The 144,179-nt window shown below is 30.1% G+C and overlaps 4 protein-coding genes, 2 long non-coding RNA genes and 2 other non-coding genes across 16 annotated transcripts; 3 read left to right on the forward strand and 5 right to left on the reverse strand.

The window, feature by feature from the left end:
• Window positions 1-413: 413 nt before the first annotated feature.
• Window positions 414-44,538, reverse strand: LOC107163386 (ankyrin repeat and FYVE domain-containing protein 1). Its single transcript, XM_015510790.2, has 22 exons — window positions 44,286-44,538; window positions 41,864-42,068; window positions 41,694-41,803; window positions 41,098-41,242; window positions 38,883-39,006; window positions 37,039-37,188; window positions 6,873-7,267; window positions 6,336-6,546; window positions 6,152-6,265; window positions 5,867-6,086; window positions 5,664-5,795; window positions 5,470-5,590; window positions 5,226-5,399; window positions 5,044-5,157; window positions 4,820-4,976; window positions 3,580-3,780; window positions 3,327-3,521; window positions 3,131-3,251; window positions 2,411-2,635; window positions 2,205-2,343; window positions 2,045-2,146; window positions 414-1,973 (listed from the first exon to the last, which is right to left on the reverse strand). Exons 1-22 carry the CDS (start codon window positions 44,311-44,313, stop codon window positions 1,850-1,852), a joined length of 3,507 nt encoding a protein of 1,168 aa, XP_015366276.1. The 5' UTR covers window positions 44,314-44,538; the 3' UTR covers window positions 414-1,849.
• LOC107163387 (uncharacterized) lies at window positions 26,328-31,928 on the forward strand. The gene is made up of 3 exons (XM_015510792.2): window positions 26,328-26,748; window positions 30,886-31,059; window positions 31,392-31,928. The coding sequence occupies exons 1-3, from the start codon at window positions 26,670-26,672 to the stop codon at window positions 31,685-31,687; spliced, it is 549 nt and encodes a 182-aa protein (XP_015366278.1). The 5' UTR covers window positions 26,328-26,669; the 3' UTR covers window positions 31,688-31,928.
• LOC149055760 (uncharacterized) lies at window positions 43,184-44,279 on the reverse strand. 2 transcript variants are annotated; one of them, XR_016191612.1, is made up of 3 exons: window positions 43,806-44,279; window positions 43,563-43,733; window positions 43,184-43,479 (listed from the first exon to the last, which is right to left on the reverse strand). It is a non-coding gene; the product is annotated as an uncharacterized LOC149055760 (long non-coding RNA). The 2 variants fall into 2 exon arrangements; XR_016191611.1 differs by having other exon boundaries at window positions 43,184-43,494.
• A 1,457-nt stretch (window positions 44,539-45,995) lies between the features above and the next one.
• RpL3 (ribosomal protein L3) lies at window positions 45,996-49,624 on the reverse strand. Its single transcript, XM_015510785.2, has 7 exons — window positions 49,432-49,624; window positions 49,199-49,367; window positions 48,737-48,872; window positions 48,356-48,542; window positions 48,099-48,301; window positions 46,945-47,100; window positions 45,996-46,231 (listed from the first exon to the last, which is right to left on the reverse strand). The coding sequence occupies exons 1-7, from the start codon at window positions 49,586-49,588 to the stop codon at window positions 46,052-46,054; spliced, it is 1,188 nt and encodes a 395-aa protein (XP_015366271.2). The 5' UTR covers window positions 49,589-49,624; the 3' UTR covers window positions 45,996-46,051.
• Window positions 49,091-49,169, reverse strand: LOC149055761 (small nucleolar RNA U43). Its single transcript, XR_016191832.1, has one exon. It is a non-coding gene; the product is annotated as a small nucleolar RNA U43 (small nucleolar RNA).
• A 3,265-nt stretch (window positions 49,625-52,889) lies between the features above and the next one.
• On the reverse strand, window positions 52,890-54,177 carry LOC149055762 (uncharacterized). 4 transcript variants are annotated; one of them, XR_016191610.1, is made up of 6 exons: window positions 53,999-54,177; window positions 53,714-53,917; window positions 53,556-53,639; window positions 53,358-53,466; window positions 53,076-53,259; window positions 52,890-52,932 (listed from the first exon to the last, which is right to left on the reverse strand). It is a non-coding gene; the product is annotated as an uncharacterized LOC149055762 (long non-coding RNA). The 4 variants fall into 4 exon arrangements; XR_016191608.1 differs by having other exon boundaries at window positions 53,358-53,469; window positions 53,999-54,159; XR_016191609.1 differs by lacking the exon at window positions 53,076-53,259 and having other exon boundaries at window positions 53,999-54,171.
• A 106-nt stretch (window positions 54,178-54,283) lies between these two features.
• Rilpl (Rab interacting lysosomal protein like) lies at window positions 54,284-58,360 on the forward strand. 5 transcript variants are annotated; one of them, XM_089227141.1, is made up of 8 exons: window positions 54,284-55,140; window positions 55,224-55,362; window positions 55,424-55,551; window positions 55,619-55,822; window positions 55,896-56,074; window positions 56,383-56,556; window positions 56,647-56,803; window positions 57,109-57,210. In XM_089227141.1, the coding sequence occupies exons 1-7, from the start codon at window positions 54,841-54,843 to the stop codon at window positions 56,780-56,782; spliced, it is 1,260 nt and encodes a 419-aa protein (XP_089083267.1). In that variant the 5' UTR covers window positions 54,284-54,840; the 3' UTR covers window positions 56,783-56,803; window positions 57,109-57,210. The 5 variants fall into 5 exon arrangements, 4 of the variants coding, with proteins under 4 accessions (XP_089083267.1, XP_089083268.1, XP_015366248.1 ...); XR_016191606.1 differs by lacking the exon at window positions 56,647-56,803 and adding an exon at window positions 57,297-57,492 and having other exon boundaries at window positions 54,289-55,140; window positions 56,387-56,556; XM_015510762.2 differs by lacking the exon at window positions 56,647-56,803 and adding an exon at window positions 57,297-58,360 and having other exon boundaries at window positions 54,290-55,140.
• A 12,995-nt stretch (window positions 58,361-71,355) lies between these two features.
• TRNAA-GGC (transfer RNA alanine (anticodon GGC)) lies at window positions 71,356-71,428 on the forward strand. Its single transcript has one exon. It is a non-coding gene; the product is annotated as a tRNA-Ala (tRNA).
• The last annotated feature ends 72,751 nt before the right edge of the window (window positions 71,429-144,179 follow it).

The following is a 144,179-nucleotide window of genomic DNA, read 5'->3' on the forward strand; positions in this document are numbered from 1 at the left end:
TTTTCTTATATTTTGATGATGTGGAAATAGGTAATCCCCTGGGCTCACATTCAGAAGTCCGAGTCACATGTGATGGTGCATATGCTAATATAATTCAAATTTTTGGATGTGACTTAGACTAACCTTATGAGTACATTAAATCTGATTTTAACATTGCTTTATCCAAACAAAATGCCACAATGTTAAATTAGCTAGAAATGCTTTAGGGACTTTTGGTGCATTGGAGATAATAATTTAACAAAATGGAGTTAAAACAATATATTATTTCAATTACAAAATTAAATAGGATTAAATTAGCCAACAAGATAAGTTCAGCACACATAAACCGGAAAGTAAATCCAATGAAGGAGAAACTTGCTGTACAAACACAAAGCAGGGATTTGCACGCCACACCATATTAATACTATAATAACTGCATTGCGATAATTATACATTTTTATTAAAAATAAAAACAAATATTTAAAAGTAATAATATTACAAGTTATAATAATATGTAATCATTAATTATTAATGTTAAACAAGATTTAATTTTCTGTTTGATATTGCAAATTTTTGCAATATAATTTCCCCCTTTATTTTATTGGTAAGATCTATCTCAATGCTAAGGGTAGATAGCTTAGTAAATCTTTCTTGGCCCATACTGGTGCGTAACCAGTTTTTCAATCTACGCATAACTGAGAAGGAGCGTTCACACGTTGAAGAAGAAATTGGAATTGTCATTCCCACTTTCCCACTTGAAATAGTTTATAGACATTTGGAAATTAACTTTTATAACATTGATTTTTCATCAATGCTGGTAGACTATTCTTTAAGACGAGTATTTCTGCTGATAAACTAGCTGTTGATATTTTCAAAATATCCTGATATACATAAACAGATTTATATAATAATATTTCAAAAGATATGACCATGTAATAAATATTTTAAATAGTTAATGTGGTAATAATTTTAAACTTGGGGGTGCTAAGCATCTCCTATGTGTGCCTATGGTACTCACGTATCGGGCCAATCCGTTTTCCGACTGTGAATTATTTTACGCACACCGCGCCCCCTCCGCTCGTACCCAAATTTTCGCGGCGTCAACGATCCATCACAAAATATTCAAAATACCGTATTGAATACTTAAAAAAAGTATTTTAAAACTATCAAGAATATTACTCAAGTTTACGAACTAAGATAGTATGGGTTGGAAACTGAGGATTAAAACATTGTTTGTAGATACCTTGTTAAATTAATAACCCAAAAAGTTATGAATTTGAATAAACCAAATTTGATATTAATACATATTTTTGTTTAAAATAATATAAAGTATATTTAAATTGTAGCCTGTGAATATTTTTATATTTATTTTTTGGCCCTCGACATGGAAATAAAGTTTCCAAACCTATTGATTTGTAATTTGATAGAATGGAAATATATTGGTGAATTTTTTGATTTGTAAAAGCATTATATATTTATAGTAATCAGTTCATATTATTTTATATGGATAACCAATACTATAGTAGAGATAATATATAATTGTACAAAAATAATCAAATTAAATGTATGTGTAAAAATAAATGATTAATAATAACAATAATAATTTATCATAAAATATAATAAAAAGGTTAAAAAAAGTAATAATAAAGTATCTAAAGTTATTAAATGGAATTCAGTGAAATAAAATAATGAATACAGTAATAAACAAATACCAGAAATTATAATATAAACAGTTTAAAGCTATGTTGAATTATTATTTAGAATAATAAATTGAACACTACTCATTGAATTAAACATTAGAGTACAATAATAAATACATCAAAATGACTGAGCGGTGATGACAATGCAGACGGATTTCACTTAATACTTTTTAGCCCCCCTGAAGAACTTGGAAACAAGACACACACACTCTAACTGCTTTCACTAGTCCATACTTTATGATAGGAACTTCTTGACTGGAGCATTTGCTACATAATAGTCTACCACAATGACGACTAAATAAAAATAAAAAATAAATTATTGTAAGTGAAAAAAAATATACTTCATTAGGTTTGTTGTTACTTACCAATGATGCTTACGCATTGTGAAACCAAATTTCAAACCACACTCCTGACACACTTCACATCCGTCCACCCATGGTGGCTCTTTTGTCAAACTATCAAGCAACCTAACAAAAATAACAATGATTGAATTACAAAATTAACTAGGAAAAAAACTGATTTTACCTAAACAACAATTGAGTAGTAGCCATTTGACAGTTAAATATAGTGATACCATCATTATTCATGGCTCCAACACAAGCACCAGCTTTTACTAAAGTTCTACACAAATTTCCATTGCCTTTCATATATGCCAATAGTAATGCTGCAAACATTTTAAGTATTTATATTTAACCATTTATTTAATTCTATTCATCAATTTATTTTTATACCTGTATTTCCCTCAGCATCTTGAACCTCAAGAGGGTATTTTGGCATGTACTCAAGAAATACTTCACAGATGGCTGCTGAACTCTCTTTACTATACTTGGCCAGTTCATGAAGTGGATTTCGACCCTTCAATGTCAAAGCTTCAGCATTGATCTCGGATTCCCCCAGTAAAGTTTGAACTACTTGTAAATGACCTTCGCGGCAAGCAATATGCAATGCATTTTGACCTATGCAAAAATATTAAATGCAAATAACTTGCAATATCAACATATAAATTTTAACATAAAACATATACAGGTAACATACCAAATCATATGTTAACCATTTTCAATTTCAAGTTGTGAGCTTAAATATTGAGTATATTGACTTTTATGGACATTAAAGGTATAAATACTATCTGAGTTCTAAAGCTGATTTTTTTATAGTTTTTAATTTTTAAGAAAGTTATGAACTAATTTGAATATTATTATATTAATATCATATGCTATGTATATTGCATACTAATAACTTGTTTAAAAACTAAAATATTTTATAAATCCAGCAAAAAACACAAATGTTTTTACCTTTAAATTTCATAATAGGTTATTCACTCTAACATTCAAGTTATTAACTTGAAATTTAAACAGGAGAATGTACAATATGGTATGTTTTGCATTAGTTAGACAGAAACAACACATTGGTACAATTTACTCTGAATATTTGTAAATAATGTCTTTACTGACCTTCACAATCAACTGCATCAAAATTAGCATTATTATTTAACAGTGCAACCACAATTGAAGCGTGCCCAGCTTCACTAACTATATGCAATGCTGTCCTCTTCATTGTGTCCTGATCATTTACCTAACATACACAAATAGTTATAGTACACATAACAAAAAGTTTTGGTAATATGTGACGAATTAGATGAATATGTACCCTGGCACCAGCTAAAATGATACTGCGCACTAACATTTCATTGCCCGATGCAACTGCTAAATGAAGAGGGGTAGTCTGTAATTCATTTTGAACTCTTGAGTTGACATCTACATTGACTGACAACAAGAATAAGACACTTTCAATGTCACCTTTTTGGATAGCCATGTGTAAAAAGTTGCATCCCTTATTATCAAACTTGAAATAAAAATATTGTTAGAATATTTTTTACAGATTTTAGTATTTATAAGTTTACTTGTTCAGCGGCTGCTGGTAACTTATCCAATATAGATCGAGCCGCTTTGTCATTACGACATGTCAGAGCAGCTGCAAATGGAGTCAGACCAGTACGATCTCTTTTAGTAAGATCAATGGACGGATGACAGAGTAGTAATGTAATAATGCCTGCATGCTGGTTTTTAATTGCCACATGAAGTGGAGTTTTATGTTCTGCATCCTGTAAACCAAATTTAGTGGTTATTAACTTATATAAATAGTTTACTTTTATTATTTAATTTAGATAAGTTCAAAATTTAAAGAACTATTAAAACTAGAAGTTGGACGATACTAGTTTAAGTTTTTATATAATATAAATAGTTAAAAATTAATTTGTAACCATAGATGCCCAAGAGAAATCTGAGGCATTTGCCCACTTAGACTTCCTGAAATTTATTTCAAATTGAATATACTATGATAAATTACCATATATCCAATTGAATGTGTTTTACCAAAAAATAATAAGGTCATCATTATAAAAAATCCTGTGAAGCAAATTTAACAAGATATATTATTATATATAACCAAACTTGATCCCCCTCTCCTATTTTGCAGGTGCCACAGTCAATAAATTATGAAGTGCACCTGTAAAATGTACTGCTAATAACATAATATTACATGATACAAAAAAATGTATTTGTTTGTTTATTACTTTATTTCAGTATTTGATCAAGAATGATGCATACATAATGTACCATGTACCAATACATAAACAATTTAAATTTAAATTTAAAAAAAATAATACCTAATTTGGAATAAGTATTTTGGTATGAAAATTAATTAGTTAAAATTTTAAAATTAAAATATAACTCAAATCCATGTATTATGTTTTAAATTTATTGAATATCTTTTTTTTATGATAAAAAGAAATATTTTGAATGTGGGTGTAGCTCCTCTACGTACATATGTACTTCGGCACTGTTAAGTTTTTATTCTGATTGATAAGTCTTTTTGAGACTAGATATTTATACTTAATTATTTAAGTATAATGTATTTAGTTTACAATAGAAATAGAAATTTAAATGTATATAAGTAAATTCAGTTTCATTGTAGAAAAAAGCATTTGAATGTATAAATAATTTGAACAAGAATAAAATATAATTCAGGTGGTTCAAGTTTCAGAATTGTAATTAAGGAAGACAATTATTCACTCGATTCTTATGTGAACATCAGTACTGTGATTTAATAATTAATATTTTAGTAATGTATTTATTATTTACCCAAGCATTGACATTAGCTCCATGTTCTAACAATGTTTGGACTACACTTTGCAGACTCCACTGACAGCATAAGTGCAATGGAGAAGATTGATCTTTTGACTCATCTCCACCACGACCACCCGGTCCAGGCTTGCGTGGACTATTAATATCACAGCCACTGTGTAAATTTAGAAAACATATCAATATTGTAAGTTACAAATGATAACAAAATTATATGATTTTACCTTCTAATAAGGAAACGAGCAGCACTTTCAGAATTTTCATCAATTGCTCGATGCAGAAGGGTTTGCAGACATCCTTCCGGCCCTTCACTCCACGAATCTGTGTCAACACCATACCTTAAACAAGTAAAATATGTGTCATATAATAATCATGTTCAAATTTGATTAAAAACCGCACTAATTACTTGACAAGCGTAGAAGCAATATCTTCTTGATTGGAGGTCAAAGCTAGCCATAGTATTGGGTCACCATTTGATGAAGGTACTGCCATATCAACACCACGTTTGCATAATTCTTCAACCACAATGTTCTGGCCGTTGATTGTAGCTAATTCTAATGGTGTTTGATCATCTTGTGTTCTACAATGATAATATTGAGTATTTCATAATTTTATCAAAATATTTACGCCATTAAGTATATTTCGCTTACTTAGCATCAAAGTTTGATCCTTGTTTCACTAAATACAAAGCAGTTTTCTCATCACCCTTTAATATTGCTTGATGTAGAAGTGTCATACCTTCACCATTTCTCATGTCGATATCAGCACCACCTGTTTAAGCAATTTTACTATAGATATGAAAATGGCTAAATGTGTTAAATGTAAAAATTTGCATTAAGTTTACCAGCAATGAGATCAGGTACTATGTGTTGCATGTCAGATTTTAATGCCAACGATAAGGGTGTATCTCCCAGTGAATCGCGTAGATTCAAATTAACCATAGGCAATCCATCCTTGGGTTCTGCAGTGATAGTATCTAAAATTGAAACCATAGTCAATAATACATTGTATTAAGGTGGCGAAAAGATAAAATTACGATTAACTCACTGTGGTGGTGTAACATGGCGTTCACAGCACCTTCCTGTTTGTTAATTATGGCCATATGTAATGGCGAAAGTCTGTACGACGTCTGAAGTCCATCGTCCGTGCTAAATACAACACCATCGGGCGGTAATGTTTGTAGATTCGGGTTCGCTTGAAACTCGAGTAAACGTCGGACGAGACGTGATAGACCTCTTTTGCAAGCGATATGTAATGCGCTTTCTCCCTAAAAACATAACAAATGTTTTCAACATACGAAATACCAATAAAAACGAAAATTTATTTCCTTACTAGTTTGTTTGTGTAGTTGATGTTATTGCAACGCGTCGTGATGAAGAGAGCTGCTTCTTCGAGGCCTTCGTCAGAGACGATGTGTAGCATGGAATTTGACGTTTTCTTGTAAATCTAAAAAAAAGTCAAGAAAACGAATAAAAGTTTAAAATCCCGTTTCGACAATACGACGACAACTACTCACGGGATTCGGATTTGCTCCGGCGGTAACTAAGCGGTTGGCGAAGCTGTCGTCGGTGTCGAGCTTGAGCGTGTTGATCAGCGCATAGTACAATGGAGTGTGATCGTCGGCCGTCTGAGCGTTCAAGTCGATCTTGCTCGATCGGGCGTGTTCGTCCAACAAAAGCGTGAATATGTCGTCGTTGTGCACCAACACGGCCAAATGCAATGGAGTGCTATGGAACGAAACATAAAAATCAATACCACCGGCTAACATCGTTTTGTTAATAAATACTTATTGTAGGTACCTACCTAATAATTTGTTTTAAGTTTTTAATACCTATCTATTTAATATAAATTAGGTACTACTGTACGATAAACAATAGCTTTATCCGCATTTGTGACAAATTTCACTATCATAATATTTCGATAAATTAAAAAAAAAGGGTAATTTTGTCCTGCGGTAAAATATACCTAACCCCTTCCCTCCGTAGCTGTGATTAATAATATATCTAAATATATTTAATATGTATATTGTAGGTATAGAGCTGGGCACACTCACAATCCCTGGCTGTTGGGTAGGTTCGGATCCAGACCCGAGTCGAGCAGCGACCGGGCCACGGCCGTCATGGCGGCGGCGGCAGCGACAGCGGAAGACGGTTCGTCTGGTGTCCCGTAGTGCTGTGGCGTCGAGCTGGCGATTAGGTGAAGCGCCGTGTCACCCTGATCCGGCGTCACGGAGCTGACGGATGCGCCGTGCGCCAACAGGAAGTTGGCAGCGTACGAGTCACCCCTCTGCACGGCTAAATGGAGCAGAGTGTGTCCGGACCGGTCACGCGCATCCGGATCTGCCTCGTTCTCGCACAGCATCTCCGCGATGCTGGTTTGGTGATCGCGCAGCGCCAGGTCCAGCGCCGACTCGCCTTTGTTGTCCAGCCCGTTAATCTTGATGTTCAACTGAAACGAGTGCAAAATGTCAAATGTCAATATATATTTATATGCAATATACTTATATAAATCATATGTTCATAAGAGTCGAAATCATGCGAGAGTGATCCATTCAACGTATATTATATAAGGTGACAAATAAAATATTCTCATTATTTCAGAAAACAAGTGGCATTTTTGAAAATGTTTCTTTTACATCATAAATTTTAAGTAACAAAACAATATTTTAAGTATTTTTATAATTTTTAAGTTTTTACTTTTTTGAATGACACATATAGTGGTATATTATATATGATGTTACCCCTAACCCCTCCACTTCGTCAATCTAAACTTTAAACACTTTTAACTCATAAACTACTCATCCGAAATTAGATTTGTATGTATCGAAGTACATATTCCAAAAAAATAAACTGTTTTTAAATAAAGAACTTAAAAATGCATCAATGGCATATAATTTTTTTGGTGGGGGGTGGAAGCGTGGGAATTTACCCATTTATCATTTGAGAGCAGGATATGGGCATAAATTAACATTTCAAATTATTCAATTCTTATTTGTATTATATTATCAATTTTTCTTTCTTCTTTCTAATTACTTAATAAAAATATAAAAATGTAGTTGTTGGCGAGCGATTTTTTTTAGTTATATTATGGGTAGATCAAAATTTTTTCCCCCTCTTAAAAATTGAAATGACGCCACTGAAATGCATCTTGTAATAAAAAAGTTAAGCAAATTAAATAAATAATATCGATAAAAATATACATACATATAGGTATAGTATTATGACAATTCTTTTAAACGGCTTACAATATTATGTATAAATAAAATATTTTCAAAAAAATTAATTGTTTATGAAATGAAGAATGTCTTACGTTAAATAAGACAAGTATACATCATAATTAGTATAAAAGAACCGTGATGAGAATATATATATAGAGAATGAAGTTCATTCTAGAAATTAGTCACATAATCCTTGGAAAAACAATTTTCAATTTATAAGATATCGTGAGAAGTTATATACCAAAACTGCACTCTGAAGATAAAGTGTTTTTATTCAAAATACATTTTTCTATAAATAATTATACTGAACAAATATCATAATAAATAAAAATATTATGAATTCAATTTGTTTAACGATAAAAAATATTGTAACAGAGCGTGATCTGTTATAAAATGTTCTCCCGGGCTGGAATATATCCTCATATGATATCATACCTTCAGCTCTGAAGACTGTTCTTCTATGCGTCACTATTATAGGATAACAAAACCGAAAAATATACAAACATATTGTTTGAACATGATATTTATATAAAGTTTTTCAAAAACAAAACGCTTGTCTACGTAAACACATCTCACGATATACTGAATCGGATTCTAACTTTATACTTTAGGTATATAATATATACCTATATATATATATATATATTATGCATACATCGCGTGAACAATATTATAGTTACACTTTATAAATTAAAATATTATATAATACGCCATTACAATAATTATAATACAACAGTAATATACATTTCCAAATGTAGCACCTACTCAAACACGTCTGAACCGAGTCAACAACGAAACGGTGTCATGATGACAATTGTTTTGTTTTAAAACAGGTATCGTTTGTTGTAACACAATAATATAAACTACATACATACATAGCTATATAAAAAACAACTCAAGTATCACTTATAAAAACACGTCGATATTTTTTCTAATTTTAAAATTATTGTAGTACAGTGCTGAATGCTCAAAACAACAAATAATAGTACGGCGCTATACTGTTGTTGATCTGAGGTCCAAGTTAGGACTGGTGGTATTTAAAAACACCGGTATCCAGTATTTTCGGTATTTCAGAATACCGGTATACTGTGATTTGGTAATTAACGTTGTTACCGAAAATATCGTATAACCGGTAATAAATAAATACAGGATACCGGTATCAAAATTTGAAATACCACCAGCCCTAAATTTTTCACTGCACTTGAATTATATTAATTTAACTATAATATGTTCATTCTATCTTAATTTTTGCTTCTAAAATAAATAGATACACACCATTAGTGTGAGCAGAAAATTCACAAAAATATAAGATAGATGTATTATTGATCTAGAATTTATTATACTTGGACCATTTGTATACATTATATATTATGTTTAATCAACATTGTTGATAGATCAATATTATAATCAGTAATTACTAACATTTTCAAATCACCGCCGCATAGGTCATAGCTCCCATACCATCTTTCAAGCTCAATATCATAAGTCTATTATCCTTGATCCACATAATTCAATGACATAAAAAATACTCGTTAAAATTTTGATTTTGATATTAAGGCAGGTCAAAATTTTCAAAAATATTATCCGCTAAATAATTTACAGTAGAAAATTTATCATCTATGGAAAACAGAATTTTTTATGTTCAAGGAATACTCTTCTTAAGATGTAAAAAGTTTAAAGGATTTTAAAATAGGGCCTTTAAATATATTTGGAAATTCCGAAAATCGTAAGAGGTTTTTTGGTAAATTCCCTGTATGTGATCTGTGCACATGTGCGATTGCATACAAGTCATCAAATTACATTAAAATATATTATACAGTTTTGTCGTAACGAGTTCATTGCAGGATGAACTTTAATATATTGTAGGTATCTATGTACTTAATTCATTTATAAAAAGTGATTATTTTAAAGCATTTAGATACAATATGTAGTTTAGATAAATTAAGTAGATCGCCGAAAAAATTTGTGGTGTACTAATACCATCCCTCACGACGATTCACATGTCGTCTTCAATAAAATTCAAATGCTCATATAATCATAAATAAACTATAAACAACTATTCGTTCAATATTCGATATACATAATTATTATGTATATACAAACCTAAATTTAATTTAATTGTCATTAAAATATTCTATTTCTAACTATGAAATTAAAAATCAATAATATACAATATTGTTTCTTATTTTGTTAACATCATCAAACATATTAATATATTATAATAAAAATTAAAAATACAACAAACGCGAAAAATACAATAACATATATAGTATTTAACTATATTTTGTAAAAAGAGAGACTGTATTAGAAATAATAAAAATCACTCTGTATAAACTACAGACATGCATATATAATATTTATACCTATTATATATACGTTTAGATAAATAACAGTATGATTTTTCTTTACCTATACGATTTGATATATTATAGGTACGAGGTACCTACTTATAAACGGATTCGAAAGTGACAAAATGAATAAACGCCAAATTTAATATTTACTACTTCGTGACTACTACAACAATCTAATATGCAATAATATGAAGAAGACTGGCTATAATAGCATACATACTATATAGTCCGTGAGATTGAATTAACTAAACCTGCACTTAGCTACCATCAGGGAATTTTGCAAATCACTGTTTTGGCCAATATTAATCACTGCAGAGACGCTATTTTTATAAGCGGCATAATAACGGCCCATAATAGAAAGACAGCGTAGAAATTTCACAGTTATCCGTACACGCATTTTTCTCGAAAATATAATATATAGGTACCTAAGACATTTGTAGTTACCTAATATAATAAAACATCTCATTCCGAATATTCGTTGATATTATTAATACAATACTTATAGTGTGCGTAACTATTATAGTAATGTATATACATATATAAAATGAAATTAAGGATAGTTAAATTTCGTATTTGATATACATATAATTAAAATAAATATTAAGATTTCGTTATTGAAAATGGTAAAATTAAAATTAAATCCGTGTATCCAAGTCCACTACCACACCTTACAGAGACATTATTATAGTATAGAGAACATCGGTATGTAAGATTATTATATATATTTCATCAATATTTATATTATCATCATTAAAATGTTGTGATTTAAACAAATCTGTATTCGATAAACTTAAATATAATATACACAATGTAAACACTATTTAGTATCTACGCCTACAATTTAAAAGTGATTGTAAATTACGAAAGGTAATAAGGAAATAATGATAATTAATCAAAACATAAATAAGTACATATTTAACTGAATTGGATTTAAGTATATCACTTTATCCAATATTATATACAGTTTCAGAATAAAAATCGATAGATACACAACTTTATTATGGTCATAACTCATAAGAGGCCAAAAGTAACTTATGAGTTATGACCTATATATTAGATATTATATTAGCAATACACGTTAAGAGGACAAACCCTTAATTCGTTTGTAAAAACCATTTTACACAAAAAATCAGTCAAGAGTCATAATCATACCTAACTTATAAGAAATCAAATTTATAGACACTATTTGTTGTGGCGTAGATCGTAGTTTTTCATGTTTTTTTATTTATACGATTTCATTATAAGACCTACATAAAAAATAACTATTGGTATTTTTGTCTTTCAAACTTAGATAGGTTTTTGTATTATACAAACTTATCATTGCTACATAACAACCAACAATGGTTCAGTCAAGAGACCACATGTACTAAGTTACTTTAAATTAATCAGTGCTTAAACATATTTAAGGTTTTCAATTTTAATGATTCACAACATGCCATCAAAGTTGTCTATACCAAACGCCTTAAAAAGAGGATGTTCATAGCGTCTTTATAAGCAAATATTACATGGTATGCAAAATTGGATTTTCTAACTAACTTAAGAATGAACGATCAAACGAATTATCTAATATTTTAATTTTTTTGGTTTATTAAACTGTTTTATACTATGATTTTTTATCGAACGTCATAATCGTATATTATTTGTAATTGCTAATAATTTAGACTTATAGATAGTAGAATAGTTTTTCAATCCAATCATACAATAATAGTTTCGTATAAAGCTGTTACAAAACTTGACTTTAAAATATAAATATGTGTGTACTCATATTATACAAAAATAAACTTAAATTATTGTTTTTTCTTAGCAAGCAAACAATAGAAAGATAATAATTTTTGACGAATTTAGTCACTCAAAAAACATACATATACGTATATATATATTATATATTATAGTGTATCATCTGTGTACTATCTGTAAAGTGATGCACATATTATATTATAACCTGCGCCACATCCCCCAAGAAACATAATATAATACGTGACGTGATCTGAAATGCCACGGTAATACTACGTCATAAATTAGATCCTCATTGAACAGCATCCTGTTGCAGCACCACGTACATCGTGGTACACATTATAGTCACTCATAAAATGATAAAATGGGCTTTCTACTAGATTTTGTAAATGTATATAATATATTATTATCACTGCATACAACGACAATTGACTATAGTCTATGGACAAATATTTAAAATATAAGTATATAACACAATGTATAATATAATACGTTTTAGCTAAGTATACGATCTCCGTATTCTTCATACCTACGCCAACGGACTTTTTGATTTAACACCATAATATAGATAAACAAAAACAGCTATACTTACCCATAAAGATTATAGGTATAAAACATTAAAGAAGAATTAATTTTTTTTTAAGTCAAATACTTGTCAAGATAAGTTGTAATGTTTTTGGCAACTTTTTTTTAGATAATCTGTAGTCTTAAATTTTATTTTTATCGTCATCATTTTTTGTCAACTATTTTAAACGACAACATAATAATTCTAAGTAGTATATTAAATTGAAAATGTATTCAAAAAGTAAAAACTTAAAAAGATAGTAAAAGTAGGCTGTTATAATATCAAGTAAAAATTTCTAACAAGAATGCATTTCAAAAACCATTACAATTTTTTAATAAAATGAGTGATTCCCTTTAAATTAATCTTTTTGTATAGTAGATAATTTATATAATATAATGTATTTATGTGTAAGTCAGAATTAATTTTCAAGTCTCAAAATACCAATTTGTACATTGTAAATGTGAGTTAGGTTAGCTCATAGGAGAAATCGTTATTTTTATGAACCATGGAAATCGATTTTCACTTTTCAGACAGTCATTTTGTTTCGCGGAAGAATGTTTATCATTAAATTAATTTAGGTCATCTTAACGTTTCAAAATATAACAAAACCTAAAAAATCACTGTTGCGTATCATTGGACAGTAAGATAACATAGAATACTGAATAATAATTATTGATAATCAGTTGACGGCGAATTCGGAAAATAACTTTATCAGATGGGAAATATCAAATACAAGTTAATTAAAAATAAGAAGTCCAGTGTAATAACGATCCGCCATAATCATAATTCGCCAAAGCACGATAATCACGGAACATCGACAGTTACGGTTAAAACGATTCGCTTTATATTTTGACCTTATCTAAAATCTAAGTATCTGCTCATTTGAAAACAACCTCAGTTCAACAAAAATCAATTGGTAATCGAATCCACTTAAGATCTTTATACAAAGTCATGGTTGAACTTCAGTGTAAGTACTGGTGCAATGGTACCTATACAATTATGCGTGAAACGCGATTGCGAATGCTTTACCTTTTTTGTAACGCGATTACGGACGATTACTAAATAACAAAAGGAATTATTTTGCACTCAAAAAATGACACAACTCCAGACCAAATTTAGTGGAGCGTTGCCAATTTGTGTGACACAATCTAGCACAATAAAATTATCTATTTAATGATCGGCTGATCGTTAAATGTCTAGTGAGCATCGACTACACTTAAGTTTAAGGTATACATCTACGTAATTATGTAAATTATATAATAATAATAATAATTGCAAATACAAATGATGATAATTAATAATTAATATATAATGGCACTGTCATCATATTTCTGTAGTCTACAATATTATGATTATAAAAAAATATAAAAATTAAAAACTTAAATATTATAGGTGTTGTATAAATTAAAATACTATAAGCACTTACTGTACACATTCATAAAAGTTCACAATATTAATTCAATTACAAAAGTACGTAAAAAAGGAAAATTTTAAAAATTAAAAAAACAATATTTATATTTTTTTCCTCTGTAAGGACAACTAATTGTTTTTAAATATTGTAATACATTTTGGTGATTTTTATAATCATTATCGCTCTAAATAGTTAATTTAATTAAAATAATTTTAATACACTAAGAATTTCCACATTCCGTCATTATCGCGGTATTACTTATAAATTTGGCAACATGTGTTCGCTATTGTGTAATTTTAGGGGGCCCATAGTTTAACTATAATCGTTCGCAATCGTGTAATTAAAAAGGTTGCCCTGATAAGAACTGTCCACAGTTGTGTATTACCGATAATTATATATAAATGACGTCGCGCCACAGTTTGTATTAATATTTTAGTTTTATAATATGCTGGACAAACACGACAACAGTGTGATAAACGATACATTTCGTTGAACGTGCCAAAAATACTATTTGATGGCAACAAAAATTAAGAATTAAAACAAACTTTTCACATGCCAGTCTCTATAATAATATTAAATCATGTGGTACGTGATTTTTCAAGAGTGGAACACGAAAATAATGGCAGAGGATCGAATTTCCAGTTGCCATCTTGCGTTTTTCCTAGCATGTAACGATAATATAGGTATTATTATAATATATTGATACAAATCTCTGCGAGGGATATTTTATTCAGCAATAAAATAATAAGATTGAGCAAGCAACAGATTATAATCACGCTCGACGTTCAAATATATTAAAAATATAATATCATGACTTTAAGTGTATATATATATACAAAACCGATGCGTGAACGATATTTCGATAGTTGTATCATTAGGCGAACGCCCGATGTACATTATTTGTAAAATCATGAATTTATGATGTTTATTTATTATTATCAATGAATAGTCTACATATATTGATGACCCCTAAGCATCAGAAAAACAATCGAATTGAAGGATTATTATTTCGCACCCGGGTTCAACGACAGTAAACACGTGCAATCACACAATTTTTTTTTTTTACCCAACATCATATACTCTGCGTGAACGATAAGCAAAATACTCGGCTGATAAGTGTAAAATTATCAATTCAATTCTATATTCTATATTATTATTATGATAACTCCTAATCAGAAACCCTGAAATATTTTTGCTTTTTTCCTCCTCTCATCAGTTTTAGACGATATTCTAATATTTATTTTATTACATTAATTGATGGAATATAAAACGAGTGAATGATATCATCGAATTTTATTAATTCGCAACTGTAATTAATTTGCAGACGACGGGGGACACGTACGAGGACGTTAAAACACATCACACAATTAATAATTTAATAACAACGATAGTATTAATATGAGATATGGTAATACGACGAATAGAAGCGTAAAAAAAAAAAACTACAAGGACGTCGGTGTAAGAACCAAGCATACATTTCACGCGGGTGTATTTCCATCGGGATCTCTTCAGTGATGAAGGGAGGCTAGTATGAACGCGATGATCAACGTGAAGATAGCAATATTAGCAATATGCCAATATATAGTAAGTTGTATTATGTCTGGCTGGCGAATAATAACGGCTGCAAAAGTATAACGCACAGCACACACAGTGAAAAAAAATCGCTGTTGATTTATATAATATAATATTATACAACAATTATAATATATAATACGCGTCAGAATATATGAATTTTTATTATTTTTTTATTTTAATTAAGTCTCAACAACAAAGGTTATTGGCTATAAACATTAATATCTTTTAACACATGCAAGTATGAATAGCATTAATAACAATATATACATAACAATAATAATAGTATAAAAAAATGAGATTGAAATATATCTAGATTATATTAGTTAGTATAGTTTAGTTAATTTTAAATAATTAATCAATTTTTCTATGTTGATTGGCTGTGGACTTATATATATGAAATTATATTATTATATTATTAAATTATATTAAATTTCATATAATTTTCTGTGCGCGTATTAATATAGTATTATTATTGTACATTATACATAATATTATATGTATACAATTACAAAAAGACGACGACAACAAAAGAAAAATATGTTTAAAAAAAGCACGATGGGCCGCGGCACTGCATAGTGAGAAATGACTGACAAAATAGATGCTTTTGACACGTGGTCCCCAACTGACTCAGCGTACGCGGTGTAGGTGTGCACGTAGTTTTATATTTTAGTTTTCTTTTAAACGTACGGAATGACGGAACTTCGTTACATACAATTTATCCATTGCAATATAGTAGACAAACATAATACTAGTTGTACGTATACAAGTCACACACTAACAATAAGAGTTAGCTTTCGATAAGAACTAAAGAGGAGAAAAGGACCAAATTCGCTAATTTGTGACACAACCGTACTTAAGTATATAAGCGCGATACACCAAGCAGACGGCCGAATGTTTACATTATAGCAGAAAAAAGTAGAATCCAGAAATTTGAATTTACTAAATTTTTATTTAATTATAGAATTTAATTTAAGATAGTTTTGAGTTTCGAATGATTATCCAGCCAATACACACTAAAATATAAATAATGTAATGTAGGTACCTCATTTAAATAAGTATAATATTTACGTAATTATAGGTACATAGTATATTATAAAATAATTAATCACTCATTTTCGTTGTCACGAATTGAATTATACGCATTATATGAGGAATGAGGATACCGGCTTTATACATTATATATTTCTTGGGGTAGTAAATTGGCCAAGACTCCCAACCCCCAAAAGAGGCACGTACGGATAGTAGCTAAATTCATTATTGGCAAGGTCTTTGTTCGAAAATTATATCAGTCCGCAACAACACGACAATAATATTATATACACATGACACGTGTTTACAGCAAAAACCTTCAGGCTACACCGATATGAATACAATCGAAGAGTTATTATATATTATACGATTATAGTTATCGTTATAATAAGCAAATGTCGTATTTTATACATCATAATATCATTACATCGTAGTCATCTGTACATGAAGGATAATCTAAAACAACTACAAACGATTTCATTTATGTAGAATACGCCGCAAATAATCAAAAATCTTATGGGAATATTTTTTTTTTAGAAAAGAATATAATATAATAATGTGTAACTATCCAAGCGCGAACGCTTACATTTTATAATAATACGGGTGGGCAAAAGGGCGAGATCAAATAATTTACGTAATCTCGAGTCTCGAACGGATCGGACAACAATCTGGTCAGTCTGATGAAAACTAACACGTAAACATATTCATTTATCATTATAGGTATGCGTAATGAGGTATGTACAATAACTACGTACCGGCTATCGAACACAAATCGCGCAAACTGTGGAAAAAATTCAAATCGAACAAAGAAAACTGGTAAAAAAATAACGTTCGATATATTATACGCTATTACATGACGATCACGGAAAACGTATTACGATAGAATACTGCAGCTGGTGCAGATATCAATAACAGGAGGGTTGTGTTTAAAATAATATAATGTAACGACAAATAAATTATTACTTTTATTAGTTAGAGATTTTTTTTAAAAATATATATTATGTAAATAATTATTTATTAGATAAACAACATTTGAAAATGTGTAATCAAATCATTCGTATGATCTAATAGGCGGTATTGCTGACATTGACCTTGGTACGTTCACCATTTACACGTTGTACATATTTATAATATAAAATATAAAAAGTATTTGAATTTAAGATTCATATCATAATCGACCGATGAGTTCCTCGAGAGTAGGTACGTCACAATACTATTTATAACAATAAAAGCAGTTACTTAATATAATAAGTTATTTTTCGGACTTTCAGTTGTTACCAGAGAATTTTTGATCGGTAATAAATTCCCCTACCCATTGTGTTTATGGAATAAACATTTTATACAACTATACATAAAAATTTAATTTTTGTTTATTAATTTAACAGTATGTCATAACTGGGACACTTACAATACGCGATGTGCATCAAAGGAAAAATTAGCCCGCTTAAAAAGACTAACTATTAATCACAATCGACAGCTGACTGGAATTGTATATTATTTTATTTGGAAACCCAGTAATATGTATAGGTTAGGTACCTGTTTTTTAATAGATAAAAATCAAAATATTAAAGTTAACTTTTTAGTCCAAAATTCTCCATCTTAAAACTACGCACCTTAAGACAATATTATGTAATAAACTAAACCCTTCCTTCCAATATATGCACAATGTAGAATTAACACCCATCATAGTCGTATTTATTGTACAATCATTTAATTCAATGGAACTCAAAATAATGTGTTTCTGAGGATATCTAAAAAATTTTATAATCAAAAATTCGCAGGTACCACAAAATACATTAATACATCAAAAAGATTTAATCAAATGAAAAGTACATAATATGTTTTCAAATGCTTTGTTAAATTTGGGTGACATCATAGTAAAATTTGTAATATTATATTTGTATTGAGGAAAATGTCATCTATAGTTGGTATTCTGAGGACCAAAAGTAATTATTATTGAGTTTTTTGCAAAATCGGTTTTATATTTTGTTGTAGCTCAAAAACGAATATTTTAAAATATAAATATAAATTTAATGTAAATAATAAATATAAAATATACAATAAAAAACTGTAAACACTTTTCATATTATAATTAACTACTATAGATATGGAATAATTTTCAAAATATTTCAGCACGTTGTACGCTATTTATAATCTAGGTGTCTTAAATTTTTTACTTTTATACATATAATATATATATTTTTATTGATTTATGTTATGTCAATAATTAATAATTTAACGCATCATTTTATTATAAATAATTGTTAATCACTTGCCCACCCAACCATCCAATAAATTCCATATGTGTCATATTGAGATTTCTGCTGCAGTCGACCGACTTTATCTAGTAGATACATGAAAAAAATCATTAAATATATATATTATAATATATCTCATCATGTGATCTATGTAGCAACATTGATTCGACTGGAATGGCTGTTGAGGTCTTATAATAAATAATTATTGAAATCAGACACATAATTGCGTAGGTATAGGAATCTCCACCGTTTCTCCATATAGATATTCCTACTTTAAAGTATACGATTCCATTTTTATGATCCTAACCTAACCGGAAACATGGAGAAATATAACTCAGTACTCCATGAATATTTTTTAATATAACCGGGTTTGTTGAACGTGAAACTAGATTATAAAAGGCACATTGATTATTCTTTGACTTGTATGTAAGTTGCATATTTTCAAAATATTTTAATATATCACCGATTCACATATACATTACATATTATATTCTCTAAATCCAAAATTTGGTGAATGAAAAAGCTGTTTCGAATAGGTTCGTATGTGGTAGCCCAAATTTTCCAAAATCATATACAGGGTGATTCATGAGGCGTAAAACACTCATTATTTATAAAAACTATTTACTTTTTTTTTCAACATTTTAGATACTTACATGCTGTTCTAAAACTATATACATTTTTAATATTTTTCACACTTATAATTATTAGGCGAACCACTATCAACTTTTGATTTTTAAATGGCAACCTATATTAAAAATATCATAAATTAATAGGGCTATTTTTTAAAATTTTCATTTTTCGTTAATCCGTTGACGTTTGTCCTGTGTAAATATGTTTACCTATTTTGGGGCACAACTTAGGCTTAACTATCGTACTTACTGAATTTATTTTAAAAGTGTATTATGTTTTACGCTAGAGTACAAAAATTCCAATTGCTGCGGCCGCGGTACTGACATGGTATAACACATTTATACACAAATACCACCCCAATACCATCCAACTTTGGGAGACTACAGTGTGATCACGATAAGTGGAAACACTCAATAAGTATGTGTAGGCTTCATATATTTCAATTCTGCTTTTTCGGCAAACTAATAAACATTATTATACACATTTTCAAATAATTAGACTATTTTTTTGACAGTTAATTTTACGCATGCGCACAACAATTTTTTTTTTAAATAGCATGATCCATTTTTGATCACAAATTATTTTTTTTTGTATTTTTTAATGAATTTTAGTGGTTGAATTTCTTTTCTAAGTCAAAAAATGACCGAGTTATAGCAATTTGATTTTATGTTATTTGCACGGGTATAACAGATTATTATTACCAACTACGTATTTTATAATCTGTTATAATCTAATCGATTTAAATTGATTAATTATTGGAGAGTACCAAGGCGTTTTTAACTTAAAAATTTTAAGTAATTAAAAGTACCTATATATACGCTTAAAAAAAATTCAAATTCAAATGTAATAACAATTTGATTTAATTTGGAATTGCTCTCATTCAGTCAGTTTTGAATTAAAATATTAGTTGATACATCAAAATCAACTGAAAAAGTCGACCAATCTGAGTAACGTATAAAATATTGAAAATAAGGGTTATCATAAAAAATGAATAAAGTTGTATTGCATATATGCACATAACTTAAAAAATGCAAGTCAAAGAAATTAATGTCGCATCTAGTTTCAAGCAAAATGAATTCAAAAATATTCATTAAGTAAAGTGTGTTCCCTATTTTAATATACATGATAAATTATATTAATACCTATATGAAACGCCATGTCATCAATACAATACATCATGCGCGTATTATGTTATGGAATTCTTATATTATATTCTACATTTCTACATCATATTATGTTCTAAAATTTTTCACTTGGTACGAGTTGAATTAATTGTTTTCATAACAAGAAATAACAAGAAAAACACATTCACCTAAAGATTTAAGTCATTACCTATATAAACGCGTTGGTGCGCGCGAGATCCGAAACCAACCAAGTGGCGGTTTTGAGGGGTAGTATTATGACTTGGTTATTTCTTGAAATATGTAAACTTTAAAATAATAATATGATTTATCGGGATAATTAACAATAGATATTATACAATTATATACGTTTAAATAAATTTTAAAATATCAAAATCAATACTGGTATAACCTAGCTAATAAGTATTCTATGAAAACGATTTGATAAATCAGCCTAATTTATAATAAATTAGTACATATATATATATATATATATATATATATATATATATATATATATATATATATATACACACACTCCTATATAACATAATATAGTATATATACATAATTGAAAGTCACTTCGTAGTTACTTTTATAGAGTAGGGCGGAGGCGAACCCACGTGTGGCACGCGTGACAAAAATGGCACATTTGTCAAATTACAATGCCACGCGAAAAATTATATGCTATTCATAAAATTCAACAAAAAATTATATACATTTTAGAAATTATAATATTCCTATGTAAAGTTGAAGTTTCTATATAATTATAATTTTATTTATTATGTTCTATTTAGTGTTTAAAAAATTGGGCATGAGAAAAATTCTTGATTGCAAAAATTTGACACTAGACTCAAAAAAAAAAAGGTTCACCATCCCACCTATAGATTATTGGTTAGGTTAGTAAAATTAGCAAAATATCACCATTATTCCCGTCAATTATTTTTGTATATGAATATTAACAAGCATAATTCATTTTGCATCTATCGACACATATAAGAACGAATACTAACTATTTTTTTACTTGGAGTCTTAGACCTACAATGTCCCGACGGTTTCAAATGAACAATAACGATATGAACCTATATTACGTAAAATAAAAAAGGGTCTTCATAGTATAAAATCCTTGTAATATTGAAAAACAAATATTGTTAATAGGTAAGGTATATAACCTGGTATATATATTACCTACATAACCTACTTACATAATAACGAACTGTTACAATGAAAAAAATGGTTTTATTTTAATAGGTACAAAGAAACATATTATTCTTTTGTTTAGTCGCAACGTTGCCTATATTTATATTTAAATATCATAATAATTAGACCGGTGAATATCTTACCTTATATTATTTCATACATTTATAATTTATAAATTGATTTTCTGTTACCTATGTTAATTCATGTCATTGTTCTAAACTTAATATAAATAACATGTTTGACACGAGATTGTTAATGATTTGATATACTAAATCAAAATCATGAATGATAAAATATTATATTTAAATTATGAATCGTATTTGACGGTAAAGAAAACATAACTATTTAATTGTTTTGAATACTATCACTATTTGAATTTAATTAATGAAATACATAAAAAAAACGTGATCAAATGTATACATACAATATTGTGAGTATATTCAAATACTGATAATTTGAATTTTTAAGTATATTTTATGACCATATTTTCAGATACCTAGATTTTTCATTTAAGAGTGTTCCCTTACAAACTTCTTTTTTTGAAAATGTTGATGTAGATAAATCAAAATTCGAACGAGTAGATCCTTGGTTATTATTATGTACTATTTTACTAAGAATAATGTTCGTTATTTAACAGATATAAAATATAATATGAGGGTAATGGCGTATATGATTATTTGAAACAATTGCAGTATATGTAGTTAATGTTGATCTAATAACATTTTAAGATTTGTAAAAACTGATTAAGTATATAATAAGACAAAATACATATTAAATCTATTTTACTGTTTAAGTACGGAACTATTATAGACTATAGTACACTAAGTCTAATAACTCGGAAACTACTTACTCACTATACTCAGTTTAGTTTCAATTTAGACGTTACATTTTCAGAAAGGGCGTTGTCCTAATTTGAAATAAGTAAACTGTATCGCCAAAGAATAACACTCATAAAATGTTAATAAAATTTAAAATTCGAAAAATGATCTTTGATTAAACCTTTAAACTTAATAACGACACAATGCCACAATCGAGTGTCGCGAGTGCATATACGATTGAGTATACACTCAATTTAATATTATAACATAGGCCAATACTCACAACTTTAAAAAAATAATGTTATTCTTTACACAAAACAGAAAATTAGACGTAAGTTCTTATACTGCATACAAATACTAGACAGTAGACAATAGACATAATAGTAAACAATGGGATAAGAGTATAAGACGGAGCACGAGTTCAACGTATTACCGTTGGAATAGGTTTATTTGCTAACATTGCTAAAAAAAAATACCGTTTTGGGTATATAAATATAATGTATGTATTAAATATAATTTATGTGTAGGTACACACATACACATGTAAACTGTATATAAGTGCACATAATATTCTTCCTATTCAATTCAATATCGTTGAACGACTCGAGTGCAAGGACATAACATTCATCTTTATGAATAATCTTGACCTCGTTTTGGTACTCCGAGATCATTAAACCTACAGAGAGCAGAGAGCTCTTTCATTTCTTGGGAGAAAGTAGACATAGCTAGAATAGTAACAATCCGGTTCGAATAGCGGTGCATTTATTTTTAAAGTTTTCTAATTTTCGAGAGGAAAAATTACAATTTGTTTTCAACTATAGTGTACCATGCGCAATGACGTCATAATTTAATCCCTCAATCTATATATAAGAATTCACTACCTTCTGTATACTATTATTTACGAAAATACACAAAAAAAAATACAATTATATATAACAACAATTGACAAATATATAGATGTAAATTTAAAAGCATTAATATTCTAATGAATACATGAACAAACTATAAAATATAATGATATTTTCATTTTATGTACCTATTCAAATTTGTACAGTTATGAATTTTCTTATCACGTGCGAACTTTTAATATGATACCTATTTTTATAATAAACGCATGAGCGTTGTTAGTTGTTGGTAAAAATTTTTGAATATATCTACATTTCAGTGATATAATTCTATAAGAACTTTATCATTAATTAATATAATATATATATATAAGAGAAAGGGATTCGTTTTACTTTAGTACATCCAAATTGGGTAATATATTATATATGTACATACATATAGAGGATTCATGAAAAACAAATTATGAATTTATATGTTCTATACTAGTAGTATATTAGGGCATATTAAATAGTTATAAAAATTTTATCATAAATGATTAGTAGGTATAAAAGTGAATAATAACTGTATTAAAGATACCTTATATAGTTATATATGATAAAGACACATAGTATAAATCAGCTGAGTATATAAGATGAGGGTATGGTAATAAGTATAAGGTACATTGAACCGAATGTCCACGTATAATCATGTAGACGTCGGGAGAAAACCACAAATCAATTAATTTACCCCACGCATGATCGAGAAACATAATCGTACAGCAAATTTTAAATTGGAATTGTACGTAAAATTAATTTGTGATATTATAAATGATATTATTACAAAATCTGTGGTTAAGGAACATCGTATGTAGTTTGACCGAAAAACGCTTTATTATAATATAATAAGTATTAAGCACTAAACATAGCTGAATAACGAAGACTTGAAAATATTTAAATAATCACGTATAGATACAATATATGAATTTCATAACAATAAATAGATAATATGATATATTTTAAGAATATTTGGTAATTTTTTTCGAAATTCCATTTTTTTTACATATAACATTCTATACTCAGTATACTGATATGATGAGTGGAATAATTTTATTTTTTTTCAAAATGTGAATTTAGAATAATTTTTATCTATAGTTCTTTTCTTTCTATATAAAAATAAATACCACCGTAACCTATAACTTGTAACCGTCAGAAAATTCAAACTACAAAACCTGTTTTAAATATTCAACGTGCAATTAAAAAAAATAAATCCATTATAAATGTGGATACTAATTCGTCATAGTGGGGGTACATGGTTTTTATATATGTATACACTATAACATACAGGGCGATACACCAAGCATACTCATCTCCCTTTTTCTTCAATAAAGCGAGTATTTAAAATCTGATTATACTATTAAAAACCATAATTTTAAATAAGTATACTTAAGATTTTTATATACTACTTAAGGAATGTCTTGTGGAGATATAGATTCTGTTTTTCAAATGACAACCCACTTTTTCAAGTGTAATTACAGTTATGTTAAATTATTTTATAGAGAATTTTTTGAAGAATTTTATGTATCAGAATTATAATAATAAATTAATAAATAACAAAGTTCGATCGAGTATAATTTTTGAGTTATTTATGACTTAGTTATTAGTCGTTAATGTTAATCTATCAAAGTATCAATATTAATAATTTGTAAAAATGGCCCAAGTATAATAAATACTATTTCCAATATGACGTCCATTTTTACTTTTGTATAAGACCATTTTTAATTGAACCTTAAATAAAAACCTTATATATATATATAACAAATCACTGATGATTAGACTTAGTTTTAGATACGTCTAAATTTTCAAAAAAAATATTTATTCAAAATTAACAGTTAAAATGATTAGTTCTTAATTGAAAAAAAGAGTTTGTGTAGCTATAATATAAAAATCAAAATTACTTAAAATATAATTCATATATAAGTAAAGTTAAAACTTTCAAGTAAGAATTTAAAAATGCATGTAAGACAAACAATGAACGTGAGCATGCTTAGTAAATCACTTTGTATATGAACCAGTTTTTTAAACTCGATATAGTATGGTATAAAAAGTCTCAACAATGTCCTCGTGTTCAAGTTATTATACTATATTATGTGAGACAATTTTTTGAATATGTGTTTTTCAAATAAAATCATAAGAAACCTCGTATATTTTTAAAATACAAATCGAAGTAGAAGTGCTCGGTACAAATCATTTTTCAGGTATAAAAATGTAAAAATCAAAAGAAATTTGGCCAAATGTAATGATCTATCTCAACTCCTGAATCTAACTTTAATCTTATAGCAGCATTATGTATAAGAAGTTTTCAGTAAATTTTAATATTATTTTATTGAGGTTCGATAGGAATAGTTTTTCATCTTTCATTGATTAGTTATGCAACAGTATTAAATCAAAACACATATTATAATATGTATATTACATTAGTTGTATCTACATGATGATATTATATTATTATAAGCTAAAAAAATATTAACCACGTTTTTAAAATGTTAAACCGTCAAATACATGAAATAAAAATAAATAATAAATAACCCAGACTGCTGAGCAATATTATGTATGAATAGACTACATTGCTTTGTCGTCGAACAACTCCCACCAGCGACTAGAAATACTACTGCATTGGCGTCGTTGTCGATCCAACGGCTTTTATACAGTGGTAGCGGCGAGAACCACGCGTTATAATAATAATAATAATAATATGAATGTATTGAAGAATGAAGTTTAGCTAGCCAGTCAGCGGCCGGCGGTTCAGTTGGTTCATTAAACTTACTGAGCGGCGTTACAATAATAAAATATCGTATTATAAATTATAATAGACATCGCGTATAATAAAATAAAAATAATAATATATTTGTTCGAGTGTCGGTCGTATAGTGTCATAAATTGATTAATAACTGTCGAACGTGTATGTCGTATATGTACTTGCGAATAAGTGATGTGTATAGAATTATGTAAAAATATTATACTTTATTAGTTTTCATCAACTCACCAAAATCCACCGAATGCAATATTACAGTAAAGATTTCAGTTAACGGAAAAAAATTCGATTTTAGCCAACAAATAATGACCCTCCCTCTATCATTCCGGACTAGTTTAAGTTTCGCTACTGCTGTCGGTTACATATTGATTTCACTGATGTCCAGTAAGTAGTTCAGCAAGTATATATTTTTATAATTGGTTTTGTTTTTTTTACATAAAGAATCGATTAGTTCAATAATATACTAATATTTTTTATGGGACATCATGTTACTCTTATAATCTCACCGCGAGTAAAAGAAATCGTATGCTGCCTATTAACTTTATTATTTCTAGATTAGGGTCAAGTGGTCAAAAAAATGCATGCGCACAGCATACGTTAAGGCACCATAATATTATAATATAATAGGTAGGTACCTATATATTATATTAAACTACAGCAGACCTTTTAAAAATTGAAACACACACATATTTCACGAAACGTTTCGATCATTATAGGTATCAGAAATAATAGAAAGTTTAAAATACCTTTTTTAAAGTTTGATATTTTTTGGTATCATCCACAATATGAATCATAATCATCTGATTAATTTTTTTTATTATGACTTACCATATGCCATACCTGTATTGTAATAAAAATGATAGAAATTACTTAGAAATGTTAGTCTGATATAATAAATTGACGAGGAAAAATACGCAGATTACTGCAACATATATATAATATATTCAGTAGCGTGTGCAAAGTATTTCATCACTGCGTCCTCAGTATACGATAATACAATATTATTGTGGTAACAGTATGGGCCATATTATAAAGTTATATCACTATGGTTAATGCCTATACGCGAATAAACTATGAATACAATATATTTTGATTCGCGAATAACAAAGTATAATCAGAGATATCACCATAATAGTATTTATTGATAAAATGTACTCATTAATGTGTAGTCAACGATGATTGTAATTTACTTGACGCCAAGATTTCCCTATTCGAAATGTCTAAAATGATTGAAATCGTTGGTATATATAGTTGACATAATAATTTATGTTATATTAGAAAAAATGTTATAATTTTAAACTTAATAGTTGAAAAGGAATTATCTAATGACCTACACTATCACTGGTAATGGTATACGTGGTGATCTTATTATAATTTTTATATACATCGCCAGTCAATAGTGTGTAAGTCAGTGATAATTCGATACTATAAGTTATACGGTTCTCGGTTGTTATAAATGTAGGTATAATATAAAACATATAAGTAGATAAATTACTTCAAAGTTTAGATAAAATAGATAGTATTATAATGTTCTTAGTACATCGGAACTGAGCATTGGAGCCGGGAATAGAATACGACCGTAGAGATTAAAAGAAATAATTCCTCTGTAATACACACAATTAAACTGATTAAACAAAAACGTATTTACATTTATGCTTGGACTATTTCATTCTGTAGCCTTAAAGTTTTGATAGTTTTATACTTATTTCTAACTATTATTAACACCTATAAATGTGAATGTAGATAGACATATTGAGTATGTCATGCCCAATGCCCATGTGAAACATACGTTTAGGTACCTATTATTATTGCTTAAAGAGAGTTTAAGTAAACTGAAATTTAAAATAATACTAAGTATACAAATATTTTGATACAATAACATTCTACGTTATAATTTAAAGTTAGCTACATACTCAAGTTATTAGAATATATAACCTATCAAGGGTTTAAATTTCTATAAAAGAATAAATAAAAAAAGATTAAGATTAAAATCTATTTATGATCTATCATTTAGGGTTCTCTAAAAAAAATATTTTTTTATCGGTAAAATATATGAGTAGTTTTTCTTAGTAGACTGAATAATCATTCTGAACTAAAAAATAATAACTTAAGTACAAAAAAAAGTTATACCTAGTAGAATTTCAAAGCCAAGGGTGAACGACAAATTATTAATTAATCATAAATGCAAGTATATAAAACATAAACCACCATATAGTAAGTATTTATCTAGACATATAACCAGATAACAATGCACACACATTGTAATTGCATATTGTTTAAAAATTAATTCCAACAACGATCAACGTTTAGATAACATACAGGGTGTCCCAAAGAGATCTGACATTCTGACAAATGAAATAACTTTTGTTCTAATCAATATTTTTTTAAAATTTCTTTTAAATATAATTCATAGACACTTGCACTACATTTTTAGAATACATTTTTTATTTTTTAATAGTGAAAATAAAAAACTTAAAAATTGATAAAAAATGTTTTCGAAATATTCAATATAGCCAATTTGTAAATCTGATTTTTAGAAAAATTTATATGGTAAAAACATTTATTTAAATCAAAAGGCTGATTTTTTACAATTTTTTTAAATATCAATATTTTCGTTAGGTAAATTATAGTAATTTATAGTTTATACATCACATATTATTAAAATAAATACATTAAAAAAATAATTAGATTTTAACACGCACTTATTTTAAAATGTTCTTATAAAATATTTTTAAAAAACTTTATTATTATTTGACAAGGTTATTTCTAACATAAATATAGCTAAACATAACTAGATCGTATAATTTACTTAACGAAAATATTGGTATAAAAAAAAAAATTTAAAAATCAGCCATTTGACTTAAATAAGTGTTTTTACCATATACATTTTTCTAAAAATCAGATTTACAAATTGGCTATATTGAATATTTCGAAAACATTTTTTATCAATTTTTAAGTTTTTTATTTTCAGAATTAAAAAATAAAAAATGTATTCTAAAAATGTAGCGCAAGTGTCTATATGAATTATATTTAAAATAAATTTATTTTAAATATTGATTAGAACAAAAGTTATTTCATTTTTCAGAATGTCAGATATCTGTGGGACACCCTGTATATATTTTTTTAAATGACAATACAAAGCGCTGAGATTTAGTAAAGGATTTGACGAGATAATTGACCGCAATAATGGCACCCGTCACAGTTCTTGTTATTGCAAATTTAAACAAAAATAACGAATGCCCAACACAATTTTCATCAAGGTCTAACCACACGAAGTAAGAACTTGACAAATGAAATATTTACTATAAAAATAAACTTACAAGAAAACTAAACATGGAAATATAATAATAAAGATGTAAGGACTAAGTAGCAGTTATAAAAAAACTTCAAGGAGAGGGGAAGAGGGCGAATTTAGTCTAATTATATAAATAATATTAGTTATAATTTTGTCAAACACTTTTCACGAGGCAAGATTGCAAGATTATACATACTTCTTATTCTTGTTATATTTAAAATTTTGATAATGTTTACTACCTATTTAGTATTATTACCATAAATCATTATTTTTTAATATTGGCAATTGGCATATCTAGGTATCTACAAGTATTGACATATATATATACTATCCAAATAATACATTAACCAAGTATCAAAGGGGGTCAACAATATCACCGCCTCCTCGTCAAACAAACTACTAATAAAACTATGTATAAATATATAGGTAATAAACTTCAAACGGATTATGTATTATATTCAATATACACATCATTAGGTATGAAAACGTATTATACGTAATAAATCATTAGTAATAGAAAAGTTCTTTTATAGTTAACTATTGAGTTACTAAATATAATAGTTATATCAAGTTAAAAGTTATAGTAACTAAAAATTAGTCGATATTATAGATGCAATAACAATAATTATTTAACAAAAGCATAAAGTTATTTTACAATATTTATAGCTGTCACATAATATATATATATATATTGAATATATATATATATATATATATATAACTATTGACTAATTATGATTAAATAAAACATCAAACTAGTCTAATAGCTGAATTTTTTTCCGTGGTAATATGTATGATTACAATAACATTAAAGAATCCAACACACATAAATGTTATGTACCTATAACTGTCGAGGTATACCTACGCTTGAACAATATGGTGAATTTAAAAGCCTAAAGCAATCGTAAGTTTTTTGTGTCGCATTGCCCTTTATTTGAGAAAAACATAAACAGAACAAAGATTGTATCTAGCGCGGAACAAAACGACCACCTTTTAGTATATAGATATATACTAATAAAAGTAACCCAATGCGAATTGTAATTATACGTTCCCGAAACGCACGGTTAACCCACTTAGGTCCGGAAGGAGTTTAAATATGATTGATTCCGTTGAATACGCGTAATTATAGTTAATATTAAAAACGTCAAAAGCATAATTATAATCGTCTCTAAAACGACTGGTGTGAAATAAAAAAAATATCTAATTATTATTTTTTATTTTTAAAGATGCAAATGGTCAGATAGATTGTTATGAGTGTACAGTACATTCACCAGAACCATATATGAACCGAACTACCAGACTATGTTCGAAGTTTGATGGTTCCGATCACTACAAAGTCCACTGTCCCAATTCGACGTATTGCATGAAGAAATCGTTTCAACTTGAACTACAAGCCGGAAGTACGTAAAATACATAATATTGAAAATAATAATACTAGAACAAATTATGTTATAAAATATCATTCGTACATTATATAATATTATAATAAGTACCTATGAGTTAATATTCTTTATTTATACGAATAGAATACTGTGCTTTTAATCATTATACATACATCCACACGTGTAATAAAAATTAGCTAAATATAAGCATTAAAATGCAAAAATATGCAATTTAAAATAAAAACTACGAACTATTTTCATTTTTATTCAAACACGTACATTAAATTCACTGTCCTAGTTATATTATATTATTACAATTGATTAATACGTATCGTTTATAATATGAACAGAAATTGTCAAAGGAAATGTGAGAGGGTGTACGCCGCAGAAATATGATTATCAGGTTTACAAGAATGGGTCGTGGAAAGTCGAGTCGGCCGTCGAATACGACTCGTTCAAGAACGGATGTTTTTCCGGCAACGATGATCAACTGAGGACGGCGGAAACGCAGTTCTGCTACTGCGATGATAACCTTTGCAACAACGCCAAACAGACGACGAACTTTTCAAGTCACACTGACACGATCGCCGTGATCATCATTTACAATATCATGAGGTTTCTGAAAACCCACACGCAACCGGCATGACGATAGCGTTTTATACACCGTGAGGAGTCTGCATATAGATATCTTGGCCAATTGTATAAAGACTAAATAAATATTAAATTTAAAAAACCAAAAATGTTAAAAACAACATGAACGCGAATGTGAATATTGGCATTTTTGGTTTTTTACTACACTAAATGGACCCACGTCCAAAATGTATACTGTTATTATCTTGTCGTTATAATGTAATAATTTATTAAATATCTTTTTTTTAAATCTAGAATTATTGTATAATATGTCTAATTTACCTATTACAGTAGAGTTATCATCGAATAGTAAACGCAAATAACGATAATATAATTTTTATTATAATATAATATTTATCTATCTTTGATCGAATAGAAGATATAAAATAATTACACAATATGATAAGAAAAAATTATAAGAATAATTTAACTAGTTTTAAACAATACTTGGCTGTGTTTATTTTTAGTGTTATGTATACTCGTTAAATGTGTATTTTTTTATCCTACTGATATACCTCTACTTTATTACAAAGTGAATTGCAATGTACACTTTATTCAATAAAATATGATGTAATTGACGGAAAACGAGTAATTCTACTTTTTATAGCACAATAGTACATAGATATTTTATGTGGATTATGTTGTCTTGGTTAGATCAAAAACCCATACAATCCATAGATTATAATTATTAAACTTTTAGCCGGAGTTTATAAATTTCGTTCATACTAATTACAGTGGCATAAATTTAAAATTTAAACTAGGCAACAAAAATTATGTTTAAGAACTACATTGAAGTAGATACTGATATTAAACATAAAATGAAAATGATATTGAATTTAGTTACCACTAAATATTTCGGTTAGATGACCTTGAATTAATTAATTTATTAAACTTAGTTTTCCAAAAAAGAACGTTACAAATAGTAGGTATTACATACAAATTGGTAGAATCAATAATCAATGGAGTTGATATTCAAAAAAAAAAAATGTTATAAACTTATAACAACAATTATTTTCTACAGATTTGTATACATACATCTAGGGATATCTCACGGATAAAATTAATATGATTACAATTTTCTTAAAAACAGATTAAAAGGACGCACACATGGGCATTTTTTGACTCCGTCTTACAAACATCCAACCGGCGCATCCGAGTTGGGTCCCGAGTACTGGGGGCGAATCGCAGGTACTACACTAGTTGGGTCCCGGATTTTTGTAGGTACTATACTAGTTGGGTCCCGGATTTTTAAAGGTACTACACTAGTTCGGTCCCGGATTTTAATAGGTACTACACTAGTTCGGTCCCCGATTTTTATAGTTACTACACTAGTTGGGTCCTGAATTATTTTAGCTACAATATTAGTTCTTGGATATTTTTTGGTAAGTAACTATACTAACATTTTCCTTCCCATTTTAACAGACTTAGGACTGTCTATAATCCATTTAGACCACAGGTATGATTAAAATTGTCTTTTACAGTATTTTTTTTTTTATGTTTCTTTTCCATTAAAGAAGTTAGAAGAATTGTATAAAAAATAAATCACTTTTGTGTTGGTAAAAATATTAAAAATGTTAAAACCAAGTATAAAAATACATATTATTTAATATAAATATAGCCATAATGCTATATAGGTGTAAGTGAAAAATATTAAAAATGTTAGATTAGGTTTTTAATCATACCCGTGGTCTAAATAAATAATAGACAGTCCTAAGTCTGTTAAAATGGGAAGGAAAATGTTAGTATAGTGTAGTACTTACCAAAAAATATTCAAGAACTAATGTTGTAGCTAAAATAATTCAGGACCCAACTAGTGTAGTAACTATAACAATCAGGGACCGAACTAGTGTAGTACCTATAAAAATCCGGGACCCAACTAGTATAGTAGGTACCTACAAAAATACGGGACCCAACTAGTGTAGTACCTAAAATAATTCAGGACCCAACTAGTGTAGCAATTTTAAATTTGGGACCCAACTCGGATACAGCCCATCCAACATGTTAAATTTTGGGTATATAATAATGATGTAATGTTTTTAAATTGTAAATTGTTTGTTAATCTAAAAATGCCCATGAGATGCCCTAGAATCTAGGGCCTAGATAATAATCTTGCCTTTAATTTTTATAGTAGGACAATATTCACTCTAAATTTAAGCTAACGAAGATTAACGTGATCTACTGAGCATAAAATTTGCTATGCTACGCACTTCTACAACTGAGACATTCATGCGGGTGTGGTGTCCTCTTAGCATAATATAATTTTTAACAAATGTAAATTTAATTGAAATTTGTAAATTTTTCATTAAGAAAAAATTATGTTTTTACAAATATAAAAAAAGTTATTGCTATTTAAAAAAAAAAAGCGGGAAAGTGGGTATCGATCTGCTGTACATTAGGTGGTGAGGTGGACCTCTGACTGGGGTAGGTTAGATTTGAATGCAATGATATAGGTATCATTGTATACGAAAAACGATTATGAACGGAGACGGTTTATCTGTCTAGGATAAATTATAGATTATTAAAAATTTTCAAATCTTAGATTTTAAAAGAAAATTTTTTATGAATTTCTAGCTTAAAATAATTTGCGAATTTTCGTGATTTTTACGTACCTATGTTGTCAAAATTTAAATTTAAATGCTTGTAAAAAAAAATGTGACCATGCATTTATTTTATTTTTCAACTGCTATTATAAAAATATTTTAGTAACCTTGTATTAAATTTTCAAATCTTAGATATAAAAGGAAAATTTTTTATGAATTTCTAGGATAAAATAATTTACAAATTTTCGTGATTTTTACGTATGTTGTCAAAATTAAAATTTGAATGCATGTAAAAAAAATTGTGGCTATATATTTCTTTTATTTTTCAACTGCTATTGTAAAAATATATTATGAGCCTTATATTAAATTCTCAAATATTAGAATTAAAAAGAAAAACTTTTATGAATTTCTAACTAAGATAATTTGAACATTGCTGTAATTTTTATGTATTTAGTCAAAATTTGAACTGTAAATGCTTATAAAAAAAATTTGTGACTATATATTTCTTTTATTTTTCAACTGCTATTGTAAAAATATGCTAGGAGCCTTGTATTAAATTTTAAAATCTTAGATCTAAAAAAAAAACTTTTATGAATTTCTATCTAAGATAATTTTAAAATTGCCGTAATTTTTACGTATTAAGTCAATATTTGAACTTCAAATGCTAATAAAAAAAAATTGTGCCTATGTGTTTTTATAATTTTTTAATCACTATAAGAATAACTCATGAGGAACTTTGTATTAAATTTTCAAGCTTTTTGATAGCGCCAAAAAAATTTTATCGACACTTCAAAAAAATTTTCAGTTGTCTATAAATATCTAAAAAGAAGTCAAAATATTTCGAAAATTAAATCATGTAAAGAAAATACCAATCTAAATAACTGGTGAAATTTTAGAGTATCTACGACTTATACTTTTTGATTAATAACAAATATTTAAAATCGTTTGTGGATAAATCGTTATCGTTACTACGCTATTTCGTAAAAATTTTAAATTCAAACGCACTTAAAATTTTTCCTATAATGATGCTTCGAGTTTTCTCCATACCTACTTGAAGGAAAACGTATGGGAAACTTAATGTTGTATTCTTAATCCTTAGTTATAAACACAATTTTTTTTATGATTTTTCAACTTCAAAATGACTTAAATGAACTATAAACGTTTATAAAAAAAATTGTGACTAACGATTTTTAATTTTTTTTAGCTACAATAAGAACAACTCATAAGGAACTTTGTATTAAATTTTCAAGTTTTTTTGGTCATCCAACATTTTTTTACCAGCACTTTTTGAAAGCACAAATTGAAAATTTCAGTGGTCTATAAATAACTCAAAAAAAGTCAAAAATTTTTGAAAATTAAACTGTATGTAGATATCACTAACATAAATATTTGGTGAAAATGTCAAATATTTATAGTGAGTAGTTTTTGAATTACAACCATATAAAAAAATCGATTTGGTCGAAAACTGGTTTTGCGTAAAATTTCCTGTTTTTCTGGATGTTTTTGAAAACTGTTGGAAAATGTTAACTTTTGACCTTTATTATGCACCAAGGATATTCACTTTTACATCGGAAACCACCCCCAAACTTTGAAATTGAAGCATTTTTTCGACTAGTTATGCTGTACACAGACACACACAAAAAAAAAAAACAAAAAAAAAAAAGTTGAATACTTGTATTGTAAATGCCCCGAGAAGGGTCAAGTTAAAAATTATTAATTTCCACTCACAAATTAAAAGCAATACAATCTGTTGGGAGCCTTTTATAATATATGAGTTTGGGGAAGTCAAATAAATTTTAAGCTATTGCAAGTATACAATTAACTTTTATAAACCTAAGCATACCTCTGATTTGAATACTAATTGTGCTAATTTACTAATAAATATTAAATAAATTTACTTTTATGTCAATGGAATAATCACCAGTGTTGGGTAAATTACTTTTAAAAAGTTATAAAGTTACTTTATTCGTTACTCTAATAAAATTGTAACTCATTACTTTACTTTACAAATTGAAAAGTAACTCATTACTTTTTCGTTACAAAAAAAATAATATATTTTTAAATATTTTATACTTTTAAATATATTTTAACAATATTATCATTGTGCCTGGCAATAATGTTACTAGAAATACATTACCTATAGTAAATAGATATAATTTGAAAAAGAAATCAATATACTATAATCAATATAATACAATATTATTATTTTATATTTATTTATGTTTTAAATTAACTTTACACAATAGTGTATCTTTAACATTTTTGTCAATCATAGGCAACCTTTTTTTAGAACAAATGTCCCCTGAAACACTAAATAATCTCTCTACAGAAGCACTGGATGGTAAAGATGTGTGGTATTTAATAAAAATATTCTTTACTAATGTCATTGAATTCAAAATTGTGAGATCAGCTGTATAAGGAGCTTTAATAAATAAACATAGGATATTACTATACTAGATTGGTAAATACAATAATGTCCGCATTATAGACATATTTTTTTTTTTCAATTCGCAAAAGGTAGGTGCTAATAATTCGAAACTGTAACGCGTTATTCAATAGAAATTACTTATCAAAAGTAATTTCCATCACATTTTCGTTACTTGGAAATAACTCTAATGAAATTACGTAACGCGTTACAAGCAAAGTAATGCCGTTACAGTAACGCGTTACTTTTGTTAAGTTACTACCCAACACTGCAATACACCTATATTATTCAAAAATATTTTTCATTTCCAACAGTTTTAATAATTATAATTTTGCTTTCTATACTCTATAATTAACTAATCAATTTTATTATCATATGAGATAAAATGATATATGTACATACCTGTGAACTATGCTCAACTATATATAAGAATACAACATCTTCTCTTCTAAGCCTAACAGCTGAATGCAGCGGGTATTTGGTCTTGCTCTTAAACATATGGTATAAAAATTGTGCTGACATGTGTGCAAAATCATCACTGGTAAAATCATCCTAAAAACATTTATAAAAATACAATTATTAAAACAACATTCAATGAAAACAATTAACATCATTGATAAAAAATTAAGTAAGAAAACCAAATTAGACAGTGACAGACGTGGGGGGGGGGGGTGTAACCCCCTCCCCCCAAATGAATGGATGATTAATTATTTTATAATAAACTGTTACATATAACTTATAAAAATACAATAAATAATTATTTCCAAATAACCATAATTGTTGTTATTTTTTAAAACCCCCCTCCCCAAAATTTTTTCTGTGTCCACCCCTTAAATAAGGTATTATTATGAGATCTGTATTGCCATTACTCCAGAAAATCATTTATTCATAAAAGTATTACATTTTATTGAATATTTCATGATTTAGTATTAATTAGAAAAACACAGGTAAAATGAAGGTAAGTCTATGTCACTCTGCTGAACAGTTGGTTACAAATGGGTAACTGTAATGGATGGTATTAAATTTGAATTCAATGATATAATATCATTGTTTATAAAAAACAATTCTGAGTGGAGACAGTTTATCAGTCTAAGATATTCTATACTATATTAATTATACTGTTATTTCAAAAAAAAAAAAAAAAAAAACAAAAATATAGGTACTTATAAAATAATTTCCAAATTAATCAAATCAGATTCATTAAGCACCCAACTCACTTAGTCATTCATAGACCATAGTATATACAATTTATATTAAAGTATTAATATAAGTCATTAAAGACATTAACTATTAAAATTAGAATATAAAGTATACTCTTATTCTTCAAACTTTCAATACTAATTTATTACAATTCTGATCATGTATTTTTAATATTTTTTTAATTGTCCATTACCTATAACAATATGTTATTGTATTAAATTTTGAAACTATTTTACATAATTAATTCAATTTTATTGATATTTATAGAAACAAGAAGGGAAAAAATTTAAATTTAAAATATCTATAAATAACTTAAAAATATTTGAAATATTAAAAATGTTATCAAGTAAAGAAAATGCCAATGTGAACAGTCAATGAAAATTGCATGTATTTACAGTAATATGTTTTAGCGTTATATCAATATTTAAAATCGATTTTCTCAAACAATCGATTTTGTGTAAAAATTCTTATTTCCTTAAATTTTTGAAAACTTTAGGGGAATTTAAAATTTTGACCTCTCCAACGCACCAACTAGAATCTCTTTCCAACCAGAAAAGCTACTGAAGTTGAAAATTGAAACATAATTTTGAGAACTTATTTAGTACACACACACACACATCATTATAAAATCAATACATACATTTATCTCTCTGCTCAGAAACTATAAATATTTTTTCAATTCTTTCTTAAGACTTAATAACTGAGTCATAATATCTTATTATTCTTATTTTATATCAATTATTATATTTAGCTCATTTCAATAATTCAAAGAAGAATAAACTAATGTCCAAGTTGATTATTTTTATCAGATGATTAACAAAATATCTAATAGTTAAATTACTAATTATAATATAATATATTCATCAATATTATCATTTATTACATAAAAAGATAATTATAAACATGCCTAATTATAAGTAATCGAACAATATAAGATTAAAATATGAGTTAATTAACATATTAAACAAATATACTTACGGTTTATGCTTTTAAATATTAATATCAAAATTAATAATTTTAATATTCTTTTTTTACACAACACTTACCCAATGAGTCGATATTAAACTTGAACAATGTTCTTTTAATGTATGAGCTCCAATTTCATCAGCAGTTGTGTAAAATTTTACACAGTTCTTAACATTTACAGAGGCCATAAGTGCTTTTTCACATCTATAACAAAGAAAACATAAAAATTAAGTGATTCTTGTAAAAAATATTAAAATTATAATAATTAGAAAATTAACATAAAATAAAATATTAAAAAGTAACATTATCTAATATTTTTTAATTATTAATTTCATTATTCCATACACATAAAATTATTAATTATATTGTACTATTGACCAGATTCAAAATGTATTGTTTTACTAGTTCATAATAATTATTTAACAATTGAATAAACATATTATTATTATTATTAACTTTGTATTAGAGTAATAAGTATAAAATATTTCAATTGAAATTATTTCTATGAAATATTGAAAAATATTATATTTAATTTTGTATTTTTTTGCTATCTTTTATAAATCAATCACTAGATGTACAGACTAATTTCATACCTCATTAATGATTATCAATATTTAATTTCCAATCAATATGTAAAGAAAATATTAATAAGATAGATTATCACTAAGTAATTTACATAATGTCGATATAAGCAATATTTCTTTAACATTTAACAAAGTAGAGGTTACTATTTACTACTAAAGATATAAATTAAAATTTGGTTTTTATTTTTTTTTATCAAAATCAAATTCCTTTTTTTTATATATATTCTATGAAATATTTTTTAAAAAATTAAGACATTTTAAAACGCTTCTTTTTAACAATACAACACATTTTATTCTACATGATGTGTTATATACTTACATACATACAGGTACAGAGTTATTTTTTTTCACTCATAATATTAACTTTACATAAAGCATGCAGGGTAATCATTCACCCCAATCTATTTTAAGTTTGCTATAAATTCATTCTTCATAATTTGTTGGGTTATGTATCTTTCAGTTATATTTGATTAAAAAAGTACAAAATAAGTTTTTTATTTATATAACGCATAAAAATTAAAACTTATTAATTCTTACATAACAAGTAATATACTTCAGTATAGAGTAAAAATAAATTGTTCTAACCTAAGAATAATTAATAAAATGAGTCCACAGCCTTCTACCTCTGTAAATTGTAATAGACCATGGATTATAATATTTATCATAGTAAAAAAAAAAAAAAAAAATTAAAAACAACTATGTGATTCTTGTTTAAAATTTCAAAAATGATATAAAATGTATCTATGTGACACTCTGAGTATTATAATTTATAAGTATTCACATTATTCTACTAGTAGAAATATATCTATAACCTAACCTAACCTATTCAAAAAAAGAATATTTTAAATCAAATTTTAAAGTATTTATTCAATGAGATTCATAACATTTTTTTTTTAAAGAGTAGAATATAAAAATGGATATAAAACAATTTTCTAATTTTGCTGACCAATTTATATTTTGACCAACTACAAATAAAGTCTAAGAAACCTCAAGGAATTTTGATTATGCCGCAGAATTTAAGGTATTGTAAAAACTAAAAATATTAAGAACAGCTTCAATTTATATCTCTTCAAAGATTACAAAGAAATTTATAATTATATTACATTTTTTAAGAGTGAATTTTATTTTTTACTTCTCGTGTATTAAATAAAAATAACTAATTAATGAATTATATTATTGAGATTTATAGTAAAAGCAAACATTTAAAAAAATAATGATGAACTTAAATTTAATTTAAAATTCAATAAGGTGAACCATTATTAAGTAATAAAAAAGTTTACCAGCATATCATATAGAAATTTGTTTGCAAATAAAACTGCATTCTATATAATGCAATTTAAGCTACATATAAGTGACAAGTTTCTAAAGGAAATGCTTGATGTGCACATGGGTAAGGCGAACTGTCACACGTTTAGCTATTATTTACATTCACAAAGACAAATATGCAAAATTCAGTACCTGCACAAATTAGATAAACACGTATCACATATTAATATGTTTCAAGTTATTGGGACATGAGTCCATCCATAGTATATGTTCTAAGCAGTAAATATTGTCCACTATTTTTCTTAAGATAACCAAAATTAAGATTAGTTTAAATCATCAGTAAATGGTAATTTAATTCATAAACTTATGTATTTATTATTCATTTTTAAGAAAATCATAATTATTAACTATCTGTTCATAATTTTAAAATAGATACATTACTTACTTATTAACTAAATCATCTAAAACAAATGTATCAGCTGTTTTCATCAAGCTCAAGATGAAACTATCACCTTTAGAGAAATCTACTTGATCTGTGTAAATCCATTTTAATAGTGCTTTTCCAACATCTAATGGTAATTCAGTCCAATCTAAATTATGAGAAAAATATATATGATTGTTATTAAGAGGAAGCCATACCCGCTTGCATTGTCACCATTTTAAAAACACAGAACATAGCAAACACTGTACTTACGTGGGACAACTGTTCTCCCTCAGTATTTATTGTAGAATTATTAGAATTCTACTACATATAGTTATAAGAACTTCATCTTTGTTATAATGTCATTATTTTTTATTTTTTCGTTTAATTATTTAAAATTATTGGTTTGTGTCATCAAAAAAATAACAATGCAATCACATAGTTAAAGTTCTTACTTATATGTTGTGAAATTTTGATAATTCTACTATAAATACTAAATACTGGGGGAGAACAGTTGTCCCGTGCAAGTACAGTTTTTGCGTTTGTAAGACAGAGACAACGCATGTGGGTGTGATGTTCTCTGAAATGTCATGAATTATAAATTTCCAAACAGTATTTACCTAAGTAAATAACTTCAGTTAAATCTGGTACTCCCCATTTATCACTTCGAGAGGATAAAACAAACTTATGAGCTGGAACATCGCCATCAGCTAATGTTATATTTAAATCACTGAAAACATAAATTAATATACAAACAAATTTAAAAAGTAAAAACCATTTAAAATTTTACCTATAAAGTGTGTTGTTATACAATGTTGTTACTGTTTTTAAGAGCCTTGAGACAAAACTTTTGTCATTACAATCTCCATAAGTTGCTGCTAATGTGGCATGTTTTTTTTCCAAATCATTGCAATAAGCTTGGAGCTTGACATATTCATCTTTCAACAACGAAAGATGTTGTTGTTGTTTGTGCTTTTCTGAATCTCCAGACATTCCTTAATAATTAATAACAGACAAAATATTAATATACTATGAATCCTTACACTTCAATTTGTTAAAACAGTACAATCAAGGAGGCGCCTTAAAATTAGTTTAAATAGGTAAGCAATCTTTTTTTTGTAAATAATTTTAGAGTTGAGAGAGCTGTGTATATAACTGAATAACCAATTACAATAATCATTCTTAATTTATTGATATTCAATACTAGTATAACTAATAAGAAATTAATATTAATATTATTTATACAAATAAAATTATGTTGTCTTTTGTTTTTTAGTAATTAGTTGATAATCTAATATTTGAACATATACATTTATAGAACATGAAATATCAACTAAAGTACAATAATGTGATAAATAATAATTTTAAACAAATATCGGTGATAAATGCTTGATAGTAAAATAAAAAAAATAATCAATATGAATTATGTGTGTAATATTATTGTCCATTAATTATGATAGTAACAAAAAATTATATTTGAAAATGAAATATACAAACTATTTAAAAAAAAATTGTTATTCATTGGTATCTTAGTATATATTGCATGATAATATAAATTTTTTTATCTAAATACCTATTAAGAATTATCTTAATTAATTAAAATCTTAACTATGAATAATTTCTTTAGAAAACACAAAGGTTTCTTATAGTTAAATAAATAAACCATCTAATTAAATATCTCCTAATATTTACCATCCCAAGGAACTCACAAGAAAGCAGCAGCCTTAAGAAAAGATGATGTAAAGACTATAATTTTAATTAATGATATAATAAATGTATTGCCATTGAGGGACTCTATTCTGTTTGTGTCTATATGTTATTCATCACATATTCTTATTGAAAAAATAAAGATTAAATTTACTTAATTTATAAATGAGACATTATGAGTATGAATAATTCTGTACTTTCATAGTTTAAAATGTTACCTACTTAAAATATTTATATATTCATTTTAATTTTTCTAATTACACATTTTAAATACCCAACACTTAACATCAAAGATTATTTTAAATTTTTTTGAATATAGATACTTTATTCGATTACTTATATTGTTTAGAGTAAAGAACATTAGATATATTAGGATACCATTAAATTAAATTTTGGTGTTTTTTAAAATAATTAAGCTATCTTGTATTTATTAAGTATAACCATCATTATCAGACTGCCAGACTTTGTGGTCCTAGAGCCTAATGACAGTGGAAATCTTAATAAATGTGTTATAAAAATGGGGTTACCTTTATGATAAACCCTTCTATGATTTACAAATATTTGACTTTTATGAATCAGTTCAGTGTTGAGGTTAGCTACCCACATTCGAATGGGAAAGATTGATAATAGGACACTTATTTGAAATAAATATATCTCAGAAAAATGCAGCCACTTTATATAGGAGGAATCAGCTGGAAGCTAATCAAAAACATACTATAAAAATATAATATCATTGTTTTACTCATCATAAATTTAGATATTTAAAACAATAACATGATTACCTACTAAAGATGAACTTTTTAAAACTTCATTTGACTAAAAAAAATAATTTTTCACTGTTTTTTTAATGACACAATAAAAGTACTGTGCCTTTCTCAACTTTGATGCACTTGTAGGGCCCCAGCTTTAGTATGCCATTGCAAACTGCATTAATTTATTTTAAATTTTGACAGCTGAAAATATTATAAATGTAGAAAAAAGTATGAAATTATTTTAAATTACACAGGAAATAACTAAGAACATACATTTTCAATAGGTAGATTCTTATTTTAACAGTTTTAGTATATTTAAACTATAATAGCCACCTAATATTATTAAAATTTATTACCTATCTAATAAAAAAATACAGAAAAATGCAATGGTTTTATTATTTAATAATGATTAGGGAGTGAAATTAAAAATAAAACATTGATATTGTACTTAATTCATGCTTGTATGTGACAATCAACAAAATATGAATTATTTATATGAGCAGAAACTCCCACTTATCACAATCTACAAAATGCTCATCAAACGTATATCTAATAAGTGAAACTCAAACACGTATTTTGATTAAATTCGGTATCTCTAAGTTGTAGGTTGTAGGTAGATTATTAAAATAAAAGCGACACTTCACTAATGGTAATTTAAAAAGGGAATCCGAAAGATACTTTTGGTGATCATTCATTGAGCAAAATTGAAAAACAACAACAAATTGGTCGAAACGAACGTCACCGGAAACTAACCTTCTCTGTTAAGTTCGGCGGCTGGCATTATCGACGTAGGACTGCAAACGATCACATCAGTTTCGAGAAAACTTCGATAACACAATGGAAAAATCGTTAACGATCTGGTCTTCCGGTACTTACTTAATTCCGATCTACAGGACGGCACACTGTTAAATATAAGCTTAGATCGGCCATCGGCAGCTATTGCCTAATGCCTATTACAGACTACAACAGCTAAACGGCGACAATATAGATATAAAAGTGTTGTATCAATGGGTTTGCACAAAATAATCAGTAAAAAAATCACAGATTGATAAAGCATACAGTGGTTATTATTTGGCTTAACAGCGTAACCACCGGTGGAGGTTGATTATACAACGTGCATGTGTTAAGTGCCTAATCACAAATAATTATTGAAGTTCTTGATATAATTTTTTGATAAAAATATATTTTTTTATTTCCAAAAAAAATTAAAGATGGCTTTATAGTTTATTAATCTGAAAATATTGATGTTTCAAAATTTAATTTTCATTAATTTAGTCATTTTTTTTTTTCGAGGAAAATTGCGAATTATTTAAGTGTTTAACACCGTTATGTTATCAAACATGTAATACGCCGCGCAACGATCACTTCCATAATATTTTATTTCTTTAAAACTAGAAAGAATCAGGAATTTAATATTTTCAGAAAAATAAACTTTACAAAATGGCCATTTTTTTATTGAAATAATTAAATAAACGCGTTTTTACAAAAAAATTTAAATAAATTAAATAACTGTAGTTCTTATCATAAAACCAGAATGTTTATATCTCCAATATTTCGTGAGATATTGCTATAGATAAGGTAAATCCTCGCAGGACACCTGTATACTGCCTATTTAACATTGTTTACAAATACTATTAATTGTATATTATCCCTATGTATTTATATATTAAAGAAGTATGTCATGTCTACAAGTAATTCCACTTTATTCATTCCATATCAATAAGTGGTTCTTGTCAAGTAAAAATTAAACTAATAATAGACCATAAATTTGTAATGGAATAAAAAGACCTTTGAAGTACTAATGTCTAACATAACAATATGAATAAGTTTTCTCAGGTAAAGGTACTTAACTGTTGATAAAAGCTGCTGCATATTTGTCATCCATATATAAATCAGTTGCTATATTTTTAGTATACATTAAGCATGAAATAAGAAAACTGGACAATTTGATCTAGTCTGAACTTGCACATTCAATCATCCCATGATAAATTTACATAACGAAGAAATTTAGGTAGCAATAAGATTGAAAGCCCAATCAATTCAAATCTACTTCTAGCAGGTCAAAGAATGGGGATTTTGAGATGTTTTACAAAACACGTCCAATTTAAATGATAAAAATTCTATAAAAACCAAATTGAATTTGTAGTCATTAATTTTAATTCTTCAATTAAATTAACAGTTCATAAATACACAATACCTTATGGCGGTATTAGATAAAGAAATATTATGTTATATATCCTTATTTAATAATCAGGAATTTACGAATTTATGTACATAGCATATGGTGTAGATACCAATTTAAGGAGTTATGTTTATTGCATTTTATATCCATTTATAAAAATCCTTTACATAGAATATACCAATAATATATGGTATATATATATATTATATATAACTACCCATGACTTGCTCGATAAGTTTTAAAATTATTATTGAGTTTGGGAAATTAAATCACATAATACATAATACACCAAAAGTTTGATGTTTATTATAAATTGTCAAATAATTAAATTGTACAATTATTTCGCCGCTGCTGTAGCTTTCTCTTCTTCTCGAATTCTGTCCTTCTTCAATGGACCCATGAAAGCTGCCTTATCAGCAACAGTCTGGAAACGTCCATGACCAAATTTGGACGAGGTATCAATGAATTTCAAATTGATACTTTCCAAAGCAGCACGTTTTGTGTGTACTAACAAAGACTAAAAATTAAATATTTATGTTAGGCACTTTTAATGACATAAGTAAATAATTATCTATATTTTTAGTAGTAACTAGTAACTTAACAAATTATGACCTCAGTCCTATCAATGCGTTTAACATACAATCATTGAATAGTTCATGAAAAATGGCTCTGGGTTGTTATGCATCATTGGTCATAACTTGAAAATCATCTCTATTTATAGAACTTAACTTTAAAAAGACCTCGGTCCTATCAATGCGATAAAAAAAATACATGAAGTGTTCATTGTAAATTGGCTCTATTAAATACATTCGTCATTGGTCAACAGTTGGCTGGTGTATGATGATTGTTCTTTTACTAATAATCCTAGAATTATCGTATTTGCGAAACATTTGAAAAATTCCTCATAATGTAAATTACTTACAAGTTAAACGTTTTATTAATTACACCTTCAGAGAATTGTTATAGTAACATTAAAAAGCAATTGAATGTTTTGCAGCAGTTTTTGCTTATACATCAATCAGTGGCAGGTCTTAGTAAATATTATATATGACAAGTGAGAAACAAACTTTTATTTTTATAACTTATCAACAAAACTAAAAACAATTTGGTATGAAAAAACCTCAGATATTGGGATAAGGCATTTATTTCACTGACATTCATAGGATTGGCTCTGGTTGTTCATCATAGGTTCTTTCAAGTCCAAAAAGTTGTTAAATAAAAACAACTTACTTTACGAAGAGTGATTACTCGCTTCTTAGGGCCAACACAACATCCTTTGATCATTAAGAAATCATTATTAACTTCACCATAATGAGGAAAACCTCCCATGGGTGTGATTGTCTTCTCGGTCAAATCGTACTCAGTTGATGCATTGTTTTTGATAACCTTTAAAAGAAAAATAAGAAGTTGATATCGATGTGAAAATTTTTGTGTAAAATAAAAAACTATTCATTATAAAATTGATCAGTATTACAAATGTGCGTAGCATGGTCTACTAGTAAGTCACTGCCCGATGGGCTCTTACACGTTACGGAATAATGCTAATCTTTAACTCACGTCTAATCACTAAGATTAGAGGGTAAAATTAATTTATGATGTGATAGCGTATACGTCTAAATTGAATTTAAGACCCTTGTTCTATCTGAATAGTTAAACTACTCCACCATTCAAAGTTGAGTACAAATAGATGTTAATATCATGTATTGTTGTCAGTAGGAAGGCAGCATGGTGGTATCTTCATTAATTTCAAGAAAGCAATCATGTGCAATCATCATTCAAAACAATAAAATTAAAAAAACTAAATGTGCCAGGCATGGACTACTAGTAAGTCACTGCCCGATGGACTCTTACACGTTACGGAATAATGCCAACCTTTAACACCTATCTAAACACATGGTTTAGTGGATTAATTTTATTTCTGATGTGATAGCCTATGCACCTTGATTTCAAGATTCTTATCCTATCCAAATAGTTCTATTAACTATTTCATCATTATTAAGTTTCAAAATCAATAAATAATGCTAATTCGAGTCTTGGATTGTCAGTAGGAAGGCAGCATGGTGGTATCTTCATTAATTTCAAGAATGCAAACATCATGTATTATCATCATTCAAACCAAGACAGTAAAATTAAAAGTTTACATAAATGTGCCAGGCATGGTCTACTAGCAAGTCATTGCCCGATGGGCTCTTGCACGTTACGGAATAATGCCTAACTTCAGCTTCAATCCAAACCCGAAAGTTTGGCGAGCTAAATTAATTTATGATGTTAATGGTATATACGTTGCAATTATATCAACACTTTCACCATTTGATTATCAAAGATAATCCATCAATAAATTAGCTTTAAACAGCATACGAATAATAAATTTGTGGCTATGTTACCTTTCCATCCTTAGTATGAATTCCAAGTCCAATACGGTATATCTTCTTATTGATTTCAGTACGATGATGGTAACCTTTTTGACCAGCACGTGCAACAGTGAATTGCACACGACTAGGATGCCACGCTCCAATACAAGCAACCTTACGAAGACCTTTATGTGTCTTACGGGGTAATTTCTTTGTATGCCATCGAGAAGTAACACCTTTATAAGAAATAAAATTAATTTCAATAACACATAATAAATAAAATTCTTTACCTTTGTATCCACGACCCTTAGTGACACCAATACAATCAATCATCTCATCTGGAGCAAATACATGAGATACAGGAACTGGCTTTTCAAAATGTTCCTTAGCCCATTGTACCTTTTCAGCAACAGTACCTCCATTAACTTGGATTTCCATAATATGAGCCTTCTTTTGACGTTTCTTCAACAATTTCATCTATTTTTGGAAATAACACATTAGTAAAATAAAACAATACGTGCAAGTAGATGGTAGATATAATTAATAACCTCAGACCGCCCTAGGGGTTAACATCAATTAAATTCAGTGTCTAACTGTATTAATTTTATTCATCATCGGTGAACAAAAAAAAAAAAAAAAAAAAAATACTTAATATGACCATTATATAATACCTGTGTGTGAGCAATAACACGGATGACTTTGGAGTATTTGGCAATTTTACCAAGATCTTTGGCGATTTGACGTTTGCCATTTTCATCTTGCCACTTCCTGGAGTATTTCACAAAAGCCTTCTTCTTTGATTTGTACCTGAAGGTATGACATATAAATGAAGAGCGGCCTCATCATAGACTAAGTCTAGATTGGAGACAACTAACTCTTCTTGCCATCATTCAAAGAAATTGAAAACATTGGCATTAAGTATAACTCTCATCCGCTAGCGGAGAGGAGAGGTAAATGGTTAGTTATTTACATGGAAACAATTAATAGTTTATTTTCATAATATTATGTAAAATAATTATTTTGTAAGCCTCAGACCGCCCTAGTAAAGTAACATCATTATGTTCAGAGAATCTAACTGTAAACATTTTTAAACTAAATCATCATTGGCTGACATTAAATTGTATATAACATACCAGTTTTTGTAAAAACGCCGACGACAATCTTCAGACAAATGTTCAGCAAACACAGTCTTCAAAGGTTTAAGACCATATGGAGTTTCAACATAACCAACAACACCAACAATAATCATAGGAGGAGCTTCCAAAATGGTAACAGGCTCCACAATTTCCTTCTTATTAAGTTCTTTAAAAACATAAATAAAATATCAGTTAATAAAGCTTAAGTCTTCAATTAATAATTAACATACTTGATCCTGGACGGTCAGCTTCACGAACAACATGAGTCATACCAGCTTTGTATGCAATGAAAGCAGTTAAATGGATGGGCTTGCTGGGATCATCCTTGGGGAAAGACTTTACCCTACCACGGTGACGACGTGCACGCTTCTTTGGGTAGAAACCCATAGAACCATGCCGAGGAGCACTAAATTTACGATGAGACTGTAAATTACATAAGACACATTATTAAAAATAATAAACGTAAGGAAAGGTATCTTTATAGTGGAATTTGACTTGTGAAGAAAAATAAAAGGTAGGCAATCGGAAACTAACACATGCATACCTCATTATTAACATAACCTAGTATAAATTTAAGTATTTGAAAGAATTCTAAGTGGAATTCAACATAGCAGTAAAATGAAACACTTAACAAAATTTAGGTTAATACAACAGTACATTATTTAGTATTTAAAAAGTCAAACTAAATATAAAATGTGAAAAATTTATGAAAACTAATCTCGATCTGACACGTGTGACATTATCACTTTTTAACATTTTGCGTGAAAGTTTGGTAAAATCATTCGGTCTATTTAACCGGGACCGTGAATGTTCTTACTGAAATCTACAGATCGTAAGTAATAATTAAATTGTCTCTTGTCAAACGTATACGAGTTACCTAACCTTAATTTCGCCAAAATGACAAGTCACGGAACAATTAGTCGGAATGCATATAAATAAGGCAAAATATAAAAATACAAAATCAGAAGTCGGAGAAACATTAGACGGAATATATCAAAACAAACATGCAAACATAAGATTCGTTTAACACTCTAAATCCAGCGTTTCGTGGTCGAGCGCACGATGCGTGAACCTAATGGCAAAATCAAAGTGTCATTTCCGTGGTCAACAGACTAGAAAACTACAGGAAAGTCGTCGAATGTAAAACATCATCAAATAAATACTCACCATAGTCGACGATTCGGAAGATTGAAATGGATAAAAAAAAAAAGACTTGATGACAGTGGATGTGCGAATTACGCGACAACCAGTAGACCAAGACGAACGACGATTCCGAAAGAAATGAACGATGGCGAAAAGCGAAACACTAGTGAGTAGTGGTTCAACTACCGTCTGGCGTCTACCAAGTATTCACTATTCGATCTACACTCGCAGAGCAGAAGGGTGGGGGTACAAGAACGCGTCTCCTTTTCAACTTGCAGTAACCGTACACAGTGCCGCCAACAATCACAACCAGTGAACGTCCAAGGAGAACGAAAAACGCTTCAAACCGTGTTTATTTGGTTATGTATTTATTTTTTATTTCCGACATGACTACCACGGTCTACAAGTCACTACCGATACCATAGAACAGTACCCAGTACCGATACTGAAGATCATGGAGTACCTAAATAGAATTGAAACGATTAACGAATGTACGATACTGTTCTATGGTACGATGTACGAAAAATAATCCACGGAACAAAAAGTCAAATAGAAGTTTTTAATAAAATTAAAGTATTCAAATATTTAAATGATTTCCATTGTATGTAAAAATGTAAAAGTATGACTTAGGGCCATTCTTACAATGCTCGGTTAGTGCCTGATAACACTAACCGGAAGAATTTATCATGAGTTAACCGATAGAATTCTACCGGTTAGTCTTAACCGACACTTAACCGGACATTGTAAGAACGGCCCTAAGTTGAAAAATAAATCTTAATTCTGGAGACAGATGCGTGAGACACCGAGACTGAAGATAGTTCAATAAAACAGTTTTATCTTAACCAAAAAATGGAATTACCTAAAGTATAATGACAACTAATGTCATAAATTGAACAAAAATAACATGGTATTTTGTGGATAAACTACCTATGTGAATATTATCTTGAAATTAATTGATTTATGTCTTATCCAAGAAATTATACTTATATAATGTAATTATACTTAGTACAGTGTAATTATATTTTCACTATAAATGTTGCAGCATGAAGATGAACTACATAATATTATCAGGAAATCAATTGATTTATGTCTTACACCTAGACATTTATTATGTAAATACTTTGTACTGGGTGACTATTTTTAAATATACATGTTGCAGTATGAACTACATTTCTTATGTTACATCACACCATGATAAAAATTAAATATTTGAATACATTAATTTTATGGAAAAGTTTTATTTGGCTTTTATTTTCATGGATTATTTTACCCGTAGCTCTTTTTCTGAATACCAATTGAAACATACAATGAATCCTAGAAAACCAGTATTTTTACTTGATACTAATATGGATACAAATAATCCTTTATCTTTCACTTTCAGTATTCAGTCCACTTATGTAATCAGTCATCAACTTTGTAAATTCAAATACTATTGAAAATTGTCTTTACAAATAGCTCTTTTATTTCCAATGTAATTAATTGGCCTAAAATTAATATTATCAAATGTGGCATTGAACATCTCGATAAACTATGTTCTGTTTGAAAAACATATATGACTTTTTTGCCAGGTGACAGCCTTTATCATTTTGAATCAAAAATAATTTTTTCATTTAATCAAAATAAATGTTGGTTATCATTGCCATCAATAAATTCTCATTTCTCTCAAAAAGCATTTCGCACAAGCATGAATATATGAGCTGGATCCATAAATACAACAATATTATCAAATATAATATTTAATTTATTCGCATTAAAATCACAGCCTAGTAGACATACCATTGTTAAATTTGAAGAGCAACCATCAAACGTTAAGCTAGCTATAGAAACTTCTGTTTCTTTCAATAAGTTTAATGCGTGTTTTGTAAGTTCAGCTTTTTGAGTATCAGTTATAAAAGCTTGAAAATTTTAATTCATAGATACAACCATAAACACTAAACATTTTTTAGCCAATTCCAAACTTTAATACTCTACACCTGTTCCTAAATCTACTCTTCTATAATTATTTTGTCCATCCAAATCAAGCTTTTGACGAATAGCAATTTCATCCAACATTAAAATACAAATTTCTGAATTATTAGCAAACTTTACTTTTAGGGTAAGCATTTTTAAAGCTTCACTAGTGAACTCTAGTTTAGCATCTATATGCAAATACCATTTCGATAAAGTTTGAACATGTAGTAGAATGGTATAATGGTATTAAATTGCTTTCTGATGTAATCGTAAGGTTTAACTGATAAAACATGCAAGGACAGAGCAAATTGCCTTACAGCTGGACTGTATTTTTTGGCTATTATTTTTTTTAGACCAATCAGTAATTAAATATTTATATTAACTGAACGAATCTAATAAGATGTTTATGGCATCATAGCTTACAAGATTTTCTTTTTTCAACTAAAGAATAATACCTGTTAGAGATGCATTTTTTTTTTTCTATGACTTAATGTTTATTGAAGTGTCTTCAATTTTTTGTTTTTTGTGGCCATTTGTTTTGACAATTTATGAATTCCAAGCTTCAAACACCGTCACCTTAGAGTATCGTCAACAGCAATGCTGCTAGAAGCAGCCAAAAATGAAGAATTCACATTGTCCTAATTAATAAAATAAAAGTACTTTAAATGATAAAAAATTTTCAAAGTTAGAAGATTGCATTTGATAGTAAAGAAAATTAGTTCAACTGCAGTATTTAAACTTTTAGAATTGATAACATACTATTATCTAATATAAAACATACTTTAAATTTTATTCTGCGATCAGGCTTCCGAATTTAAGAGTGAGAGTTTTACCAACTATATTATTCCAGAGGTTATTCCAATTTTCGAGATATCATAATGTAATGATAAAATCTCATTAATAAAAAAAAAGAAGAAATTATCTAATAATGACACTCTTTCGAAGTCAATATTTTTAGCAGATACCTAAATGTCAAATTCAATGTTTTAATGGTTAATTACAACTAGTAATTCTTATGTACCTAAATATATCTATATGAATATAATTATATTAATAATATTACTTGTATAGAACAATTTTTAACACATCAACTGGTTGGAGAATTTGGACAACTTATATTTGATTTCATTGATACATCCAATTGTGGCAATTCATCATCTGAAGTCATTCTCCTGCTAGATATTATTTAAAAATTCCATAAATTATTAAGATATAACTTATTATTATATTAATATTACACATTACATTAAAAATATATTACCTTTACTAAAGACTTGTTCATATCAAGAATAGGATTGAAAATTTTTGCCAAGCAAACCTTTGTTTTAGGAAACATAGCTTTTGTCTAAAATCAATTAAATGAACTATACAAATATAAAATTGATTAAAAATGGCAAGAAAATATTATAACCAACTCACATTCTTTACTTTAGATATAGATATTATAATACTAGGAACTGATGTCTTTGATAAACTTCTACAGTTTTTATTTGCAATGAATAAAGATGGGTCAAAATGATTAGAGAACATACCAGGCTATGCTTTTTAATGTTGCTTACATCTAAACTGTTTGCTTTTAAAAAATCAAGCCATTTTTCTCGTATCTTTGGATCAGCAGAAAATCTGTTAAAAAGTAAAACTTAAGAGTAAAGAAAGAAATATTTATTTAAATTAACTATTAAGTTAATAAAATAATATACTGACCTATGAAAAGTAGTATTTTTATGTTTTGTTAAAGGTGTTCTAGATCTACCGAAAACTAAACAAAACGGCATTTAGAATTTAGATTTAAGTGTTAGACAAATATTGCAAATTGCAATAAGCATAACAAGAACAACAACATATAGTTATCATTTTTTGATGTTGTTTTCAACGCAACCTAGTGAGAAAATATCGAGTTAATAGACATGATATATTTTGTTTTTAACTTCAATTCAGTGATAGTAATTACTAATTAGTAATTACTAATTAATAATTACTAATTAGTAATTACTAATATTCGGTTGTCGTGATAAGGAAAGTTACCCTACCCATATCGGCCATATTATTCTCATATATTACTCTATACTTCTATAGTCTATACCGACAACGAGGATGTAGTTGGAAAACGTTATATTTTTCTGATTGTGCTACGACAATAACAATAATACTCTAACAAGATACATTATAATTGATAATTTTCCGAACTTCGGATGCCAGAAAGGTAGGCTATAATTGGAAGGAATTCATGGATGAAGGATTAGCTGGCTCAAAAAGACTGCTTCAGCTGGACTGTTTTCGAGAGCCTTCGTTATCAGATTTTTGGGTCTTTTAAAGGTCAACAGGTCCATTGATTATAGATACCGAGTAATAAAAAGTCGATATCAATACCCTATTCGTTTCGTTTGCTCCCGCGTTCAAACGCTGTCTGTATCTATCTCCTAATCGTTTTTATTGCCTACGTTCTAAGGGTTTGTCCGAACCGAAATAGAAACCGAAAGCACCGCCGTCCGTGCTCTGTGATCTACTATCCACTCAGTATTCAGTCATAGTTCTGTCAAGTGCCAATGTTATTGCACGTTTTCGGTACTGCAAAAATGGATAACTACAAGTGTTCACTGTCCGTCATCGACGTCTACGATATGGCGCAGGACATAGGACGAGAGTTCGAGACCATTATAGACGCGTATGGCACTGATGCTATAACAGGATTAATGCCCAAGGTAGTATCCGCCCTAGAACAGATGGAAATATTGGCTTTGAAAAATGAACGAGAGAACACAACTGTGGACGACCTGCGAGCGACGATACAACAACTGGAAATGGACAAACAGGAACGGACCGAAGACAGGATCAAATATGAGAAGGTAATCTTATGTCAAATATTATATTACATTCTCACTCACCAAAAACATATGTTACTTTTTGTCATACGACTATTCTATTGTAGGAAATGGAACAAATTGAAGATAAGTGGCGAGAAGACTATAACGAATTGTTGACTACTGTTTCTAGACTTCAAGATGATAATCGTAAATTGACCGAGTCTTTGCAAGCTGCTGAAAAGGATAAAATTGTTGATTCAAAATGTATAATTTTGAGAAAATTTGTATTTTCGTGTCACTTTATTAACAGATTATTAACTTTTAGCACAAGTTTTAAGTCCAGATGTTGATACTGTTGCTCTTCAACGCCTACGTCGTACTGTAGATCAAATGCGTGATAGTATTAGAAGTTATGAACATCAATTAAATTCAAAGAGTAATGAAGTTGATTCTGTAAGTTGATATTGTAATAATTTTCCATTGTATATTCATTAATTTTGTGCCAATCATATCTCCACAGTTGACTGTTCAAATGGATAGACTGCAAACCACTTTGAAAGATTTGCGACGTAAGCATCGTTTTGCTCAACTACAATGTCGTGGTTTAGTTGAAGAGAGGGCAGATATTCTTTCCCAACTACAAAAACAGCAAAAAGAATTTATATCACTTAGACAAAGGTTTGGTGTAGCACAAAAAGAAAATGAAGATCTCTCAAAATATAGAGTTAGTAAACTGTTTTAATTTTTTAAATAATTTTTCTATAAACATGTGTTAATATTTGTTTTCTTGTACTTAGGATGATTTGCCTGATTTAAAAAACAAAGCCATATATGATTTAGATGATCCAGATAGACCAAAGTTTACTACCAATGAATTGAAAGATATTTTGACTGAACGCAATGATCTGAAAACTCGTGTTAATGATCTTGAAGATGAACTCTCACAGTATAGGCCAGCTGAATTATTGACAATATCGTAAGTAACAGCATTGATTAAAATTACTATTACTTATTTCTTATCAATGAATAGCTACATATAATTTTGCTTAACAATCATAATTATTAATTATATACCCATAAAATTAACTGAAAAAAGTTTGCCGGTACCTATGTATTTCAATTTCTTTCTTTCTTAACTTATAATTATTTATAAAAAAAAGTCATACCTTACTAAATAAGCACGTTTTTATTTTTCCATTTGCACGCTTGGTACACATATGCTTACTACAATTTGCTTGGTTTACTACAAATCTACCACTTTGTGCATGTAAACTTGTACATTAGCCAGGAAAGGGATGAAATCCAAGAAACGCGGGTACGAAGAATTTTGCTACGAAACTGTACAACCAGAACAGACAGTCACCGAAAAAATCCTGACACCGCTTCGGGCAATAAGGAAGACACGCAAGTGTCAGTCATCACCCCAGAAAATTTATCAGATGTAACATCCCCAACCAGGTAAGTTTCACTACTACTGTTTGCGAACACTTGTTTGACACTTAGGTAATGACTTCAATATAGTGAAATGCTTACATTATCTCATTTTAGTTGCTCTTTTACAATTATTGCTGTTGTAAAATTTTTTTATTTCATAACTATGCATGGTGGTAGAATATTGATTAATTCATTTTTCTCAAAGACAAAAACCACAACTTCAATATGCAAGACTAAATTGACTATGTAGATACTGAAAAAAATGTTTCAAGTATGCTAGCTTTTATATAATATATATCATTTGATAATGTAAAAGTAATACCTATATTAATATTAATATTATACTAAGTCCAGCGAAAAAACACATTGATTCTACTCATCTCCTTGGGATACTATGAAGTATATGATTCTACTGTGGCAGGTGTTGTGTGGAATGTACAAAAGAACCTTATTTTTTTATGTTTTTTCACTGGACAGAGTTGAATTAAATATTAAGGCTTTTGAACTGAGATCTTGATAGGTTTATTCATTGCCTAATCATACATTTTGTAGTTAAATTTAATTTTTCTTATTCAGGTCTGACGATGAACAGGAAGAAGGGCCTGTTCAAGGACCATTACCTTTAGAACCTGATGATGCACCATGGAAACGAAATCCAGAATCTGGTATTCGTAAACTGTAAGTGCATATAATCAGTTTTTTTTTTATCGGTCTTCAATTAATTTTATATTTTGATTTAATTTTTTATTGTATTCTGTTTACAGTTTTCGTAAGATGTTTGCTGAAACTAACAACTCTTTATTTTCTAAGACTAGTCCTAAACATCCTAAGTTATCGTTATCCAAAATGGCTGTATCCATTGGTAATTCGTCTATTATGGGACCGTCTGAAGTGTGATAATTAAAACATTGATCTCAAATTGAATTATTGTTTATTAATCATTACAAGTATTATTTTAAAGCACACACATAGCTAAATTTTAAGGGATCAGTAAACATAAGTAACTAAAAATCAAATGAACTTATTATTATAATTTTTTTTTTTTACATATATATTTTATAATACTTTTACCGTGATTACTTATTATTAATACTTAAAATTGCTAGGGCATAGCACTTATAAATTATATTGAATTATTTTATTATTTATTTAACATAATTGAATGCTTATTTATAAATACATACAAATATCTAACTTTTCTGTGTTAGATTTTTAATCTTAGTTTTTTGCTAATGCTAATTATTTTGAGATACAACGATTTGTCAGAATATTGTATATGAAGTGAATAGGTCCTATTATTAAAAAGACGTGTATGTAATAATTTCATTTAGATAAGTTTATTTTTATTCATTTATTTACTATTTATTAACAAAAAAAAATATGTTATTACTTTGATTTATTAACTTTTGTATCAAGTTAAAGGAAAAAATGCTCATAATGTATTGTTTTTAATGAACCCCCCCTAATTAATTGTATTACAGTATATAGTACAATATTTAGGGCTAATGCTATTGACGTAATTCATCTAGTCGAGTTGATAATCAAATAAAATTGATTTTGTTATATTTTTTTTTCCGTGTTTGTACTTAAAACACAGTGAAGTATATTTTTATAGTGATTTATTATTAATTATTTTTAAATAATATTAAATTTATAATTGTGTTTATATTGTATTGTAATGCCCTGTGCTTTTATTGTATACAGCAACATGCAACATTTTGTTGAAGAAAAACTGTACTTCCAAAAAAATTTTTTTTAATTAGCCAATGTTTTGTTAATCGTAATTATTTATGAAGACGTAATATACTGTATTTTGAATTAGACAATATGGTTAACTTGTTGATATTATTTGTTGTATTCTTTACTAACAGAGTGCCAGCCTAACACTATTATGTTATCTATACTCAGTCCTGTAAAGAATACTTTTAAAAAGTATTTGAGTAAATACTCAAATACATTTTTTTTAGTGTATTAAAGATACTACTCAAATTTTAATTGTAAAGTATTTCAAATACTTTTGTTTTTTAAAGTAGGTTTCTAATGATTTATCGTAATATAGACACATAGTAAGTTTATAATAATTTTTATTTTATTTATTATTTATTGTATAAATGTTTGTTACATTTTAAGAACATAATGTTTTCAAAATTTTCATCGGTCATACTGCTTCTTTCTGGTCATGGCTGCTCCACCAACACTAAATATCTGCCCCACTGGAGCACTGCTTGGCAGCTGAGTATTGAATTTAATGAAAAAAAAATGTTCAAAATAAAAAACCAAAGTATTCAATACAAACAAGTACTTAATACAAAAATACTTAAAAAAGTATTTAAAATACCATTCAAAATACTTCATGCTGAAAGTATTTAAAGAGTTATTCAATACTTTACAGGACTGTCTATACTGTTAAAATTGTATAAACTTATGAGCTGATGTTAATGCTCATGATCAACATGATTGATTTATATTCCAAACATCATGTAAAAACTGATAAGAATAATTAACATTCAAAATCAGTTTAATTTTTTGTAGTATTTCTTTAAAAAAAAAAATCTTAGAACTAAAGATACAAATAATTTTTTAAGAACAAATTAGTTCTAGAACATCACAAAAACAGTTGTAATCAAAAATTAAATTAATATTACGTTGAGCGTTAGTCTAGATATATTTGTTATTTTAAAATAAATTCTGATTTTGTTTACTCTTAAATCATTTAAACTGGATTTGAATGATTTGATAGATAATTAGATAACTAGTATTCTATACAGTATACATTTAATATCTTTTATGGAGCAATATTTTTATTGCTTTGTGTCAAATTTATAAATTATATTTCAACAACTGACATATTAATATTAATTATCAAACATAACAATATATTTTAGCACAAAGTTGACAAATATTTTTCCAGCAGTAGGCAAAAAATCATAAACAGAGAAACTTTTTAACTTTAAGTTAATTATTTTTGTTATTAACTTAAGTTACAAATTGTATTGTCGTAACTTAACTTTTTATAAATAATTATCAGAATGATGCAGTGAATTCAGTTTATTTTTGTTTCAAATTATGTGGAATCATCAGACAATTTTATAATTCTTCAACAATTTCAATTTCGGTCATTTATTTGTTAATAATTGTTCATAATAATCTGATATTTACGTTGTTAAATGTCTTGGTAAATGTTTGTACAAATCAAAATACTAGGGTACTTACCTAATGGCTTAAATACTGTAGCTTAAAAAAAAAAAATAAAAAAATTTAACCAAATTAGGCTTATTTTAATTTTAAAATTATTGAGTTAATTTTTTCTTTGTTAACTTTTAACTGAAAGTTTAATTTACTTAAATTATCACAGTTAATTATTGTCATTAACTTGCTCAAATTTATTATATTCCAAATTTAACGTGATTGAAGTACCTATATTACAATTCATTAACCCATTGTGATTTTCTATGGTACACTTTACTCATTTCCTGGTTGTGTTTTCTACTTTATGGTTATTGGTTATATTAACCTTATGTCAAATTTGTCAACTATAGTGATCCTAGTATTCCCATTAAACTTCTGAAAACATATTTGAATTCGTCATGAACTCGCTTGTAAACTACTTTTTCACTTTTTTTTAATTGAACTTCTATCCTGGTTTTAGGCTACAAATCAAATGTTTGCGAGAATCAATGGATGGTGAATTCGAACTACTTTGCAATGAACACGGAACAGTATATCATAATATTCGCAAAGAGAGAAACCACTTAAAAAATTAGTTTTTACATTTTTGATAATGAGCTGAGCTGCTGAACAATGAATGAATAATTATTTTTTAATATGTATATGTGTATGTGTGTTTTTGTGTACCTGCATGGTAAGTAGTCGGAGGAATGCTTCGATATTCAACTTAATTAATTTTTCTGGTTGGATAGTGAATCTAGTATATGTATCGGGAGGTCAATATTCAAAATTCCCTGTAGTTTTCAAAGACACGGGGAGTTGTATTAAAAAAAAAATATTCTTGCATAGGTGATACTTATTGTTATTACCTATAGCTACATGCTTGAAACTTGAAACTTTAAAAATATATCATTATATTTTAAACACACAATGATATTTTCAAATGTAATTTTATTAGAAAAAATTAATATTATAGTAATATTGCTTTATAGTGAAATTATTTACCATAATCAAATACCTAACATCATACAATACATAGGTACTTATTAATTTTCTATAGGTATTGATTCTAAAGTTTTTTTACAATTATCTGAAGAAATGTAATGGAGAACCTTGGGTTGGGTTTTTTAAGCTTAGGTAAAATGACAACAATTTTATGAATCTTCAACTTTATACTTTCATTCAAATTTTCGTGATTTTGGCATATTTCGTAGATATTTGAACTTAAAATGCTTATAAATAAACATTGTGACTAACGATTTTTTATTTTTTTACTACGATGAGTAAAGCTTATAATAAACCTTGTATCAAATTTTAAAGATTTTTGGATAGCCAAATTTTTTTTATATGCATTTCAAAACAAAAAACTTTAAAAAAATCGAAAATTTCAACTCTCTATAAATCACTTAAAAAAGTCAAAATATTTCGAAAATTTAATTGTAAATAGATAACGCTAATATAAACTTTAGGTGAAAATAAGTATTAAAATCAAAGCATTATTTCTACTCCAAAACGTGATGACAGATCCAAAAAAAAAATATTTAAAAAAACAACAGATCTTTGTAAAATCAAAACATTTCTCACCTCATTCAGAATCTAAAATATAATTGTTATCATGTTTATTTAGCATTTAGGTGTTAAAAATGACAAATCAATTCATTGTACTATTATAATATCGTAAATTTAGGAATAACGAAAATACGAAATAGTATATAAGTACCTATTAACTATTAAGTGTTAAGTTTTCTATTTATTTCCTTTTAAAAATTAAACATAAGAAACAGTGACCCTAATACCTATAGTTACTTAGACTTATTATTAGGAAACAAAAAGTTAGTAGATATATTTATAGGTAACTAGGTAAGTATACTAGTTGGCAGATAATAAGGTTACTCAAATTCTAATTTATTTTGAAGTTTATTTGATTTTTAAAAATATAATTTACCATGAAATGTGAATTGTAATTAAAATATTTTAAATTTAAGTTATTTCTAATCACTATGACGTATATCCGTATATGATATATCAGGGGCGGCCAAACGGTCGACCGCGGACAATTTCAAAGTCGATCATGTTAGAATTTATTTTTAGGGACACGCGCACGAATTAATTATTGAATTGTCGATAAGTTTTATCTGTACAATTTTTATCTTTTAATCTGGTTTCTTGTGTCAAATTCAAATGTTTATCGTTCACGAATGTTCATTTGACATTTACTTTATTTCACTGTGTTCATTCGGTCATGCCAAAATAGATCTATTTAGTATTTTGTCATGCATTCGGTATCTGTTGTATTAAATTTATAATAACGTATTTAAGTTCTTTAAAATTTATAATTATGAGTGCACATAAGAAACAAATAACGTACTATCATTTAATGTAGAATGGAAAATGGATTTTTTTTTTACTATGTTGAAAGACAAATGCATATGTTTGATATGATGAGATAATACTTATTGTATGTTTATATCCACTTTATGCAAGTTTGTTTCTTAATAATAATAGTTATTCAATAATAAAAAATTTTCTAGAAAAGTCAATCCTTAAAGGTGAAGTATGTTTTTAGTAGATTGTAACCAAAAAAAGTTTGACCGTCCCTGGGATATATGGTACCTACAACCTACATATGGCAGCATGACTATATATTGATTTGGTAAATTAGATTTAAAATAATTCTTGTGTTTTGAGTTTTTTTTAAAACGTTTTCTGACCTTTTAGTTTTTTTTTTTCAATTATTCCATTTAAAATAATTCATATTTCACTATAAACAACGGGGTTATAACTTTTCTAAACATTTCTTATAATTTAAGGTACTGTAAGGTTCTATACAGTATTGGATATAATACAGTAATATACAAAACAAAAATAAAATACCATATTTTAACATCTTTGGTTAGTTACGACAATCAAAGACTATTTTTTTTTTTATTGGTCCTGAAATTTACAAAGAATTTCTGCTTCGACAACTATGGACCATTAGCGTTGGATTAATTTGTATAATTAGAAAGAAAGAGAAAAAAAAAATTTTTAATTTTTATATACAAAATAAATATGTAAATTTTTGGACATTTTGTGTCTTATATTATGTACATGTCAAAATTGTTGTTGTTAACTTATAATAACTTCAAACACTATTATAATTAGTATCAAGCTATAATAATTATTAAATTATATCAAAGAAAAAATTGTTTTAAATATATTATATTCAAGTCATCAGCAGTGGACACATTTTACACTTTTTTTTTCAATAAAACGAGGTGAACCAACCTACTATTTGTTATTTTTTTATTTGATAAATTATCTACATTCTAGCATAGAATAATATAGGTAAGTATAAGGTATCTACAATATTTATGCCAATAATTGATAATGATTGCGTAGGCAGGTATTATACAAAACTTAGTTATGCTTATTGCCCATATAATACATGTATAAAAAACTGTATTAAATAAAAATGTTAATATTTTACATAGTTACTACCAAAGGTGGGCAAATTAATTATTTTTATCAACTCATAACTTCTTTTTTTTATCTATTATGATTTATGAGGTAATAAAAGAAGAACCCATAATAGCTTTTTCCAGTTTATTTAAAAAGTAATGCTATAAGTAAAAATCATGATAATAGTATAATACTTAGTTATAACTTTAACCAGAGGCGGTTTGAGTATACTGTTTTTGGTGCACTGCACCGCCAATGTTCGGGGGGTGGGTGGTCTTGGTTGAGCATGTGCTGACCGGTATGTTTAATTTTAATGTTCAATAAATGAAAAAAGTAATAAAGTACCTAATCAATGACATATATGATAATCGTGGCTGAAACTATTGAAAGCGTCGAGTTAAGAATATAAGGGCCTTATAATTATAAACTATAAACTTATTAAAAAATATTTATTTGTAATTTCTATTATGATGGTTGGGGGGGGGGGGTGTCTATATATTGTCTTGCACCACTAAGTATTATACATTCAAACCGCCTCTGACTTTAACTGTAGTTAAGACTATAACGTCTATAACATTACTATACCAAGTGCGACCTACGTGGTAAATACAATTTTTTTAATCTAAGTTAATAGGTAATTGTTTTTATATTAACTGTAAGTCTGTAAGCTTTTTTTAGTTCAATATAATGTTTTTTTAACTATTAACTTACAGCTAGGGCTACTTTTTCATACTGCATAGTATAAATATAATATTAAAAACAGCTTTTAAGCTACCTAATATTATATAAAATATGTATTTTATTCTCATCAATACCTATTCTTTTTTAGATACTTACATCTTTTTGTTAATTTGTTACAGTTAATTCTACAGGTGAAATATATTCTGGATCACTTTCACTGTCATATTGTAACAATTCACTTGGTTCATCTTCAGAACAGATGTTATTCGGATGACATAATATTATTAAAATGTTTACAAGTTAACACTAGTTAGTAATCTATATTATGAAACAAGCAGCTTATTAATTGTGTATAAATATTTTCGGTATTTATTACAATAAATTATATTATACCTATTAATTAATACTAATGAATAATGATAGAAAACATAAATATATTATATAATATAATAATAATAATTAAGAGTTAATTATTATCTACTATTCTCATATTTTAATATATTAAAGTACAAATATAAATATAACCAATATCATAATATCTATAAGGTTAAGTTAGGTCAGGTATTTATTAATTAGCCAATGTACTTCTAAGGGCTAAGATATAAAAATAATTTACAATTTTAAAATATTCATAACTCGCTTTAAAATTAAAATTTAATAAAAAACCGATGAGATGCGCTAGATGTCTAAATAATATTGATACCTTTAATTTTTATAAGAGGTTTAATTCACTATAAATTTTAAACTAACGGAGCTAAACTTAAGATACTGCCGTTTTCGTTGGAATATTGAGAAAAATATTCATTGTAAGGATGTTCAACAATTAAAAAAAATTAAATCTATACTTTTAGTAATATTTAGTACAAACTACAAATATAATAATAATAATAATTATGTATACTTGTATTTTTAAATGACAAAATGACTAATTTATAAAAAAAATTAATATGACATTTAGTCATGTATTTTCAAATATCAATACATCAAACCGAATACGCGGGTATAGTAATCATGATAATAGTTTACGCATACTTCCTGCTGACTTTTGTCGATAGATGGGGCTGCCATTATCGTTATTGACGTTTTTGTATATATTTCAGATTTTCAATTCCTCAGGGCTAAGGCTCAAAAGATGTTTTCATTTTTCTATCAATTAATAGAGATCAGTGGCAATCTGGTGGCTTTGATAAGTACATTAATAATTTCATTATTTTCTGGAAAATTGTTTCGGTTTCATTTAGGGGTGTGCCTATATTTTTCGAAAATATTATAACTCAAGTTGAGAACTCAAAATAGTGAATTTTTTTTTGGAGGGGGGGGGCGTTAAAATATGGTTGACCCAGGGCGCAAAAATTGTAAATACGGCCCTGAACTCAACACTCTTAACATGCCACTCGTAATCACGGTTGAAATATTTTGATGCGATTTATTTTCGATGGTGTCTTAAACGGCAACTGTCTACAACCTCGATTACATTGTGTAGAATTCACTCGCTCAGTGACATTTTCGAACTCTAGTTTTTACTTTAATACCAGTCCAATATTATAATTGATTACCTATTAATTGGCGTTAAACTAGATGGTTCACTTGAACTATATAGTTGATATAGCTACTTTACTGCTAACCTCCAACAGTATAATCATAAATTGATTTTTTTGTGAGATGTGAAGGGGGGCTGTACATTTTTTTAGCCCACTTATTTTATAAAACAAAACGCATTTTAAACATATTGATTTCCTATAATCAACGACGGTTAGATAAGACAGCGGTCCACCAAGTTTTAGTTTTATAACCAGTCCTAAAAGAACCATTTTCAAATGAACATTTCTAAATTTATGTGGATTTGACGCAGCGTACCGATAGGTAAATTAATGTATTTAAATTTGTATTATAAAATAATTGCCACTACTATACGATCGGCCTTTTTTTTTAGTGGGCCATCGAGATTTTCTCCGTAGCTCGCCGGTTCAATCCGGGCCTGCCTATAATGTCATTTATTTAACCTATACCAGTTAACAAAGAAAGATGGGTTTCCACTATACAAGTTCGCGTAAATCATTTGCTGTGATTGATTGATTGGTCGGTAATGTTACCACACGATTAATCACACGTTACCGTGATATTGGACATAGCTGAATACAATTTACGTGTAAGCCTTAGATCATAATATGGTTAGGTTACGATACACTATTACATATCACAAGTTTTCGCGGTACCCTAAACACAAATGTAATGGAATGAAGTACTGTTTTCAATATTTTTTACTATCTTGATTACATAATATATGGAAATATCAGACATTTTTCGCGGTACACCGGTTGAGAAACAATGTTATAATATAGGATCGTATTATATTATGATCTAAGATCTAAACGGTACCCACGTATTGTGGACACCCCACCTTAACAAACTAAGCAGTTTTGAGTCTGTAATTATAACGATGCTTATATTATTGGTATTGTAATGTATACCGTTTCTGTGTCCAATTGACAGTTGGATACGGTTCGCCTAATTACCGTATATCGCTATTATTTTTATAATATTCAGAATCTCATCGTTAATTGATAAAACTATACACAGTAACCGACAACCAACTATAATATATTTTGTTTATCAATTAAATATCAACAAACTGACAAATTAAATGATTCAGATTTGTTGGCTAATTAAAAATCTAAGTTTGGTTTAAAAAAAAATTAAGTTTTTAAGATACTCGTTTTAACTTTTGTGCGTGTTAGTTCAACAGCGTGCGAATATTTGAATGCTTGTAATACGATGATGTGCTTATTAAACCTGATTTTTTCACTAGTTCAAAAATACAATTTGAAATGCCCTATAGTTACGATTCTTAAGTGATTTAAGTATACACATAGGTGTCATACCATTATGTGTTTGTAATTTTGTATATTATACATTTTCCCATTTGGCCGTGGGCTGCCAAAGTACCAATATTGTAGAATATTCTATAGTGACCTTGGTAATTGCCGGGTAACTGGGTGGGCGTGGGTCTGATCAACCGCACAGGACGTAAACATTATAATATATAGTGCAGAAATAATTTGCTACTGTGCAGGCCTACAACCTACTTACTTTAGTCGTTAGTACATTATAGACGATATTATATAACCAGCCATATTATGGATTACACAAAACGATTTCACACGCTAGAGAGTAAAATTGCCAGTGAGTAGCGAACATTTCGAGTAGCCGGAATTGATATTCAGGTCGTCAACTTCATAACCGTGGTCGAATGGCGAGTGCACTCAAACCATAGACCTATTACTTTACTAATAGTATAAGGGTATGACTTCAATACAAGGCGAGTATAGATTATTACGAGTTTGGTGTAGTTTGCTGTGACTTTGTTAGTGAATATTACAGAATTCGCAGGTGAATATGTAGCTAGCTATAAGTATATATTAAATTCTCGCCTACAGTATAGTTTCTACACTACCATACCGAGTATTAATGACACTGAAAGATATTTATGCGAAAACAGTATTTGTTCTTTTCATTTCTGAAACTGCAAAAAAATAAATAGTTATTTTAGAAATACCTACTTTTTCTTTAGACATTTGTTGAAAATGTCAAGTGATTTCCTAGTAATTTATACTGATTTTTTTAACAACAATTTAGAGCCGAGAATTTACGTAATGCCTTAATTTCATTGTTATCATGCTGGTAACTTCATTATATTACGTGGTATTGGCCATGTATACCATCGACCATTTACTACCTATGTAATAGTTAATAGGTAACTATATGCGTATTATAAGCAACGGACTGATGAAATCGAAAAAACACCGACATCCTCTTGTGTCCATATATGACGACAATGGATGATAGATGTCGATCACATGATAATAATAATATGTATCGGCCGGCCGGCGGAGATCCGTATCACTGCAGCGGTGCGGAAAGGGTGCGGCGGCGCGCGCGCGTTTACTTCCGGTCGATCGCTATTATCCGGAGCGCGCGCGCGTATTTATACGCATTGTTCACGTGCACCTTATCTGCGTTTCGGGACGCCGCGCCACCGTTATTTCGGTCTCTCGGGGCAGGGGATGGGGATTTCCGCCGTCTCACGCAAGCCCCGCTGCGTATATACATATTGTATGTCTATGTACGCGCGCTTAAACCATAATATATAATATTATAAAATAATATAATGTGTGTCCATAGTAATATATATATTATATACGCCGTTATCATATATCGTATAAGATCTAAAGTATATACGCGACGGTTGTGTCGCATCTATACAATATAGTTGGTGGGGTGCTGCGGGTGATTGTGTGTGTGTGTGTCTGTGTGTTATGCTGGTGGTGCAGTGTGGTTGTGCGGTAAGGGTGGAAGCGGGGCCAGCGAAAGCACTCCTCTGGGAATATAATGACGTATCATGTATGACGAGAGTGTATATTATATTATATTCCTGTCCTCGACGATGGTCAACCATACCGTCGCGGATCGGGTTTTCACGTCATCGCGGCGCGAGCTCCACTGTAGTAACTACGACTTCGCCACTCGATCATCTGCTGCAAACTCTCGCCCTCCGACTACGATAATAATAATATATTTTACTATTTATATTATATCTACTGTAAAAGTTCAAAATAAATAAGTATTATACGAAACTCGCGGGCGAACAGTTATTGCGTTGTGTATGCGTTGCATATAGAACTGTATAGACACAGTCAATCGCCATGGTGCAATGTTATAATGTTATATCATTGGGGTGTGGATTTATAAAATAATGTCCTAAAAACAAGAAAAATGTGACTTTTGCAGTAAATAATTCAAAACTTGACGAAACGCCATAAAAATTGCTTTTGACATATATACTACATTTATATGATGGCGTTAAAACGGTTTGAAATTAAACCGGTTTTAAATTCTTAAATTACATAGTGCGAGCATTTTAACTTTAAAAATGGTTTATAAAATGTAAACCGTTTTAACGCCATTATGTAAACGTAGTAAATGTTTGATGAAATAAATATGTAATAAACACATAGACTTATAATATTATAATATTAATATTAATTATAATATTATAAGTCTATGAATAAACATAATAATATTATGATTATGACTTATGGCTTATGATAAAATAACATCTAACATCATTTTGAGGGAATTGGTAGCGATTATATTAAACGGAGTATGCCATAGTATATGCGTATTCAACCACAGCTTAATATTAATACGTCGTGCAGAATCGCTTAAACATGGTGTTATAATTATGTATTTATGTGTACCGTTGAATTTTAAATATACATTCCAAGATTATAGAATAATCGATTAATGATGTATAGAATATAGGTATTAGGTATACTTATACTGTTTTTTCACGTATTTGCGTCAACGAAATTTTAAATTTCGGTGGTATATAAGACCATACTCTATATATAGAGTTAGTTTCACTATAGTGAAGTTGACCAGTATGGAGGGCTATCACAGTGCGCATACCATTATCTCAGCTGGCCCGACTTCATTGGCGTCCCCATTGGGTGTACCAGGTTATCTAACCTAACCTTACCTAATCCCGTGGCTTATTTTGACTACTTGTCAGACTTTTATTCATTTTGGGGCTCTGTTTAATGTTTAAGCTACAAAATAAATAATACGAATGATAACCCACGGGAATGAGATGAGGACAAATTTAGATAACCAGTCAAATAATAAAGAATCACTAAAAGTGATGTAACTCGTCGTATATTGTTCTAAATGCTGTTGCTGATATTTTAATAGTGCATTAATAAAATACTTGAAAAGTCATCGTCTAACATGACGTTTTTTTTCTACAATTAAATTCTTCATCACATCATAAGTTGTAATAATTAAGACTAGAATTTATGTGAAATATATATAAAATAGTAAAACAAGCATTTAATTTTAATGAAATATACCTAATAAAATTTGAAAAAAAATATACAATAAAATAACCAACAACTTCCAAATCATGATTAATTGGAGTGAAATTGTGCTTTTTACTAAAGAGCTGTTTGTATATAATACTTATTTTGTGCTTCGGACAAAATACGTTACTATTAGTAGCTAATAACAATAAGTACCTAAAATCTAAAACTTAGAAAAAAACGACTAAGAAATGTGAGCTTAAAGAGTTGAGATATAATTTTAAACGTTTGGTCAACTCTTTATACCCTTGGACACACCACGGTGGTATAATATTATAATATTATATATTGTTATCGTACATTGGTCGTATAACACATATATATAGGAACGAACAAACGACCCAAAATAATAATATTATGTATATATAGTGCACGCGGCGGCTGCACTAGGATTTGATTTTAAACTATATAATATATACACAACATTATAATACACCACACAAATTATATCTGATTCAAAAACGTGGCACAACCCCACTTTTCATTCGTGGATTATTGTCGGACTTAGGTGCGTATATTTTAATGTATTGTTGTACGTATAACAATCCAATTTCGAACGAGTGGTCTATATATTTATACAATACACACACAACATACATATATATATATATATATTATATATTGTCACGTTTAACGTATTATATAGGGAAAGGGGAGTGCAAAGAGTAGCTCAGCACCATATTATGTATATACATATATATATATGATTATAGAGATTTTTTATCTTCTCGTTTTTATTATTGTTATTATTATATTCATCGCTTGACATGATGTAAACATTGAATGCCTTTTTGATCTCTACACGATCTTACATAGATTTGGGACGACCATTTTTTTTTTAACCAGAAAAATAATTCCATTGGATCGGTTTTGTTCGCACTAGTTTATTCAAATGCAATTAATGTTTTATAGGCACCTAATTTATACTATGGTTCACAAAACGTGTACCGGAGTAGGTTTGAGTCTACTTTTTTTATGTAAGTCACCACCAAAAGGTTAATTATATTATCGTGCAGTGTAGAGTGGCATACACACAAATAACCGACTTTTTTTGGAAGGGGTTTGCTAAGTTTCGATAATATCAATTTAAAAACTTGGAGCATATCTCGCAAATATAGTCATCAACATACAAATACAAATTAGTATTTGTAATTTACAAAAATTATACCATTTTCGTTCAGTATAATATATTTTCTATTTATTAATGGCTAATGAATTCAGCTGATATAAAGATACTCATTGGTAGGTATTTATGGTACATTTTTTATAATCGATTTACATCACTCCTATCACATTTTCACTATTAACTTTCCTAAAAACTAAAATATTGTAAAAACCTAAGTATCATCACAAATAATGTTCTTACTTTTAAGTTAGCAGGTAATAGTCAATGGGTCAATTCACACTAACATTGAAATCAATGAAACTATTCGTGAACGTAATTATGTGCTATGTTATAATAACGACAGTACAACACAGTCAACACACAATATGTAAGTTGAAAAAAACTGTTTCGTTTTTATCACAGGGAAGTTTCAAGTCATAAGTAATAAAATAAGTATGTAAACATCCGTTAATTTGGGGATAATAGCGTCTTAGGTCTATGGCTCTATGCGGTCGGGTAGCTTAGTGGTAGAGCAATCGCCCGGCAAGCGAGAGACCTGGGTTCGATTCCCGGTCCGGCGGCTAGATTTTTGACGTTATTTCCCCGGGAGAAGTTAACAAGTATATTGGAAATAATTACATATGGTCACGCGCCATTACATAATCACAGTGATTATACATTTTGTACAACTATTTAGCACGTCTATTTGAATTCTATTTGCTGTATTCGCAAAAGTATTTATAATTAAGTACTTCAGCTGTATATTATAGCATGTTCAAAATGTTGACAATTTAAAAAAGGTCCCAAGTCAATTAATATAAAAAAAATGGTGAAAATCATTTCTACACTTTTATCCGACATCGCGTATAATTCCATAATCGGTTAATAATGAGTGAACTCTTAGAATTGCTTGAATAACATTTCACTTAAGTCACAACTTAGGAGTTAATTAAGAGTTGAGTGGTATACATGTGGTCACTCGGATTGGATCTGGTTGTAGCTAGAAAAATATTAATGGGGAACTTTTTTAAGAGTGGAAAAAAATAGGTGGTTGCTGTTTTAAGTAAGCACTTATAAAAAAGGGTATTCTTACACACAACGAAGAGAATACGAATTAACCGGTACTTCTTTGTTTCTTAAATCCAAAAAAGCAAATATACCCCTCCCCCAATACTAGGTCACCGAGTAATATTAACTTTGACCTACATAAAGGTAGCTAGGAGATGAGAGAAAAGTTGTACGTACGATGTGGAATCTATATAATATGTATATTGTATATCTTATTTATATTAATATACATATGTACAGTTGTATACAAGCTTAATAAACTTCTAATATTTAAAACTTTTTTACACATATATATTTGACATATATATATAATATACAAAAATAATTATTGAATAGGTATATTTTCAATCATTGATTTCTATAAAACAGAATATTATTAATTTTCAAACACAGTAGGTACTATAAAATTTATAAAACGACCTGTACTCTGAAATAATATATCTATAGCAGAATAATAATAGTTATTGTTTTAACTATTATACTTTTCTGATTCGATACCCTACAGAAAATGGCATACAACCCTTAAAAAAAAAAAATGATTATTTATTTATTATATTAAAAGATGAAAAATAAGTCCGTTTTTAACTTATCTTTATGATACGCGCATACTATAGGTGTTTAGGCGAAAACCAGGTTTAAAAATAATTTTTTTTTAAATTAACGTAACACAAGAAAACCGCGAGTTAAAAGAACGTCGATATGTTGTTGTTATTAATAATATATTTTTTTTCAAAAATTGTAAATGTGTCTGTTGCACCTGCGCTTACATATATTATTATTGATATAAATATGACGATGAAGCGCGAGTCAGCGAGTGTATTGTTTTTATTCGTTTGGAGGGTGTGTATATACGTGTACCTAATTCTGACGGTACGGAGTGCCTACGGAATCAAACCTTGTTTTGAATAATATAACATAAACATTATGATATACCTATACTTATATTATATTATGTACAATCGTTATTTTTTTCTTTTATCTGCTTTGAATAAAACAGTATGACAATAGTTACAATGGTCCATCAATACGCACATTATGCATATACATTACGTTTTTCTCACGGTGAGTTTAGCATCCATTGTGTAATGTTTTGTATATAAAAAAAACATATTATACATATACATCAATCATGTATATGTGTAGTGGTTCTCAGTCGTTTTCATTTAAATCAGATATACATGTTTGTAACATATATAATAAATATATATAGGTACATATTATACGCAAACTTATATACTACAGGTAAGTACATATATACTTTAATAAAAATTGTGCGTGTAAGTGTATACGCTTATATATATATCACATTTAACATATAGTGATCAAATAATATATTTTATATTGTTTTTGCGGAACGCATTTGTAATGAATAAATACCACGAGTAAATGCTGCTGCAGACAAAGCAGAAGCTTCAGTTTTAAAAAGCTGGATATAAGTGTGAAAAACCTAATGACTTTTAATGTATTTAAATAATATTAACGGTACGTAAAATATTGCGTGTGGTGGGTATAGAACAGGGATGGCGAACCTTTTGATAACTACGTGTCAAATCAAAATGTTTGGTTTGATTTTATTTACTTCACGTGTCAGAAACTTTGCAATTTTTTTTTTTTTTTTTATTAAAAAATTATTAATTAAACATTTACCTACGTTTTATTATTATTTATTTCATTTTTATTGGTAAAATTGTGAAAGAAAATGTTAGACGCCTTTACAAAAACTTCTTTTAAGTATTCTCCGTCAGAAAGTGGCTTACCATGCTGCGTAATGCAATGCGACATAGAAAAACTAGCGGCTAATAAATTATTATTTTGTTTAAACGCCACTTTAAATTTGTTTGATTGACTTCTAAAAAATTTTACTTTTTGAGAAATCAATTCTAATTTTTCTTCAGCCGATACAGAATATATGTTATTATGAACTGTCTCGAAATGTCTTTTAAAATTGAAACTACGGCTTACAAATATTTCGTTGCACAATAAGCAACATAGTACCTTATTATTGTTTTGAATTACACCAAAATCCACTGTCCACTGTTCGTGGAATAATCTCCCACTACCACTTTTTTCTGGATTCAGTTTAAATTTTTTGAACATCTTTATTCTATAAATTTAGAAACGGTATTAAACTGCCAACGGTTAAACGTGAATTATAGTGAGTAAGCCTAAAGCAATATTGAACAGGTTGGTTAAAATAGTCGTCGTGTAAGACATCCGAAACTATCTGTTGACGACTGTGGACTGTTCTGTTGTACCTACGTTTGTTATACGTAAACGCGATCAACGAATTTATGGATAATCTAATCGTTTCGTTTTCGAGCTTAGGGAATGGGAAGTACAGATTACAATATCTTATGATATATTCCAATAATAAGTTAAAAATAGTTTCAAATTATCAATAATTTTTTTGGAAAGTGAAGTAAAAATTATGAATAATATTTAAATTGGCGTGTCACTCCGTGACACGCGTGACAAAGGTTCGCCATCCCTAGTATAGAATATGATAATATCTCAATTGCACAAAGTAAACGAAAATGTCTTTGATGGTGTTATAATATAATAATATCCTAGGAGATATAATTGTGATAAAGCAATAACATTGACTTTGTATATTATAAAATTGCATACGTGTATCAGTCGCAGTATTATACAGGTACATTATTCTCATCAGAAAACTTAAAGCTCATCCACAATAATGTTGGTAAATTTGGTAAATTATATATAATATTTCTGTTATTTTCGATATCAACTATGCGAAGTTAAGTATCAGAGGCGGCGCAAGGGGGGGGAGCAATCGTGGCAGTTGCCCCGTGCCCCGCGATTTTAAAATTATAATTAAGGCCCCGTAGTTCTTAAATGATATTTTATACTGTTCAGAGATTAGTTAGTTTGGATAATATATAATGTGACTGTTATTTATTTTGCCCGGGGCCTCGCAAATCCTAGCGCCGTTCCTGTTAAGTATTATATAAACATGTTGTCAGCTGCTGTACGTAGGTGGTATTGGTGTAGATACAGCGTACACTATATAATGTATTATTATTATGTCGTACTTGTCGTAGTGATATTATGTCTTCCACGTTTGAACAGCGTCCATAAATGCCGTTTGATATGCGTGTTTGAATATTATTGTTGTTGTCATTATATAGGTTTAGGTACAAATATAATATTTAATCTGTCGGACCCTTTTCATCGGTTCTTCATAATATACGACGGTAAACACGATACACACCCAAACACGATGACGATGCGTGCAGAAGCAACAAAAATTTAAACGCGAATATATTATATCACAGGCAATGAACTTTAATAATTCATTCTAGCGATCGCAACGAATAATAGAATATATTACATATAAAATATAGCCTTAACTTCAAAAAATGCATAAATTGTAATCTTATATAATTGTGTACAGAGAACTTTGTCCAAGTCACGAATTAGCCTAATACCTATTAGATATTAGTGTTCATAAGGACATTCGCAATACACGTGACACGGCTAAGGATTCTACATGATTTATAAGGAAGTTCAAAAGACAGCAGATAGAGAATTTTACCATAGCCATTGACACCTGAGCACTTTCACGCCACTCATATCAACACTATTTGTACACTTTATAATTACTTTCTTTAAATCAATAGAATTAAAACATTCATTTTGTTCACTGTTGGAAATGGTTTGTCAATCATTATTAAAAAACTACTAACCGGATCGCTGGCAGCTCGCATATAACAATTATCATTAAGATTTAGTAATGTAATATACTTATCGTATGTACGTGGCTCACAATTTTATGTATGAGCGTAAACTGACATCATAAGCCATTATAGCAGTAACTTCAGTTTTGTCAAAATAGAGTCTTTGGTATCTATATCGATGGATATTTAACTCTCCATCGATTCCACTAATAAAAATTAAGAGTTTTCTTTAAAATATGCACATAAATAGAAAATAAAATACCAAAGAAGGTGGTATGGGGGTATACATTAAGATCAGAAGCAAATAGGCTAAATCTATGTCCAAATATTAGAAGAAAAAGCAGTAAGTGATCCGGAGTTAGCTATTTTTTTTCTAGTAATTATTGTATTCACAGAGCAGTATCTCCAAAGCAATTTAAATCTTAGGCTTAAATTTAAGTATCGAAATAGAATTTATATTTATATTATGTTATAGCCTACAGGTAACTTATTAATAAGGAATAATAGTAACTACATTTATACAAAAAAAATTATATATTGAATGCTTTATGTGTTGTACTCAACAAGTTATTACTTTAAATTTTAGATATTTAAATTAAATGTCAGGATGCATTTAAAATATGTAGTTTACAAATCATTACAAAAATATAAAAATTTATGTAATAATATATAAGTATAGCGCGGAAATCGGTTAATGGTCGATTGGAGAGCGTTCCAGAAAAGCAATAACAAATTGGTTTTTTAAATTTTATTGATGACGGGCGTTATATAAATGCTATAATCGCACACGTGTGACTCCATAACTCGGACCATGTGGCCTACGTCCCCATTATTGGAGTTTGCCGGTCGCGTAATGACATTGTTAAGCGTGTGCAAAGGGGTGGGAAGGTGGAATAATAAGAACAGATCTCGGGGGAGGAGATTTCGGCTAGCAAAAAATCCGCTCCCGTCTTCACGCACCCGAACCACGTTGCCCGGGTGTACATAATATTATAATTTATACAGCGTCGCTGTACTACACGTGTAACGCGTATTGTAATACATATATTATACATACAGGGTGTTTCATAAGGAAATTATGATTTTTGAAATATACATTAGTTTAAATTTTTACGCGGTTCATATTATATTTTCCATTAATTATTGTTCTTTAGGTGCCATTATGGAGTTGTACGTATAAAGTCGAGCAATATTATTATTGTCAGAGGATTACTGATCAGGCATGACAAATTAGATAGGTATCATCACAGTATTACTAGTTTTGCTCAGTGTGATGCGCATCTCCTTCACCTCCGGCCGATGTCGTAGTTCTCCACTTCTCATTGGTTGATTTTATTCTATGTTATATATGTATGTATATGATTGACAGCCAATAAGAAATGAAGAACTACGATAAAGGTGAAGTAAAGAGCGGAGAATGCGTATCAAAAAACTGTGATGATACCTATCTAATTTTTCATGGGATTAGGTGAATATATAAATGGGTAGTACCATTGTTGGGGAGACAAGACTAGTAAGACTGCTTAAAACTGATGAGATGGGTAAGTTATCTTTAAATATATATCATGATAAAGACGTTTCTAGGATTTCTGAGTAATCTCAGACTTCTGTAGCATCTCTCCTCCACACTACTTCTCAAAAAACACATCAATAAATTTAATTTGGAGTCATATTTTATGACTACGGTAGTACGGTGAACGCATTGTATTAATAATATGCTCGATATGTGTCGCGTTTTTCACTTCTTACCCTCAACTCACAATAACACGAAATAATAATGATATGACATGTAACGATATACCTAATATAACATAATTATAATCACCCAAAAAAGTGTCATTACTGCTGAATGGATTCTTTTTATCATGAATTCTTGATAACCTGTTCTTACTGTCCAGTGTCCACGCTCATACTATACACTTATTGGAAAAAATCGTTTACCGTTTACGGATCGTGCATGTAATAATATAATCCTATTTAAAAATAATGATTAAATAAATATTATGCCCTCATCTTCTTTTAAAACAAAATCGTGAATATATGCTCGAAATTAGATATAAACGCTTTCTTCCACACCCTGTATACAGTTTATTATACGCACTATACCGTCAGTGTCGGTGACCGCACCAGCAGCAACACAAGCAGCAGCAGACCGTGTAAAACGAGCGGGTGAAACGATTTATCATCAACCACTATATATAAAATATAATACATTATATAATATGTACATATTATATATTATATATGTACGGAATATACTCTCTCTCTCTCTCTATATATATAATGTATTATATAATATAAAACAGTGGTTGTGTATCATGCATATACTGCGCGTCTGCTACAAGTATGACGACGGAACGGTCCTCGGGGAGTTTGCGGGCGTAACGGGGGATGACGACGATCACGAGGCGCGTCCGCGTGCGCTCCGGGTCGAGTTCAAAACAAAAACCGAAATAAAAAACCAAAAAAAGGGGTCATTTTCCTCCCCATCTCACATTCATGCCACCCACCAACGCTGCCACCGTTTAGTCGTCGACACCCTGCGCGTATCCACACCGTATTATAATGGCGTTTATTACCTATTTATATACACTTCTGCCATCGTATAACAATATAATATATTATGTGTACAATAATTATGAGTATTGAACGCTCGTGGATGTGTTATATCATATTATTATAGCCTATTAATTGTCGGGCGAGCGGCGTGAGTGTCGGCGAATTGTTGAGAAAAAAAAAGCCCCCTTGAGGATTTACAAATTTCTTCAAATCTGTCTGACCTTTAAAATATGCATTTAAACGCGTACGTCACATAAGCTCCTGCGTTAATTTAACTTAATTATCAAACTATTTGAATTTGATTTTTCTAACCTGTAGATTACCGTATACATACTATATATATATATGAATTCGTACGTACAGCGATCCTGCAGGATTTGAAAGACCAAACGGGCTAAGATATTTCGAAAACCCTCCAGGGGGCAGGCGTAACTTCAACTCCCATTGAACTGCATACTGACACTGAAAATATGAAATCGCATATAGATCTGGACTTTAATCACCTATATAGGCTATTATATAATAATATAATAGTCTACTGCAGCAAGTCGTCTCCGCCTCGTCTGGTCCGTTGCACGCCTGCACGCGTGCCGTTCGCCACCCTCCGTCGTCGCTGCCGCCGCCGGAACGAACCGACAAAAATAATACGAAAACATTGCACACATCGTTCGCGCGTGTTATAATATAATGTTATGCGATTACGTCACACACGATATCAGTCAGCATACTCGCGTGCCAACTTACCACGGTACCGTTTTTGGTACCGATTTGTCTCTACGCATCGTTACATATTATTATTATTTTGTTTATTATACAACGAAATACGCAGGCCCGACAGGGTGGCGACTAATCGATCGACGTTTCGGATCGATTCGCGGGTTTGTTTTATAATCACCGTGATAAGCGAGCGCGTGCCGCACGGACAGAGGATCGATCATTTTGTTAGGCGTATATGATCACGCGTAGATCACGCGCACGAGGGTTGCACATATTTTTTTGTTTAATATACGTTTCGTATTTACCGAGACTGATCTATAATGTATTATGACTTTTATACGTATACAATAAAGTATAATATGAACCATAATAATCATACAACAGCGCTGCTATAGTGCTCGTTTTGACGTGTCGTTACGTTCGTTTTACGTAAAAATATTAATATTTCCGGCTGACGCGAGGTACGCAGTATTTGTTTTCACATTATCTGTCGATTAGATGTGTCTTAGATTGCGTCTTCTTTACACGCAAGTGTATTAATTAAACAAAACAAACGCCTTTATCAACCGTTCGATGTTATAATATACGCAAATGTTCGTACACTAGTATGTCCAGTAAAATATGAAATCGAAATTTAAGGTATTCGACCAGCTCATGTCTAATGGAGTTATATTATATACTTCTATATACAAAATTTTATGAAGACAGATATGATTTAAAAAAAAAAATAATGTGAAAATGCACCTATAGTCTTTAGAACTGCCGGCTAGATTAATTTAGATAAATCAGTCATCAGATCATACCGATTGCCGCCGACTTCTAACCAAAAGTCCAATACTGTTGCCAAGTGAGTGGAAGGACATACCCTTCATCCCTCTCGGGCTTTTCCCAGATTGAAGAAATAGCATGATATAAAAACGATAAAACTTTAACCGCTGTGTGCATCAAGGAAGAGGATGGTGAACTACTGTAATTCTGACATTTGAATATACCTACATTATTGTATATAATATACTTTTCGTGTATACACTATAGTACGTAAAAACATATAAAATTTCATACAAATAAAATAATAATATTTATGTAGTGTATTTATAAAGCTGTATAGGAATTTATAATTTATATTTATATTATTTATTATTCATAGATACCAACTACATTTTTTTAAGGTGTTGATCATAAGGCAACCTATGATGAAAAAAAATGATAGGTGCGGCTTATAGCTATAATTTATAAATTTAAAACAATAACAATTTGTATATTATTCTTATACTGTATAATCTTAAGTATGTTCTTTAATAATACACAATTTACTATGTGTTAATTTTTTTAACATATTTTCTAAGCACTATTTAGAGTGAAATGAAAATTCGGACTTTGATCCGACATGTGAAAAAATATCGTCTTTCAGATAAAAGAAAAATGATCATAATCCGACATATCAAAGAGGCGTGAGAGTTTTTCCCATAAAGTCATCATTATTGATATAAAATACCCTATCAATCCCCTCCTCCTTAATATATATCAGGCAGTAGATTAGTGGAAAAGTGTTGCATTCAAGGTAGGAAATAACTAAAATAATATACAATATTATAAATAATAATATAAATTGTATAGAATTGGGAAAAATTTGAAAAACAAGTTTCGACAGTCTTATGGTAGTTATTATGCGTTTGTCAATAAAAAAAAATAAAAAAAAATCATTGAATGCTTATTTTTAAGCTTATAACTACTTAAACATGGATAAACATGATTTTAACTTAACGCATTATTTTTGAAACTGAATGAAGCTATAAGTTGTTAAAATTAATTCATTAATAAGCGAAGTTTGTAAAATAGGTAGTTAGAAAAATATGAACTTTTAACTAAGTCAATACTTAATGCCCTGCAGCTATATGCATTTTACCATTTATGATTATTTTATTAGATATAAGATGGAACAAAGAATGATGTTAATTAATGAACTAATTTCTTAGTATGACACTTTTGAATAAGAAAGACATTTTTTTCTTTTTGTTGAGATGTCAAATTTGTTTATCTATAACGCGTATCTAAGAAAACATTTTTTAATAATAATTATTTGATAAAAAATATACTATACCTGCGATAAAAGTGGATTGATGAAAAAAACCAAATTGTGGTTTCAACCTCCAGTGAAAATATTATCTAAAAATTATTATTTTATGATTTTTTTTTCGTAAGTTCAGGACAATAGATGTAATAATAACAACAGTAACAGAGAAGTTCTTAAAATAAACAGTTATTATTGTGAATAAAAATAACCATTGCAACAAAAATTTTAATTTTACTTTTGTGATTTTTCTTTAGTCCTTTACTCTTTTGTATGGAATCGCCAAGTATAACCCAAAGCAATTTTTTTCCCAAGTTCAGTATAACTGTGATTTAAACTCACTTTAATTTTAAACACTTTCATATTTTTTACAATTATTTATCACAGTAGAATGAATTTTATTTTTTGATTGGTTGTCGTTGTAAAATCTACGATATAACAATCTTGATTTTTGGTTAAATGTTGTATGTTGTAAATTAAAAATAAATTTTACTTTATTATCATTATTATTCATAATTTATGAGTGTTGTGTATAATATGTATACAATTCATAACGAATGTTTGATTTTTAAATCTAGATTGATTATAAATAAAATCAAAAAATGTTTTGTTTCTAACATAAGTGTTTGTGTTACAAACATACTCGGGGAAAGTTAATACCACATTTAAATTCATACTGTAATGCTATTGTATATGTAGTTACTATATATTATAGTGACTAAACAAGTTGACGTATAGGGGCGTTCGAATTTTATTGAGCTCCGACACACCCTTTTTGATGTCGCAAACATAACCGTTTGTTTGTATAACAGACACTGCTGAAATTGCGAATAAACTTATTCAAAATTAATATTGATAAACTAATATTCAAAACATACAGAATATAATTAAAACTATTCTAATAGCGTAATGTATCGAATACCTGTAGTGGTGTTCTTTTATTCGATTGTTTGTTAACAGTTTGTTTTCAATTTATTTATATTATTATGTATGCACTCGACATATTTCAATTGTTATACATAAAAACGTATAGGTACACAAATATTGCGTAACCACTTGAAATGTTTTATGTCAATACAAAAGCGTTATTTGTTTAAGTTTTCATTAAGAATTGTGTGTGGTTACTGGCTCACACACATACACGACGACTAAAGTTCAGATATTAATTTGTCGAGTATAAAGTTACAGCAACGCGTTAAAAGGTGCTAATAATGGGTCCATGGTCGGTCCATCGCGGTTTGCTATAAGCCTTCAAGTCGTAAAAAAACTACGACGACAGGTGGCGGAAGAGTTCGAAATGGAAGGCCAGTGATGGTGTATCTTTGTATCTTTATATCTCTGTCTCTGTATATACCATATTATATACGTGTGCAGGATTATATAGGGACGAAAAAATTACCGAAAAGTTATGTAATCCAAGGGTGAGAGTTCTCACGTGCTACCGGACCTTTGATCCAAAACTGCTCAAAGCTATACCCTAGTCCCTAATCCCTTTTGACGGGATTTAAATTTAAATTTGCATCTAAATAAAGCGCCTCACACTCTGCCACCTCGCTATACCTAGACTATAAGTTTAATATAATTTCTATTATAATGCAACCGTCTTCACTCATTCGAATATACACAGCGCATCACGTACTTGCAGATGTTGTCTTGACCTAATGTGCACGTATCGCAGTGGTTCGACAATAGTTGCTCACGAAAATACTTTCAACGACTCAACATTATTTGAACTAAATTTTAATACGCTCTGTGGGTGACTGGAAGTACACCGGTGTATCACAGACAACAGACTTGTGGCTCGTGATGTGCAACAATATATATTACATAATAACGGCTTTAGTCTTGCAGACTGTGTAGTCTTTGGTCTTGGTCCAACTATCGCTATTTTTACAAAATATATAAGAAAAAATTAAATATCTGTTATAGATGTATTATGACAATCGCTTTAATTTGACTTAAATTCATGCCTTTTGTATCTTACTAGAACGAAAAACATAGTTTTTCAAATCAAATAATAATTTGATATAAGTTAAAATGTTCAGAATTTAACAAAAATTAGATGGAACTTTTTTGACTTTGTACCAATTAAATAAATAATTATATAGCGCCAGGTCTTGAGTCTATACTTGTCTATATACATTTATGGGTCACGGAATTAACACTTTTATATTATAAATTAACATACATGAAGAATTACAACAAATGGTATTCAGTAACGTAAATGCCGATCGTCATACGGCACGGTCGACGATCGCGACTACGCACTAATTAGTCACCAGCACGATCGACGATCACTTCGATCGGACCGGTACGCACTTTATCGCTATTGACAAAAATGATAATAATAATCAGATTACTATAATATTATTTGTAATATAAAGATAGGTATTCTTCCTATTTTTTAAAACAATTTTCCATTGAATCTTAAATTTTTTAAAAGTTAATTAGAACAGCAAAACTATTTAAATAAAACGATATAATCTTTATTACGTTATCAATGGTATCTACAGGGTGCGGCATAAGTCGGTTCCCGCTATCTTGTTATCGAAAAAGATGATCATCTGTTAGAGCACACTCAGTGATTCTTTGTAATTTGTAAATATAAATAAAATCTATACCTACGAGTAATCCATAATATCTAATAAATCTATAAACAATAAACATTTATTATTTGTAATTTCTTTGTTGTGCAAATTGAGGAACCGGCTTATGCCACACCCTGTATATCAACTTTCTATTTTTAAAAACTATCGATGAAATAATAAAGATTTGTAATTTTTGTTCAAGAAGTTTTTATTTTCCACATGGGTACTTTTCTAGTTTTCTGACTAGTTGGCAATGTTTTTACGGTGTGTGAAAAACAATAGCATGGCCTCGAAAGCGTTACTTAAACTTATACAACCTAAAATTGGCATTTGTTGAAATCGATGGGTTAATTAACTGGTGGCCTTATTTGTAAAGGATGTACTTTTACGAATGAAAAAGATAAGTTTAGTCGGAATCGTAAAAATCTCCAAAAAAACCTGACGAAAAACGAAAACCTTCGAAGGTAAACATTTTGTATAATATATATATATAATAGTGGCACTCTTTTAGAGGTCGCTAAATATTCACTCAACAATAATAATAATAATATAATTATAAACGGCAGCTGCAGTATTATATAAAGCAGAGAGAGAAATTGTGTTATTTTTCTATACAAGAAAACACTGCTGCAGAGAGAAGCCAACTGCAGTAATATAATGGTAGCTGAGCCTGTAGTTACGTACAATTTAAAAGCTTTCCCACCTTACGCTTTGTGGGTACTTATATATATATAATATAACAATGTGTTGTGGGGTATCGACAAAGGAGCATTTTTTATCAACTTGTACAGTTTCTCGACGCATGCGATTGCACACAGCAGTCATTGGCGACGCGCCGGCTTCTCTTGTCAAACCACCGTCGGAATATTTTGCTTTTCTTTTTATTCCGTTTTCACTTCGCCTGCAGTTTTTCCTGACAAACGCGTATTTCTCGGCAATGGTGTTTATAAATTATTCAAAGGCGTAGCAAGCGATGAGGGATCGGTAGTGGTTGGCCATTCTTGCACGCAGGTGTATGTATGTGGTGTGGAGGAGCCGGGTAGTGGTCTGATGTATAGGGGGTTTTTTTACGATGTAGTGTCGATTTATTTATTTTTTGAAAGTCACTTTTTATTTATTTATTTTTATTTATATTTAGGTTACTGAGAACTCGCTCGCAAACAGACGTCGCAAATATAAGGAGCACTAGATTCGCGTGTTTATTTATTTCCACGTCATCGAAGACTATTGATCTTGTTGTCGTCATCTGTCTGTCTGTCTGTTGTCATGACGGAGAGAAAATCATTTCAAAAGCTATTTGTTTGCGTCGTGTTTGAATTATGTTCGTAGCGAGTATCGCACAGCGGATAGGAATCGTTGAGAATTTGATATGTTGGACGATGTACGCCGCCAAAATCCATAAAATATTGTGACGATTGTCATTAACACCGATCTGGTTTTTCCAGCTGTACACCGTTTACCGACGATAAAACAAAATCTAAAAAAGTGTTATTAGGCGCATATTACGATTAAATTGTGATATACTTAGAAAATAATATATTGAGAAATACATATTTCCAATATCATCAATACGTATATATATATTTAAATACACCGGTATTTCGGGATTAATATTTGTAATTTAAACATTTTAATTACGATTGTGTTGGTCGTGCGATATAATATTTACCTATAACCTGCATACCACCAGCTCCACCCCGCACTTTCCGCGGTCACCCTGCCAAGTGCTAAGGCATTGATTTCTTGTATAATATATGGTTGACTATAGCGATGCAGTTGTAATACTCTATTACGATACCTATACAATATTATGCCACACGTGCGATTATATCATAACGTCGACGAAATTCGAATTGCGGACGAACACACCACACATTATAATATTATGATACGCACTATATACGCGTACACTGTATACAGATTTACGGATAGGGTAAATGTTATCGTTTCGTTTGGTGATTTATAAGGCGAAATCGGACTGCAGAAAAGGGCCGCGCTGCAATGGATGAGGACATGCGATATGCTATTATAATTGGACACGTTGCGGAGGTTACGGTTCGTGTTTATAATATATATAATATATAATACGTAATAATAATAGTATTACGAGATGTCCCAGTTGTCGTTTTTACTCCTCTCGAACGGCGGTCGACGGTCGCGTCCCTTTTCGCAACGGAACGCGCGCGTTATCTTTATGACGTATTGCGCGTGTATCATATATAACTACGGTTATTTACGACCTCCTCCGGCCGCGGCGTTATCGAAAACTTTTTTCTTTGATCTCGTCAAAGACTCGCGTGCGAGACGCGCGCGCACATAAAATAATGATATGGACAAGAAAAAGACCTATAAAAACGGTGAATAACGATAAAATTTAAAAGCCGCGACAAACGTGTATACTTTTATATTCTACGCGGTTTCGAAGGCTGCAAAATCCAGGCGATCGTAAAAATGACGAAATAATCTAGAGGAGAAAAATACTTTATATATTTATTTTTTTTTTATATATATATACGACGACGACGGCGAAATTGTGACGGGGTCACTTTTTTCCGTGAGAAAATTTGTAGGCTGTCGGCGACGTGACGCGTAATGGATACAGTTTAAGCCCCGGTAGCCCGCGTGTGACGGGTCGGGGTCAAGCCCGTAAAAAATGACGTTGCTTCCGCTACGCCGCGGCCACCGCTGCCTGCGGCCGCTGCAATTCCCTAGACGAAAAATATTTCTCTCAGCATCCTAAAACGGGGCATTTTTTCTCACCCTCGTCTCCCCACCGTTCGGTACATTTTCTCATTTTCCGCCTTTTTAGATTATACGCCACCGCCGTATACTTGTTAACGCCGGCAGCTGCTGAACTACAACGATCGCCCACGCGATGATCGTAATGTTACTACGCCACCGTGCACCAACGAGTTTTCTGTAATAACAATATATTATACGAAGGTCGACTACAGCTAGACGATCACTATAATATAATAATATTTTATGTATAATTATTTACTATAGGGATTATGTTCAGTATTTCATTGTTCACAACCATCAATATTTTTACTCAAATAGGTAGATACTATGTCGTCTGTGACTAAACCGTAGTTATTATTATTATATTTTCATTCACATTTTTATTGTTTGTATTTAATGTTTAATTTAAGAATTGCCTTTAACACCTTCAATACAATTTTGCAGTTGTTTAAAGAAGGTATGGCCGTATGGGAGTGTTGTATACGCTTGTAATTTGTAGGCTTGCAGTTGTGTCATATTAGTTAACAATTTCAATAAATCATAATGTCAATAAGTGCCATTGATAGTAATATAAGCATGAAGTTTGATAATAAAGGTAAATTCACTTTAATATTAAAGCTAACAACACTGCAGAGTTGGTTCTGCTGAACGGAGATTTTCTGTGTTATAATGTGTTTGTAAAACGGAAACAATACATAATATTGTGTGCTTGACGTCCTGTATTCCAGTATTTCCATTGCAATAGCGTTTATACAATATTTTAGTAACTAAAGTACGTTAGTTACATTTTATAATTTCGTATATTAAGTAATTTAAATGACAAATACATTAAGGAAGGGGGGCTTTTAAGCATTCATGAACTCCCCCCCCCAGCTATATGTATATCATTTATTCATTTGACTGATTTTAGAAGTAGATTTTTATTTTTTTTTACTAAACGAAATATACCCTCGGAGACATAGGCCTAGAAGTAGATATTGTAGTGTTGGTAATTGGTAGACGGTAGTATACAGTAATTTTAATGATATATTAGATTCATTATGCAGTAAACAATATTATAATTGACGTACATTTCGCCAACCCCCCCCCCCCCCAAGTATGATTTTTGGATTTTTTTTTTGCTAAAATTTAGTGTGCCATTAGTGTGAATTTGTGTGACTTACTCAGAATTTGTGCGATACTGGTTTAACCGTAAATTCAAAAATTGATAAGGGGAGGTTTGGGTTTATAAGGGAAATATACGTTTATAATTGTATTAAAGTTTTAAATCCTACAAGTATTATACCAGGTGATTCTTTTATCATTGAACACTCATTATTTCAAAAATTATTAATGTTTTAGAAAATATTATTTTACATAGTTTCAAGTTGTTCAAAAACCAACGTTTTTATAAAAAAAAAATTATTTAAAAATATATTTTATCCTTATCATTTTTTAAGTGTTTTACTTTTTTGAATGACAACGTAAAGTTTTTATTTCATATTCTAAATTCGATTTTTATGAATCAAAATACTTAGAAAAATATTCTGCTTTGGAATATGAAATTAAAACTCTATGGTTGTCATTCAAAAAAGTAAAAAATTTATAAGGATAAAAATTATTTTAAAATACATTTTTTTAATAAAAACATTGGTTTTTGAACAACTTGAAACTATGTAAAAAATATTTTCAAAAACATTAGTAATTTTTGAAATAATGATTGTTCAATGATAAAAGAAAATCACCCGGTATATTATAACATATGTATTATTAATTTAATATTATCGCCGAACGGATATGTGGAGGTACCTAAATAAAATTACAGTCAGCACGGTGCAATGGTACATTCTATATTTCTACGCATATATATTATATTTCCAAATTATATACACTATACATAATTGTTATATTGGAAATATATATATATGGCTAAATTTAGACTATAATATGAAAATAATAATGATGTTGATTGATTACTTATTCATTGAGTTCTTATATATCATTGTGTTGTGACGGTAATCTGTGTAAAAAGAAATTATCTAAATGTTTTTATACTTAAATGCTTATTGTTTTACTGTTTGAAACAATATCAATAAAATATAAAATGTATTACATAAAAGTTATATGTATACTGAATTTGCAAATACGCTCTCGTCAACAATGTTATAACTTATAATATTGTACATAGTATACAACGACGGTGCGTTATTACTATTCGTTGGTTTTGGATTCGGTATAGCTGGTACCCGATTCATATTACACGACATAATATCGTATATTAGGAATAAATTATTAATAATAATAATGTGGTATTGAACAGCCGCGATTGGTCGTCGTCGTCGTTTTTGACCTCGAACGTCTTCTGTTGCGCGTCGGGACACTTGTGGTAGACAGCATTCGTGAATCACTTTGGAAACCACGAGCGGTCGTCGCGTTTTTGTCGCAACACGCTGTTAGCTGCCCGCGAAATCGCGGTATCACTCGAACGCATAATATTCCATTTATAACGTATATATATATATATATACTTATTTTGCGTGCGATCGCTTGTAGATATATATGCAACGAGTGAATCATAAATACAAAGCTCGGATCGGCGTCTAGGGAATACTATATGCACATGAAAATCGTTCGACCCTACGTCGCTTCTAGTGATGGTGGGGTGGGTGGTGCTGCTGTTGCTGCTGCTGCAAGCAGATAAGACCATCGCCGCCGTAGTCGTCCCACCCGGAGGGTCCGCGCGCGTTTGACGGGCACCGCTGCCGGTGACGTTGATAAATACGCGATTCATTCATGTTGCGGACGCGTGCGTGCAAAGTAGGTATGACCCAGTCTTTCGAAACGCGTTTTCTCCTCTCCCCCTATATACATATATATATATATATATATATATATATATATATATATGTGTCTATCAGTTACGTAGGAACCTTTGTATAAAGCTCTCCACTCGGCCTTCGGACTTGTTTTGTGAACCTTTTATATTATAATAATATTATATATTTATATTAAAAACAATATTATAAAAATATATAAACGCGCGACGCTGAGGTGCTCTGTGGATGACCGACACTCGGATTCCGCACGAAATGTTGAATAAAACACTACATTTTTTCGCATTCGTTCGCAATATATACATACGAGTACAATCATTCCCACTCTCGTTTTGGTCGCGCCTATACTTATTTATTATAATATAATACCCTAAGCATATTTTACATCATATGCAATATCGATGAAGTGTTTATCAAATAAACTAGGTAATATTATAATGTATGCATAACCCGTAGTGAAGTTCACAGTCACGATTGCTTAAAATATCAGCATTTGATCATATTAAATAGTGATTTTCTTAAAATGCATTGTAATATGATACTACGACGAGCAGTTTTAAGTACTTCTTAAGCACTGAGTAACAAGACTTTAAAAGTCTTTAAATGAGAAAAAAGATTTTGTTTAGAAACTTGTATTATTTATCAATACGACGACTAAAATAGTACATTATTGTTTAACAATATTTAATTTTGTGTTCGACTTTTTCCAGAGATGTGAAGTTTTTTGTCATCGCCCATGTAATGTACTACTGTATATACAAAATAGATTTGTAACAATTGCGTTGAACCTGTTAAATGTAATAATCTAGAGTCTAGACTTTGGATGTATAGGCGGGTGGAACAATACAAAATAGTAAATGTGTTATTCCACATGGCCTAAGCATTTTCTGGGCATGGGTGCTTCCATCTGTACCCGTAGAAAAGGGGGAGGGTGGCTGATCCTCACTGCTTCAACTGCGAGGAGTCGGAAGACTCAGTGAAGCACACGCTATTCCATTGTCCGTACTGGGAGGAGGGTAGTCGTGATATAGAGCAGTGCATCAGTCGTCGTCTACGGGCCGAGGCTGTCCCTGATATTATTCTGGGGTCGGAGCAGTAGCTCCTCTCAGATGATAATCAAGAAGACGGTGAATTGTGATGTCGGTGGAAAATCGGAGGCTTACATTTGGCAGGATGATGGAGACGATACTTAGGCAGAAGGAGGCTGAAAAGCACGTCAGGCAGACGAGAGGTATATAGACGGGTAGAATAAGAAATGTTGATTTCCGTGGGCCGAAGGCCAGTTTTTTTTTTTGGTGGTTAGGGCCCCAAATTTTGTATTAATTTTTATGCCGGTGAATAAAATATACAGGAATGTGTCGCAGTATTGTGATAAACAGTTTTTGGTTTTTGAACAAGAAAAAAAAGACGTCTGGATGTATTGCTGAATCTGAAACTTAAGATTATATACTGTACATAAAAATACATTTAAACAGGTTCCTTTACATTATTATGAAGTATTATTGGCGAAAATGAGCAAATAATAAACAAATTTAACTAATAGGTATTCTTATGTGTTTGATTTTGCTTTATTGTTTCAATTTAAATTAAAATCAGCAGTCCAAAGTTAGATAGCTTTGGAAGGCTATATTTCATCAGCAGATTAACGAAAAATAAAAATTTTAACGTAAAAATTAATTAAAAAATAGCCTTATTAGTTTATAAAATTTTAAGTAGGTTGTCATTTGAAAATCAAAAGTTGATAGTGATTTAGCTAATAAAAATAAGGCTGAAAAATATTTAACAATTATATAATTCTAGAACAGCTGGATTTAAATATTTGAAAAAAAAAATTGAAAAAATTAAATAGTTTTTAGAAATAATGAGTGTTTTACGCTTCATGAATCATCGTCTATAATATATTATTAGATATTGTAAGTATTTACGATTTTTCTGTGTGTGTGTGTGTGTGCGTGCTATGCACATTTATTTAAAAAAATATATTTTATATTTTTACAATGCATTGGGTAGTTTAACGCCTTTTGTGTGTATAATACAACAATATACTGACACGTCGACCAACGTGGTGATATTATCTAATATCTATTATATATATATATATATATATATATATATATATATATATATATATATATATATATATATATAGTGACGAATTGACGAATATACCGTTTATAATAAAACATTGCAGATATGCTCCCCTATGTAAGATCCAAAATGTATGAAAGAGAAAAAGAGAGTGAGAGTGAGAGAGATCCGCTATTATATTATATTCATATAATAAAAATTATAATACCGGTCGGACAGCTATCATAAATTCATGACCTGTGTGGTCCAATTGACACCTTTCATACACATAGCCCGACATAGGCCGTTTAAAAACATTATTTTCTGTAGACCAGACCAGACACACACTTTTATATTACCGTCAATTGGCATAGACAATACATATAGACATATTATAGTAATAAATAATAGTAAATAATAAATTTCGCGTTTTTACTACTATAAATGTATAAATAAACGAAAACGATGTCGCTTGAACATAATAATTTAAGTACTCTTTCTAGTAGAAGATATATACATCGAACATATATATTATCTAAACACCTGTAAATCAAAAATACAGTCATATTCGACATGTGGTACTGTTGATTGAGTGCATGTGCTGTTAAAATCACTATAGTATTGTAAGTCTAATTTCTAAAATTCTAAAATGTAATTGCAAATTTTTTAATTTATCACGAACGTATCTCTCTTTATTCTATATACCTATAGATATATAAATAGCTTGTATATGATATGTAAGCGTACACAAAAAAGTCCAAGTTGCTTCAAATGTTCACAATTTTTTTTAACACATAATATATATAGGTAACTATTTGCACTATATCCGTTGGCGAATCTCCTCGGTCCAGCGTATTGCGTATGCATGTAAAATATAATTAAATTTTCGGACCGCAATACAATATTATAATATATTAAATAAAAAATTATGTTTTATAATATATATTTACAACATACACATTTTAATCACCGTCCGAACTCGCTAGCCCTGAACACCTCTGCCCCTCGACGTACCGGGTATGTATACTATGTACATGAATACATATACATAACATATATATTATATTCTAGTTATTATCGTCCGAGAAATTTACGGCTGTCCCGACGTTGTCAACTGCGAGCTTATCGGCGCCATGGATCCATTCTGCACTGGGTGCGGGGAAGAGTAAAAAAAATCTCCCCTCCCGATCTCACGGAGAGCTCCAGGAGTGCGCCTCTATCAACCCCACCACCATTTCCTCACCGTTTTATTCGCCACCATAAATACAGCGAGTATAATACGCACACACACACACACTCTATCGCTCTCACCCTCTCTCTCTCTCTCTCTCCCTCTCATTCTCTCTCTCTTTCTCTCTCTCTCTCTCTCTCTCTCTCTCTCTCTCTCTCTCTCTCTCTCCCCCTCACGTTCTCTATCTCGTATACATATATAATATAATATGTATGTATAATACATAAACGACTTTTGCATAGAATCGAATTCCGGACGTTCGATGGTATCGCCAGCGGCGTTGGCTGCTGTTGCCGTACTATACAATCCCACGGGGATGGTGCGTAGTGAAGTCGAGGGGTTTGCTATGTTCGCTATGTGCGTGCTACCCCTTCGCCGCCAGTCTAGCCGCGTGTTATCACAATACGACCAGTTGCCACCCGCCCACGGCTTGTCGTTGTCGTCGTCGTACTCGTCGGGGGTAGGCGATACGCGTAGTACTTGTTTGCATACATACTTTTCATTATATGCGCGCGCGCGCGTCATCGAGTATGCTCCCGAAAAGCTTTTCCACTAGCAAATGTTGTTTGGGGATTTTCGTTGTTGTTGTTTTTTTTTTTTATCATCATACCACGCGCTGCACTCGGGGTGTCGGTTTTTATTTTAACCTATTGCGTATCGTCGTGTATACAATACGACGATGAGCTCTATGGTAACTACGTATATTGGTACAGATGACGCGCACGTTTAAACCATATAAGTTTCACTCGAGATAAAAATAATTTTCCTCTTATACCACCGCTGTTTTATAATAATATTATACACAATCGATTCAATTGTTCGACCGGCAACTGTTTTTTATATACTTATCATAGTAATAGAACATAATATATACGAGTACCGGAATACTTATACCTATATATACACGCACGCGACGACGATGTCAAAGAAACCCCTTTGGCTACCCCATATTATAGTGCAGGTGACATACTATATCATTAGCTATACAGGATGATTCACCAAGCATGATGCTCATACCTATTTTTCCTTTGAAAATGTACCTATAATACTTATTCAAATCTGAATTGTTAAACTAAAATTTTTCAATTTTTTTTTTATCAACAATTTTTTTAAGCTCTTTACTTCTTATATAATAACATATATTTTAAATTTATAATTCTGGATAATTCTAACGAGTGGGTAATTAATAACTGACATTAGTATCTTTTTTATTGGTTTTATTTTGGTTTCAATGTCAGAAATTACATAGTATAAAAAGTATCTTGGCTATTAAATATTCCGGAAATTACAAAACAATATTATATTATACAATATTGCAATTTACTTGACTATACTTAAATATAAATATATATATATATATATATATGTACATGTATATAATATACATATATATATATACTGAATTGTACCAACTATATAAAACGTATAATATACCTGCACTGAAATATGTACCACGTTGCGTGTATATTAGGGTATTCACATGTCATATGCTGCAGCAGTGCAGTGTCACCTAGAAAGTTAATGCGCACCCCCTCGACACTAGCGCACAAGGGTGAAAGGGAGCGGGGTAAACGCCCGGTGGAAAATAAGCAATCTATATGCATGAATATGTAGGAGAGGCGGAAAGACGATCTGTTGACTATATGCCATTCTGATACCAAGCAGTGTATATACCTATACCAGCTATATACTATACATATATATATAAATATAAGCCCTTTGCAGCCGACTCGCAAGCCACCAGATATTGTACCTATTATATACAGTGTGTTTCCGTCGTTGTCCGGGACCCTCAAGAATCGCTAATCTCTGAGCTTTCTCTTCTCCGTGACGGCGGTGGTGTACGGTACGATTTCATCCCGCCTGGTCACATATATACACGACGAGCACCCCTCGCGCGCGCTGCAGCGTATAACCTGTGAGGCCTCGTCGCCGTGTCGAAGGGTTTTCAATTATATGTTTTTGAACACGAAAACGAAAACGCCTCCACGCTGAGTTAGGTTTCCACGTATATACGTACAAGTGTACAACAATATTATATATATAATATATAATCCCGTGCGGCCCCCTGTGCATTATAAGCCCGTAATTTCTCTCGCGATATGCCCGAGCTTATGCCTGAGTGGAAAAACAACATCAAGAGCACTACGTGTTAGTACAAATACAACAACGCATATTATGATATTATATACGTGTGCAGGCTGCAGAGGTCGGCCAAGACAAACAAATGCAACGACCATCCGTGATACATAAGCGTGTGTGTGAGTAGTTGTATCCCATTGTAGTTTGTCTATATTATATTATTATTATATGCAGTATCGTACTACCATTTTTCTTTTGAGCCGAACAAATTTGATGACGAATCGACTGTGGTATACATAACCAGTAACCACCTTGTTTATATGATGAAAATATTTTATGCCTAATATAGAATAACCTAAGTCTTTGGTAATTAATTAAATGTTTGTAAAACATAATTCGTCTAAAATGGGGTGGAAGTATACTCATTAGAATTTTCAGTGACGAAAGTAAAATATTTTCTGATTATTTGTAATTTTAAACAAAATTCTCAGATGATATTAAGTATAGATACATCAGGTAATTTTTTATAAAAAAAAAACATTTTAAGAACCAAAATGACCTTATATCAATTATGGGTGTATTTATTTTTTTAGATAAAAATTTCATAAGACAGAAAATGTCTTACATTTCACTTTACCAGAGGCATTATATTTTTAGTCTTTATATTTTGTGTTCGCCTACTATTATTAATTTTAATTTTTGCTCAAGCAAAATATTCTCAAAATTTAATATTAACAAGTGAATGTTTTGTTGATGAGAATAACATTAATGTTGTGTTATCATGTTTATAATTTTTTCTGTATTCATTAATTAGTAAAGTCCACCAAAAATTGAAAACAAAAATTTAATATTAATATTTGAATGTGATGAAATATTAAAATCAAATAAATGCATTAATAAATTTATATTTTTCTTACCTTCCACGGTAAATGGTGCTCAGTAGTCAGAGGTGAAACTAAGATTTATTTCTGTAACATATCACGACTACGTCATAAACATAAAGCGTTATTCCTAACCTAATATTTATATTTGTATACAATATATTTTATTTTATACTCGCTCGATAGGTTGTAAAAACATTAATTGAGTAGAGTGCAACACTTGTATGCGCATTCGTTGACAATAATAAGTAATAACACAATGATAGTAAATTACTATAAAAAAAAATGTCATAAAATCGTTTTTATTACGGTCCGCTGCAAGCGTACATACATACCTCGGAAATGTTATAGCCAAACGCTTAATGGCAGCCACATTAAAAAAAAAAAAAAAAAAAAATAGATAACGTAACAATTTTTTGCAATTTCTAGTGCTTTGATTTTATGGACAATTCATTTTTATTATGGCGTTAAAATATTTTAATATTAACACTAACGTTTTTGATAAAAATAACATATTTATACTGTAGTTTCTCTATATACATTATATTATACGTATTATTTTGGCTTGACGGCACGGTGGTATTATAGTGCAACGAGTACTGCAGTGTTATACATAGGTAATATTATTATTATACCATTCACAGGAAACGTTATTCCAGGTCTTAAGTATGGGTATCCATGGAATGAAAAAAATTTAAAAATGCTATTGAAATAATATATATTCGGAAGGAGACGAAAAAACCAGAAGAAAATATAGACCTGAGGGAGTAATTTTACAAAACAGTTTTGGATTTTGGTGCGTTAAGCATAAAACGGCTGCGTTGAGGAGGTGCATATATATATATATATATATATATATATAAACAATAAACCCCCTTGAAAACTGTCGTCCGACCCGGTCATCTCGTGGCGTTATGGTCGATGGTAGCTGGTTGGTTGGACTTGGGTGTGTGTTGCGGGTAGGTGGTCGGAGAGTCGTAGAACTTCGTCGAAGTAGGTGTGTGGATGAGCGAGTGTGCGTGTATATGTGAATGTATATATATATATAGTTGACATCATATGCGGGCAATGTAGAAAAGCGGAAAAGTCGAGAGGAGGGGAAGGGTTAAAGGGTGTAGGTAACTTCATGCATTTAGACGATCTCATTTCGGCCTTTAGGGTCTTGTCCCGCTACCGCGTCCTCTTCATCAACCGCCACTACTACTACCGCCGACTGCACAACACCCACCGTTATATAATACGACCTGTTTGACCCGACAATTGCGGCGACCGTCACAATCCAGGGGCCATATATACGTGTATATTTTATATACATATACATATAAAGATAGGTACACCGGTGTGCGGTAATAAACACCTATACAACACGAACCCGAGGCTGACCTACCAGCCCATAACCAGAGCTCTGTTGCCACTAGCACGCGGCCGCTAATATAATATATGATATCATTTTGGACGCGTTCATATCGCTTTAACGCGTAATCACACACACCTACGACCCACTCACGTGCGTGGGGTTTGAAACGGCGTAAATCCGACTCGTATATTGTTTGGTTTGTGGAGTACGGAGAACATGTCGAAATCTTTTTCTCATGTTTGCAGCATCAGCAACACCATCGCCACCACTACCAACGCCTCCATTGTCGTCCTTTGAAATATTAAACGATCCGATTTTTTCCAAGCACATCCACAGCAGAGAACTTGTCGACTAGACTTTTTACATTATTGAACGAGCTGCGATATTATCAAGCTGTGCTCAGCTATAGTGCATCGTAATAAATCTTATCTAGTCTCAACGTATTGCCGTTTTTCTTGTACATCTTTTACCGGCACTCGTTCTGTACATTGTATTATTACATTAAACTCCAACACATAATAAAGGTTCTTTTACATAGATATGTACGACAGCGAACCGGAATGAATCCATCCTATTTCCTTCGCGGTAGTTCGTAGAATACGATAGTAAAATTTGTGTTTAAAATCGGGATAACAATATATAATATGTGCAATGCAGACAATTTGGTTGTAACCTATGTGTGTGTGTGTGTGTGTGTGTGTGTGTGTGTGTGTGTGTGTGTGTGATGTCTTATGACATCCGCAATTGAGATACAAGCCGGCGTTATGACTTCCAAGTGTCATAGTGACCTCTGAAATCCGGAGGTCACAAAAGTTGATGTCATTTTCGTAATTATTACAAGTTTTTACCTTATAAATTGTCTTTCAAAGATAGGAATTCATAAGTTTTAAAATAACATTATTGTGTGTAACGTTGTTATGTTAAATAGTACCAATTTTTGAATATAGGCGGCGCAACACTTTGAGATTTACACGGGTTTATGGTGTTTAAACATGCTAAAAAAGTATAAGCGCTATTAAATAAAGCTTCCAACTGAATATTATTCAATATTTTACATGTCTTAGTCAGGTTCTCAGGGGACGCTACTATTGACTCCAGTTAATATTACAATAATAACACAAAAATTACAATACACAATATTGCTAATTATAATTTCTATGTCGCCGAGGGTATATTTCGTTTAATAATAAAAAAAAAAATGTCTGTAAGTATAAAAATACAGACCACCTATTACCAAACATCGACAATATCAACATGTATTGTAATTTCTACGTAATGAACTCCAAATACAATGTAATACAGCTATTAAAGTACTAACTAAATTCTATGAATTGAATAGCATATTTCCATAGTAATTTATTAATTTCCATAAATGTCATGTTTTAATTAATTACATATTACGAAATTTATTGAATGAGGAAATCAAAAAGGGTGAAATTCTTTATTCTAATTAGGATTCCACTGTATTTAATGTTTTTGGTTTGTACGCATCAATTTTAACGCATCCAATGAACTCCAGGCATAAAATATAATCATTTTTAAATTAGCCCATTTGTCCACTACAGTGTGATGAAGATTGTAGGTATTATGTGAGTCAAGAAACCGTTGCAAGGTATCCCTTATCTTAGTTTACTATAAAATTAGGCTGGCCAATTTTGAACCTTTATGACTTTCTAATTTACACACTTATATATAATTTTATGAACAGATTTTAAAATAGAAATATTATTATAAGACCGGAGTTTATATGGTACATACAAAATTCAATGTGTGCAAATATTGCAAAAAAAAAAAATAAACCAACATGTCCAAATAAAAAAATGAGTATTGAAATTAATATTAATATACACAATGTAAGTAGTAAGCAGAATATACATATATAGATGTGATACCTAGGTGTATAATATTATAGTAATTGTAATTTGTATTAAATATGCATGCCGGGCACCAAATGTCAGTGTTCTGTACTTCCTTTCGCTCCTCGATAATTAGCGAAGGGAGTTTCTGGATTGGCAAACGTCATTATATGCTATTAACAACAGTGTTGTTAAACAATTTTTTTGTCTTAACATTTAACATAAATCCACGTACATGTAACCAATGAATGATTATTTATTCATTATATTAGTTAAACGCATGCGTCTATGTTTTTATTCGTTTATGCAATATGCTTATATACTAGTAAAACTCATAAAAAAAAAATGTTTTAAAGTTTAAAAAAAAACATTTTAAAAATGTTTATACAAAAATAAAATAATAGTTTAAAACAAAATAAAACCAAAGAATAAAAATAGTCTTTAAAAAACTAATTTTTCAACAAACTATACTTGTTTTGGTTTTAAATGTTCGGTATAACAACGTTTTGAAGGTTTACAAAATTAGTTTAGAATATTGTAAATTTTACAACATAAAAACATTTTTCGTAAGTCAAAAAATATATTGCTTCAATACTTCTGTTGTGAACTTTACTATTTGCAAATTCTTTAGCGCATTGATGAACATTTTTAAATGTTGACATTCCCGAAATAAAAAAATTGCCTTCATTCATAAAAGCCAAGCATACACTGTAATAAAGTGCTTCATTATTGTATGATAGCATTGATAGCCATAACAGTGTCTAATTTTCATAAAAAAACTTCATTTGAAACTATCAAAATTTGATTAGTGAAGATGAAACTCAAAAAATCTATCTCGAACTAAGGCTATAGAGGAAGGCTAATATATATATATATAAGGAATACATTTTTGTCATTTGGTTCAACATTAAAAATATAAGATAATTGTAATTTTGATAAGTAAAAAAATTAAGTTTTTTTTTTATTTATTGAACATTTAAGAAATGTTTTTATGAGATTAATGATGGAAATAAAAAATGTTTGCTTTTAGTTACTGCTCATAGATTATTGTAATATAATAGTACGTATAAGGTATTTGAATTGCTAATATTGCAGAAAGTTTAGGAAAATAAACGCACTCGAAATTCTAATGTTGCTGGCCAATGCAAACGATTATCGTACTCGCTGGCTAGTAACAAACTTAGTCGTCTAAGAGATTTTTAAATTTATCGGTCTCTGTGTTGAAAAGGACAAATTTAGTTCATTTGCAATTCTCAATTCGACCAGCTACTACATACGCACATTTAAAAAATGGCTGCTTATTACCGTAACACACACGAAATACAAGTCGAACTACTCCATATCCTGCATGAAATAATTGTGGGCATCATGGACGGATTGTACGACGAACACGACAACATGCACACCTGGCTCATTACTCTACTGAATTCTATCGATCAAGATACCATGTCGAGAATTTTCGAGCTGTTTCAAGAGTCGGAACCCGTGGATTCCACTGTGGTCCTTGAAGACGTGACGCTCAACGCAGAAGATACTAAAGACACCAATGACCAGGTGCCAATTTTCGTGGTCAGAAGTGCATTATTGTCGAGTGGCGACGCGCCGTCCTTGGAGTTGGGGCCCGTCGAACCCACTCCGATTCCCAAGGAAGGCCCACTCGACGATGCGGTGAAGAAGACGTGTGAAGCTGAGAACGAAATTGAGCCGGCTCAGGGCATTGAAGAGTCAGACAACGGTGAGGTCGTAGGTAGGCTGGACCCGCCAGCAACAACCGGAAAATCCGACCAGCCACGAAGGTATAAGACCTCGTGCTGGAAAGGCGTCAGGCGGATTTTCCGACGTCTATGTTGCTGGCGAAGAGAAACCGTCCGCGACCCACGTTAGTCTGGCGGTCCCCTAAGGGCCGATGATGTCGTCAGGAAGACGGCGACGAATAGGAGGGGAGGATACGTGAAAGAGCCCGGAAGGTGCACGGCGGTAAGTCACCCAAACGCGTTTCCCCACCACCCACGTGGTGACGGGTTCACGAGCGTAGCGCGCTCGGTCGTCGTTGACGCGCGAGACCCTCTGGCGACTCGGCGAGCGCCCGGCAGTTACGGTCGCGTGGATCGACGGACGACGATGTCGACGGCACGGTGGTTAGTTGAGGTAACGGCGTGGGCAACGATTCCGCCCCGACCGTACCTACGATGATGACGACGGCGATGGCGACTCGTTACGATGGCAGTGGCGGACACTTTGGCACGGGGTAAGTGGTATAGAGATTTATGTGCTAGGAACACGGATATCAGCGGCACCGAACCCGAGGAAACTATGAACGTTTCAGGGTCCGGTGGCGTGTGACTTCGTGGCGACGGTCATTGCAGGACAAAGACGCGGCTGAAGGGTCAACGCCAGGGCGAAAATTACCGATTGTCAAGGATCGCGGTACGTCGCTCGTGCGGCGGTCCGATGGCTCTCGCCTTTTCGTCCCGCGGTAAACCCACATCGGCCGGGTCGGTTGTCCGTATAGCGATCACCGTCCATTCCGCATGCGCCAAATCTCGATTCTCAGCTCGCTTCGTGTCCAACGGTATCCGCCGCAAGTCTGTCGCTAGAGTCCTCTTGTCGTCAACCATCAAAGCGCTAACATCGCGCACTAGCCGCCGTTGCTTGTCGCCGTCGACCATCGCTCCCGCGGCCGTATCGGTCTGGCCTCGCCGGTTGGGCAAGGTCGTCACGCGTCCGAGCAAACGCGTCCGTGACACTTGTCTACTCGTGGGAACGGTCGTGAAATGTTGTGGAGGTGACCAGGGGCCAAAACTGTTACAAATCCGCACCAAATCGCCATCTCGTATCCTCCCCTCCTTGTTTTTGTGTCTCCTGACTGACGTATTTTTTTTTTTTTATATAACTTTTTTGTGTATAAATTATAGTCGTTTTGTGCTATTTTTCTCATTTTCTCATTTTTTAAAAATGTTTCCCCTTTTTCTATTTGAAGCATGTGTTATATTTTTGTAAAATTTTTTTAAGCTTCTACTGTATGCGACGTTTATTTTGTGTATTTGTTTGTTTCTTTATATTTATGTATATTTTTTATTCCCCCAACCCTTTTTTCGACTTTGAAAATCTTTTACTTTATACATATTATATCTTCAAAAATGTTTTCCCTATGATAATAGCAACTTTGGTCTATTTTTTGCCAGTTATAAAATATTTTTTTCAAAACTGTATGTTTTTTTTTTTTTTATTTGAAACATGTACCTATATAAATTTATACATATTTTGTAACTGTTATTTCAATTGTTATAATATTTGAATTTTGTAATTGATTATAAATTTGTTAAATTAATAAAAGATAATTTTTGTATACACCAGCAATTTTAGTTTCTTCTTTTTTCGTATTGTTAAGTATGTAAATCAAATTTTAATGACTACAAAATCATTAAAAGGTATATTTTCAACAAAAACCTTGTTTGTTATTTATACAGAGTTGAGAGTATATAAATCCGCCGACGTTCAGTATAACCCTTCACGATTATCAGATTATTATATTGTATTCAAGGAAATATTTAAATCATCAAACACTAGACGCGAAGAAAACTGCAAAATAAATCATGTGTGTGTGTGAGAGAGAGAGTATAGTATTATTCAAACTATTAGTTGTAACTTGTAACCGTATATTTTTACGAAAAAAAACACTATAGAAAATGCCAAATAGAACGATTTGAAGAGAATTCAGTGCGTAGTAGCAACGAATTCAAATAAGTACGTTTTTATAAAACCAACACATAGGTGAATAATATTATTGATTTAAAACGTAAAGTTAACTTATATAAAATAAAGTTAGTGAAGTACAACAATACAAAATATAAATATCCGACTATAAATAAACATTATTTTTATATTTTACACAATATCATAATTGCAAAGATACCTATATATTAAAATTATTTTTATATTTCGTAAGGTATCTCGTTGATAGTAAAACTATTAATGTTGTAACGTGACCATGCAAAATAAATTTAAATAAACCATTTGGTCGATGTATATAGATAATTGTTATCTCGACCTTACAATGAACAAATGATAAAAATAAACCCAAAAAAGTTTTAAAGAATTTACCACATCCAATAAAAACAAAATCAATTAAAATAGCTTGTGTTTAAGCTGTAAAAGTCTCGTCAAAAAGTTTAAACTATTTATAAACACATAAAATCGTAAATTAATCAACCTTGACAGTTCTGACGACTGACATAATAGTTCATTCATTTCGGAAATGTGTGTTGATTAATAGTTTTCATTTATAACACGGATATGACACGTTTTCATTCATTATATAGTATCTATGAGGGTAGGTCATGCTTTTGAAGTTCAACAAGTATCATTAATAAGTATCGACGTGTTATTTTAAAAAAGCATAAAATGTATGAGATATTATTATTGATATGTGTCATGTGAAATACTAATTTCAATTAATATGTATAATTTAACATTACGCCATTACGGATCTAAAATTTTATGGGCTCCCTAATAAAAATAATTAACATTAAAAAGTTGTTCTTTTGTGAAGATTTAAAGACTTTTCCACTCGCAGTTTGATTGGTTAGAGAATACTTTCTGCAAAGGTAGCAAAACAAATTAAACTCGTCATAAATTTACTTTTGATAAAACGAGCTAGACATTTTTTCTATTATTAAATTGACATTATTTACCATTGCAATAATAACCAATAATTATTTAACTAACTGCAGTTAACTGACTTCGAGGAAGGTTTAAAGAGATCATTTAAATTTGTATGCATTCCCCATTGAAAAGTGGCTTTAATATCAATATTAATGTTTGTATGCGAAAGTTTGATTATTGGTATTGTACAGCTAATTTGTGCGTTTTAATTAATACGTATTTATGTTGTCGTTTTGTTTGGAATAGTGTCTAACCGGAATAAAAAAGTCTTAGGTACATACTTTAATATTATGTCAAATTAAATTATTACATTAAGCTATTATATTCTCTTAATAAAATCACTCATACTACCTATACAGCTATATTATTTTTGGTATATTTTACAGCTGTCAACCACAGTCAGTAATTTGTTTATGTGAGTACAGTGAGCACATGTAATAATTAAATACAACGAATACGCCATGCATAGTGTGTACTTATTATTATTATACCTGTGTGTCATCACGACGATTAGGTGACAGTTGAATAATAAATCATAAGTACCGACGACGTACCGTGGGTTCAAACAGGTGTATATGCAGCGGAGGTGTGAAATGCACGACTCGGCGGACGCGACAACGGCTCCCCCAAAACTAAACGAGAGTCGACTTAATGATACGAATTTAAAGGGTTATGTATAGGTTTTGTACTTCGTTTCGTGTGATTCACGGAAACATCTGCGGCATATTATTCACGTACGGAAAAACACACGTTCTACACTCGAATAGTGATACGTATTACTGTTTATAAATTTATAATATCGCGGCCTGCGAATAAATGTTTCCGTTATATATATATAGAATACGATAATAACAACAATTATTATATATAGTCTTATTTTTCCAAAGACCTCTATTGGGAGGTTCTATCTCGAATAAAATATAATATTAAATTAAGGCTATAGGAAATTGTTCTGACAGAGAGCATAAGTAGTGTAATATATTTAATATATAAAATATGAATTCGTATAGATTTTATCTTCTAAGTTAGAAGTTCTAACGTTCATAAAAATAATTATAGATTTATTCTAAATTTTCTTTTTAAATTCAAGTGTAAATAAATTATAGAAACTCTTGTATTCAATTTTTAAGCCTTTTGAATTTTATGTACATAATATATTTTATAGTTTGAACTTGGATAGTTAAAATATTATGTGATTTCCAGTCGCAAAATTACATATAGATTAGTAATAATGATAAATACAAATAGTATTAATTACTGTATAATATAATAAATAACTTGATAATTTAAAATTATGTTAATTCTAAATTGGGGGTGGCTTTAACTGTTAAAATGTATTTTTGGATTACATTCATACAATAAAAAAGTAATGACTTTACTGGGTATGTTATGTTATAGTGAGGAAAGATACCTAAATTGAAAATTTAAATATGTGTTTAGATGAGTTAGCTTCTTCCTTGGCTGTGCGAACGAGAGCCAACTTGATTATTGGACGTTGATATTCAGTACCACTTTCTGTGCGATTAAAATTGTTCAGCAGCACACACTTTGGAAACAGTCAGGTACTGAGATTTTTCTACAACTTTCTGACCTAACCTGATACCGCAGTGTTAATGCTTCGGGAATAACTCCCGAAACATGATATCAGCTGGGTTATTTGAAGTGGGAACATATCTTCACTGTTCAGACACATATAATGAAAAAAGCCGCGGATTTATGCGATTATGTTGACAACAAACATTTTGAGCTGAATATTTGACCTTTAAACCCTTTGACTGAACTAAGAACAATAGTTGAATTCGTTCATAGAGTGATATCAATAGGTTTAAAATAATAAAATGTTTAAATTTTAAAATTAATGCTAAAGTGGGCTATCTTTCTACTAATTCTGCTAGCAAGAAAGCATCACATAGGTCTAAGCAGTGTATGGTGATTGGTAATAGGGTGCATGCCAAATGAGTATGATTCGTGACTTTAAGGCTAACAATTGAACTGTTGGCATTGATGTAGATACGACGGATAGTAAGTAAATGCATGCATCATATAGGTACCTCCTGGAAAGTATCAGAGAATCTGTGAGTGGGGATTTTGGAACGAAGTTCTTTGACATCTCTCGCGAGAAGGAGAGTCGCTCCAATAATTTTATACTAGATTGAAACTCGTTACAGAGTAATTCAGTGATTTTAAATATGGCAAAAGGTTCATCCAAGTTTCAATGATTAAAGCGACTGTAAGACAATTTTGCCTTTAATCTATGCTGATGTGAATAGGTTCATAAATACAATTGATGTGAGACAATAAGTCGCGTTTAGTAGTATGCGATGGTTTTTGATACGCAATAGTTTGGTACTTTACTTTTTGCACTTTCACGATGGCACCCAGATGTCGGTTGCCGAAATATTTGATAAAAGGCATTATAGCCGAATCCAAAATTGAAATTATCAACAAGTCATATCCAAAGTTCATTAGCGTACCTACAGCACCGGTTGTAAACACTACTCCTACATCAGCATCGTGGATAGTACCCAATGTTCCATCAGAACAGCTTATTTTGACAACCACCGCCGCCACTGATTATATACATGATTAAAATATGTTCTGTATATACAGTAAATAGTATTTTTGTATAAAAAGTACGAAAATTATCATTTCACACATAATGTGTATACGGTCATCGTTGAGCGTGTATAAGTTAGTATAGTCCTATTAAAATGATTTCATCCTTTTGTAAAAATTGAGTCAGAACACCTGATTACCACTGACATGCTTTGAAGGGGACTGCAGCAGGGAACCTTGTGTACCGTGAAGAAAGAAAAACGAAAAGGATTCGTGTGTATGCATACATAATATATATATATATATATATTTTTTTCTATTCTCTTCTTATAAATCTAATATATATATATAGCTACCGTCTACCGTAAGAAACGACTGGCGTGGCGGTGTATAGCAGGCGCTCGAGTATACGGCGTACATACCGGTCGATATCTCATTTATAGCGAAATAATGGATGTGGGTTGTCGATCGCAGGTGGTGGAAAAGTTGAAGGGGTTCGCCCTTCACCCAGCCGCCACCGACAGCGGCGGCGGTGGCGACGACGGCGACGACGACGACGATGGTGCTTTCGTCAGACCAAGACAATGCGGTCGTGGGTCCTTATGTACAAGGAGGAGGCCGCGCGTATGACACGATGGAGGCGACGGCGAGTGGCGGTTATGAGGTGCCAGCGCGCTTGAGAGGGTAGTTGGCGTCGGCAGTGAGTGTCGGTGGAGGTAGTGGTTGATAGTATAAGGGTGGAGGTGGTGGTGGAGAGGGCAAGGGTGAGAAAAACAATTTCGCGCAGCGTTCCTTCTCGCCGCTTATCTTCAAACGCACCCCTGCGCGTCGACTGTTTTCCCGGCACCACTGCCGTCTCCGCCACAACCACCAGGACGGCAAGCAAAGTCCTTTTGGCTCAACGAGGTATCCGGGAAGGGAGAACGAAAAAAAAATACACCACCCTACAACCCCCGACATACGTATCAAAGCTGCTGCTGCTGTTGCTGCCGCGCGACACGACGTCGTCCGCCCGCTGCGAGTACGCCAGACGCAACCACCCCCCGGCTACTGCCATACACCTGTCGTAACCGAATATTTCCAAAAAACTACCCTCCGCCCACGCACACACTCACGCTGCAAACATCTATACAATATACATGTATTACAACTACACAACAATACATATATATATATATATATATATATATATATATATATATATATATATATATATATATATATATATACATATATGTGTATAATATATAATATACACTATTACAAAAATACTACATTGTGCACCGTTGCGCGTCGTCGTCGTCGTCGTCGTGACTGTACCTCGCGACGACAGTTTTCCAATTACTTTTTTTTCACGTTTGTCATTCTTTTTTCCTTTATATTTATTTATTCTACTCTTTAGAATATATATGTGTACCTACAAGACTATATAAGAAGGGAGGAAAGAAATCGTAATTCTGCACGATGAGTGGAAGTGGTGAATCCAAAAATAAAAAAACAAACACGCGTAATAATATATACACGTATTATAAAATAATATTTAATACGTACTGGTATAGCGGGCTTATTACAACATGCATAATTTATAAAATAGATATTCAATATCAAGACCTATGTGTTTTTGTTTTGTATAATATGAATAGTAATTTTTGCATCAAACCCATTTCGAAAATTAAATTAATTAAATGCACTAGGTAATAGAAATATAACTTTTTGAATCAATATAGCTCGACGGAATTTTAATTTTTCACTTGTGATTGGCAGAGATATTTTAATTTGGAGTATGAGTTGTCAGTATGCTTCTTTTTTATTTTAGATAAAAGTATTTATGTACCGAGTGTATAATATAAAGAGTTGGTAGCATACATTATGCTAGTATAGTGTATATTAACATTTTTGTAATCTAATCATATAAATATCTTTAATATATTCTAAGAAATCTTTTAATTTTTTTAAATGTTTTAATATTGTAGTCCGGTAATTGTATCATTAAATAATATAACTAACAGTTGTAAAATTTGTAAATTTTAATTTTAAACATCAAATTACTTGCATTATAATAACTTCTATCGAATAGTGCCGATTGCTATTGTATCTATTTAGTTTTTTCTACAATATTTGTATGGTTGTCAAATTCAAATTAAAAATAATATTACCTAGCACATGGTTGATATAAATAATATAATAATATAAATAATATATATAATATAAATAATATAATTATATATATAATATAAAATGATATAATTATATATCATAGTTATGAAAATAGATTAAATAATGTTTACTCAAAAACACCTACTGTGAAAAACGCTATTTGTTTGATTAGATGAATCGCAGTTTCGATATGAGACATAATATAAATTTTTATAGAATACTAATTGTTTATACATCGTTTATAGATACGCCTTACCCACCGTAACCGCGGTTGAACGATTGTCGTAGGTATATATATTATATAGAGTTTGTTCTCACGGTCCATTTGAGTCTGGGTTATTTGTCGTGTACGCACGCGGTCGCGGGATTTACTTAACGGAAACGAACAAGGGGATCGAACGCTTAAAATGGGATTAGCAAAGCTTAAATACAGATTACTCAATTACTAGTCACCGAAAAGCTATCGACGCGGTTAAGTCTATCTCGTTATGTATATTAAACTAGACTATGCGTGTCACGTCTTTATCGTTTTAATAACGTTGTGGCTTTAATTTTTTTTCCAGCCCGCAGCCATATAGCCATATAACCTAACCTAATAATATTCAATGCCGGATTAAATTTGACCTGACTGTTCTAGGCAGCAGGTTCATATTTTTAAATAGTCCGTTGTATAGTAATATACTAATAATGTACAAACAAGATAAATAAGATACTAAGGCCATCTTGGAAAAAAACTCAGCCTTTTCAACATTTGATATTTTGTCTGCACAAACAAATTACAAATTGTTGTGATTATGTACAACTATATAAACAATTCATCAGTATTAATTAGTATATTATTATTTTACGAGTTTCTTTAAAAATAAACCCCTTCATAATTTAAAGAAATTTATATCAATATTTTTACAAAATTAATAAACGATATTAATTTTATATTTTTTTGATACTATTATATAAATATTATCAATTGACAATTATATCATTTAATTAAATTTCAAATTGGTACCTACTATAATGAGTGTTTTGTAAATAATTAGAAATCTAAAAAAAAATTAACCCACCAATATTGTCTAGCCCTAACCTAATTGAATATAGACTTACCTACCTTGCATGAACATTAATACACACCTGATAACATTATACATAATATGTATCATATATAAATACATAATAGGTATACAGCCGTCTAAGTATATACGTACTTATCTATATACGTACAAGGGCACAAGGCTATACACTGTAATACTAACTGTAATTATATATTATATATGTATTGTAATTATTATATTTAGTGCATTATAATTTTTTCATTTATGAGTTATTAATATATTTATCTATAGGTGTAGACTATAGGTGCTTGGATCAAAGAGTGGACTTGAAAATTTGAATACTGGTACCGATATATTCATTTATTACCGCTATTTACCGCTATTTACCGCTATTATCTACATTAATTTTAATAGTACCTACCTAGCCATGTTTTAATATGGAAATTTTCGATGATTCAAACATTGCTTGTAATCGAAGTCGACCTCGATTAGTACTTATACTTACTTTTGGTAGCCAATACTCTGTTTCGTTGACTAGTTATATGCGTAAAGTGCCTGTATAGATGATAACCGATTAGGATGATTACGCGGTATAAGTATATCTACTAGAATTTTGAAGTCTTAATACCAGTATATCAAATCAACAAGTCACGATTTCGTCACAATAACTTGCATAATCGAATGCATGAAAAACGATATTATAGCTATTAACGTTAACGTTATATCAAAAGCTGTTTGGTAAATAACAAGTATCGTACACGGGTTATTGACCACATTATATATAAATATATAATATAAGTTCCTATCATATATTTATTAAGTGGATCATTTTTATAACGGTATTTGATAAATTTACTTGCCCTTTGATCTCAAAAAGTGAACTGTTTTTGTTTCTATTTCTTAATCTATAATAGAATATGATACATAATGTAAAATAATGGGTTCGATCAAATGGCATATATTTAATGCTTATATACTAGTCAGTGTTTAAACGTATTCGATATTTTAGTAATTTTTAATTTTTATTCAAATATGAATTTTTTTAATTAGTATAATTAATTGCTTAAGACTGTATTTTTAAATTCTTGAGATTTTTGTACTATCTAAGAAGTTTTCTGTGGCTATACAAAGAAGCTCATATTTTTCAAATACAAATGTCTCTTTATCATTGCAAATGTTGATGTGCCTAGTTCAAAAAGTATAAGTAAGAAACGAGATATATTTCAATTATTAAAACGAATATAGTAAGAATATAAATCAAAAGTCTTTAAAAATTTAAAAATGATTTTAAAGACATAGGTATAAAAAATATTGTATTTAACGTTTAGGTACTAGTTTAATAGTGCTTAGGCCATAATAATATCTAAAAATTATAAATGTCAATATAGATTAATATTAATTATTAAAATATTCAAGTAACCACAGCTCACAGCTCACACATCTTCTAAAAACATAATTATTTAACTATTATCTTCAGTACATAGGTAAAGTTAAATTACTAAAAACAATTGACTTGAATTTTGATTTTAATACCTTAATATTTTCGGAAAAATTATTTTCTAAGTTATATTGTGTTGAAACAGGACACTTCTTAAGTAGTACAAAAAAATCTTAAAAATTTGAAAACACAATCTTTTAGTATATTTAGTATAGTCAGATTCTGAATAGATACTGCGATATTGAAGAAAAAAGGGGTGAGCAAGCTTGTAAAAAATCGCTCTGTATATGTTACGGGCAAACCTCAGAAATGCCCGGTCAAAATGCGAATTGCCCAAAATCCTTGGGCAAAATGTCATATTTCGGCTTTTGACCTGGCAAATCTAGTTATGACAAACCTTATTTGGGCAAAACTGTATACTGATTTTTATTGTAAGGCCAAAACCAAAATAATCATAAAATAAATATTATTGTACAAAATATATAATTGAATACACTTAAATAATAATAAAAATATAATGATATTAAGTACTCGTATAAAAATAAATAAATAATAATATTAGGTAATCTTATAATGTTAAAATAAAGAATTAAAAAAATTAATACATTTAAATATTAAACTTCATTTGAGCAACCCCGTAGTGTCTTAAATAACTTCACTAATATTAAATACAAATAAATAATTATCATAAAATATTGTAAAAATATAATTGAATAAACATAAATAATCATAAAAAATAAAAATATTTTTGTTTATTTGTTGCTACACATAATAGACGCATTAATAATCGTAATAAAATCATATGATAATAATCACTATTTGTATTTAATATTAGCGGACGTATATTAAAAAGCACTACAATTTTGCCCATACGATAAAAATCAGTATACAGTTTTGCCCAAATGAGGTTGTTCATAACTAGGTTTGCCCGATCAAAAGCCGAAATATGACATTTTTCTCAAGGATTGTGGGAAGTTCGTATTTTGACCGAGCATTTCTGAGGTTTGCTCGATTCGACTTTTGCCCGTAACATTATAAGTGTGTTTGGTTTGCTGTAACGGTAACTGTAATGGGCTACGGAGCGTTTGGAGGATATCCGCGAGCGATATCGTATTCCGTTCCGGTTTCCAATATAAAAATAATAATTTAGACGTATCAGTGTATATATACGATATAAGGTATTATTATTATATTTCTATTAATGTTATTTGTGACAATAATTTATAGGACTATAAATATTACACGTGCATCTACGCGTTGCGTATAGATTTCATTCGCCACTGTCTCCGCATGGTTTACGTATTTTGTATATTATGTTATATTGAGTTTCGGTATTCTATGTAGTATGTACATATAACAGGCGTAGTAAACGAGGAAATCGAATCAGCCGAGGAAAATAGGCCGCGCAAGCAATTGCCAATCATCGGTGGCGCCGTTCGGTGGCATTACATATAATATATATATATATATATATTTATGTATGCATGTATGTATATATACATAAAAATACCTAAATTGAAAAAATAATAAAAAGAAAATTCATAAATTGGTAAAAAAAATCGGTATAAATGTGCGGTATATCTGTTATGGAAACTCGCACAAACCTATATACAATATATTATATTTAGACATATATAGCAAGCTATATACTATAGGTATATATTATATCTAATACTATACACACAATTTCATCATTGTATTCACTTACGCACATTGTACCTATATACAACTATTGTATTTTATTATAATACATAGTAGGTACCTAATACTAGAAAGTTGTTGTAGACTGTAGTTTTATATTTTGCTATTGGTATTCTCTCGATTTGTATCAGTTCAAGCTAGAAATGCAATGTAGGTTTAAAAAACGAAAATTGAAATCGAATAATTTTGTACATATTTTGGTCCATTTAAAAAAAGTGCATAAATCTTGGATAATTTTTGTATATTAAAAAAAAAAAAACATTTACCTACATTCTTATTTTTGTATTTTATATTAAATTGTGTAGCATATAGGGTTATACTCAATGGTATTATCTATTATAAAAGTAAATTTTTCCAAATAAAAAACTTTTTTTAGATTCCATTCTATAATGGCTTAACGGTTAACCCACACACAATGACGACGTATATTATGCTTATTGTTCAAACAGCTTTACTTCATTTTAGAAACTATAATATCTTCGTAAAGAGATTAGAATATATACGCTTAAACAAATACTGCAGAATCAGCAATAGGTATTATATTATGTTTAAAGACATTGTTGGTTTTTGGGACATTCAGTTTGTTTTTCGACACCTGCTGCAGCTGACGCCATCGTCGTCTTTTTTCAAGAAGATTTATGGGGAAGTAGAGGAAGAAAAAGGTAGTTAGGAAAAACGAAAAAAAAGGTAATTTACTTTTCCCTTTACAGCAAATTTCACAAAAATCGAGTGTTCGTGGAGTTTGCAAATTACATTTCTGCATTCATTTTTCAATGCATTTATGCGTGGAATAAAAGGCCCTTAAAGGGTCAACTATATATAGAACCTGCAGCACTCGGTGTGAAAATTGTTTGTTGGAAGTCATGGTGCTGATGGTGATGGCATAAATACGATTTCCGTAGGGAAGTGAAGAATAAATGTATTGAATGATATAGCTGCTGGCAGGGGGAACTAAAGAGAAGGAATGGGTTCCGTGTAGCTCCCTGCAGCAATTTCAATATGGTGGAAAATATTTATTGACACAGAGAATTTAATATTTTACCCAATATGAAAATAATGTGAAACTACCCAAAATAATTGCGTTTAGCTAATATGATTGATAGAATTTAAACAAAGAAATATCGACAGTTATGTAAATTTGTATGCTGCAGGTCATGCTCAATCCTGGCATCGAAATTCTAAATATACGGCTGCGAGTAGACACAGTCCGCTTATCTGTCTCTAAAATATATAAGCTGCATTTGACCTCGATTTTGTCACCACGAAAATTGTATGATCTCTCAATCTGTGTAATTTGTGAATATGTACTATGACTATAATATTAGGTAATATGATAATAAATACACGGTAAAATTGTCTGTCGTTTGAGACAAAATAAACCGACATTGAATACCTACCGTTAATTGATCATAGGTACAATACATCAATACGCAAGTAAAATAATAATAATATACCTACGCTTCAAAACGGCAAACGCAATATATTTATATATCCATAAAAATCTGACTAAAAGGAATGAAATTACAATTCATTGTTGATATAATACTATAGCTATATGTCTAAATAATATATAGGCATAAGGTGATTATTTTATATAAGTTAACACTAATTTTCTGAAAAAGTTTCAGCGTTTTTGGAAATATTATTTTTAGATAATTTATAGCCTTTAAAAATCACATGTTTAGAAAAAATATAGGTATTTTTAATGTACCTATTATTTTAATTTTTTTAAAAGTTTTCACTTTAGTTAGTTACAAATATTTTAAGTTTAAATTAGCGAAGTGTAGTGGACAAACATTTGTGTGGTATAATTTCCCCTGTGGCATGTGTCACTCTTTTCAGATAACTGACTATTCTAAATCAATAATTTAATTAAAGATACTTGAAAGTTATATATATATATATATACATTAATCAATAAATATTATAAATTGTAAACAATAGTAACTATACTCGTTCAGCATTTAAAAGTAAAAACTTCAGAAATTATGACGATAAAAAATAATGAAAAATATTGTTTTTTTGTTCCGTTATAATTTAAAATAATGAAAAAAATATTTTCATACACGATAATACGCTTTTTGAGTTAATGGATGTTTACAGCGTACGACGAACCATTCTGTACACAATGCGCATAATTTGTATGAGTATATATATATATATATATATATATATATTATATATAGCAGGTATATAAATATTACTCACTATCGTTGCATATACTTATTATAATATTATACAGACGGTGCATACGCGACAATAATAGCCAATAGGTGTGTCGTGTGTCGATTCAAAATATTTAAACCACTTCTCGCCATTTTGCGGCGAAACTCGTTTATGTGGACATGGCGTTTGACTCTAGGCGGCTGCTATTCGCCGCGCGTAGTCATATAATTGGCCTTGCTGTAGCCACGCGTAGTCGTCTTTATTAATTATTGCGGAAAAACTTTTATCCGAGACCTTATATATTTAACCCTCTGCCTCGTAAAATGTTTACTCACGCGAGAGTTACCCTATATTAATATACATGCTTTATAATATAATAATAACTCGTCTAATTATTCGGTAGTTGATTGTGATGCGGCGGCATCTTTTAACCGTCATCGTAGTTTTGATTTACACACGAAAAGAATTATTAAGAAACAAAAACGACAGGTGCCGCCGGTTGCATTCAATAACGTTTAGACACTACCAATTATTGACTGCAAATTATTTTGGACTACGCAACACTACTTCGTTCTGATTAATTTATTGTGTGCGCAAAAAAATGTCTTTCGCGTTCATGATAACATATGGCGTCGTTTTTAGGACAGATAATCACAAAGTGAACCTTAAATAATAGAATTAAACGAAAACTAAAATAACACTTTAATAATATGATAGTTGATCTAGCTAGGTTAACCTATTATCTGTAGCTCTAAATGCCTAAACGTGATTAAAATAATTTTGTTTTTAAGTTTTTGGCTCAACCCCTACACAATTCTACAAAGGACACTTGCTATAATAATATAAATAAATTACTAAAAACATTATGAGTTTGATATATAATTTCTATGTATTATTCACCTGCAGCATACGAGTAGATTTCCTTGGTTACCTAAATCAAAACCGCTGCAGATTTGAATCCGGAGCAATTAAGAGGTACTTATACGTACTTACGTATGAGTATTTTCCCTTTTTGTTGTATAACAGTGGAAAATTAATATTTATGAGGAAAATGATACTCGAGTATAACCCAATACCTCATTGATAGATACCAATTTTTAAAGCGGTGTGTCAAATTCTTCTATAGTAAACAAAAAAAAAACCATTATGGCGACAATTGACAACAATTAATGACTAAATTAAAAGCGTTTGACTCTAGGTAAGTATACTTCTGAATAGTCATGATTCCAAAATGAATAAAAATAGTTTGACGATTAACCAAAGTTTATGATTAAAAACAAACTTTTTGGGAGACTTGTCTGGCAATCTCCCCGTGGTGTCTCCCCCGGTAAAGCTAATATTAGCATTCATATATTATATATATGTATTATGTACTAATCTTAACAAGGAATATCAACTATGTATGTGCTGTCGTGCTGATAATTAATTTCATACGTCCTACAAATAGGTTAGGCCAGGTAATCAATAATTAATTCAAAAAGTATAAGTCTTGAGAATCAACTCACCCAAACTGGATTACTCGCAAAAAAAAATGAATGACATATGTCGTATAGGATCAAAAAAATAAAATAAATTATACGCACGTCATATTCCTTATGTAAATCTGTTGTTGGATCGAATGTAAAATAACTTGACGTTTTATTTTTGCTGTGGTGATGTATAGAAAGATAATATGATCAGGAATGTATAACAGCACAATAATCGACGGGATGAATTTGTGTCGTCTAAAATTTGGGACTTTTCAATGTAGAAGAACTACCACTGTATATACTTACTTTAAAGACAGCAACGTATCGGCTATTTAAACGTATTCCAATGAAATGTTCTCGTTTATGTGACAGCAAAATTATATTATTATCTATTGTCTATACAATGCAATATTTATAGTCAACGAGAAGGAAATTATTTTTCAACGCAATACTAATTAGATGGACGAACACACAATCGAGATCAACTGCAACAGTGTCGTTTTCTTATATTATCCTATGCATATACCTTTGACATTAATTTCCGCCATCACAAATAATAATTAAAAATTTTTAAAAATGTTTGTACTTTAATACATTTTGAGTTTAATGTAATATTTTACAATCTATGGCATTTTTTTTTCACGATTTACGTTTATATAAAACATTTAAAATCTAATTATATTTTAATCTGAAATACGATCATTTTTCATCAGATATTGTTGTATTTTAATTTTTGCTTCAGTGTTTTAATGATTGAAATAAGCCAACAATTGAACAATTTAATATTATTATACTATAAAACTTGAAATAATCTAAATGCTAAATGACAACAGCTCTTTTGTACCTACTCTAGAAAAAAAAATTTTATTTTATTGTACTCAATCAAATATGATATTAAATGATCTCGTTGTGCTTAGTAAAAATGTTAGTAAGCAAAAATTTAACAACCAAATTATTGCAATATTATATCATTATTATAATGACATTATACGTATCGTTATCATGATATATAAGTAGATAGTGCGTGTACACTGCAGTTTTTTTTTATCCAGTATTATAGATAGATAGACTATTGTTAGACATAATATATTTTTACATCCTGGTTTGTTGAAAGGAAAATCAAGGGGTAGGAATAAACTACGTTGGTATTTTATTATTTATAAAATCACAGGTCAACATTTATTTATCATCTAGTAAATCCGGAAATGACGCAATTTCTTGTATATATAAGCGGTGAAGATACGTAGAAGAAATAACAATTAACAATTATATACAGAAGGTTGATAATTTGTATTTTGTAACTGCAAATATAGTCCATGTATAAATATACCGCAAATGTGGTAAAAAAATAGGATATGGTCCGTATTTTTAAGGCGCGCAAAACTGTACAAGTATTTTAATTCAATTGATTACGATTTTTCATTCAATAAAAAAAAAAATACCTATTATTTATAAAAAAAATAACGCACCTCGTTAGTAACTATATAATTTTAAAACTTTGAAACTCACTCACTTTCGGGCATATTTTGTGCTTTGAAAAATATTGTTAGTTCCATTTTCTTACTCAATATTCTTGTTAATATATTATTCAATAATTGTGAGCATTTATATTTTAATTACCACGATGAATACTTTCAGATAAAAACGAGACGGATGAAGTCATAATTTTCTATTCCGTTAAAGTTTTTAAAATACACACCTAGAGTTAAAAAAACCTCCTAACGATAGACAGTAAAAATAATGTAATGAGATTACTGTGGGAAAATTCAGTTGTAAAGTATTAAAACGGAAATAAAATATTAATGTTTTTAATACTTTATGTTTCTAATTTATTTAACAAGACACTCATTGGCCTGTCGAAAAAAATACGCTTGCAGATTCGACACTTAATGATGTAATATTATGGAGGCACTTTGAAATGCACATGATACGAAAAAATGTTCTCTGCCCATACAATTTAGATACGTTTATAATATCATAGCAAAGATTGAAGCAAAGAAATGAAACGATAATAGTGAGAGAGATAAAGAGAGAAAGAAAGAGTGATTGAGGGAGATAAGTTCGATGGGGTGGTGTGATAAAGAAAAATTTAGGTCTCATCATGCGTGAACTGCAGGTATATTGACTATACCTATCTGTTTCTAACAATGCCCACACTCTTGGCAACCAACTCTGCCCAACTAGGTACGCGGGGAGGGGGGAGGGTACGCGCGATCCATATAATAATAATATTTCTATGCATTATGTATTCCGTTACGATCGCGCGTGTATGAACGTGAATCGCGCGTGTACGGCTTCAGTGGTGGTTGCAGTGGCGGCTACGGAATAGGAAACCGCGAACCTTTTGTGCATTTGATTAGAGTTTAAAGAAGACAATGGTCCGTGTGCGCGCGTGTAATCGCCGCGTGTATTCAAATGTCACCGGCAACGTGTACCGGCGGCGGCGGTGGTTTTGAGGGTAGCGCCAAAACGTTAGAGGGTTGTGGGGGGGGGAGAGGGGTCTGCTGCTGTCGGTTGCACGCGACCTTTATCGCGCGCGCGCTCCAAGAGACGACCGACGACTATATAACTGCAGCGGCGGACAGACAAATTTCGGACGCGGACGCACGTGACCCGCACGACACGAGTCACACACCCGCTACAGCGTGTTCCGACAACGTGCATGCACGGCCGTGTACACAAAATATTTATAATATATTACATATTATTATAATATTAAAGCATTATTGCCGTAAAATATGCGACACGTATATTTTGTTATAGTTAATTTACGTTGTATTTTTATATGCCATCATATACTAATAAGAGCACATATTATTATATCAATATCATTGCGTGAGAATAAATGTAATAATATTACGGTTTATTAACTGTTTATAACGAAATTATGGTTTTTGAAAATTATGAATTCATATCATATTTATATTTATTATTATTATATATATATAAGCTACGTCACTGCGTCAGACTACGGTACCTTTACCGTAGTACCTTTAACGTCTCCTTAGACGTTGTCCTGAGTTGTGACTCATTTGAGAGAAATGTAAAAATATGATTATTTCAGTAGGTATTTCATAAAGACAATCGTAAGTTACTTAAATTTTATTTTCAGGTGTTGTATTAGATTATATATTGAAAATAGATTTTCAAAAGTAAGTTTTGGATTCGGAGTGAAGCGATGAATGTATTGATTTTACAATGATGTGTATATTTTTATTTTGTGTCTGAAGATACTTTTCTAAACAAAAATGCTTTGACCATCAAGTTCGAAAGAGGTTTCTGGTAGAAAATTGTATCTAGCTGGTACTTTTAGAGGTCAAAATTAAACATTTTCAGTAGGTACCTATATCTTTAAAATTATCAGGAAAAAAATAAAACAAATACAATTACTTATGAACATTTTAATTATATTATTATTGTTTGATAACCTTGCAGGTTGCCAAAGTGTTAAACCGATTTCGCTCAGAATTATTTTTAATATCTATTTTATTAAATAAAAATATTTAGGTACAATGATTTTCTCACTAAATTCAAATTCAACAAATCAATGATGTCCTACGATGGCGGAAACTGGAAAAACGTTAATCAAAAATATAAATTATTTTCATTTTTATGCAGTATCAATTTCTTTTTAAGTTAAAAAAATATTTAGTGCATGTTTTTTTTAGTATTATATTAGTCTCGATCCTCTTAATATAATACTACACTACTATACTTACTTGTTGAGTGTTTTAGATTTGCGTATATTTACAACCAACTCGACAAAAATACACATTAAGTATATATGACATACAGATATATTCATCAATAGTAAAGACAAATCGATCAGCAAACACGAATTATCACAAAAGCTTGCAATTGCAACAACCCGTGTTGACAATCGTGTGTATTTACGTAAAGCTATTTTTCTTCTACTGTGTTTTTTTCAATACCCTAAACTACTAAATATTAGTTTAATCATACGCAGTATAATAATAATATATAGGACATTGGTATATTTTTTAAAGGTAAAATATTCTGTAATTTTAATGATGTACTTATTCTTTCGCGATAATCCTGCAGTTTGAATTTGATTTTTATTTCACGTCTTGTAGTAATTTATAAATCGTTTCATCAATTATATAATGAAGCGTATTACAACAGGAGTATCAGTTGTACCTCTAGTACACCAATGAGTATTTTTAGGAAACATTACGCGCTGCTATCAGATTTTATCTCTCGGGCGGTACGATATAGCCCGTTCCATGAAGAAGATTTTGTTGAGATAAATAAACAAAATCTATAGTGCCCGTTAGAATCACCTGTACCCGTCTGAGTTAAACTTGAACTTATATGATAACATACTTAGTTTCCGTCTATTAAATTCATCGCCTAAACGTGACTAAAACATGGTGACCTTGAGTTGCACTTACCTAACTATTGCATGGGTAAAAAAAAAATGTCTTGACTCATTACACGCCCGTCGTAACCATGGTCCAGTTAAATATAAGTACAATAGTGTCGTATTTATGGGAGAATGGAGGGGATAGATCCCCCCTAGTCTCTTATTTGTTACTTGTTTATAATATCGTGATGTCGATAGTAAGTGAACTACCTCCTCCTCTTAGGGAAATTAAATGTTCGCTAACGTACATCTCCCCTTGACAAAATCCTAAATACGGTACTGAGGTACAGTACAAATTAGGTGCAGTTTTGAATATTGATGATATTGATTTGCTGCTGGTTGTACCTAAGTATAAGTACCCTGTCTAATATTTTCCCCATTTCACTAGTAAATACTTGTATATATTATTGTTATTATTACATTCATACATAGTTATTTAAATTATATAAATAACCCTATACAAATATTTTATTCTTATGGACCATATTTCGCCAGATTGACACATTCGGTTGATACAATCCTTCTGGTTCAAAAGCTACCCAAATAAATGGCTGCTATATTTTACCTTTTTATGTTATTACATCGATGAACTTGAAAGTTGATGACGTGTGTGATTCTCTACGATAATACTTATTTAGTATCATAAAAATACAAGCCGATATTATAGAGCGATACGCCTCAGAAAAACGTTTTGGTCGCGTCCACATGTTATATTAATAACATTAGTTTCTATATATTATTGGTACTTCCATTTTTGCGTGAACGCCTCACACGAATTCTCGGCAGTCAGCTGGTTATAATTTTATCATGTTCACAATATGTATACAATATACAGCCGACTATAGTAATTATAATAATATTCTAACGTGCGTGTGACGAAGTTTTCATGTCTTCGATTCCGTACCGACTGCACACACACACCGCCAACGATGCGGCCGCCGACTAATACGTAGATAATATATATATATATATATGTACGTATATTGCACTTCTCTCAGCGAATATGTCGAAAACACGTAATCTCCGAGCACGCACAAAAACTTCGACAAAGTCAAACGAGTTTGACGTGTATGATGTGCACGTATATATAGTACTAATGCATTATATATAATATACATCGCACGCTGATGCAATATGACGATCGTGTCGGCAAAGTTCCGTGAGTTCTTGGAACTTCCGAACGAGTGTCGTCGTATATATTATTATGTAGTACGCGCGTGCTACCGAGACGAGAGAGTGAGTTTTTTTACACACCCTACAAGTCATGTTATACTTTAAACTATATCTATCGTAGTCCTCCCCCCCCCATGTGGCCATGTATCTATACGTGTGAAAACTATGAATCCATTACAATAGAAATTGTTTTAATTCATGCAAATATTTGAAAAGCATTAATTAATGTCGTTAGAGAAAACGAAATTATCATTGATTTCCGTTTAATATTTATAATTTTTAAATGTGAGGTTTCTGGCGTCGATTTTAGGTGATTTTATTTTATTAAATTTTCCACTGTACATTGGTATAAGTTTTACAATATTTCCATACCAATTGAAAGTTTGAGTTCATTATTGATCATTTATATTGTGTATTGCACCTTCCTATGCGATTACTGATTGGTATATTATAAACCTGTTCATACTTATTCATCCAAATTGTATTTTTCTTGGAACAAACACTAACTCAATATATAATATTAAAATTATTCAACCAAACCGACTATATTTTGGGTCATATCACCAAATAGATTAGATATACCCAATGAGATACAGGGTGTACCTACAAATATAAAAATAAAGCTCCATTTAAAATAGGTACATAATATTACCTATACTCAATGCTTTTCATGGCAAATGAAAAAAAATACATACAAATACGATGACTAGCTACCATATACTATCTGCATTAAGTATAGGTACCTATATAATAGTCCTATAATACATCAATGCGTTACAAGACATTGCTTATGCATACGAAAAATATTAAATACGTAAAAATAAATGTCGGAATTAAATGTACGCGTAGAAAACTCAAACGATTAATGTATAATTTATATAATATTCCAAATACTTATAATACAGAAAAACTTCAGAAACATTTTCGATAATACCTATCTTATGTGAAAAAGTTTCCTGACGAGTCGTCGATGTCTTGCGTATAATAATAATAATAATAATAATATTTATAAACGATCATAACACAGCAGATGCCTATACCTTTTTCATTTTTAGTTTCCGGTATAAACGAAATCGGCGTTTTGTTTAATTTATTCCATCTATGTATACTTAAATAAACGGATATAGGTACATTGTTCGTATCGATTAAACGATCGTCGTGTAACGTACATAATCCGCTTTTGTACAATATTAAGTAGACATATACATGCTTTGTTTGTATGCGTCCAACAGTAAGCGATTATTATAATGATATTATTATTGTTATTGCGTGTTTCATAAAAGTATCGGAGGCGATGAAAATTATTTATAACACTTAAGTGACAAATGCGGCGGATTAATAATTATATTATTAGTAATAACCGTACCTCCAATATAGAAGAATGAAGTATAATATTATAATACAAAACAGTTGATCACGATTCGCAATATCGATGAGGCGATTCAACGAGCACAATATTGAATATCTGTAAATCATTGTAAACTATCCTATTAGTATAATTATTTGCCACGGAAATATGTAACTATAACCGAGGCACGCAATAACTTAATTATTTATCCAAGGAAAAGAAACGTACCTCAACGTTCTATATAATTATTGTCAATTCTGTCTATGTAAAACATACAGGTATACCAGATGATTAATTATTTTAAAGATAAACACTAGCTAATATCTTTAAGGGTTTCAAAGTGTTTTGACATTTGTTAGTAGAATAATGGACTAACATTTCGCAGGGTAGATAGTATGTAGTACTGGTAAAATACGATTGCGCGCATTTTACCTTTTTCATAATACGATTGCGCACGTTTTAATGGGACAATAGAACATACATTTTTTTGGGTAAGATATATGTACGATTGCTCGTAAAACTTCATGCGATGTTGCCAAACTAGGCATAATTAAATTTAGTGGTAGTATAAAAAAAAAAAATTTGAAGGTAATTTAATTTTGCTTGATCTAAGAGTTTTTAATAATAATTTAGTCAAAATTCATACAGATTCAATGCAATTAAGAATAAAATTGACGAACAAATCATAAAATGCATATAAATGTGTAATTCGATTTTGTTAGTATAGTAGCTGAACACATTTTTCTGGTACATCTCCATTTCATCAAATTATCTTTTCGTTTATTAATTAAACGATATTTTAATTCTTTTACCACGAGTAACGTTTTTTTTCTTTCGGACAAAATCACACGTACTTCGTTTACTGGTTCCATGATGATGAACGTACGTTGATGACGAATGATATTATTACAGCAGATATTAGTATAGGTAACTCAACTACATACATATGAGTATATGGCGGGAATTCAAAATTACGATAAAAGATGAGATAATCAGATAAATACGACAATAATTATCTTAGAATCTGTATCATTGTGTTATTAAATTTGGCAATATTGCACGATCGTGTAATCGTATTTAACACGCGGAATCGTAAACCAAAATCTACCATTATCTCACCGCTTATATATACTTTAAATATTTATAAAAACTATATCTAATCTAGAGTTTAATTTAAGAATATTTCACGGAATGCAAAATAATTTGCCAATAGCCAACCATAATATCGCTTTCCCATAATAGGTAGGTATACAGATTTAAAAATGATGGTAAAAACTATAAAATTTGAATAATTTAACGGTTTTTTCATAAATTTAAAAATGAGTAGGTTCATCATTATGTAAAAAGATAATTATTAATGTTTTTCAATTACAAATTTTATATTTTGTGTAAAAAAAAAACTTTTATTAATTTCAATAATATATCTGAACAATATAAAATGCATCTGTGAGATAAAAAATGTATACTTTTGTATCCCGTATATGATGTCACAGAACTATTCGTTTGAAATACAATTTTTATAGTTTAAAATATAATTAATGTTTTAGGAATACGAAATTAAAAATGTATGTTATCATTCTTTTGAATACCCTAAGAAATTATGAAGGTACTAAATATTTTTCTATACATTTTGTTTTCTATTGATTTTAAATTACAAAAAAAAAAAAAACATTCTAATATATATATAGGCCTATTTTAGGTAAGGACAAACTCTGTGATGAATTCTTAGATTCACCTGTGATGGACTATAGTCAAAACTCAAAATAATGCTATGTATTTTATTGACTTATCTTTATGACACTGCCGTGAATGAGAATGAGGGCAGGAAAATAATTTTACGTGTGCCTTGATATTTGATACACAACCGCAGCTTATACATAGTAGTAGTAAACCGCAGATGATGAATTATGAAAGGAAGTTGGGACGATGCGTAAAGTTTGAATTTTAAAATAAGGACAATTTACCACCGTTCGTTTAAATTTTTACTTCATTTAACCGAGTATAAATTACTGCCGAGTTTTACCCACATATAAGTGTACCTATCGTATATAATACTACTTACTTGGTAATTTGCATTAATTCGTTATATAAAAGTAACTTGTGAAGTTGCAAAATAATTCGACGTTAAATTAAAAACTTAATAATTTATACTTACTTAATTGTAACTTTTTAACTAACTAAGCCTAATACTTTATAAATTGATGTACTTCTGTAGAATATTACCAAACGTTAACAATCATTATATAATAATATTAATAATAATAATAATATGTATTTTATTAAATTCATATTATTAGGGACTAAAGTTGTTTATAACTAAACAAAAACATATTCGTACTTTATAAATATATAACCATTAAAATTATAACATTATGATTACGTAAATAAAATAATTTAGTGTAGTAGGTATAGATTCTCACTATTATTAGTGGCTAAAATTATTACAGACATATAATATATAATAAATAATATGAAATAAAAAAAAGGTCTAATAACTGAATAAGTATATATTTTGATGGACAATTCACGTAGTATTTTGATCATATAGCTAAGACTTAAAATATTGCGTCTTTATAAATATGTAGGTATTTTTCCGTTTTGAATTAATTTTTATACGCTTTATTAATAATAAGTCGTTATAGAAGTTTTTTTTTTTTTTTAAATCGTGGTAAAACGTATAAGTTTAGAATGGACAATATTCTATAGCACAACATTTAATATTTTCTTTCATAATTTTTTTCTCTTATTTTTCGTGTTTTAATAGCTAATATAATAAAATGTATTTTGACGAGATAGAACTATTATTATCACGGAGATTAATCGCTATTATTGTAATGCACTGATGGGTACTATGCTGTCATATGGTTTAAGGAAATGAGTTTAGGCCAACCTTGGTTTTTTACTCTCGTCTTCACCCTATTTTTAATCTCTTGAAACCATAAAACTCCCACTGCTGCTGAACCGTGTGTACAGTGTGCTGTTGGCTGTTCATCATCAAAACGTTTTAAGGTATAGTAGCTATATTAAGGTGGTTGCAGTATATAATACGAGCTCAAGTTTATCTATACATAGCAGCGTAGCACTAAACCACAAAACAAATATAATAAATTGTTAGGTCACTTGTTCACATTGTCTGAAATCCCATTATTAGAAACCTCAATACTTATAATACATATAAATAAACTGACATATTGTAATACATCATATTTAAAATAGGTGCTATATATAGTTCAACCATAATTTGCGGGATATTAACATGCGATAACTATATTTTCTCCAATAATTCAAACTTATTTGCGTTATTCGATTTTAAACCGAATCACTACAACACCACTCGACTTCTGCGAATGGAGCTACAATATACTCGTATATGTATAGAGTTTAAAAAAATTGTTCCAGAACCAATACACTTTATTCACGTTTATATTATGATAGTTCAGAATTTTGAAAAATACATCATTTATAACGCATAATAGGACACGTCTTGTGTACACTGTACAGTGAACACGCTCATTATTGCAATTTTTAATGAAAACCAATAACGTTGTATATTTTGTTGATATAATTTGCTTTTATATTTTCGTTTGTATACCTTTTTTGTATGAAATATACACCCTTTTTTTAGAAATATATTACGAATGATATCAAGATATTTAACCAAAATTTTTAAATTAAAATATAACGCAGATAAATAAAAAATGTTAACTGCTGCAAGTGGATCAAAGATATAAAAATATAGATACATGAACATACATATTTTATGTTATTCCTATTTAGATATTCCTGATATTTACAAAATAATGATATTTATTTAGCGTAGCTTTGAGTTTCTTTTCACAATATTTTACTGGAATATGATTTATTATTAGAATATAATATTGTACTACTAATTATGTGTATTTTGTCCGAAATAATCTCCAAATATAGTACACAAAGATGATTTTATAATATAATAAATGCCATCGATTATAATATTTTTCTTAACATACGTTTTGCATTACATTATGTATGTAGACTGTAGGCGCACGTTTAATATTAATACGTAATTCGAATCTATCCGAATCAATAGTATTCAACAACGTAACATAATCTAATATCGTATACCCAATAGATGTATCATGTAAAAGTACATCATGATGTATTATTCATATATAACTATAAAAGTATGGGTAGAGCGTAGAGCTATATGGTGTGTTTGACGGTAAAATAACTTTTTAAAACGCAGAAATTAATTACAAAACAGTGGAGCTTTCAATACACATATCAGTTTTGTTTAGTTATTGAAGAAAAAGTCATCCTGACGATTTAAATCGACGACGAGATTAATTGAAAATTATAAATTTTTTATTTCCATCTACGATGATACATTATTATTATTGGCTCCTGTATACACATAATAGGTATACATAGGTCCGTCGCTGATTCTCGATTCAAACGATGCGATGATGATCACGTAATTAATTTAAAAAGTTTCGTAAACCAGTACCCACCACGTAGGTACTTATTTATAGAGGGTAACATATTTTATGTATAGAGTACAAATAAATGAGAAATGTTGTCGGTTCGACGTGTATACTTACAATGTACAATGCGTGTATAAATATTTATTTTTTTATTTTTTTTTAGCGACGTTTCGAATCCAATGGTACATACGACGTGAAATTATATCATTTCGAAGGGGATGACTTAAAGGCGAGCAACGAATTGTCGGCGACCGGTGGGTGGAAATTCGATGAGGAGTGTTGTGGCGGTAAACAAGAGATAACAAACAAACTCTAAACATTGCCACCGAGATCACGAGCGTTTCGAAACTCTGCGGAGGGGCCGATATGTACTCCCCCGGGAAGCTTTCTCCTACAAAAAAAAAAAAAAGTCGCTGAAAAGAACGAACGTGTGCATATATACATATATTGTATATATATATATATATATATGTCACGTGCGTATGTATATACATGTTTAGTTTTAAAATTCCATCAAAAGTCGTTTGTGCTCACATACTGCGTGGAAATCAAAGCCTGAAGAACTTTGAACCACGTGGGGCGGGCGATTCACGAACCAAAGCTTTCTGTCGTTGGGAATTACACGGATATCCGGATTCGAATTTACTGTGAAATAATATATCATGCTGTAGAATTTGAATGTATCTGTATGGTTTTAATATTTTACGAAAGTATAATATTATTATGATGACCGTGTGTACGTTACCTGCTAACGATTCTATGATTATTTTCACAGTAAATAGTCGAAACGATAAAATTATTGTAATAAAAAAATCCTAAAAGTTAACATCAGAAATGCGAAGAACCTCTGGAATTAGTGTAATTCCGAAACTTGCTGTTTTCCAATCGTCGAACCACACAACAGTTATATACCTATATTATACTATCATCAACGTACCTTCATAATACTGCAACACGCCGCTGTGTGCAACTGCGTGCTTTCGTCTATTATAAATATGTATACATATACATATACATATATATATATATATATATTAAAAATCTAAATTATTAATAATAATTTTACATTTTATCTGGGCCCCATTAAAAGGGTCACTGGGGGCGGATAAGGTGTACATATATAAAGGTGGTTGCTCGACATATGAATCATTCCGATGACGGGGATCGATTTAAAGGGTGGAGTGTGTTCACTTGTTAATTACAGCTTGCCTCGGTCCTACCATTTTAGTGCTGTACTGCTGTGCATTATTATTATTATTAATTATTATCATCATCATCAACAGGTTCTACCGTTTGTACACAGTTATACGAGTGAGCCTAGGATGGTTCATTATATTTTATCATAAAGTGTATACTAATAATAAAACATACTATTTTTAATTTTATACACTTGTGGACCGTGGTGTGCATCATAATAACAAATATGGTATTGTAAAATGTACGTTTACCGTGCAGGTACCTACTACTCTATACAACATAAATATATATATATACCTAGGTAGGGTGAATCCACCAAGAATGCCGCCCCTGAGTTTTCCTTTAACTAATTATTATTTTTATTTATGCATATTTTATATGGATAAATTTTACTTTGATAAAGAATGTAACAAAATTCTGATTTTAGGAATTTTCAAGTAACCTACATAATATACCAACTTATACCCTAAAGAAAAAAAATCATCTGAGAACTTGCTTATATTTGATTGGGCATATTATAACTTATAGACCTAGTTAATGTTTGGTCCGCCAAAAACTTCGAAGAGATTTAGCCACCACAATAATGTAATAATATTAAATATTTATAAATATTTATAAATATATTTAAATCAAATTCTATTGATTATTTTAAAAAGGTTTAAAATATTAAACAATACCATTAACAAAGTGAGATGCGATTAAAAGAAATTTCAGTCATCATTTTACAATACTCACAACAGTGGCTTGGCGAGGCGCGGTCGTACGCTCAATCTTCGGAAACGCACTGAGCGTACTTACCGGCCGCAGTTGTTAGCTCCCGGATGGGTGACCACCCGGGATTTTTAGCAACATATCCTTGCCACCCATACACAAACACGTGTTACAATCCTACCCACTTGACAACCTACAAATAAATATACAAAAATAACCCCTACCGTACCATCCCACACCCAATGGCCAATGTTTCCCCGGGTTCCCCTTAATAAAAATAAAAAATAAAATAAAATACTCACAACAGCAGAATGTATAGTATTTACTGCACTGATCCAATGATGAATAACTGTTTAGCATATACGATCTCATCTTAATTATAATCTATGCTGCAGTTGCATATTTGACATTACTATTTATATTCCTCACAATGATTTTATTTGTAGAGTCCCCGAATACATGTATAAGCAAGGCATATTATCACGTATATGCTCCATTATCAAAGGAAAATATAGTATGTTCTAAAGGGGCATGTCCACATAGGCCATTGTCGATTAAAAGTATACAGGGTGATTCTTTTATCAAACAACACTTATATGGTGTTTGTGTGTAAATACCACCTAACATACACCTATAACACAAAAACACCACCCAAAACCACCCAACTTTGGGTGGCTATATCTTGTAAACGAATTGACAAAAAATGAAAATTTAAACGTGAAAATTCATTGAAAAAATAGCCTTTTTAGTTTATCAAATTTTAAGTATAGGTTGTCATTTGAAAATCAAAAGTTGATAATGGTTAACCTGATAAATATAAGGGTGAAAATATTTAAAAAATATATAGTTCTAGAACAAGATGGTTCCAAAATTTTGAAAAAAAAAAAATTTGAAAAAATGCAATAGTTTTTGAAATAATGAGTGTTGTTTGATAAAAGAATCACCCTGTATAGTAAGTTGTTATGTAAAATTAAGAAATAAAAAATGTTAAATAAAATGTATATTCTACAAACTAATTTATGAGTTCCTGAATCGTATTAATGATGTTAAGTAATTAATAACTAATAAATAACTATTTTATACTTTGTGTAATTTATAAGTCACCCACGAAATCATGTAACATTTCATCGTATAGCTTATTAAACTGTTAAGTATATGGTACAACCTGAGGGCTTCGTTTAGATTCATAATAGGATCATATTATTACTAGTATGTACATCTTACCAGATTTTTTTCTTTAGTTTCATTCTATATGTTTAAATAATTATGGACCTAGTATTGTCCCGGTCCCTTGAAAAATTCTGGTTGAAAAACACTATATAGTTGAGAATCTGAGATCAAAGGTTTTTTTTTATAAATATGTATTTCATAATTGAAAAATGTTTCCCAGCCCCCCACCAAAAATCCTAGATTCACCTTTTTATATTATTACGTACCTGGTGAAGCATACAGAACTTATTAAACAATCTTCGCGGTATTCTAATATTTTACACTCATAATTAGGTAACGTATTGCTTATGAAGTGATCTAAATTCCGATTTGTTTTAATGGACTAGAAATTTAGCAGAAGTCACATAAAAATTATTAATTAATATCACGACAACAACGCGGAAACGCTAAAATCATTCAACACCCCTAAGTCAGCCATAACAATACGATACATCGTATTTACAGAACATTTTTTTTCAAAATAATAATTATATTATATTATCATTTCGGCGCGGTGCGTATAGGTATATATATAGGTAATAGCGGTATAAACACAGTCTCGTCGGTTCTCAAGCACCAGACATCAGCGTATTTAATATGTATATAAAATAATATGATATATAATGTCCACGTCACTGTTTTGGTCGTTATTATTATATTAGTATTTGGAGGGTCGAAAGAAAAAAATGTACATTATAAGAATAAAGGAAGACTTGCTGATAACACGCGACCCCAGAGCTGCATAAGGCGCGAGCATTTGATGTATAGCTAAGGTACACATACATGCATAATCATTAAAAAACATTATTATTTAATTTTTTTTTTTTTGTTCATTATATTGTTATTATTATTCTACACGAGAAACTTTTATGTTTGTGCGCCGCCCATGAGTCAATTAACTCTTTTGCCGATGGAATTCGTTTATGAAGGGGCGGAATATATTTTCGGCGAACCCTTTTTTCCGTCTACGCACTGTATAATATAGTACGCTCCTCTTCACGGCGATCTCGATGCACATATTTCTTTTTTTTTTGTTTTTAGTTCTTTTTTTACGAATACGCTTAATTCCCCTTCCCCAACCCCTCGAAAAAAAAAAATAAAATTATTGCCACTATATACAAAATATAATTTTCAGTGCGTGTGTGTGTGAAGACTTACGTGGCCGTCCGTCTGACTTGATGGATCTTTCGAGGGACTCTCGCGCTGGGCCGGGGCCGGTCGATGGGCAATTATATATATAGTTACCTAAATGTGTGTGTGTGTGTGTAATATTAAACGCGCGCTGTCCGTGGGCGGATTTCTCAAGTAGTTTTCGACGGCAGCAGCGGTGGCGGGGGCGTTTCACGCTGCAGCACAACGCCATATACACAGGTCGCTCCTTAACTTCCAAAACGTGAAAAAAAAATTGTGGGAAGATACGCACACTATATTTATGAACATAATATATGTACGGGTGCATACATGTATTAAGTGCAGCGCACTACAAACACAGGTATAATATTTATGCGATATCATATATACATATTATATTATAATATAATAGCTGAAGTACATAATATATACCATATAATAATATGTATATAACATATATGTACCGGTCCCGCCCACCCCTCGCTTACCAGTCCAACGGTTACCGCTTATAAATCACTATATTATTTTATATATACCGCCACTACCGATATGTAATATTATGTAAAGGTACTCTATACTATACGTATATAAAACATAAAAGTACGTACGTATTACAATTTTATCTATATTTATATATAGCACATGCATACATAAAGCTATATACTTGTATATATGACCGCCAACGAGACTATAAATTGATGGCTTATCGCACACATATTACAAGTCCATTTTTTTCTCCAAAATATACATTTTAAGTGTTCTTATGTTTATATTTTATACTATACTACTAAATTTTATATTTACATAATAGAACACTTATTCAAGTTCTAAAAACAATGAAACTACATACTCAGTATACTCGACCAAAAATGGGCGAAAACGTTAACTAAAGTAAGCGTTTAAAACGTTTTTTTTTTTTTATAACAGCTTCAACATATATGGTTATTAATTTAGTATCCTACTTTTGATTACAATTATATACATCTATGAGTAGTGATAAAGGAAAAGTGTTTACATGGCTTACAATTATCAACAGTTATTTCCTTAAGTTTAGAAAAATATATAAATTGCTTAAGTGTTTTCTTTTATTATTATTTAAGCGTTTATGTTAATGATTTAGCGTTAGTTGAAGCGAGGTTGCGTATGTGAAATGTTGAGTTGCAATTATTAGAATATTATAGGTATGTTTAATTCTAAAATATTAAAGTTACTAATTAATAATTATTAATAAACTCGTGTAAATAAAAGATAATTCATTTTTATTATATAGGTCAGATTTTTATATTTTAGATAGACGATAGTGCAACTTTAACATTTTTTTGAATTATAACCATTAATTCATTAATTTTATTATTCCTTCATGTAATAATGCTATAATAGTGATGAATTTAAGTAATTATAAGTTTATCAACAGAAAATTATTAAACCAAGTAATATTTTTATTTTTTTTACTTTTATTTAAAATCGTTATTACAATATGATCAAATAAAGAAATATTTTATTTTTATATAGATGTTTCTATAGATTTTTTTAATCATGAGTCATGATTTTAATAACAGTTAACTTAAAAAGGTAAGTTATTATAATAAACAATTGTTAATCTCTAGTTAAGTTAAAAATATACAAACATTTCTTACTTTTGCACATGATATCTTATATCAAAAATACAACACTCTGCTATATATTTTAATAGTATATTTTTTGTATTTTTAATATTTATCAAACGCCCACCCATATTATACCTGAGGCAATTGTGACGAAAACAACTTTTCTACATGTCATACTGCATTGCCAAGTAATAAGTATTATGCGTTATGTTCTGTATCGAGAAACGATGGCGAAAATGCATTTATCATTTATATAGTTACCACTGGTCCTACATAAATTGAAGAATTGACCAAATCTTTTATTTGTGTAATATATGCTATATTATTCTATTTGGTATATTACCGTATCATGACTGCAATATATATGTAGTTGTAGTATAATTGATGCATACAGTAATACAGTATGCATTTGAATTTAACAACTCAAGGCATGTGAAAATAACCGAAAGTTAAAAACATAAACCAAGTATATGAGAACAATTTGTAAAAAAATAACTGCTAAGCTAAGCGACTTTTTTATAATACAGCCAATACAGGTTTATATCATATTATAGTCGATTGAACCAATCAAAAATAATTACTGGTGTGCGAAAATTAATCGGATATTTTTGATAGCAATCTTTTTTTCCCCCCGATATCTATGGTGTAACTACAAAAAAATTATTATACCATATTTATCACGAAAAAAAATAGTAAAATGCTAATCCACAGTTATAAATGTCCTCTATTCTTAATGAACAAAAATCGTATACCAGAGATGCTAAGAGGTAAAAAAAAGGTAAGAATCTTATTGTGTCCACAAGGTTATTCGCCAGCCGTCACACCCATAACCTGCGTAAACTGCCGATAAATATACTTTACGGAACGCGAATAGTTTTTGATGTTTTTGAAATTTAATGAAAACAGAAGCAATACCTATATAATATGATGTAGCGTAGATATATATAGATACCTCTATGTGACCAACAAAAGAAAACGAAAAAATAAATAAAAGAAAAAGAAAAACGAAGGGGAAAAGTTTTTTCGAAAAAATATAATAAACGTTTTTAGTGTATATTGAACAAAACACGATACAGAATCGGAAACTTTTAACACTCACCACATCTTCTGCACAAGTTTGACGTCAGAAAAACCAAAGTTTTCCAATAGATATAAAATAAAATCGTTTTTTTAGTCCATCCCGATGCGTATAACATATATAGATAGCATGATATATTATGGGTGTATCTATATAGGTAGGTTAGGTACTTACTAAATATAATATAATAATAATAATATTTTGAATGAAAGCGATTTCATCCTCATTGATAAAAAAATACCAATCAAATAATATTTGTAATAAAATTGGAAAATCTATTATTATGATATAATCAGAATTTTCATACTTTGGACCAGTGGTTCTCAATTGGTGTGCCGCGAGAAAGGTCTAATATTTGTAATCATGCTGGTAAAAAATATTGAAAACAGTACTTTATCTCATTATATTTGTGTTGAGTGTGCCTCAAATACTTGTGATATAATAGTGTGCTGTGAATTAAAAAAGGTTTAGCCTACTTTGGATTAATACAGTAAGTTATAACTAAACGAGTTGGTTTCTTAAGAAAACGAAAGCGACATTTTGAATCAAGTTCAAAAATGGGTGATTAAAGCATATTAAAAATGATAAAAACCACATACTTCAGTTAGGTAATTTAAATAATTACGGTGAGACACGAAATATGCTTGAATTTTGTTAATTACTAGACAATTATAATATTCCCTAATTCACTGAAACTCAGCTTAAAAGGGTAGATAATAGATAATAGTTGTTGTTATATATTAATATAATGGTACATTTATAAATTGGTACAGTGATTTTGAAGTTAAACTTCTTTGCGGAGAATAAAACGCCGAATAATTTTTTACAAAATTATGCTCACAATACGAAATTTCCGTAAAAACAGAAAATATATAAAATATAAAAACGATTAATATTATTATTATTTTTTCTATTTAGATATTTAATAATTAAGATAAGATAGTAAGACCTAGTGTCCTTTTAATATAATATCACAGATGATATACAATTTTATATAATCTATGATAATAATTATACCGTAAGGTAAGTCAATTCAATTTATAATAATTACATAATAATATTGTGTAATATAATATAATAATAATTATAAATATTATAGTGAATAGTGATTGCAGGCTATAATGGTCTTTGAATAACAATCAGAACCGGAAGATTATTAAACTTTAGGGTTACCATAATAATAGTTTTGGTATCAGAGAAATTTTAATTTATTGTCTATAGAAAAACTCTTAACTCAATAAAAAACATAATTAAATCGTTTAGTCGACACCATATCTTATATTTTGTTTTGTTTGTCGTTGCATAAGTATTATGTTATGATTTTTATTTTTATTTTTTTAAATTCAAATTTAATAAAGTATTATTGATAATTTCCCGTCGATAATGTAGATGATAACCATAATAATAATAATAATGATCAGACTCGATGCCGCGAATGTATAGCGCGAAACGTCTATAATTTGAGTGCCGAAGTATATAGACGTTTTGCACAGCTGAATGCGCACATTGGAAAAGACGTAAGACTCGCTATCGCGCAAAACACGTCATCCATGATGTGATCGACCATTGTATACATTATTATTGTTGTCTTTGTTGTTATTATTATTATTTAGTCGAATTAATTGAAAAATGAAATTATCATAACCAAAATACGCCGCACGCTGTAGTGGAATTTTCAACGATAATACGTTCTTTCATTATAATATTATTGTTATTATGCATAAACTATATTATATCATATCATAGTACTTATGTGCATGTTTATTATGAGCTTCTTTTTACAATATTTAAAAAATCTCTTATAGCGTGGCGGTAAAAATTTGTAATTTATTAAATCATTATCTCCCCCCAATTCATAATTTTAAAACATCATATTTCTAATTATTATCTTTAGTGCATAAGGATTAATAATTCAAAAACTAATCGTTCGAACCATATTTCAATTTAGATACATTGATATTTTCAAAAAAATCATATTATGGTCAACATGGAATTTCCATAAAAAAATGAGCCGTAGTAGGATCTCATTTTGAAAAATATGTTTGAGCTACCCCGCGGAACAGAAATAATCTAAGTATTTGAATTTATTACAGTGCTTGCGTAGTACCTATAGCCATTTACTTCAACATCCCGAAAATCAGAATCTTAATAAATAGAGAAAAATGTAGATGACTGCATGCTATTGATGAATATATAATATATAATGACAATAGATCGACCTACTTACACAACAGAATAATATTATCATATAATTATTACACAACAACGACAACTATATATTATTATATACTGGGTTTCAGGTGTACCTACACGTGCGTGCATTTTCGCATATTTTAGATCGTCGGGGTAATTTATATGACGAATCAGTCAGGGACTAATAAATGATTAATGAATCACCATATTATATAGAAGCACTTGAGACTTGAGTGTAGAATAAGCACCGAATAGTTGATTATTATTTATTATTTTGGGGTTAAACAGTGTATTTCGATACACGTGTTGTACTATTTACGCCGCTGCGGAAATACCTATAACTTATATTTTTTAAGAATAATTCTTTATGCAAAACTACACAAGCACATATTATAATTGTATTATAGTTTCGAATACAATTTAATTTCAAGTGCATGTAAGCGAAATGACCTATTTATATCATACCAGATATATGCACCACGAATATCTTTACAAATATTATTATAAACTTCTCCTCGCCGGAACGCCCGGAACACGCACACATAAATACATGATATGAACACGACCCGTGCTCTGTGCAGTCGATATCGGCTAGTCGATTATCGATATGAATCAGTGGCGGCTCGTCAAGGGAGGCAAGTGAGGCTCAGCCTCACCTAAGTATTGTAAAGAAAAAGGAGGGACATATTCTATAATTATTGTTATTTCCAATCGACTTCAAGAATATTAAAATACTCAATAATATATTATACATTTTAAAATACAAACTCTTTTTGTTATTTATGTTATTATATATTGTTACAATGACAAAAAAATGTATTTTATCGTGTATGATATTATTATGATAGTACGTCATACTTCGTCACTGTTATCAAAAATCACGGCAAAGATGTTCGTTGAACGATAGAACGATCTCGACGAAAGCCTAAGAGTGCCGAGAGGCTAGTAATATTTTGATTATTTTGCCTCAGACGAGTACGATTATAAAATATATCATGGTAGAGGGGGAAGTCGGAATTTTATCATGAAATGAGGCAGAATTATTCGGGCCTCAGAGTTTGTCAACATTATCCATTAGTCATTTGTCGAAGCGACGTAACTTCCACTAATAGAAATAGGAACTGGTAGGTAATGTTGTTTAGTGTTAGTGTATCTACCTATAATTTTATCACAAACTAAAGATATCGGTTCTTATCTGTCTAGTGTCTTGTAGGTAATTTGTATTACAGTTTAGTAGATCTCTGAGAGTAATAAATAAAAAAATAATTGACAAATTTGCATTACTCAAAGACAGAAGAATAGATTTAATTTATAAAACATAATATAAAATGAATTTTTTTATTGTTTTGGTAAATGAGATTTATGTAATAAGTATTATTATTTTTTTTTTTAAGTTGACTTTATTCAGATAATATTAAGTATGGTTTATTATTTATATATTTTTAGAGGTGAATTATTTTAAAAGTTAATTTAAAACTCATTTTAATATAACCCCCCCCCTCCAAAAAAAAAAAAATAATAATAACATTTAAAATTGTGTAGTAAATAGCTAAATAGATATTTAATAATAATAAAAATATATATAGAATATAATATACAATTATCTGTGTTTAGTGATATATTGACATTTGTTTTGACGCACTCTACCGATGAATTATTATAACAGAACCTTCAAGATTTTAATTTTTTTGGTAAGAAATTATTTCCCATTGCCCTATGATGTGTTTAAATTTTAAAAATATCAGCCTCACCCATCATACGGTTCACGAGCCGCCACTGATATGAATGTAGAATTGGGTATTTTCATCTCACTTCGTTACAAAACAAGCTCATCATAGTCGTGTTGAAAATAGAAATATCCTACCCCTTCCACTAAAAATAATCGTTATAATGTTATTATTAATAGGATATATCCGTCTTGAACATTTTAGTCATCTTCATCTGTACTAGCTTATTCCCTCAAATTCAAAAGACATGTTAATGACCCAACATTTTTCAAAACGAGTCAAAGATTGTGTCTTTTTTCTTTTAGTATATTGTTATCCTATATTCTATTGTAGAAAAGTTCCGAGTTTGGGTGCTGTCGTTTCCACAGCATCCCCATATTAGAATTTGAATAATTTGAAAACCGTTGAGGTACAAACGATTTTATTAGAGGTACAAACAAGCATAAACGAGACAAACAATTGGTATGGGTTTCAACACGAAATTTGAAAGTGGGGGTGCTACCGTTTCCATCACGCCACCCCCAAAATCTAAGTAAGGATAGTTTGAAAACCGTTGAGGTACAAACGATTTTACTTAAGGTACAAACAGGTACAAGCGATTGATATAGGTTCAACTTGAAATTCGAATGTGGGGATGCTGGGGAAATGGAGAATGGACTTCCGTATATGTCGTGATGAGTGCTATGAAAACACAATAAGAAAACTCGAAAACATATCCAAACGCCAGAATCGTCATTTTAATTACGTTATATTATTCTGTTGCGGAAACGGTCCAAACACTTTTTTTTTCTAACGATAATAAAATTATAATATTATATTTTTGGCTGCAGTTAACTTTGAACTTGTCGTTCACCAAATTTAACAGCGTAAATTTTCATTGCTGCAGGTATATTATACTTATTAAAAGTACACTAAATAATTTTTGAAAACTATATAGAATTTCATTGATTGGGCCACCCCTGAATTATTGTCATACCTGCATTGGGTAAACATACATATTTATATATATATATTATATTACATTGTATGTAGATATACTGAGAGTGTGAGTGTGTGTGTGTGAGCAAGTGTAATATACGCGTAGGAGAGCCGTTTTCCGACAACATGCATATAATGTCATCATATAATACATAACAATAATAACAACAACAACAGTGGATAATAATACTATCCTCGTCTCATGTAGACGGATGGACCGATTATATGTAACGATTAAACGATGAGATTATATTTTATATGAGCGTGTAGGTGACATAATATTTTATTTCCGTGAGCGTCCGGACGTCCCGTGGCGCGTGGGAGAACGGTCGTCACGACTCGCGACTACTGCAGGTATACAGTGGCGGATCTAGAGTTCGATCAGTTCCTGGGTGCGGGGGAAAGTGATGGTAGGAAAAGCAAAACTTTACTTTATTCTTTATTACATGGACGTTCTCATAAGATTTCTGGACAATACATCGCTCGGAGGTGGGTTACCATAAAGCAATATAATATGGCGTGATTAAAGACAATTTAGTATACATAATAGGTATGTATATGAACCGATCAATTAAACCTTTTTTTTTATTTCTTGGAGCAGTGGTCGTTATAATACGTATGTGAAAATATAGATATTATAATCAGTAACTCTGAAACTTTGATTGAGTTATTCTAAACTGTTTAATCGTTAGTCCATTTATAATCATCGATTGGTTTAATGTTTATATATTTAAATATGTTATCGAAGCCTACGGCAAAGACATAAAGTTCTGTAATACACTGATGGTTATTGTAGGTTAATCGTTATATATATCGCTTGTAATATTATAATATTAATGAAAGATTCGTGGCAAATATAGGTTTTAAACTTGTTTTTTTTTTATTCAATATTATTATATCTAATGGTAATACGCAGCTAATATTATGATATTACTATATTAGTAATCTTTTGAATTGATTATTATATTCAAACAATTCTAACCTAACTATCTAATCCATATATAACTATATTATAAGACAAAAAATATCCCTAAAATACCCTAAAAAAATGTTCGAAAAATCTTTAAAAAAATCGTTTAGTAAATATACTTTATTCCTTTAAGATTTAAATATAAAAATGTGCGTGCACGTGTACGCATGTATACAAGGTAGATACCATGCTTGATTGAAGAAAAAATTAAATGGGTATATTGTAATATTGCCTTTTTTAATTATTTGTAAATATAAAAATAGTGATTGTAACTATATTATATTATGTACCTGTGCCCCAACAGGCTATAATAATATTATAATGATTTTTATAAAAATATTATATTTTGAAAAATAATTTACGTTCTTTACAATTATAAATTCGGTGAAAATTAAGAAATTGTAAAAAAATTTTATGAATGCAAATGTTTTGAAACTTAAAAACTATAATAGGCCCTATATTTTAATTACAAAAAAAGTACCTTATGATAAGTAAAATCTTGTGAAATGTAAAAAAATGTTATTAAATTAATCAATAATGCCTGCAGGAGCTACATTTTAAAACGCCAGAAAAAAAAATTGACATTAAATAAAAATCTTAGTGCTATAATGATACTAGCTGAACAACTAGATTTTATCCTGAAAAAAATGAATAAATATAAAATACTTCACTATATAGGTGTTTGTGTCGGTTATAGTCTACCTCGCGAGTTAACTGGAAAATCGTTATCTGTGTACCTACAACCTACCTAACTTTGGGAACTTATTTGATCGAGATGAGATTGGATTTTGCACTCGATATATTTTTGAGAATGATTCAAACTACATTCTAAATTGTTTTCCTAAAATTATCACTGAACCATTTGTAAAAATATTTCAGTAGTTTTTGAGTCTGTATGTAAGAACAAACATAAGAATCTTGTATTTTATTGAACATTTGAATAACAATGAATAAATTAAAATATTTATTTTTACTCAAAATAAATTCTATATCAACGCATGGCGGATCAGGTTGTTTATACTTTACTCATAAAAAAAAAATAATTTTAAAAGTCAATGATTAACAACCCATAATATTATGTTGTATGAACAAAAAATTATTAGATTTTTGTGATCCAGGACGAAATCGACATGTAACTGTGTAAGGTAATCTGCAATAGCAATCTATAAAATGCAGGTTGAAAAATAAGCTTAAAACGGTCTCAGGGTCCTAAGGAATCTGTAGATTTCTTTTATTGAAATATGTTTGATTAGTTTCTGAGGTCGGCCGTTACTAAAAAAAAATTTATTTTACTCGTTGTATATATATGTATATATATATATATATATAGGTACTTAAACTTCAGACGTAAGGTAGATAAATGATGGGTATCGGTAAATAATTTTTAGTTCATAAGACTGTTTGGATAGACAGTGAAAACGGTGTGGAAAAACATGTCTCGCCACGCTTTACGCACAATAAAAAAAAACTGCAGTGGTATTTCGCCACTTTTGGAGGACAATTTTGTCGACGATGCGGCGGCAGAACGTCGGATCTCACGCACGCCCGGTAGTCGTCAGTGATTCGTGGTCGTTCGTTTCGGAAAAATCAACAATTATATAGATATTATATACATGTGTCATGACTTAAGGTGTGTAGTATGTATGCGTGCGAGTTTTATTTACGCTGCCACATCGGATCGTACGTATTATGATGAAGAAGCAGTATTTTCGGTGCGCGGGGTGTGACGGGTTAGAAAATGGCTGCGGATGTACGTGGTGAGGCGACCGAGGAATGATAAATTAAACGGCAGACGGAACGCGCCTCGAGCGCCAAATCGTTGTACATATACGACGTATAATATATGTGTAGGTCTTCGTTTTTTGTATTGTCGTCGTGTAGTCGTTTTAGAACCACGGCGGCGGACATTAATAAAATATAATATTATTACGACGCGTCTGAGGCGAAAACAAAAGAAAGAAAAAAAACTTTACTTTCCTCTCTTGCTCTGCGCTCGGCATCATCGCCTTGTCCACGGCACGCTGCAGCCGCGCGCAGTCCGGAGACCAACGGCAGCGGAATATTAGTGAAACAATAAATAATGACGCGTCGAGTTGTGCGCACGGCGTGCACACTATATATATCATATTATATTATATATTATTATTATGTATAGGACTCTCCATAGGTATATATATATATTATACTGCACAGGTGAGCCGCCACCGCCACCACCGCTCCGACCGGACCGACCGTCTGTCTGGAAGTAATTAAAATTTAGATTAGAAGAGAACCGACGAGTACGACGACGACGGGCCGACGACGAAGACGGCGGCGAACGATGCCTCTGGGGCCCAGCAGCGGATTCCGCTCCAATCCGAACACAAAGATAAATCACGCGCCCAAACGCCGAAAAAGAATATACTTATATCGTATTCACAGTTCACACACATTTATATTGTATACATACGCACGCACACGCGTATATACACGAAAAAACAAAACCGAGAAAAATATAACGAATGTGCCGCGCCATTTTCCAACGCCTGCCGTTGTCTAAATATTACAGACCGCGCGTGTTTTTTATTATTATTATTATTATTACTATTATACGTATACGACAGAAACGATATTACTATATAATATATTTCACCATATATAGATATTTATACACAACGACAGGCCGCTTAAATAAATTATAATGTTCGGCTTACCTACCCGCGACTGATATAAAAATTTTTCAGGGTTACGACCTGTGTAGTGTGTACGCCCACTTAGAAATTTAAATTTTGTAACCAACGGAAACCGGAACTGAATACCGTATATAGTTTTTTAGATACGAACATCAACGACGACGTGTGATGTCGATGTGCTACTGTAATTCTGCAATCACAAAATGTATTGAAGATTCGGTCGTCTTTTACGAAATCATTGGAAGTCAATGGTCATCGATCGTCGTTATCATCGAAATGACGTCAACAGTAAGTCGTCGATCGTCTATGACCCGATGACTGTCACTGTATTATAGTTCTTAATAGTAACCCTATATAGTTACTTGTGTGTAATAAATGTATACATTATCTCTCCGATAGAAAAGTCCGAGTTAAGAGAAAATATATGCGTTGTCGTAGGTAAATGACTTGTGCAGAAATTTACATTTGGATAGTGTGCAGGGTGTATCATGCAATTATCCAGGCCTCGTGCCGATTAGCGATGAGCCTTTGACCAGTCATATATTAAAATATCATTCACGTCCGTACACTCGATATAATAATATTAAATATATATGATGAGACTGTAACAATTATGTCGCATGGCACCTAAATGTATTATAATATAAATTCTACATATTTTATCCTCTCTATTTATTTATAGCCGATTACCGTTCAATATCGAATATATATAGTATACGTCATAATTAATTTAAATAATTGATGTATATATATATATTATATATATTTGTGTATTATATGATATACAAATGCTTATATGCTTATGATAAATATATATATATGTGCAGTTACTGCAGTTGGTTCGGACGGGAATAATCGATTTGCTGTTATCACGGGTAGTGAACTCGAAGCGGTTTCGATAAATGACACTGCAGCGGCGAGCACCGCAGAACGTTATTCTTCTGCAGTCCACAGCCTTATATAGGTACTATATACACATCACATATTATACGCACGAGATTACTCACAATATACCCGGTATAAGGTTATTATATTTATTTTTTTTCATACGACTTTACGACATAAAACCTCGACTCAGGGTCGAGCGGTTTATAAAGTTTATACTCGAACGGTTTCGAAGCCTATAACGCGCTCCGTGCACCCGTGCACAATGTACATATTATATAGGGTGGAGGATCAGGGGTTGGAGGTTTTTAGTTTTCCACCGCGTTGGTTCCATATACGCGGAGACCCACCCTGTATATACATATATACAATATTATATCGTGTGGTTATTATACAGGTACATAATATAGGGTGGATTAAGTTGGGCGCGACGCGTTTTATTTGGACTAAGACGACTGTAGACGACGCAACGAAGAGCTAAAGGAGAACTGCAGTACATTATAGTCAACGTCGAATGGGAGTTTTTATTTGCATAAGCTTTGGTGCATCGATCTGCAAAATCTGTGTAAAACAATTATAAAAATACCGTAGATACTTTTGTATGATGATGCGTATAGGTACCTCCCCATGTGGGTATACTAATTACAGCTAAAGCCAATAGACAAAACCTAAATGAC

This window comes from Diuraphis noxia, unplaced genomic scaffold (genome assembly GCF_037042655.1).
Source record: "Diuraphis noxia isolate RWA-SAM2 unplaced genomic scaffold, SU_Dnox_SAM2 contig0004, whole genome shotgun sequence".
NCBI lineage: Eukaryota > Metazoa > Arthropoda > Insecta > Hemiptera > Aphididae > Diuraphis > Diuraphis noxia.

What these genes read in the sequence shown, in the direction of transcription:
- LOC107163386 (XM_015510790.2), bottom strand. Translation starts at nt 44,313, where the DNA reads ATGCCAGCCGCCGAACTTAACAGAGAAG. An exon ending in TTAGATGATTTAGTTAATAA is followed by an intron (nt 39,007 to 41,097) that starts GTAAGTAATGTA and finishes TCTTTGTTATAG; the next exon opens with ATGTGAAAAAGCACTTATGG. An exon ending in AGATGCTGAGGGAAATACAG is followed by an intron (nt 2,344 to 2,410) that starts GTATAAAAATAA and finishes AAATGTTTGCAG; the next exon opens with CATTACTATTGGCATATATG.
- RpL3 (XM_015510785.2), bottom strand. Translation starts at nt 49,588, where the DNA reads ATGGGTTTCTACCCAAAGAAGCGTGCACGTCGTCACCGTGGTAGGGTA. An exon ending in GTGTTATTGCTCACACACAG is followed by an intron (nt 48,543 to 48,736) that starts GTATTATATAAT and finishes TTCCAAAAATAG; the next exon opens with ATGAAATTGTTGAAGAAACG. An exon ending in TTCATACTAAGGATGGAAAG is followed by an intron (nt 47,101 to 48,098) that starts GTAACATAGCCA and finishes TTTCTTTTAAAG; the next exon opens with GTTATCAAAAACAATGCATC.
- LOC107163387 (XM_015510792.2), top strand. Translation starts at nt 26,670, where the DNA reads ATGACCCTCCCTCTATCATTCCGGACTAGTTTAAGTTTCGCTACTGCT. An exon ending in ATTGATTTCACTGATGTCCA is followed by an intron (nt 26,749 to 30,885) that starts GTAAGTAGTTCA and finishes TTATTTTTAAAG; the next exon opens with ATGCAAATGGTCAGATAGAT. An exon ending in ACTTGAACTACAAGCCGGAA is followed by an intron (nt 31,060 to 31,391) that starts GTACGTAAAATA and finishes TAATATGAACAG; the next exon opens with AAATTGTCAAAGGAAATGTG.
- Rilpl (XM_015510762.2), top strand. Translation starts at nt 54,841, where the DNA reads ATGTTATTGCACGTTTTCGGTACTGCAAAAATGGATAACTACAAGTGT. An exon ending in GATGTAACATCCCCAACCAG is followed by an intron (nt 56,557 to 57,108) that starts GTAAGTTTCACT and finishes TTTCTTATTCAG; the next exon opens with GTCTGACGATGAACAGGAAG. An exon ending in GAATCTGGTATTCGTAAACT is followed by an intron (nt 57,211 to 57,296) that starts GTAAGTGCATAT and finishes TTCTGTTTACAG; the next exon opens with TTTTCGTAAGATGTTTGCTG.